Source organism: Nipponia nippon, unplaced genomic scaffold, assembly GCF_047370975.1.
Source record: "Nipponia nippon isolate SJK-2023a ecotype South Korea unplaced genomic scaffold, ASM4737097v1 scaffold_1, whole genome shotgun sequence".
NCBI lineage: Eukaryota > Metazoa > Chordata > Aves > Pelecaniformes > Threskiornithidae > Nipponia > Nipponia nippon.
Window position 1 is genome coordinate 100,077,501 of NW_028262290.1, and position 110,054 is coordinate 100,187,554.

At 43.0% G+C, this 110,054-nt stretch overlaps 1 protein-coding gene across 4 annotated transcripts; it reads right to left on the minus strand.

Moving 5' to 3' along the window:
- Positions 1-26,842: 26,842 nt before the first annotated feature.
- MBOAT1 (membrane bound glycerophospholipid O-acyltransferase 1) lies at positions 26,843-85,799 on the minus strand. Of its 4 annotated transcripts, XM_087764691.1 has the most exons (14): positions 85,632-85,799; positions 61,285-61,430; positions 60,667-60,744; positions 56,850-56,945; positions 47,222-47,277; positions 44,928-44,982; positions 41,957-42,140; positions 40,112-40,304; positions 36,846-36,949; positions 34,039-34,103; positions 32,521-32,653; positions 31,446-31,534; positions 31,298-31,352; positions 30,767-30,894 (listed from the first exon to the last, which is right to left on the minus strand). In XM_087764691.1, the coding sequence occupies exons 1-13, from the start codon at positions 85,719-85,721 to the stop codon at positions 31,343-31,345; spliced, it is 1,299 nt and encodes a 432-aa protein (XP_087620817.1). In that variant the 5' UTR covers positions 85,722-85,799; the 3' UTR covers positions 30,767-30,894; positions 31,298-31,342. The 4 variants fall into 4 exon arrangements, with proteins under 4 accessions (XP_009473773.2, XP_087620809.1, XP_087620828.1 ...); XM_009475498.2 differs by lacking the exons at positions 31,298-31,352; positions 31,446-31,534 and adding an exon at positions 26,843-28,655 and having other exon boundaries at positions 30,743-30,894; XM_087764702.1 differs by lacking the exons at positions 31,298-31,352; positions 31,446-31,534 and adding an exon at positions 28,517-28,655 and having other exon boundaries at positions 30,743-30,894; positions 32,586-32,653.
- Between the last annotated feature and the right edge of the window lie 24,255 nt (positions 85,800-110,054).

Consider the following 110,054-nt stretch of genomic DNA (forward strand, 5'->3'; position numbering starts at 1 on the left):
ATTTTTAAATCAAGACTACCAAATTCGTTGTGCAGACAATTGCACTGACACTGTTGCATTGGTCTTCTCCTAGGCATGAATATGAACTAGCAGATCTGAACCAAGGTGCGCTTTGTGCTAGGAACAAAACTGAAACTGGTATCAAGTGAGCAGAAATCTGAAGTGCGAGCCTCCCCTGCCATGGTACTAGAGAGGGCACTGTGCAAGCTGCCTCCCGGAGCTCTCTCCATGCTATTTTCTCTTAGTGACTTAAGATCAAATGTGCACAGTTCACTAGTAAAAAGACCATTATTTTAACTGTCAGCAACTGCCTCAGCCTGTGCTGCCATTCTGTCTTACGCACCACTAACAAGCAAAGCCATCCAATTTGAAATCAGCTGCCAGTCCTCAGGATATTGGGTGTATCAGAATAAAATCAAGCAGGGCATCCCATGCTGGGCTGGTTATTCAGCGCTTGCTGGATGAAAAGAAGTACACTCTCCATTTCCATTAGCACAGTGAGCAAACTTTAAACCAAACCTTTCACACCTGGGTGATATAATAAGGTGGATTTCTACATTACCACTCCTGACATACAATAATTCTTGAAAAAGTGGAGTTTGCTCCCCATGTGAATCTGTCTCTCTGAGTTTCCACGTTGTTTTATTGCTAAAACTCCTTTTAGCTAATGAATAGCTGCCATTAGGTTACATTGTTGTCTAAACTCTGAGGTGTAGTGATTTTACTTATTCACCCCCAGAAGCACGATTGCTCTCTGTCCCTCAAGAAACAACCTCAGCTGCACCGTCACACAGCTCCAGGGCAATGCCTTGCTCTGGGATGCCTCAGCAGAGAGACGTCATTTCGGAAGTTACATCCGCCTAAAACTTGAGTGATGCAGTGGCAGGTCAGACCCATTGGGTTCATTATAATGCAGTTGTCATCTTGTAATTTAACCAGTCTGCTTGGCCTCCCTTCCATACATCACACACTGACAGTACTGTATACCTGGGTTCTTAGACCTGTGTGACTCTTGGCCAACAGTGAAGCTCCAACCTCAGCTTCCCAGTTTGAGCCACTATTTTCCTCCCAAAAATTCCCTCAGAAAAGTCTCTGCAGTCTTCCCTGTTTCTATAACTACGGCTAAAATTCACCTCACTTCTGAATCCTGAATGTGGTAACCCTAGCAGGCCTCAAATAGCTTTTGTTCACTGCAGCAAAAAGATCACCGTTTTTGAGGCAAACTTTAGAGAGAGTCTTGAATAACAGGGCTTATACCTTGGAGTACTTATATTCTGCACCCACCTAGTTTATGGTCAAGACGTTCTGACATATGAATAAAAAATTGCATATATTTTGGGTTATTAGAAGGTTATTTCATTGCTTTTTCCACAGATGGCTTGTGATACTCACAAAGGAACCATCACAGTGCTGGAAAACAACGCCATCAAAATGCTCATGATGTTCAGCTCTGTGACTCCTATTTCATGGGACTTCAGGTTTTGCAGACATTTGGCTTTCTCAGGCTCAATCCAAACCCAGGGCTTGGAAGACAAGAGCTGACTGCACATGAAATCAAAACGATAATGGTGGCAGGAAATAATTGGGGGAGATGGCAAAAGTGATGCTTGCTATCTGGATGGAGGGAAGCCTTGCCCTTTGTTGCCCGGCTGGAGAAGGCCTCCTGGATTTCCAGATGCCTTTGAATGTTCCAGCGGCAGCAGGAGCTACGAGTGTTTATTTCCCCTTCTCCTATCTGCTTGGTGAGGAGATTTCAACCTCTTGTCCTTTTGGACTGTGTCGCCATTGTCTGTGCCTTTCTCATCTCCAGACTGGATCGCTGCCATGTGGTCTGCTCAGCACTACGTCTGAGGACCACTCAGAAACTTCAGCTAATTGCAGTATGCAGCTGCCTGCTTACATATCCACATTTCAGACACAAACCATAGAGCGCAGATGGTACACAGGCTGCGCCAATTTTCAATTCATTTCCAGGTGCAATTCAGGCCTTGGTTTCTAAATCTCCTTGTGATTTGAACCTGCCCGTCCCCCAGAGAGTACCTCTGCCTACGAACGCTAGGTCCACCATTGAGATGAGCCGAGGCATTTGAACTGACAGTCCCTGGAGCAGTGCATTTGGAAATGGCTTTTTTCTCAGCAGCAGAAGGCCCACAGCTCTTGAATTTGCTTTCTTGTGTGGTGAACCTTCAGGGCACATTGCGAAACCTGTCTCTTTTGTTAAGCTTTAGTTTAATATATTGGGGTGGGCTAAGAAGGGAGGTTTTGATGAGGATACTTTTACTTTCATTGTTGTCATGGCAGTATAATTCAGTAGGGGATATGAGTTTTGATTTGTTTTTATTTATTTTAACTGTAGCTAATGCAATCTAAGATTGTGCACAGCATAAATGAAATCAAATAAGTAATTACAATTGCTTCAGGCCAGTGCTGTTTACTGGAGAGCCAGGGAAGGAAAGACAAGACTAGAGTACTGCTGCACTGGAGAGAATTAAGTAGGTATGGCCAAACGAAAGGGGTAAGCCAGGTTACCTCCGTATGCTCAAGCTATGGGATGCCACTGACTTGTTTCCTTGCAAGGGGATTCTTGGGGCCTGACGTGTCCTTCAAGTGCGTATTGACAGTTGAGCGCAATATGTGACTGCCATTGGTCTAGAGAGGAAAGGACAGAAATACTGACCAAGACACACTGTCAAAAAAAGGAAAAGCTCCAAACAACAACAACAAAGCACAGAGTACAATAACAAGCCACAACAGCATTAGATCCCAAAGACCCCCTTGTCAAAGAATTACCCTACCTTTCTTTTTCTTCTGATTTTAGTCCCCCCCACGCTCCCTTTGTGTGGCTGTCTCTGCTCATTTTCTCAGGTTCTTTTCAGCTGAGTTCATACATTGCAGATTTGAACTGAGCCGTCAAACTGAATAACGCTTCCAGAGAAGAAATGAAAACACCTCGAAAGAAGAGAGGCAGATTGCTGAAAATAACCAAGGGTCTCAGATGATGTAGCTGATTCTGTCTAAAGGCACATGTACGTACATATATTCACAGATAGGTGATCATGATTGCATAAAGCATTTCTTTGTGCACATCCAGAGTTTGGAAACACACCTACTTCTTTTATGGACAATTATATCCCTCCTAGCTAGAGATCTGTGTATATTTCTATTTAATAAACTATCCACAATTCATGGTCACTTTTGGGTATGCAATGACAATTGTAGACCTTCTGTTCCCATAGCCGTGTGTGGCAGAGAAGACTTCTTGCCTAGAGCTCGTAGGACAAAACTGTGGACAAAACACACCGCAGAACTCACCCCAAGACCCAGGAAAGGAAAGAAACCTAGCTCCCTAACCAGGGAGCATCTAACCAGGAAGGGGCCTGAGATGTCAGCCCTTTGATGCCAGTGCCTTTTTTCACCTGTAGAAAAGCTTTGTTGAGGGATTTTTACTCTCCAGTGGTGTGAAGGGGACTGAAAGCTGCCTCAAACAGGCAACAGAGGGTTTTTTTTTTTTCCTAGGATGAGGATTGGCACAGTGCTGGAAGAAACAGTTTTATACCATCTGCTTCCCCCTCTGGTTCAGAGGAGAGGCAAAGGACAAGAATGCCATGCACCAGTCTTGGCAGCATGATTTACAGCAGACCAATTTAAACTCCTGCCAGTAAAGCATTTATACTGCTAGATCATCATGTCTTCTGTCACCATGTGCATGACTATGCCTGTGATCACACGGACACATCCATAGGTTCACATGTTTGTGTTCCAAGCATTTTTAATTTTTGTGGGAGTTGAGTAACACCATTTTACTATGATTATTTATGGATTGGTTCTTTTTTTTTCCTTGATTTTCTTGTTAGCTCTTTAAATACTGAAAAATTTCTCAGTGGCATTAACTCCACAGCTCTTGCAACATGCATGTAGTCTTTGGCTAGCCTTCAACCATACAGAGACAACTTAAGGCTTTTAAAAATCACCTGTCTGGTGCTCAGTCTTTTTTAAAACTCTGTCTCATGACACATTTGTAACTGAGTCCCCATCCCAGACTAGATCTGTTCCTTCCTTCATGAGAGACTTTTCCCGCGACGACCACAAGCCTATGGGAAACACATACATTGCAAGTAACCCCCAGCTCACCTACACCATATAAATGGGATTGACATATGCATGTAATGCACTTATCAAGATGAGCTATGAGTATAATCCATTGCCACTGTCATAAAGTAGTCACCAATAATTTCAATGTCTTCAACAAGTTCTTCCTTAAAGACAGCTTCAAAGTTGGTTTGCTCTTCAAACTCCAGAAAGAGAAGTCTGGTTTTATAACTCTGTTTTTATAGGTGCAGCTCTCAGCCCTGTGAGACTAATGTGATTCCACTAAATTGAATTCACTCATCGTGAGCTAACATTAAAGAGCTGACATCCTACAAGTCCAGAACTCAACGGGAGGAAAGGAAGCAAAAAACCACTGCGGGATGGACTTGTTACGTCAAGAACAGGAAACCAGCTCTACATTTTGCAATCAGAGCTCATCTTGCCCCTAGAAGCTTCTGTGAAGACTTCCACAGCAAAACCCACCAGCAGGACAAAGGCTTTTCCTGCACCGAGGGGATCAGCATCTGCACAACACTGAGAACTGCAGCTGGGAAATGACATGTTCCTACCTGACAAAGTCATTTTGGGTGCTACCTGAGTCAACCTCATTAGTAAAGCTTCATTGGAAAGGCACACGAACAACCCCAGCAGAAGAGAAAGGCGGCTGTTTGAGAGTGAATCTCAAAGTCACGTTGCGTCTCACTAGCTGCCAGGAGAGCACAAGGCAGGTTAGGACAGGAGGCTTTCCTGGGGGGCAGAGAACGCTCTTTGTGGTGCAAGTAGCCTCGTACAGCTAGACTTGTCAAAGCCGTATTCCTGCACCACGGATCCTGAATGCTGCACCCGCGCAAGAACAAAAATGGACTTCCCTGGTGAAAATATTATAGCCTTGGCAGGAGAGGACCTTGTCTGGAGGTTGGTATGAGTCAATCGTAAGGGGCTTTTGTGTGCGTGCACGTACGTGTGTGTGTGTGTGTGCAAGCGGGTGTGCGCATTAACAGACTATGCTGTCAGGGACTGATTTTCAATGATGCAAGTCTCCTCTAACTGATAACACTCTAAATAACAGGTGAGTGACTCCTGGCAAGAAGGAGATTGTCTGACCTCATTGTTTGCCTTTTTCCCCCCTCTTTGTTCTTCACAAATAAAGGTTTTTTAATAAACTGAAAGGTCCTCCGCTCCTGCCTGATGATAAAATGAAAGGAACCAGTGAGGTATGGTACAACGTGGCAGCAAAAAAAGAGAAGCTCATCAGAAAATAACAAAGGTGCAAGTTAAAGATAAGGCAGCTGTCAGAGATTAATCCTGCTGGCCTGATTGTTTTCTTTAATACCAAGGCCTGCAATAGCAAGCGATAAGTTTGCTGAGTAATTTGGTTTTTGGTGAGGAAATAAAATTCAGGTAGGCCTCATAATTGATTTCCTTTTCTTTAGTTTTCTAAACATTAAACAAAACAAAAAAAAAAAAAGAAAAACCCACCTCTGCTTTGACTACACTTTCCTTTTTTCATATTTGTCCAAGGCTATGAGCTTCCCCCCAGGCCGGGTCTGTGGGAAGATAACTCGGAGAGCAAAAGCACCCTCTCCTCTCCAGCACCCTCCCGGGAATACTTTTGTTTCATCCTAAACACTAACTGCAGCTCTTGAACATGATTAATTCTGCCTGATGTTGGCTTCATTTTACTGTCCAAAAGTGGGCAAAACATGAGGTGGTGGACAAAGCAAACTTCAAAAGAAAGTCAGTGCTGCCTGTGACCTGGGGGTTACAGGGTACCTGGCCATGGCGTTGGTCACTGCCTGTGGAGCGAGCAGTGCAGAAGGACGGTGTGGTCCTCATCGGGCTGGAGAAAAATCATTGCAGTCAAGCCGTGGAGGCCATCCGAGGGGTGACCAGCTGGGGCACACCCTCAGCTCACCGCAGCGGCGTGTTGGGGCTCCTGTCTGGTCCTTGCCCCTGGACGTGGAATGGGGAAGAGTAGCGAGTAGGAGGGCTTATCTACCATATTGTGCTGGTGAAAACCTACCCCCCACCCAAACTTTCCTCATTTGGGGGGTGCACACAGGCAGCCATGGGGAGCCTGGGCACTCCACAGGAAGCGGCTGAGGAAGGAAGCAAGAGAGAAAAGAAGTTGAGGGAGAAAAGCCTTTCCAAACCAAAGAGTTTGTAGCAATGAGTCAGAGCTGCTCTCAAGTGAGATCATCCTGGGAGAGAGACACAGTGTGAGTGTGAGTGTGCATGCACGTGTGAGTGTGCGTGCACGTGTGTGTGTGTGGTGCGTGCGCACAGGAGGAAGCAGCAGCAGCAGAGCCTTATTTATTGTGACAAAATGAACAGCCCCCAGGATGCTCATCCAGCAGCTAATTTCTCATCTTATCTATTATGTGAATGAGATGGGAAAACAGTTTCCTGTTTTTCACAGATATCGCTAACATGAAAGATACAGAATGAATTCCCTTGAAAGCCATGCAGTCAGATCCAGCCACAGACTCATTTGTTTCAATGGAAGGAATTAATGCAGTCAGGGCTGCCCATTGATGGGAAACAAGTCTATAAAGCTCTCTATAGAAGCAAATGTGCTGCCACCACCTCCAAAACGGATGAAGAGCTTGGCGGACACTGTCTCCCCGTCCATTGATAGCACACATGCAGACGCACGCTTGTGCACCACACAAGCACACACATTTAAACCTTGTTGTTTCCCTTATTCAGAAAACATATTTCCAGTGTTAAAATGCAGCACTGGTGCTACGTGAAAAGGGCAATCTGTACCATGGGGTTACCCCCACCAAAGGCAACCTTTGCCTCTAGGGCTCTTCTAAAAGGGTCTTACACCAGGTGTAAGGGTAAGAAGTGATGGGTGTGCTGAACCACCAGTCCCCAGCACTCAGAGTTTAGGGTCAGGCTTTGGAAAAAGTCCCGCGTTAGGGGCAAAGAGAGGGGCCAGGCAAGCTACATTAAAGCCAGGCTGTCATGAAAGAAGGCCCTCCATCTCTTTTAAAGCATAGACTCACAGAAAAGCCTATTGAGAGAAAAAAAACCCTGTCTGTGTATGTCCACAGGCAGTCAGTGGCCATGACCTGGCTGCAGCTATGGCTATGCAGGTGTGCCACAGAGCAGAAAGTGCAATATTAATGCTTTTCAGGCCATTTCTGCTTGGTTTATGTTGGTTTTCACCTCTTTACTTTTCCCAGCAGAGGGAGCACCGGGACTTGGATGAAAAGAAGGGGAGGAAGTACCAGTCTCATGGCGGAAATCAGGCAAAACCTGATAAGCCTGGCAATAAGCTCACCGCAGCGTCCCCTTCCCTGAAAACAGGTCCCATAGCCATGACACCCACCCCAGTGCTGTCGGCAGCGCGGGGGGACTCTGCAGCGCAACTGGCGAGACGCCGAGCCGGCCCACCGCCCGTGGGGTGGGAACCGCAGCCTCACAGGCCTCGGAGGAGGAGAAGGGAGATGGCAGGCGCTGCAGGCACTGCCTGTGTGCTGGCATTGCGGCCACGGCAGGCACGCCGCTGGGGTGGGCTCCTCTGGGGTTGCGGCTCCTCTTGCGGCTCTTGCTCACATCACGTGGGACCTTACTGCCGCAAAAGCCACGACCCCACAACCTCCGCTCCCCTCGCACGGACAGGCCAAAGCTCTGAGATTCAGGGCCCCTTAAAAAGCCTCATAACAGGTTTCCTTTTGCTTCCTTTTCCTATTTCAAAGGCACAAATGGGAGTAAGGGGAAGGGGAGGACCCAGCCTCCTTGAGGCCAGGATGCTTTCTCAAAGGGCAGTCCCGTCCCAGCCCCTGGTCGGAGGGGGAACGGGGCTGGACATGCAGTACCACTTTTGACCATATCAGGGTAGGATATGCACAGCCGCATCGCACCACGCACAGATACACTTCTCTCAGCTACAGGCAACAGGCCGTGATCTCCACTCCCAATGTCCCCACCTGCTTCCCTCCTTTTTATATTTGCGCTCTTGCCCCTCCTGCTTTTTTATTACTGGCCCTAGAGGCAGCGGGAGCTTTCTGTCCTCCCTCAGCCGAAAGCACCTCTTGCCCCATGCAGGCTTAAGTGCATCTTCTGACCTGCTATAGCTGGGGGGAGAGGGTGCCTGCCCCCTGCAGCAAGAGCAGGGTTTGACCCCCAGGCCAAGGGGTGTACCCAGTGCGGCAGGCGTCCCTGCCTGCTGCCTTTTCATTGCTAGCGGCTGATGAATCCGGACGACGCCTGGCGTCAGAGGCTGGGTGATAGCAGGTAAACAACCTGCAAGGATGGGGAGCAAGAAGGAGAAGCGGGAAGGGGAGGAAGAGAAAGCTGAAGAAGGTTAAAAGAAATGAGAAGAGACAACTCTGGTACTTCAGTGCACTGAAAAAGAGGTGCTTCAGTTACACTGCAGCAAGGCGCTAGTGTAGGAGAAATGAAAACAAATTCAGCCTACAGTCCTAATGAAGTAAATTCCAGAGTGGGCTGAGACCTTAACTGATATAAATGAGGATCATTATCTTCATTCTGCTATTCTGCTCAGCACAGGGAAAGGAGTGCAGAGATAGGAGGGGACGACCGGGATGTGACCGTGTGAAGTACAGCCCTGCCACCCTGCTGTTGTCCTGTGACAAGGAGACTCATGCAAAGGGCCGGCGACAGCGCTCTGTGCGAGCTGTGCAGGCCACCTGCAAGGCTCAGCCATCCCGGGGATTGCCCCAGCTCTTAGTTCAGTCAGGAGAAGGGTTTCTGGGTGCCAGGCTGGCAGGAGGAGTGGTGGCTCTCCAGAGGGATGGGGTGCGAGCAGCTTTGCATCCTTTCCCTGTGCATCCTGCCAGGCCACTGGCAGCATCAGCCACCTGCCAGGGAGGCTTGTTCAGCCTCAGCCTTCTTCCTCTCCATGGCCATGCCTGCTCAGGCTGTTGGGGGTCAGCCCTTGCCACCCTGGAGACTGGATTGAGCACTGAGAGGTAAGAAACAGAAGATACAAAGCAAAGTGCTTCTCACCTGCCTGGGACAGCTTATTGCTTACCCCCAGGGTGAGTGAGGTAGGCACAATTTTGATGCTTCCTGCTGTTATACAAAAAAATGGAGCTATGCATTGGTGCGAAGCAGAGCAGCACATCTGCTCAGCAAAGCGGGTCCCTGGGAGCAAACCTCCCCCCTCATCCCACTGGCAGGACGCAGACTCCTCAGTGCAGCCAGGGAGTGGTTTAAGCTGCCCGTTGCGCCTGCGCCTGGCCCAGCCAGGCTCACCTGGGAGGCCACCTCTCCCCACCAGCCATCCATCTCCTCCTGACAGCAGCGCCCGGCCACTCTCCCACAGACCTGTGATTTATGTGACGTGGAACTCGCCACCACCAGAAATTAAAATGACCTCAAGATTCGCCATATTCAACGTTAAACCTAGATGCTTGCTGCCCTATCTCCTAACCTTGTCTTCTTCTGACTCCTCCTTCAGCTCTTTCCGTGCTCCTCTCAGAGGAGTGATGAATGGGATGTGGTAATATGGCAGGAACCCTTTTTTTGTCCTTTCCATCACCATATCTACATGTTAATACCTCATATCATATTTAATATCGACATCATGGCTTGGCTCAGGCAGGTATAACATGTAAGTAGGCAGCGACTTTTACACAGTTTCTGAGCATTTACTCCTAATGAGAAGAGCTGGAGCCCAGATAGGTCCCAGAAAATAAAGACACAATATGATAAATTTACTGTGGCCTTAAATCAAACTCTAAACAGGATTTTGCCTTTAACATTTCTCTAAGACCCAGGCAAAAGCCTCTCATCCAGACTCGATGTACATCACCTCAGAGTGGCTCTGCTGCAGGTCAGGGTAGTGACGACAGAATTTTAGAGTGCATTTCTAATGAAAAACTGAAGACTTTACCCAAAGTGTAGTAATGACTTTTTGTATATGTACTTAATGTATAATTAAGTATATATACATATACTTAATGTACTAACTTTTTAGTAATGACCTCAATAAAAGCCCCATTAAAAAGATACTGAAATGAAATAAAAATGAGTTAGGCATTTTCATCTCAGAACATGTTGGCATTTTGAGGTCAGATTTTGGAGTTTTGAAATGAAATTTGAGAATCTAATATCAAAATGTTTTTAGGTAGTTCATTTCAGTTCTTGTACTATTTGTATTACTTACCAATTACATCAGGATAGTTCTGATAACTGACATCAAGGGATATGATAAAATTGTAATAATTAGCTCCCAAATTAAACAGATCACCAAGTGAACTAGTTCTGAAATGCTACAAGGCAAATTTCCAAAAGTGAAATTTCAGAGAAAATATTTAAACAAACATATTTCTGGTTCAAACAGGGTAGAAATAACACACCCAGTGAACTGAAAATTCCGTTTCAGCCATCTGTGGTGAAGGCTTGCATCTGAGCACTACTCCTAAGCAGACAGGCAGGGAGCTTGCTTCTTTCTGAGGATGCAGGCTAGCACACGCTGGGGTAGGAGGTCCTCTGTGCGGCCTCTCCCAGTTTGGTCTGTGTGGCTGTAGGAGAGGGAAAGAGGTGAAGGAAGATGGATAAGAGCTCTAGCAATCCACTTGTTAAAAAAAAAAAAATCAGTGTTTCATCCTACATCAGTGCGCAGGACTGCGGTGTGCACAGTGTGGCTTTTTGTGTGCTAGAAACCCAATCCAGATGCTCATTTTCAACATCATACCCCAGTAAATGACTCATCTTCAATCTCAGCCAGACCTGGGGACAAGGGTTAGGCCAGAGTTCACATGAGGTTTTTTTAATCTCCATTTTTTCTCAGTAAGGCTGGACCAGAGAGAGTTGGATTTGGTTGGCGTTTTTTGGTTTTTTTTAATTCACAACATTTGTGTAGCTGTAATGGGTTTCCTCAGTTGCCTCACAGCTAGGTTAGTGAGATGTAGACAAGCACAGTGAAATTTAACTCAAGCTACCATGTCAAATGAACTAGTCTTGCCCTGAAAAACCTTTTTCTTTGTCCTGCTCTGAGAAAAAGCCATCCACAATACCATGGTGGAGGTGTATGATCCAAAAGGGTTATGATAAAGGTGCCAAGCCTTTCTTGACATTAAATACGCCTTGCATCAGGACCACAAGTCTCGCACGTGTGGTGGTACCTCCTGCTTTTCAAAAGCAGCGGCGGCCGCTTTTGGTCTCAGCACACACGCCTCCTTAGTGTGTGCACGAAGCACTATGGAACACGTTTTGCAAGCAATTTGCTGTAAGTGCTTGCACAGATCAGGTTTGCCAGTACTTTCTGGAGCAGTTAACAGACTTTAGGGAAAAGCCCTGCAAGCTCCAGGGTAGTTGGTATCAGATGTTCTCCACAGCTCTGGGCTGAAAACTCAAAGTCATCCAAAATACCAGCTTGGGAAAGGCCCTATGTGAGGTACATCTCCTTCGCCCAGTCTGGGGAGGACCAGAGTTATCCATCTCTCCCGTCACATGCTGGTTTCAGCCTGGCTGACCACCGTGCCAGGAGCAGGTAGGAGGACAGCCATGGCCTCCCCGGAGCTCTGCCCTGGGGGGCTCACACTGCTTTGCAAGCCATCTCCAAAATGAGTCTTTTCTGGCAGGTGCCCCTGGAGCAGCCCCCAAGGTGCCATGCCCTGAAGTTCCCCCACCATCAAGGCAGCAGCCCGACTTATCCTGGCTGAAGGTCTGACTCCTGATACCAAATTTCACTGCTGAGGAATTTTTGGTGCCTCAGATGCCCAGACCAAAAACGTTGCAGAAACAAAGATACAGACATCCCAAAGATGGTCCTCACCTCTTTGAATACGATTTGGTTCTCCTCGAATACAATTTTCTTTTCTTTTAAAATCTGGGACAAAGGTGGTTTCAACCCAAGCAGTGTGCCTAACCAACACCAAATAGAAAAGGAAATATTGGGAATGGCTGGTTAAAACCAGTAGGACACAGCACTGCTATTTTATTTATTACAATCTATACAATTTTAGGGGGGGGATGTGGTAATTTACAAATTTAAGACGACCAGATCTCTGCCCTGAGGAGGTGTTTTAGCTTAAATTAGGCAGACCAAGCATAAACAAGTCTGGGTAACAAGAACATCTAGAATTTAAATAGTAAATATTGAAAAAAAAAAAAAAGTAGTGCTCGAGGCCACATCCTTTAATTGACAGCAGTTCAAAGGAAACTTTCCCAGGGGTAAGCCATTTCATAATTGCCTGCTGTGGGATTCTTCTCTGTCCCCCCGAAGCATCTGGCTCCAGCAACTGCGGCGATAGGGCTCAGAGCTCAGCGAGCCAGCCGCTGAGCCATCTCCTTTGACGTCTGACCTCTCCTCTCGGCCATCTCCTCTCAGGTCTGACCACGAAGGAGGTGGCTCCCCAAAAAGCGGTGCGAAATGAGAGGGAAGGCCAGAGGAAAAGTCCACCCAACTGCAAAATGCTGAAGAAGGGGTCAGGGTGGGGAAGTCTGAGCCAGTCATGAGTCAGGCCCTGGACAAGGACGCTGGAAAGCTGGATTTCATCCCAGCTTTGACCTTGGACAAGTTCCTCTGTCTCCATTTGCCTGACTCCCAAATGTCGTCTGCCTTCATTATGTTGGTTATAAAACTCTTCGGGGCAGCAACTGGCTCTTGCTACATGCTTGTGCAACACTGCTCACAACAGGATCCTAAGCCTCGCTCAAGTCTGCTGGCATTGCTGTAATGCAAAAAAAACCAACCAAAACCCCACAGTATAAGCACTTCAAAATCTGGAAATGTTCAGAGACAGGTGACTGCAGGGAGTTCAAATGAACATCAGCTAAAGATCTGATTTCCAGTGTCGCTACTAATTATTCCATGCAAAACAAATAGCTTAGAAAACCCAAATCTGGCTTTGAATGATCATTCAGTGATGGCTGGGACACATTTTTCACCTGAGAACAACAGAGAATTTTTGTATTAAATACATTTCAGTTGGAAAAAATGACACTTTTCAGGATTTTCCCTCCTTTTTGCAAAAAATTGTCATCATTTTTAACAAAATTAGCACTGAAATTACTACAGAGTTGTTTGGCTCTCTGAAAAAAAAAATACTTTCAGTAAATTAAATATCTCCAGAGTTATTCTGCTTACAAATTTTATTAAAGGATGCTGTGGCCTATTTCACAAGAAATAAAAAAGTCCATTCTGGTCCCTGCACAATGAAAATAACTTCGAAAGTTCAAAATTTGATTAAGCTGTTTTCCCGAATTGAGGCCTGCTCTATTTTTCATGCAGTGTTGACAAGAGCTAGATGAGAAAGAAGTTCAGTTTCCATCATCTATTCAATCTCTGGCCTCTCTAACGATTAGCAAGAGCGCCTGTTTCACTGGTGTTTTCTTGTTAAATAGAAACTCATCCCATAGAAACACAACTCGAAACTATCAAATCATTTCACAACCGACAGATGGTAACAGCTATCCACGCAGCCCTCAGCTGGTTTTAGCCAGTGATGTGGAGGTAAGAACTGCTGTATCATGATCAAACTCTGTACGCTTCAGCCATCCTTTAAGATTTCTTCTCTGAAATAAAAGCCCAAAAAAGTTGTGGTCACATAAACCCACCAGTAAAGCCAGCTTACACCCAATGCTTCACTCTGTCTTGCAATTAACTTCTTAATTAGGAAACATATTTCAAAACAACGTTTTCGAAGGAAATTGAATTCTCTGTTTGTGGCTCCCCCTAACTGAATTATCCAGCACACAGAAAAATGTGAACAGCAATAGGAGAAACTTCAAAGACTCAGTATAGTTTCTGAAATCCCGATGAAGCTGTTCCCCACCACAAGGAAGATTTCTCCGTGGTGTCCTGTTGGTTTGTAAAATGACTTCTTTCAAAGTGAACAAGCCAGGAAGGCCAAGGGGCATGGTATGAACAAGACTAGGTGGGAACCCATGTCCTCTGTGCACCACATCATTACAGTTTCAGCCCGGCAAGCTACTGACCAAACGTCGCTGCTCTGTAATGGCCACTCAACAGCCTCTTTGGAAGCAATTCATGGCCTTACTCCAGCGTCTGAGGCAGGTAACGTTAACTAACACCATGCTGGCAGACTCAAAATGGAGTCTAGGCATCCCGAGGCACGGACTGTGTGAAAACCTCGCGTGCAGGTCTGGGGTGCCTCCGGAGGCGAGCGGTGCGAGGGAAGCTCCCCTTGCTGCTGCGCTGGCTTTGTGCTCAGCGGGCTTTCCTCTCGAGGGCTCCCGGTCCGGCCCCTGCCATACGTGCTAAATTCACAGGGGAGGGAAAAGGCAATGTGCTAGACGGAGGTTAGCTGGCCATGAGCTCTCAGCCTTGTCCCTCACAGATGTTTGGCCTCTTCAAGAAAATTTCTAGAGTGGACTTTGGGTGCCACTTTCGAAGGACCTGAGAGAAATGGCAATGTTTGCAAGTGCCGCTCACTAGCCTTTTCGGGTCAGAAATACAGGCAGCCATGAAACGCACATAACATGACAAAGCACCCTTCGCACCACGCCACCATCCAGCCTCCTCAGTAACTCCCTTGCACTTGCAGAACAGCCTTCACATACGCGTGCAGCCCAAAAAAGTTTGAATTCAGGAAACTTCGATATAAACTACCCTAAAAAACCCCTTCAATACACTAACGTTTTCTAGCTCCTGGTACGGCGACTCTCACGAAGCTGTGGCATTCAAGGAGGGTTTGTATGCAGCACACAGATGTATCGTTATCTGGATGATTTTTCTTGTGAGGCTTTTTTCCTGCCTCACTGAAACGCCTTCACTGTACTCCTGCCTTTGCCTTAACCTTTGGGGCACTAACAAAGAGCAATGAAGAGCCCATAATGAAGTGGAAGTAAAATAGGAAGAAAACACTTACGCAGAAGCAAAGAAAAAAATAAACAAAACACAACCTGAGGTTTTACAAAAAGCTGCATAACTTGTCTTTGGGGCTGGAGGAGAAACAAATGCATTTGCCTCAGATGAAATCCATCTATGTGCAAGCCACAGTATTTCAGCCATCAGTGCCCCTTCACTGATACAAAATATAGCGGCGACTGCATATCGCTAGTGGTTGGCAACACTGAAAACATATACATACCTTCTCATATCTAACCTGCTAGTGAGCTGAAGGTCTGTTTGTTTTTACTTTTAGGCACAGAAAGGAAATCTTCAGGGTTTATTTTAAAAAGGAAAGACGAATCCTTCTGCGTTTACCTGTGAAAAAAAGCAGGAAAGAAAGGAAAAAGGGTCCCAGCGCTCTGCCCTCATTTTCATTTGGTTTTGCAGCCGCATCTGCAAAGAAATCGCTGGTTTCGAGGTCGGGGTTTTCACCCATCCGTTCCCAAATTCTTGAGGGAGCACTGCCACCTGCCGGGGGAGGGAGTCCCTGCGCCCACCCCCCCGCTGCCCGCGGGTCGTCACGCCTCTGCCTGAAGGCTTCCTTTTGACGTAAGACTTTTCGCCGGGGGGGTTGCGGCCCCGCAGAAAATGCAGTGGAGGTGTCCGGGTGAGGGGACGACATGGATTGCTCGACTTTTCAGCACATCGGTCCTGTTCACTCGCTGTTTGATTCCCTTCACCGCAATATCACATTTTGTTCTTGAACACTTTGGGGGGGGATTTGAGTTTACTTATTTAATTTAATCACAGCAACCTTCCTTGGCGTGAGCGGCGGACGCCCGGTTATTTCCCACGCCGCCCTCTGTGCTGCTGTCCCACCGTTCAGCCCGGAGCTGGACACCCAACTTCCATGCTCCTGCCGTAGGGCAGCAGGCTGGGAGGCGGTGGTACCCCCAGCCGTACACCCAGCTCCTCGGGGAGGCCCGTGGGTGATGTCCTCCAGCCGCTGCCTAAGAAGGTCGGCAAAATCCTGCCGCACGCCGTGACAGCCCGGTCAGGTGCTGGAGGCCTGAACTAGGAGCTGTAAAGCAAGAGCTCTGAGAAAAAAAAAGACCTGTTTTCCTCTGAGTGTTTGTGTGTGTGCGTGTGTAATTTCCATAATAATTGTGTCTGTTGTCTGCAGACATGAATTCATTACAGCAGGAGGTAAGAGAACAGCCAGCATCAATATACATTTCAAATTCCTTGCTACAGCCTTGATTTATAAGGCACAACCTGAAACACTGACTAGCTGGTTGCCTTTCAGTGAACTGAATTTAGCATGTTAGCGGAGAGGACTGAAAAACAAATGAAAAACAAAATTTTTTTAAAGCGCTCCATCTCCGCAGTTCTCATTTTTAAGAGTTGCTAGCTATGTTCTGGGTATCCCCTGCTCCTCCCTACTCCATCCCCCTCCTTCCTCCTGTGCATGCTCCATCGGCACTTGCACTAATCCAGGCCCGAAAGTACTAAATTGATTCACAGTAATGCAGGCACCCAGGGGCAGAATATTCAAGGAACAAATGAATTAATCATCTCGGAGCCTCCATGCCAACCCTCATAAAAGCCCATGGCTCAGAGCGGTGGCAATGATGGGCGCAGCCTGGCCCCTCGGCTGACCGTAGGCACCGGGTCCCACAGCAAGTGCCCCGTCTGCCCCGGGTGCCACCGGACCCACGCTGAGATGGCACGTGCGCTAGCACGGGTGCTCTTTGAAGAGCTCCAGTGTATAGAAATAGGTGTAATAGGAAGAGGGAGCCCTGCAGAAAGAAAGAGGTCTGCAGTCATTATAAATGGACCTTCACGGCAACAACAGGAGGAAAAAAAAAGCTTTCAGGGAGAAACAGAAAATAATGTTTTGCAATTACAGTCCACAGCTGCCGCAGCTCCAGCGCGCGTGCTATACACAGGTGCAGCTATTATAGCAATGAATAGCGCACACTAAAGGTGCCATCCATATGGGTAATAATACGACAGCTGAAAAGGTATTTTCATTTGCAGCCTGACGCTGGGAAGGAAAAAAAAAAATAATAATTAGGCTATCTCTCAGCCACCCAGGTCTCAGCCTTACCTGAGGCTGTGGAGTACTAGGTGGGCAGGTGGGCACTGGCAGAGGAGCTCCTTTCACTGTCTGAGTGGGGAAAGCCTCCTGATGCACCAGGTGATGTCCGAGTCGAGACCATGAGGTAGGAAAACTGGCAGCTTTTTCGCTTTCTTTGTTGTGAATAGAAAGTTTTTAGAAGTGTCTTCCCTTTGTGTCATTTAAAACACCTGAACTGTGAAAGGTACCCGGGAGTAGGGGAAGGCAGGAGTCTCTCCTCCGGTCTCTCCCCGCCCCAACACCCATGCTCTGTCAGCACCACCTTGCTGACTTGAGTGGCAGGGTCCCTCACTGGTGTGAACAAGGGAGAACTACAGAAAGACGGCTGTGGGACCCCTTCATCAGTATTTTGCTCTTTCCTCGCTCCTCTCTGTGTCAGCCCTATGCCGTGGCAGAGGGGGCTGGACCATCTGGCCTCCAGAGATCCCCCAACCTCAGTTACACTGCTTCTGTGACTGCAAAGTGGCTGAGTGCTATTTGCCTCCGTCGTGGCTTATGGCAGCTCACAGCCAGTCTCCACTGACGTAGACCTGTGACTCCAGAGGCACAGGACGGTTATTTCTCTGCAGCCTGGTTTGTCCCCTCAAATCCTGTCACCATGGGACAGCTCTTGGAAAGTAAGAAGCTGTCCCTTGGAACACAGCCTTAGCAACCCATGGCTACCCAGACAACTGCTTTCCAGACTATTTTACCACACACATCCTTTCTTTTGTCAGAAAGGGGAGCTGTTAAAGATGCTTAGCAGAGAGCTAAGCGAAAAGCAGAAAAGAGGTTACCCAGTGCAATCTGGCATCTTGCCCCATGGTGAGCTTTTTTTTTTTGATCTGTAGGCCACTAAACATTTTTTCACTGACCGTCAAGATGCCTAAATCACAAATCTAAGTCTCCTGATATCAGGTTTGTCTTTTCCTCACAGAGCTCTTCGCAGTTGTCCACAGACCCACAAGCATTCACAGGCGATAGACCCCTGGCTTAGCATGCAACACGGACAGATTTCACGGGTACAAGGATGTCCTCATCCCCCCTCACCGCGCCAGCTCTGAGCCCACATCGAGGTCCATGTTGCCGCAGAGCCAGCTAGTTTAAAGCTAAAGTAAATAAGTCCATGTGAGCTGCTGTCACCATTTTGACTTGCCATCCAGACACAGACCAAATCCTTTATTCCATTTTTTTTTTTGACCTTGCATAGGAAAAACACAAATGCCATGTTACTTGTCACTTCAGGCTCAGCGCTCCTCCCCGGCTCCAGCTGGACTTTCATGGAACAACCCCGGCTCCGACAAGCTGCCCGAGCATGGGGACATGGGCACGAGGCTCAGGACTGTCCTACTGGGATTGCCCAAGCCAGCACAGCGTGGGGCAGGGGTGTGACATCTGAAGCGTGGCCCCATCCTCTGCCACCTTCTGCCATCCCAGGGTGCTGGGAAGGTCCGGATGTTTTCAGACCAATAGTGCCAGGAACCCGCTGAATGCAGGCGGGGGAAATGTTTACCCCCGGCACCAAGGCAAAAGCATCCTCCGGATTCCTGAACAGGTCCCAGTTCACCAAGGTAGGCAGAACCAAGGTCTTTTTATAGGCCTTAAAACTGAGGGAGGCATTAAAATTAATTTGAAAACTTTGCAGGAAGCTGGCATAATGAAAACAAAAGTGGATTGATGCACTGGCTGGCATACCCTCGCCCTGGGAAAGAGCTCAGGCAGCCGCTTCCAGAAAAGCTGGAGCCTGCTGGAAGAGAGCACAAAACAGAAAACACTGCTCAAAGGAAGCTCACAGACAAAGTGGCAATGTGGAAGAAATTATAATGATTAATGCAGTGCCTGAAGTGTGCAGGGGACTACAGAAGATTGAAAAAAAGACCCTGGATTTGATTTTCCACTGCCCTTCAGCAACAGCAGTCATCTTATACCAGCGCAAAGCGGGAGCGCAATCTTCGTGGCACAGGACAAGTGCACTTTATGTTGCCTTTCTCTCTGTTTTCCTGCTGCAAAGATCCCAGGGAAAGGGTTAATCAAGACTATTTGTCCCTGACCACTGGGGCTTGGAGCCTAAGCTAGGACATAGACCATAAACAACAGACAAAGGGAGAAGGAAGCCACTGAGAAGGGCTGCCACATTTGTCTCTGGCTAGGACAGAAGAGGGAATAAGAATAAATGGGGGGCAACATCCAGTGACCAGCTGCAGAAAAAGCACAGAGTTACAGAAAAGAAAAACTTGTTTCTTCGCTTTATTTGGTTGGACTCGAGAGTTTTGCTACAATCAATCTCTTCTAATATCAGAAGCAAATCCAATTAGAGCTTTAGACAATAAAATGTTAAGCCTGTAGTTCAGATTCAGCCACCTCCCTGTATCCTTCATAGCAGGTCACCAGCAATAAATAAATAAATATAGATGGATAGACAGACAGACAAAACAGGTATGAAATGCTACCAAGGCCCAAACAGCAGCTTTTTGCAGCGGCAGCAACTTTCAGCAGACCAACAGTGCACCCTCAGGGCGTTCTGGGTTTGTCCTGTGAGGTGCCACCACCTTTCAGGTACTGTGATTTCTCCAGAGTGAAGAGGGTTAAGATTTCAGTTCTTGCTTTCTGCTCCCTGAAAAGCTGTGGTTTGAATTAAGAGGCTTCTCACTCAGATTTACTGTGAATGGGAATATGTTTCTGCTGGGTCTGACTTCAGATCCTCAGTGCAGATGAGCACCAAACCAAACTGCTGATGAGATTTTCATTACTAGTAAATTAAGCAACTTTAAAAAGGTCTAGATGACTCTTGGGGTTACAGTAATGAGAAAAGAGGTACATAAGGCATATATTTCCCTTGGTGAATTAAAAATACATACTTTCACCTGTGATTTATTTTCTGCATCAAGTCCAGAGCAGCTGAGGTTTGCATGTTGTACTTCACTGTACCACACAGTCGCAGTCTGCAGTTTTACCAGATACATTAAATAAATCGGAACCGGTTGATACAGGGGTGACAAAAATTCCAGATGTGCCGAAGGAGAGGAGTGACTGAGCCTGACCTTTTCCCAACACGCACAAATATTCCTTGCTTCTGGTTTGCAGCCCATACAGCAGCATTACTCTGCAGCTAAGTGTCTCCCATGGGTTGTACCTCTGTCACGGGGGAAGTTATGTTCTGTCTCTCTAAAGTCTGGCTTTATAAGGCTTCATAAAGACATTGGGATGTATAGTAGTTGTATCTTAATGTGTATTTACGTTCTGTGATAATGTTTGGACTAAGCTTCTAATAGAGGGGAAAAAAAAGGGGGCAGTGTTGTGTTCAAAGGAATAGGCGACTTCCACCTGATACAAAAGGCGAATAACACCGGAACAAACTTTATGGATAGATCTTTTAATTCATTGTCTTTAAAATAGAAGAGGAACATTTTGTATCTGAATATCCAGAATATTCTTCCAGCTCCAAAATATTCATTTCCTGACTTACACGCTCTCGCAGCAGTCTCTGAATTCCTTTGAGTCATTAAAGGATTTTGTCCTCAAGTCATTCCCATTAGGGGAATATGCAATTTAGAAACTTGCCTCCTGCTCAAAGTTCGCATGTGAAATTCATGGTTAAGATCTCTCCTCGCTGAGTTTCAGGTCAGTGCCCTATCTACTGAAGAGACAGAGATATTTAACAATTAAATAGTCCTCTAGGCTACGTCTGTACAAGGCAGTCCAGGAGTGCTCCCCAGCCCGGGGATCTACGTGCCCTGACTGTTTTCACTCCAGGAAGGTATGGTCTCACCCCGCCTCTCCCCACGCTCCCCTTCCCACGGGAAGGGAAATTGCCCGCAAGGGTCCGGAGGGACACGCGGTGCCCTCCCAGTTCCCAGGACGGGCAGCTGGGGTCTCTGGCCACAGAGCCAGCCCAGCAGCCTAGGGCAGCTGCACACTGCTGAAGAGCTGGGAACGAGCCCCAGAATTATCTCATGGTGCCTAAACACCTTGTGTAAATCTCTCCTCCGCTTCAGGCTAACATTAGCACCCAAGAAGTTAGGAGAAACCTGAAAGGCGGGAGGAGGTAAGGGCATTTCTTTGCCTGTCCAACGATGACACAGTTCTGCTTGTAGGAAGCAAGTTATTTTTCCATTCTCAAGCTTTTGATATTAAGAATTAGCTATCCACTTCCCAGAAAACAGGGAATTAGTCTTTCCAGACTACATGTTTAACAGAGAAGAAATGAATCTTCATGAGCTCAAGACGTATTCCCTCTTCTTCTCTTAGCCCCTCACCCCCTGCCTCATATCTCTTCTATGCAGTTTTTCAAATAGTTTAATAATATTCACAGGGACATTAGATTAATTGGATTTTAATTCCAAATGACTGTGAAAGCAGAGAAGTGAGTCACCAGTCCATGCTAATGAGAAGATCTATTAAGGACCCTTCTCTGATAGACACATAGAGTAGGGTTATAAATATTTCATATTCAATTAATTGAATTTTGCCCCCTGTTATATGATGCTGCCCTGGAATGTTAATCAACTGGGACCAGAGAGAGAGGAAGAAAGAAGGGAAAAAAATTTAAAAGAGAGGCTTTAAACAACATCAGAGCCATTCCCATTCCCAAATCCTCCCAGTTCACGCAGTGCCTGCACATCAGAGCGGAGGCTTTCATACAGACTGCATCTGGTTCCATACAGTGGATAAATTAATGTTAATTAATCAGACAGTCATTTTATGAAGAACTGTGCGCAAAAGGTTATTCGAGCCCTGCTGCAAATAGATTTATAGGTATAATTGCCATGTTGAATGACCCTCTGTACATAGGCTCATTAAACTGGCCATCAGTCAAGAAGTCTAATTGAGGCAGGCCAATAGCATGCCGCTGGGACCACGCGGCTGGCTGCAAACAAAACCACTCCGCAGAAGCCAGCTCTCTGAAAGCCGCCGATAATGCCGCTGCCCATCCTCCGGGCAGTTTCTGCCACCGTCCCTCCTGCCAGCCGAAACTCTGGGCAGGAAGGCACGAGGAGAAAGGAGAGCTCCCGTGCCCAGCGTGGCTCCCGTGCCCATCATCGTGGCTTTACATCATTTGCAAAACATGTCAGGGGACTGGGCGCAGCATGGAAACGGTCTTACTAACACCTGTGGTTTCCAAAAGCCTTTCTGGCTTTCGCAGCTGGGAACAGCTTGGATGTGCAGGCTTCAAAGGCGCTGAGATCAGAAGGCGAATATAAAGGCACTAAAGATTCTTCACAACATTTAGTATTTTAAGAGCATCTCTTAATTTCATTGGGGTGGGGGGAAGCGCGGGAGAGACCAGCCCAGGACTGGAAATGCACTGGACTGGCAATCAGGCACATGCACGTACCCAGAGAGCGGGGCGCTTCACGAGGCTGCAGTCCCCTCCGGCAGCGCCACGCAGGTCCTGCGGTTACGCCGCGGCAGACGGTCGTTCCCACAGCGGCTGCGTCCGGCCCTGCGACTGCTGGGTCCAGCCCTGGCTCCTTCAAGAGCAGCGGGCAAACCTTGCCGCCACCTCTGGTGGCAGATACATGAAGCTCTAGGCTGGCACGTCGCAAACTGGCCTTTTACTCCTGCTTGCGCCACAAGCTCCCTGCTTGCGGTCCCTTGTCACAATCTCTATGTATCTCCAGTCCCCACCTATGCAATTATCTCTGCTGTCTGCTGCCCAAAGCGACCTGTCTTTCTGCTCATGGTTTGTGTGAGGATCGTCTTATTTCACTTACCTGAGGGGCCCTGCACCTGCGTTTTGCACATCAAGGGCTGAAGTTGCAAGGAGTCTCTCTCTCACGCATGCCGCAGATCGCACGTGTGTTCACGGGGTGAGAGAAGAAGGAAACACGCAGCACCCTGAGCTACCCCAAAGCGTCCTGGGCAGCCCCTCACCCGGCTGCCCTGGGGGAGCCACGGACTGGGCCAGCCGGGGGAGCCTGCGGGTGTCAGAAATGGGTTTTTTTCTCTGAGCTGCTTCCCAAGACACCTCCAGGGGAAACCTGCACCATCTACTGCACGCTGGAAGGTGTCATTTAAGAGTGCTGGGGAAAAAAAAAACCCACATCAGAGCCACAGACCGGTAAATAAATTAATTAATAGACTTAGAATGTGTTTACATTATCTATTCCTATACTCACATTATTCACCACATCTTTTGAGGTTGCCTTTAGTTGTGTATCTCCCTGATCAGATATAAAAAAGCTACATAACACCGTCTTTCTCAAACACAAATAAAAAAATTACAGCAGGAAAACTAAAATGCACTACCACAGAAGCCACCAAGGCAAGAATAAATAGGCATCTTCATGAACAGAGAGAAATCCATGCGCCTCAGAGCAGTAACAATGTCACCATCTGAAGATGGTTCTGATGAAGAGGGGTACCAGTTTCCATCACTGGACAAGGCAAGGGTTGCTTAGCATGTTGGGACGCTGGTAGCGTTTCCCTTCACCTTGTCCTACAGCGACTGGTTTGGCCTGGATATGCTCCAAACTCTTTTTGCAGTGCCGCTGGGCACAGCATTTACCTGTACAGCATCTGTCAGAAGAATGGGAAATCCGTCTGTGGGCATGGCACGGTCCTGGATCTGCTGCCTGCCAGGGCCTTGTGGGCAAGCTGCGCGGCTCCTCATCCGTGTGCAGGGAACCACCCTGCAGTAGAAAAGCCTCCGGGCAAGCCTGGGGTCTCACTTTCAGAGCTGCTCTGTGGATGGACAATAAATTGGGTCCTGAGGGCAGTCTCGGGGCACTTCTCAGAACTGATTTTCCCCCATCCTGTGGTTCCCTTCCACAGACCACCTTTGAGTCAGGTGAATGACAGCGTACCGCAAGTCCTTAAAGCATATAAACACCATCTGTTCTACCAGCAAGGCAGCATTTCCTCCTGTAAGAATATTTTTTTCCAATCTACAATTGGTCTACAATTGTACAATCTACAATTTCTCTCACCCTCCTGCCCCAAAGCAAAACACGTTTGTTATCGCACACGTGAAAACCGCCAGCTATCCTGCGGTTAGCACGGTTGCACTGCTGCAAAGACCTTCGCCTTTGCAGCGTCCCCCCCTCAGCACACTTGAATCTTCACTCGAGCGTTCGCCGAGGTCCGGTCGCCCACAGATGGCACTACTCGTAAATGTAACCGAGCAAACGCGTTGTCACTTTATGTCACATCAGCACTCAGAAGGCTGCCGTTTCCACCCAGAGCAAATCCAAGTGCTTCATGCGTATTATTGCTGTCGTCTCTAAGAAGAAAGGGAGCAGCAGGCTGATGCCGCACAAAAGAATACGTTTTTAAAGCGCATACTGTGCATTTGTACTCACCCTGAAATGTCAGGCAAGGCTTCCCGCTTTGTATCGCAGTGGAACGCCTCTAGCCCCCAAGAGCTGAAGTACATCAGTTCAGTGACATAAGGAAAAAGAACGGTACCTCAAAGGATATTTGATATTTCAACATGCAACCACGCATGTCACATTGTCCTGGGCAAGGATGAGGAGAGACACGCTCTTCCTCCGTCCCCAACACGTGGACTATGGGCATTCCTTGTAACACACTCTTAAACGTTAAAGGCAAGTTTCCATTTAGTCCCTTTACTACTGCAGCAGTAGAATATTTTTCTAAAGTCCCCAGCTCAGGGATAAGGAGATAAAGGCTTTAATATCAGAGACGCGGACCTCACTGATAGGAATTTTACCGCTAGACTTCCTTGGGTGTCGGTATTTCAACCTGTATTTCTAAGAAAGGATTCAGACCTAGTTTGCTGAGCCTGCTTTTACATGTGCAAACAGAGAGATAAGCGCAGGTTTATGCAAACACCTACCAACAGAGTAAAAATCTATGGTCTTCTCACCCGCCTACCTCATTTTAAGTGATGCAAAAATCCCAGCTATGTGCAATGTATGCATGCAGAACAGAATGGCCAAAAAGGGAGGAAAAATATCTGCCCACCTTGTATCCCACTTCTGTGCTGCCTCCATTGCTTGGCATGCTCCAAGGGGACATGAAGGAATGTACTCAAGGAGGGGGGCAGCTTACAGGACAGTAAAAGAAAGTAATTTGTGCTTCCAGTCTACTGAGGAAATTGCTGAGCTGTTTCTTCTTTAAATGCCAGAACCATGGTTAAGCTGAAATGAAGTTTTAATCTTCATTCAGTCCTCTCTCCTAAGTGCATCTCAACTCCTAGTTTAGTATTAATGCAGCTAGAATTTGCCTTCAATCAAATGGGGTGATAGTGGTGGTGTCTTTTTGGTATTCCTGTATTTAAAATACAATCTTTGTCAATCCAGTACAACCTACCTTTTTCATTTCTGTCTGATAGTCCCATATTTCTCTCTAACAAACCATCAAGATTGTTTTTTGTCTTCAGAATCTCTCTAGAAGCTTCAGCTCCTCAGCTTTTTGCAGCACAAGGAACCCACAGAGGGATGAGAAACTGATAACATGTTGATAACCAATATCATGCATTTCAGTCACTGAAGCACACCCTCAAATTACAGTATTCCAAGTAGAGACCAAGGAATGCAAGGCCAGTACTTGAGTTCCCAACATCACACTTCTATAACCTGAACTTCTACTTTGGCTTTTAAAGTTATATACTCCTGTGCAAAGTAGATGCACGCTACTAGCACGAGTCTCGTCTAAATAGTAGTGGCTGTTTGCAGTCTTTCTATAAAACCAAATTTTCTCCCCTTGAGAAGAAAAGGAGAGGAAGACTCAGTACAATGGATTGAGAAAGGTAGTACCAAAGCTAACAGCCTTTTTTCAAAGGAATATTTAACAGCAATTTAAATCCAGTCTGTGTTAGCTTTGCAGGCTGCCATATTTGGCTAGGGAAGCTGCCTAGTCCACAGTAACGCAGTACAGCAAAGATTTTAGATAATTTCCTTTTTTTCCTCCCAGCCTTAAGACTAATTCAACAAGCAAGTTTCCCTGCAAATGCAATGTTTCAAAAAGACCATTTAAATTTTAATTCACGTAACATATCATACTAAATCCACATGACCGGTTCTCATTGAAGCCCAGGGTTCCTGTTTTCAGGGAGAGGTTCAGGCTGAGACGACAACGTGACTGGAGAGCAAGAGTTTGCTCACTAGCCCTGACTAACTCATCACATTGTAGAAGCTGAAACTACAACAGAAGTCGATGGCGTTAAGAGTTAAGCAACTTCCACTTATGTGAAACACTAGAAAAGAAACCTTACTGATAATATCTGGCCTCTCTTGAACGTACAGTTCAGGAAGGGCTGCAGACCAGGGCACGGGCTATGCAGGCAGATCTCAGGGCACAGAGCAGCAGATAGAAACATGCAACCCCCTTTGAGTGCACTTATTTTCCAAAGCAGGTGCTAAAGGCAACCTGCTGGAAACATTTGCCTTCTACAGGCTTGCCGAAGCCCGGAGTTGATGTGAGTTATGCTGGCTCTGCCAGCACTCACGCTGATTCATTCCAGGTTTTGGGAGGTAAACGCAGGCTGGCTTCAGCCCATGGGATTCCATGCCAGCAGTGCCCAAGCCCCCACCCTCCCTGGGGATGCACCCTGGTTCCCTCCCACAAGAAACGGGGCTGGCACAGCCAGACCTCAAGGGAAATGTTAGATACCCAAGATGCAACTGAGGCTAGTGCCACAAGAACAACACAGGCATGAGGACAAATAAGGACTGGCCAAGTTAAGGACAAAGCTGCCACAAAAATGAACCAGGGTCGTCTTGCCTCCGTTGCAGCAGGAGCAGGATGTAAAGCCCAGCTGCTCTGTAACATCCAGCAGACTTGAACATCTGCCCTCACAAGTGTGAGGGATCTCACACCCGCTCACCTGTTTTCATATTAGACATCTGTCATTAATAATGCCAGGTGGTGACACAAAGCAATTTGTTTGTTCAGATCAACCTTTTAATCTTGCCTTCAAAATAAATTACCAAATAAACTCTTCCATGAACTATGCTCTAAATCATGAGGTGGTCACAGGACAAAAACTTCCCACCAGAGAAAAGAAAAAAAAAAACCCAAACATTTTTTGGGAACTTGTTTTGGTTTCACTGATTTGTTTCTTCCCAAAATGTTAGGATTCTGCAAAATTTTAAATCTGACACAAAAATCAGAATGCAGTAGACAGCAGATTCTTTGCTCAATGACATGTCAGTTAAATGATCATAAAGCAATACCAATACTTTAACAAGGGAATTGCTTCTACAAAATCCTGATAAAAAGTCCTGGAAAACAGTCATTTTTAAAAAACCTGTTTTAGTTGGTTTTGATGTGTCGTACCAGCCTGTTTTATTGGGGTAAGTGGACTTAAAAAAATGAAAGAAAAAAACCTGACACAGCATTTTGCAGCGGGTTATCTCAATGCACAACCTCCTCTTAGAAATTAAGCCTCCCAACAGCCCCGTAAGCCAAGGACTTTAGAAGCAGGGAAACTTGCATCGACAGGCTAAGTCACATGTCGAGATCATACAAGGACTCGGTCTTGACTCTTGTGGTGATCATATCACATCACAACATTTTGTACAGAATGATTTATTATGAGTATGATAATTACTGTTCAGGTTTCATAGTAGTGTTATCCTGCTGAAAAGTAACTTCTCCACAAGACGGGATGTTTTTGAGTAGAACAGTCTGATCCATTACAAACCTTGTTCAGATTTAACCCGTAACTGCAAGCTTTAACACACTAAACCTGCATGGCTCCTCAGTTATTTTGATACTGAAATGGAAGTGCTGCATCACTCTAAAACTGCAAAACAAGGCTGATGTAGCAATGAGCACCAGCTGTGTCATTATAGAAGCACAACTCTACAGATCACAAGGTATATGTCCCTTCTTTTACTCTAAAGTTTTTTTTGTTTTGTTTTGCTTTTACTTGGCTTTAGATTTTGGCCTAGCCACTTGCCAGTGCTCCCAGACACCTATTCCCAAGGGACTTGTCTTGCCCTCATTACCAGCAGGTGTCACGTTGAAGGATGTGAAATACCCTTGCTGCCGAGCTCAGGCTGCAGTCCCTGCTCTGGAGATTGCTGGGGAAAGCCCCGCTCCCTCTTCTCCCTGCTGGGGCAGAAGTCAGCGCCAGCACCTTGAGCAACCCCATGTCCGTAGTTTTCTACTTGCACCACCTCTCTCGATAGCCAAGAGATGAAAAGCTTCCCCTGCCAACTGCCCACAGCACCAGGCTATCAGGCAGCTGGTCTCACTCTCTACTAGCTGCTTCCTGTCCCTCTAATCACAAGCTTATTGATTAATAATTGCATATTTATGTAAAAGATCAAAAATGCCTCTGTGTGAAAGTTTAAATATATAAAAACACTTCATAAAAATATTTATTAAAAAAATGAAAATGCCCCGTGAGCCTGTAAACGTTGCCTGTAAAAATCTCTGTTAACTGGAATAATTTGAAATACAGTCGTTCAGGCTCTTTCCTGCCCTCTCCAGTAAGATTTTAAGATAACCAATAGAAATGCCACGTTTTTCTACTTCGACCCTCATCCCACCCGTTTTTCTTCTTCTTTGTTTGTTTCCAATACGACAGTTCAATTTCCCAATGTCAGCAATTTTCTTTGGAGGCATCATTTGTCTTTGCTTTTAACAGAGTTCTGCACAGCCTGATTCTGAGGCTTTCTTATGGAGTGGGCTTGAGGTCTGATGGGTAACACGAGCAACGCCAGGATGCTTAGAATGTGCATGTGAAAATACATAGACCTGGGAACAAAAGCAGAAAGAGAATATTATATTTTTGTCAGTAAAAACATGAATTGTGTAACCTCAGTAAGTCCACGCAGAATTTAGCACTAAGGGATGGATGCAGAAAGTATGAACCTGACCTAGAAAGCATAAAATACACCCTTGAATTTCACACAGCCTATGCATGTGGTATCTGCTGGCATTGATGCAAATTATGTCATGGATGTTAATGAGGCAAGGAATCAATCAGCAAACTCCAGAATCCAAAGTCTGACAGCTCAGATAAACCCATGTAATTCAACCCTAGACTTATCCAGCCCATCTCTCTTTTAATGTTAAGAGTATACAAGGCTACATTCTGAAGAAACATCCTTCATGCTTAGGAAATAGAACTTGTACAAGTTTTAAAAAAAATTTTTAAAAGTGACAGAAAAACAAAAATGCATTCCAAGTGCTGAGATCCGAAATAAATCAGAACACTCAGCTTTTAACTGGGGAAGGTCAGGTAATGATGTTTACAGAAGAGTTGTGTTTTTGAAGAGATATCTTTATTTGATATCTTATTAAATATCAAATATTTTTATTTCAAATAATTCGGTATACACAAGATTGAACAGAAACAAAAAATACTTAAACCAATTACATGAGGCTCTGGCAGCTTGGGGAGGATGATGTTTGGGAGCAACATGGTCCAGCTCCTAACCAGAGAGATGCACCTTTCTATGGTCTCGTTTATGCTTCTTACCATAGTTCTTAATAGCCTTGTAAGGTGCTTAAGGCGACTGCTAGGTGTGCAGTGCTCCAAAAATTCACACCCTTGCCCAAAGGCCTACAATTTCCTTGCTTAACAGTCTGTAAGTTTAAGTGTTAACTATGTTTGAAGCCACTAGGGCAAAACATATTAAGGTGATGACCCAACTTGGGGCAGGGGTGGAAAATTATTTTCTTTGTTCAGAACGTTGGTAAAAGTAATATTTCTGCCTTCACGGATGCTGGCATAGTGCTAACAAGTTCTTTATACGTACTTATTTCTGTAGTTTTGATCTTAGCAATGTAATCTCACAGAATAATGTTAATATTTACTACATGGAATGGCCTTTTGTAGCACAAAGGGAACCAACTTCACTCACAGGGCAAATTTATAAACAAGTTTAATATTATAGTCTTTTCTCTCCTTTTTTGTTCTGATTGCTGTTTGCTACTTCTGTCTTGAAAGAGAGAAAAATTATATATAACAAGGTACTTGGGAAAGCATCTTACCAAAACTAAGAAAGATTTGGAGTCATTTTTATATGGTTTTTGTGTTGAAATCAAATCCTGTTTTAAGAAACAGGAATTCAACCCCCTTCAAACAGACTTACTGACAGCAGCTACCTTCACTACCAGTTTTATGTCTTTTATATTAGAGGAGGGAATTGTCTTTCTTCTTAACCCAAACCTGTTCTTCTACGTTGATAGTTCAGTGTAGAACGAAAGAACAGTAAAGCAATGTAGTCCAGTCTCCCTTTTCAAATTATTTTCTCAATTTCTCTATTTCAAATTATTTTTATTAGAGTATATCCAATATACTCTGCAACACCAGTGTTATCTTATTTTTAGGGAACCTAGGGAAGTATTCACTTCCTATGGAAGTATTCAAAAAGAAAAGCATACTCATTTCAAGAAGTAATGCTCTGCCAGGCACCCTCCTTACCTCCTGCTGACCAATCACATCTCCTGTTCTACTCATTTGGCAGCTGGAAACTTGGTCTTTTCTCATCGACTCCTTCCTACTGCCAACTCACATTATTCTTAACCTCTCCAGCCTTGGCCGCTGTTAATGGTTGAGATTTGACTGTTTTGAAAAAGGAATCTGAATATGTGAAAAGTCACATCAGGACAAAGAAAGACTGAGAAGTAGAAGAGAAGTGCTCTGCCTTGGCATTATTATTATTATTATCTCATGAAGTTATGGGAGTGAAAAAATCACCCCTTACACATTAAGCATTCTGTTTGAACTCCTTTCCAATTTGATGAAATGCCAACTGCCTTTCAGTGTGGTTGGGGTTATTTAACAAAAGCCTGTGCTGGTCTGGAGAATAACAAGTCAAGAGGGGAGAACTTACTTGTAAAACTTAATTGTGGGCTCAACAGCCAGCATAACAAACGGTGCAACAGTATAGCACACGGCTAGTTGAGTGACAACCCAGGTAACAACGTCGTAGGCTATCTTGAGAGGCACTGACGAGAGGAAGTAATGTCTGCAGTTGTTTCTTATCTGCAGGTCAGGGAAAAGTAAACAGAAAATTACATAAATTCATTTCTTAGGCAAAGTCACAAAGACACATTGCAGTGTATGACTCTCCACTTATCATCAGCATTAGTATTACAGAAAAAAGTTTGTACACCAGTTAGAAAGCACTAAGAGGAGGAAGGAAGACAGAAAGATACTGACTGGCATATCCAAGATCCCACACTTAACCAGTGGCAAACAGAGAAGTGTCCCCCAGTTTCCTCTATCATAATCACAGGACCAGACTCTCATGCTGGGTATCTGGCACTATATACCTTTGGGGAGGGGAGTTGTTATGATTTGATCTTCCTCCCTCCTGATTTTGATTTATTACTGGTTCTCAATGGTGAAACAAAGTTACTTTAAATGAATAAATATGTGTTTATACCTGCACCGTGTTCAGTTCTCTATAGATTTTGGTTTAGCTTCACATCTATGAAATCCTCATAAATGAGAGACAAAGCACATGTTAAGACCACATGTTCAGCAACCTGCTCTAGCCATAGCAGTTAATACTGATCACTAGTTTAAGTCACCTTTCAAATTGATCTGGTTGCTTATCCATAGTCAAACTCTGAAAGACAATAATGGTGCTTCTCAGCCCTGCGCAACTGGCTGGTTCAGCCTGAAAGATCAGCAGTGATAAATTTAACAACAGTGATACACAAAATCTGTTCTGTCTTTGGTGACTCTACCCAAGACGAGGCCCATAAACACAGAGGCTAGTTTACTGCATCAATTACATCCACGTGAAAGAGTTCAAGTTTGGGCTAATGGTCAACCCATAACAGTCGTCTTGTGAAAGACTGGGCCCAGAGCCAATTACATGCCAGCATACGGGCAACACCACCTACCAGAAGTCTGGACTCCAACATGAGGTTGTTTAGCCTGGAGAAGAGGAGGCTGAGGGGAGACCTTATTGCTCTCTCCAACTACCTGAAAGGAGGTTGTAGCAAGGTGGGGGTTGGTCTCTTCTCCCTAGTAACGACTGATAGGACGAGAGGAAATGGCCTCAAGCTGTGCCAGGGGAGGTTTAGGTTAGACATTAGGAAAAACTTCTTCACTGAGAAGGCGGTCAAGCATTGGAACAGGATGCCCATGGAAGTAGTTGAGTCTCCATCCCTGGAGGTATTTAAAGAACGGATAGATACGGTGCTTGAAGACATGGTATAGATGGACTTGGCAGTGATAGGTTGATGGTTGGACTCGATGATCTTAAGGGTCTTTTCCAGCCTTGACGATTCTATGATTCTATGATTCTATGACCTAGCAGAGATCTGGACTCAAGCTTAACCTTGAATCCCAAGCTAATTTGACTGCATGGACATAGCTGGTGGCACTACCAACTGTACACCCACAAGCAATGTTTCCTCTATCAGCCAGGGATAGCACTGCAGGACGTGCAGGATTGGTGCTGGTTATAACTGCTGGGGGTACTTTGTAATTAGCATCAATACAGTACAAAGTTTCAGTGAACATCAAGCCTGCAAAGGCATGAAAGAGGGCTCACAGCAGGGACAAGCTGCTTGACCGTGTCAGAGCGGTCCCTGCAGCTGACAGCTGGATGGTATCTAGCGTGGGCTTTAGAAGAGAACAACGAAAGGTACATACTGCTCTGGCTGCGAGTGTGATAAGGATTCCAGTGAGAAACGTAAAATAATATCCAGGATAGATACCATGCCACAGGGCCGACAGGATAAACGTTAAAGCCGTAGGGTACCAGGGAGCTCTATCATAGCAAACACTGCAAAGACAAAAACAAAACAAGAAGAGACTGAATACAACCGAACAGTGGACACCACTTCAAACCCTTCTCTGATTTTAAGGTCTTATTCTGTTTTTTAATGGTCTTATCTTGCCTCTCTTACAGATGAGGGCATGAGGCACTCTCCCTTCCTTTAGATGGAGGGTTAGATGGAAAGAGGAAGAATGCTTTTATGCACTGAGTATCCGAAGACTGCCTGTACAAATATTCCCAGTGCTCACAGCATTTAAATATGTAACGGGACAAACAGCAGGCAAGACTTCTCTTTCATCTTTACACCTCTATTTGAAATCACACACTACCCTTCAAAACTCTGACGGCAGATCAACAGCAAGCCAAGGAACAAAGAGACATGACCCCACCCTTCACTGGTGAATGGCAGTATTTTTAGGCACTGTCATCTAGCAGATGCTGGGAACAACAGGGAGTGTTGTAAGCTATTGCAAAGCAGGGGATTCCTGCTAACGTTAGCTCAGAATCCCACTCCAAAGACACAAGTGAATTATACCAGTTCAAGAACACACTAACCGGTCTGCTTGGCTATCTGAGGTTTAAGTGAAATGTTGTGTTCCAAAGAAACCTGTCAAGATAATGCACTTCTTACCAGCAACATAATTTGAATCATGAAAAAATAGTAGACATTGACTTTTAAGATGTATATATTTAACAATAAAAATAGTTATGATAACTACAATAAATCTGGGCCTGCATTTCAGACACCACATTGACTGTACGCTGAGCTTTAATCATGCCAAAAAGTGTAACGAGTAACAGGAGACAGTTCAATCTACAAAACTTGGACTTATGCTAGTATTTATACGTGCCTAAACAGTCATGGGTTAAAAACAGATCCTCTCTGTGCTATAAGAAGTCTCTTCTCCATATCCTAAACAGGGACTCCCTAGCAAGCATCTTCTGGTGACTCCAAACCAGACTACACTGGGGCTCTGAAGATTTCAACTTCTCTCCAGTTCTAGCTGAAGCGGATCCCAGTGACACACGGCTCGCCTCCAGTAGTAGTACGCATGGGAAACATAACGTAGCAAAGTGAAACAGTACAGCAAGAATAATGGAGACAAACAGCAGCCTAAAAGATGCCATCAAAATGCTATTACTTTTTATTATGGAAGATCTGAACAGTTTGTTTATGGCTTTGCTGCTCATATATAAAATGTGGGCATTTTACATTTGCAGCAATAAAACTTTATAGCACCAAATACCCTCGTATTCCACCAACTGTTACAGACACAGGAAATACAGACAGATAAGAGGCTATACGTTCATGAGATTCACCAGTCAGTGTTTTTCCAGGCCATCTAGAGTTTTGAGGTCTCACAAGCATGCTACTGTTTCATTACTCTTACCGTTTTAGCCAGGCAGCTGTCTGAATGTTCCAGTTTTCAATGTACATTTTAAAACTTGTTGCAGTCTAAGAAAGAAGTTCACATGAAATGTTAGCACTGAAACCTGTAAAATAATACTTGCATTTTAAAACTAGAGAGGTGATACATGGAAAATATTAAATCTAGTAGCTAACTGTTGTGAAGACTGTGCCACAGCCCATCATTATACTAATGTGTTTTGGGAAGGACATTAACTAGACTGATTGCTCACTTTTAACACTTGGCACTTGTTGTAAAAATCTCACTTTGTTTTGCAAAATTAAATACAATGTTTGGTTATTTTTCAAATTGTGGGAAATCTGAAAAGCTTTCTTGCTTTAATTGCTTGCCTTTCCCTTCAGTTCATAAACATCTTCATTTTTGGAAGAGATATCTTGCCACCCATTACATGGTCTGGAATTCCCTAGGGTGTTATTAGAACAAAGTGTTATAAAAACTAGAAGAACTGCATTATTATTTGGAGAAGGAAGGGGGAAGACTGAAAAACATGGAGAAAAAAAAAATTAGGACTAAATTTAGAAGCCAGTTCTCAGCCTGCTGCCCAACTTGAGAAACCAGAGTGGACTCCAGGGTCCTGGGAGAACTACCTCACAGCACCAGTTCTCCCAGCTTTAGGGGACTGCTGGACTCTGTTCAGCATCAGTTCCCCTAATTCTGATCAACTTCACCTCTGGTGGTTCCCCATCCCTGCTTCCCCTTGTTCCTCGCCTGCTGACAGAAACTTTGAAGGACCTCCTCACCAAGCAGGGACATGTTTCAGTGACACCACATTATGTTCCCATGTCAACTGAATGGAAGGACACACTGAAAAGATGGATTAAAGGCAAAGGTTTCCAAGGGGAATATGCAGGTATTTTTGCACTTTCACGCAGATTCCTGAAGGCTAGCACTTCGTCCTCTGTGTTTAAAGAGTTAAAATGATTAGCAATTCCCAATGCAGTACGGCCACATTTTAATTGCATTACTGCACCAAGAAGCCAAGAAAAATATAATTTCTCTTCCAACTAATACTGTCACTCTCTTTTGGCATCTCTTAAGTTCCCCTGTTACATTACCAAGAGAGAAAGTAGTCACTGGCTGTCAAAACATGCATGCTGCCAAGGCTTTCTTCAAGTCCCCCACATGCGTTTAGCCCCCATCACATTTTAATGCCCTCACAACTCCTACCATGTGCTTATCTTTACTACAGACCGGGTCATCTCCTAGCCACATTTAGCACTCAGGTTGCCAACTCTTAAGCAATTTTACATACACAGGTGGCTGTACCTGCTGAAAACACACTGTGCAGTCACACTTCCACTCCAACTCCTGGAATTGTTGTTGCTGCATAAAGTGACAGTTCAAGGCTTACCCAAAGTAATGGTCTCTGTATGCTCCTGGAAGCAATTTCTCCACCCTGATCTCTGTTGTCCGTGTGACCAGTAAAGGAAAAAAAGTTTTGAGGGGTCTACAGTTCAGCAAGTAGAGAGGAGCAAAGGCTCCTGTTTCCTTAATTTGGCTTGACTAAAGAGCATTGCCTGCACTTCACCTTCCTCATGCAATCAGAAACTGCCTGAGCCCATCAAGGTAGGAATCATCTCCTGCCCCAAAACTGAATCAGATATTGATTCAAGATCTCAGAGCGATATCTGGGGTGCTGCCATCATTGAGGAGTATAAAGCATTTCTAGGCTGTGTATTCTGTACTGCTCAAGGAGAGATGTACACTGAGGATTAATTAAGGTAAAAAAAAAAAGACGACAGAAGAAGGATGTTGAGAAAGAGAAGGTATAATGATACTTCCAGTTTTGGCATCTTTCAATGAAGAATTACAGGGGCTCTTTCATTTTTGAGAAGAGCTATTAAATCACATTCACTTAGTCACAGATCATTCGGCAATAAAGCAGTCAACTTATTTTCATGTGCTTTTCCTTTTAAAATCATAATTACAGAATTACAGGGGGAAGCTCCTCCTATTTCTAAATGAAAGCCTTTAGAAAGCAGTCTCAGACACAAACATTTTCACAACCCACTGGCATTCACAAAATATTCTTCTGGGCAAACAAATTATGTGAGCCATCTTTTGCATTAGAGAAACGAACACAAATAGCTTACAAAAGACTAATGGATGTTAAAAGTATACTGCAGTCACAAGAAACATGTGTGACAGATGTTTCTCAAAAACCAGTGTGGTTTGCTGGATGGAGCTCTAGATCAGCAGCCATCTAAGCTCTATGTGGCCCTGCCAGTTCCCATTCAGGGTGCTCAGTTTGTACCTGTTATCCCTCCAACCCTTGCTTTTCTCCATTTACAAGAGGCACTCCAGGCACGTGCAGGGACCTGGCCTTTGCAAGTGGCTGTGCAATGCCTACTCGTGACGGCTTCTTTTACTACTACCACCCATCTCAACTGGGCTACAAAAGTGGAAGACTGTTAGAAGTAAATAAACAGAATACACCACAGATGGTGAAGAATCATAGCTGTGAGCAATTTATTGACCTGCTGAACTCAGCCACAATCTACAGTAATTGACTGCTCATTTATTAAACATCTGATTAATCATTTATTAGCCCTCTATAAACTATTTAGAAATGCAACCCGAATACAGACTGTAACGAAGGCTGCGTGACAGGTGCTTCTTATCTCCCCAACAGATAAAATACAAAACCTCTCCATGTTAAAGAGGGGCAGTGTGGTGGCATGGACTAATTTTCCTTCCAGCAAAGCTTCTCCCCATTATCACGCCCATTTCTCTATAATTATGCCAATGCAGCCACTCCTGTAACTCACCTCAATGTTCCAGATATTTAAATTGGACAACAGGTCCCAGCGGAAAGTGCCCCTCTCATCAACTCCACTGAATCCATAACCAGCTGCATTGTTGACTGCATCTGCTGCAAAGTCAAAGCAAGACAGGTCAAATCAGACTGCTGGAGGAACCGTGTTTTCTTACGAGTCAGTATGACAGTAAACACACATTGGGACCAGCTTTATAGCAATTAGCATCCTCTCTTTCAAAGAGAAGCTTCCTCTTAGCAAAGAGGCATTGCTATAAGGCGACATAAGAGTCATTTCCTCAAGAGGAAAGACTAGCTACTCCTTGGGCAGAAGAAATAAAATAATAAAATAAAAATAAAATAAAAATGGATAGAAATCACTTTTCCCATTATTCTGCCTTTATTATCAATCTGAGATAGATATACAAGAGTTGCCACAAAATGAATTAGCATTTTCCTCAAAAGGGTACCTGGATGTCACAGCATTTTCCAGAATTCAGAAAAACTGTAGTGTCTCAAAGATATGCTTGCCACTTCTGTTGAATTCCAACATGGTTGTTTTAATTAAGACTTTCATTCAGACTTCCGCAGACAAAGCCTTTTGCTAATCCTGTTGCTCAGTGCCTCCCTAAGTACCTCACCATCTCTACAAATCAAATATTGAGTAACTTTAATTACAGACTTAACTACTTTAAGTGCAAATAAAAGCTTGGGTAACGGTAGGCATTTCACATGCTGCACTCTTGCTCTTTCCCAGGGTGCCGGTCAACCACCTCCCCTCTCATCACTGGGTCTCAGGATCCTGCTTTTAACCCATCCCTGCCAGAAATCCTTTCTCGGAATACTAAGAAAACAGAAGGGATTCGTTATCTCTGGATCACTAGATGCAATCAACACTGAGGATTATTGGAAGAAAAAGGAAAGTGAAAATACAGGTAAGGCTTTTGCCTTTTTAACAAGCCTGGTTAAGTTCTGCTTTAAAAAGCTCAGCATTTCTTTCCCAAGAATGAAAACTGATTTTGCTTTGTCAGTGCTATGAGTACAGGCACAAGCTCGTGGAGGAATCCCAAAGCACAAAACCAGAGAGAAAACCTAATTAAAAGCAACAAGACTAACAATAAATAAATAAATAAATGAGCAACCTTCTCTAACCTGAAACTTTCCATTTTATTTTCCACCTTACTAAACGAGCTAGATATTACTGATGGAAAGGTCAGTATCAAAGTTTTTAATTCTATCCCTGTTTAAAAAAAAAAAAAAAAAAAAAAACAACAACAAAAAACCAAACAACAACAACAAAAATGCCCAAACAACAACCCTGCCTGAAATTGGCCCATAGGACCCTGCCTAATCGCAGAGACTGGAGCTCCGTGTAACTGTTACCCCAGAGCAGTGGGACTCCTGGATTTGCTCCTCTTTGCACTAAGGGTGGCAGGGACCGCTTAGTGTTTCTTTGCCAAAGGCAAGAAACCAGAAATCCAGGGACATAGTAATACAGCAGGCCCACCCGCCTTTCGCTTCCCAAGCTGCCATCTGCAGATCAAGGTGCGAAGCGCAGAAGAATTGCAATTGTCCACCCTCTAATTGCTCACAAAACCCCAGCCTCCGCAAAGCCCAGCAGAGGTTTCCCTGCTGACTTGAACAGTTCTGGCGTATTGCTTTCACAGCTCCTTGGATGCAGGTGCTCAGTCCCAAATTGGTTTCATCGACAGCTCCAAGTTAAGTTTGCAGCCACATTCCCATGACTATCGCTAATGCGGCGAGAAGCTGAATTTTCCATTTTTCCATGGATCTGGAGGAATTCAGCAGCACGGCTCTCGCACAATAGCGTGACTGTCCTTTTCTGAGAACAGGAAGCGCTTATCGGCTGTTTCAGCAGGCACTTTTATAACGCCCTGGGCCATGCCACCGTGAGCTAAACTGCAAAAGGATAAAGTGTCTGCTGTTCCGCTGCCTGGATTTCTAATGTGACTAATAGAGGCCTCCCCCTCCAGTATGCAATGCATAACTTTCCCGAAACCCCTCATTTGTAAGATACTTCTACAGCCTCTACAGCTTAGTCACGTCACAAATCCAAGTTCAGTTTCTCTCTTTGATAATGGACTTTTAGTTTACTATAATGCCAGAAAAAAAATGGAAGCAACAATTTAACATTGGATCCCACAAAAATAAGTTTCTGAGCAAGTAATTCTTTATCCCAAAGCCTTTCCCATCCCACACACGCCAGTCCTGGCTGTCTTCCCTCAATCTGTCAGTTTTATTCCCAGCAGTTTAATCACAGCCTCGCAATGAATCTCCCTGGCTCTTTCCATCCCATCTCAATGACACTCTTCCCAGTTTCAGGTGTATGCATTGCTGGCTGGGCTTTCAGGATCTCCCCTACAAACAAAGTCTTGTAATAGCAGCAAAAAAATTGAGTCTCTCCATTTTCAGCCTGGCCTAGAAGGATTTGACTCCTCACACATAGATGGGAAAGGTGACTTCTAAAAGGAAGAAAGTAAAATACAAAAACATTATTTTGACCACCAGTCTAGCTGGCTCCCAAGAAAAGAAATTTGCTTCTCTATAATGAGCCCTCTTCCTTCCCTTCTCCTTTTCATTGCAGAGATTCTTGGGTCCTTCCCATCACCTCCTTTGTTCCCCACCTTCCCCATGGTTCTCCAATCCTTTCTCTTGATCGCTCAAAGCTAACGTGTGGACAGGACCACACAGTGCTTTGGAGGCAAAGCCTAACTTCAGCCCCCCAACAAGCACTACAGCTTTCTTATACAGAGGCATGTGCTAAAGATGTCCCACAGGAAGAGAGAGGTCTGTTTGTATTATAACATACTTGTAAAGCCCAAGCCAGTGTGACGCATTTAAACCTCCCAACCCCACTGATACAAGTCGCAAATTACGAATAAAGCATAAGAATCAAGGTTTAGAGGAGGCAAACTTTTTTTTCCTAAGAATTCCTGTAAAAATTATTTTGGTACAATTACAAAGTTTTAAGAGGAAATTGTTACATTGACTTTACTGGCAAGAAGCTGAAAAGCAGATTTGGTTCCAGAGGCAGGGGATGTCAGACAAGCTAGAAGAGATTTTATGCATGTTTTTGAAAACTTTTGCCATCTTCCCACTTCAGTTGGGTCCAATGCCTACAGGAACATGTGTACACCTCCCATGGGAACTACAGGTCTAGGGACTAATTTATCCAGCCCCCCCCCCCCCCGCAATGTTTCAGACCCCCTCCCCCATTTATTTGTTACCTACAAAAATAAGTGATGTAGCCAGACTTACCTAACGTCCATGCAAAGTAATACTTTGGTTTTGCTGCCTGTGTTACAACATACAGGTAACCAAGTCTTGACAAGAAGGGTGTTTTATCAAGAAATTCATTATCAATAATATATGCCATAGGAAAGTTCTTGGTAAGTGTCAAGAATAAAATGAGAGATACTATTGTGATACACAGCTTGTACATCACTGCTCCCTAAAAAGCACAAACAACAAAACATTCATTAGAAACATTTGCTTAAGGAAAAAAAAAAAAAAAAAAGCAGTACTCATGATATACAAAAAAAACGCACTTCAAGAACCACTGAAGTTAGCACTGACAGAGTCAAAAATAATTAATTTAGAAGAGGAAACAAAGAAAAGGCCACAGTCAAAGCTTTGGTTTAATTTGTTTTACTGAACTACCTATAGATAGGTACAAAGGACAACTAGAAGTCAAAATTGGTGATGAACTTCACAAGAGACTCCTACATCAGTTAGTGAAGGTCCTAAAATGAGAAAGGAAACAAACAAAAATCCAAACCCGACAATGTAATGGAGAAATCTTCCCTATACGGACTGTCATCTCCTGGAACTAAGGACTGGATTCCTCCTGTAAGCCAAAACCATTGGCATTCAAGTACAATAGTAGGTCGTATTGCTCAGCTACCATCCAGAGATCTTGCTAAAAATCACTTGTCCAAAAAATGTATGTCTTCTACAGCATGCATACCTTCCCTTGATATAGGGTATTTTCTATGCCATACTGTTTTCTATTACCGCTCTGTAGCTTTCTATATACTAACATTATTGACAATCACGTCAGCAGTTAGAAGCTCGATTTCAAATACACATCAGAAGTAAACTCTCCTGGATACAGTCATAATTAAAAAGGTAAATCTGGCACTTGGGTACCATGTAAAAATTAACTCATGTTCTCAAAAGACTAATAAAAGTGGAATATACTATTGGAACAACAATGCATTTTTTGATCCCAAGTACTCTTTTTATACTTTCTTCATACTCAGCAATGAATTAATCTTTAAATAGTTACAGTGCAAATGTTAGTATTCTCTGCTGACTTGTGTCTAACACAATATGGGCCTTATTCTCACCTCAGTCAGACTAATGTAAATCAGAAGTAACACCACTGAAGTCAGTAGAAATACAACCGTGTGCAACAGGAATCAGGTATGTATAGGCACATACTCAGTTCCAGAGGAGACATTCTGCACATCCACAAAGCTACACATTCAGTGTCACCTTAAGGTAAGAGAGAGGAATCTGTTTCTCATGCTGTTATCCTGCCTTACAAGAAGGTAATTTTATAAGAAGGTCTTAAGTAAGATTAAAAAAATATAAAATAAAATTAGTGTTAATTGTATGTGAAAAATGACCTTCAAGTCATCTTAAAGTGTGAGATTCTCTTGCAAAGCACCTGGACAAGCTACAGTTTCTGATTAGCCATGATTCATGTACTTCCAACATCACCTGCACTACAGGTGAGATTTGACTTCCCCCCCCCCCCCCCCCCCCCCAACATTTCCTCTTCGGTCTGGAGCTGAACTGCAACTCGTCATTGTCAGAACCTGCAGACCGTTCCCATCGCTGCACAAAGGACACCCATTAACCAATGGCCCATTTTGCAAGCCAAACGCATTTGGGGAATTCAAGAGGAAGACACTAGCCCCTTCACCCCTGACCCTGTGATAAAAACAGCAGCCACTTCACAGAAAAAAAACCACTGTAATGCTTACTGGGAAGATAATCCAAAAATGGGTTTTCTTCTTAGTTTTTAATTATGAGAATCATGTACAAAGCTGTACTCTCCTGCCCTTTGCAATAAATCCTTGTCGTTTTAAAACTTACAGTTGGAGAAGGATCAGGAAGTCTGTCATAACCCTTCTGCTTCCAGTTCACTTCTAATAGTTTCATGTGCACATGCCTCCCTTCAATGAAGGCTATATAATCCTTGTAATTGCTGCAAGGCCCAGCTATGATGCTCATAAAATTGAGGAGATAGCTTAAATACTCCAGTAAAGAAGGTCTTGTCCTGTGAAAATCATCCACACACAACAAAACAAAACAAAACACCAAGGTAAAACACACCAAAGGCTTTCACGAATGCTTTTTGTTGTACTGCCTGCCTCCGTCCTCAGCTCTCCCCTATCACCCTTCCCCCAGCTGAAAGCCCACTGTATCTGTTTTGGACGAAGCACAGCCTCTCTTATATCCCCGCGATGTCTGGCAGACGGCAAGCAGAACGAGGGCAACGGGGAAGTGCTGAAGCTACAGGTGAACGAATGCTACCGATTTGAAAAGCTGTAATCTTATTACTAGAAACATTTTAGTTAAAAACAGTCATCAATTTAAATACTCACTCTCAAACAAATTGACTTGCACATTTTAAACAGGCCAGCAGTACCAGGAGTGAGAAGCTGGTAATTGTTACTGTCCAGTGTGGCAGGGACCAGTAACGGCTGGCAGACCGCAAGCTGAGTAACACAAGCCTCACCAAGCAGTGCAATGCAGTAACTTGCCTTGTTATGCAAACCACAGGGCAGGGAGCATTTAAGACCAGGACTCTCAGGCCTGAGAGGAGCTCTCACCCACCCTTCTGTTCAGCCTTTTGAAAAATGGGAAGTGTGATGTGAGACATAGCAGAAGAGAATGAAGAGGCACTCTGTCCTACTGTGCAAATAAAGGAAGTAATTGCCTGTATTGCATCATGAACAGGAAAAGGAACTAAGGGGAAAAAAACACATAAATCAAAAGACAGCTGAAGATGAAAGTCAAAGAGTGTTTGTTATTTCCATTTTGCAAGTGCATATCCCACAAGTTCCTTGAGGGGTTTTACATTAGATGTAAAATGAAGAAGATCCACTGTCCTTGCTACAGAGCAGTAGGATGGAAAAGAAAGATGCACAGGCCTCTCACCGCTAGTGTAATTTGTAAATTGTTGGGCTTGCTTTATTTATGTGGCTGAAAACACCAACATCTAAATTCTGCACTGAGATACACAGTGCTCTCCACAAATGTGCTAACAGTCACCATTCAAGTAAACGAGGAGTCCCCAGATGAGAACAGAAACTGGGGCACAGTGTTTCAAGACTTTCCTGTCCAAGACACAGATGGACACGCATAAACCAAAACCCACTTAAAATTCTTTCAGACCAAAACATAAATTTCTAGCAAACAAACCAAGCAACAGTTAAACATTTGCTGTTGCCTACTTTTATTCTGAAGTGGAATTAGTTTGAATAAACAGTTAGCTTAGCCAGGATTTTCTGCATTCACCCTGCTAGTTATTGTAGATGTTAATGCCTGAATGATATGTTCTCTGGTGAAAGCATGTCACAGAAAGATGCAGCAAACAATTTGGGGTAAGGCTCATCTTTCTGTTCTGCAAAATCGAGTCCACGATTTGGGCTTCTGAGCTTTACAGTAAGATTAAAAATAAAGTCATTAGTTTCAACTTAGATTCTGCACATGGGTGGGTGGGGAGACATGAGCAATGCACAAAGGAATGTACAGAGGATGAGTGAGAAACAAAAACAGACCAAGAACAGGAGGGAAGACAAAAGGCTGTATTACCAAAGGGGATTTAAAGCTCTTCAGTTATGACTTGTCTGCCACCAACACTTGAGCTATTGGCATGTATTTTTCTATTATGAGCTCATCTACTGTACAAGTAAAAAAAAAAAAAAAAAAAAGCAAGCCTGTTTGGCGAGAATTTGACTAGAATTAATCATATGGTCACAAGGGCCCAGTGCAGTTAAATATTATGCTGTGAGCTTTAAAAATAGACACAAAGCTGTGGGTCACAACAAAAGTTATACAAGTCTCCCTACAGGACTTTTGCTTCTCAAGAAATTACTCCCTTCTTACTTTTAGAAGCTCATATGCAGATTTTCTGATGGCTGAATCTTCTGCCTTGGAAATGAAGGAAATAATTTCCTTGGCCTTAAACAAATACTTCATGGTGAAAAGTAGTTGTGGTTCTAAGACTAATTCTGTAACACTAACTCTTCTAAAAAAAAAAACCCCAAACAAACAAAGAAACAAACAAACAAACAAAAAAAAACAAAGAGAGAGAGTTCACCTGCATCCTTGTATTGAGAGACAAAATAGAAAAAGAAGGTGCGCAAACATATGATCTACATGCTGCCTCCCTCTAAAAAAACGAGAAGACTAGTTACATTAACGTGAAGGACTGGGAGTATCAACATTACGGAGGGAGACAGGAAAAATAAAATTTCAGTGTCCAAAAATTATGGCAAAGAAAAGTAGTACTTGAAGTGTCAGAGTCAAACCAAAATGAATTTTTACTACACAGTGGTTTGCTCACAGAGGAGGAGTATTCTACTTGGAAAAATAACATATCACAGAGGATGAAGACAACAGCCAAAAAGTCCATATAGTACAGTCTTAGCCTGAATATGAGAGTTGATTCAGCAAAGACTAGTTTTGTTGCACGTGGAGTACATCTTTAAGTCAATGAGATGTTGCCAAGTACTTCAGTGCTTTACTGACCAGCACAGGATGATAAAGGCAGAAGTCCTGGATTGAAGAAATAAGGAATATAGCAGAGAAGCTATGTTTGTGTAAGGAGGGCACTGACAGCAGCATTTCAAAACCGAAACTGCTCAAGCAAATTGAAAAAGCAGGCAGGACTTTTGGCTTATCATGGACTGGAAAGAAGCAGGGAACGTTTTCACGACCGGGCCACTAAGTTGGTCCTGACATTGCTAAGGGGGGAAAAAAAAAAAAATAAAAAAACAAACCCTAAACTTATTTGGAAGAAATTAAACACAAATCACTAGGGGAACTGAATTCTTACTTTACAGCAAGCCGATTTTGCTCAGCAGTGAGTTCCTCAGCTTGTCGCCCTATTCCTAGAGAGAAAGAAAAGTCACATTAGATCTTTCCGAAAGCCAAACAGTGAAAGCTATCCCCAAAGCCTCATGTTTGCATCCCACAGATAACTTTCTAAAGCCATAAGCTTCAAGATTTCTTTGTCACAGGCAGCTGTAGTACAGCTCAATTGCTAACTTTTAGGTCAAGTATATTCACGTTCTACCTTACCTGTTTACCCAGTTCCTTACCTCATTCCCCCTTTCTCACCCTTGCTACACTTTCAGGAAGAGCAGCCATAGTATTCCCACACACACAGTGCAACTCGCAATGCCACAACTGGCAGCGACCCCCAGCAGCCTCTAGTAACGGTCCTGGGCTGGAAAAACCTCTGTTCCCAGAAGCTGCTGGCTCATTTAAGCACAAGCCTCCCGCTGGCTCCTTGGTGAGAAATGGAGCATTTCACAGCAGGAGGAGTGGGCAGTGGAAGAGAAATGGGCTTTCAGGAAACAGAAGCTCCACTGGTGTGAACGAGCAGCCTGGCTGCCTGCTGCTGGAGCAAGCCTAAACACACACATCAGTAATAATCTGGAATTGTACAAGGTCCAGACTGGACGAGCAATCTCCTGTTGAGTGCACGAAACCTTTGGGGCCAGAGGTAGAGCACAGACCTGCTGTCCCAGGAAAACTATGGAAAAATCTTGTACGATGGCCAGTGCGTAAACAGATGTTGCTCATAGGAAATACCTCAAAACCTTCAATCTGAAGCTTTAGCTGGACATACTATGAGGAATCCCACTGGCTTCAGCAGAACAACTCACCATGGGATGAGTCACAGCACTCGATGCTGAGCATGCATGTATACATCTTCACAAGATCAGGGGCTTGGCATCAATTAACACTACCATTCTAAACCTACTGGCCGTAATTACCGATACACACACACACACAAGACCCGTTTCCTAAAAGACTGCTGATAAGCTGCTCATTTCCATTCTCTCTCTGCTATTTCAGTTTGTAAATACTGGGGGAGTGTGAGTTCCAGGGAAACAATTAAGCACTTAATTACTTAAAGGGTTGGGTATTTTGTTTGTTTCAATTTATGGGCAGCTGTGTTAAATTTTTACAAATAGGGATTTGTCACTAATGCTTGAACTGCAAGCTGCCTCCATTTGATCAACTGCTCCATATATGGACGTTCAAAATGCAAAGAGCCTTTTCCACCACCATTAATCCGTAGGATTTCCGGTTTGCTTAAAATGCACCTGCCTCTGTTGTTGTCTTTTCCTTTCTGCCTGTTCGTTTATCTTCAATATTCTAGGTGTGTGTCTAGGCTGCACACCACTGTGGCACGCAGCGATACCTGAGCTGGCTAGTTTAAATAACAGAAGCAGAGAAACCCCAGCAACATGAATGTCAACAAGGTCAATTAGCCGAGCTTCAAACTGCACCCATTATAGCCAGCTAAAAGCATTAGACCCACTTGTGTAAACTTGGCTTGTAAACAGCGCCAGACCCTACAGTCTGTGGTGTGGCCATCACCTAAATCCTAGATCATAACAACTCTATAGCAGGCTACTTATTTAGTCACCCACAACTTATAATGCAACAGGCCTCAGACCATCAGAAATTCACACTGCAACATCAGTAGACATGAGCAATAACGGTACTGATGACAATTGACATTTCTAGCCTTTGCACTATACTAGACACAGGCATTTTACTGGGAAATAATAGCGCTCTTTGTCACAGCACAGCACAAGACTGAAGACAATGTTATTTTGCTTGCAACTGTGCTTCTCCCTGCACTGGGAAAAAGCTATTGAATTCCATCTTTTGCAACTCATGGAGTATATTATCACTGAATAATATATCAGTGATAGCATATTTTTACTACATTAACGTTAATGACTGAACCTATGTATCAAACACAACTCAATTTTTTGAGATTTTTGAGACTCAAGAACAGCTTTGGAGAGCTTAACAGAGATGCACTGTAGCATCTAAACAGCAGATGCTGGTACCAGCTAAAATCCAAACTGGGCCCCAAGGAAGCAGAGCCCCCAAAGGGGAAAACAGTTGTCTTTGTTACTGCAAAGACAGTTTAATCCTAGAGAACTGATCAAAACTTGAAGTTTCTCATTTTCCTCCACAAAGCATTTTTCTTCTTCATTTGGAGCAACTTGCTGAACTACATTCATCCACTCTGTAACTCAACCACAGATTGCGCTGGAATAAAAATGCTGTCTTCAGCCCATGGGAAGCGATTCCTTTTCTTACCATCATGTAACTGGCATGCAAGTGTTGTGATCTTCTGCGTAATTATCATCAGCGGACTATAAAAAAGACAGAAACAACAGTTACATGTCTTGTAATACAAATTATTCCCAACTTTCTTACTGAATGTCTTTATCCCTTTAAAAGGCATAACTGTATTAGCAATGAGTGGAAAACATCCAATTAAAACTGAAGGAGGAACTCAGGCATAAGACAATTGCCTGGGTTCAAAACAACCCCGCTAACTTGCACTCGAATTTTTAATTGCTAACTGAACAAAAAGCCTTATTTTTTGTCTCCCCATCCTGCAGCAGTGCAAATTGTAATTCAGAAGAAATCACACCACTAGGAAACATCAGCTTTTGCAGTCCACTGGGCTTCCTTTCAGGCGAAGACCAAATTCAAGCCCTGTACGATGCAACACTAGAATACAGCAATGCTGCTGTAACATAACTCTGGCTCTTCTTACTGTTACTGTCCTATTGTCTGTCTCCCCAGTGCCCTAAGAAAACGTCGACTCTGCAGATACACATGCTTATTTCCCCACATGAATAGCCCTATCAATTAGGACTACGTGCAAATACCAGAATAGCTGTCAGCACAGCAGAGTTTCCCACTTGCTTCTTGGCCATACAACTGCCTTGGGGACAGCCTGTCCAAGATGTACCATCCAATGGTACAGATATTTGGGCATGTGGGATCTGGAGCCTCCCAAACACATGAGCTAGCTGTACCTGAGACACACTTACAGGCTACAAGAACCCAGCAGCTTTGGGCCAACCAAAGAAGCAGCGTAGGAATAACCACTACGTTCAATAGGGCTGCTTATACTTTCCAGATCCAGCTTTACAGAGCTTCTTAGCACTGTAGGCAAATGTGAGCTGCTGCAGGTAAGGAACTGAAAAAAGGAAAAGCTCAGCTTGGTGGCATCAGGAACTGGTCCCCATGAGGGTAAAGGACACAGCCAGGAGCATTCACAGGCACATAAGAAGAAAGAAGGGGGGAAAACCATGGGGACAACTAACCACTCCCTCATAGGCAGAGGCTCCGGGGCTAACTGTGGTCCATATACAGCTTCTAAGGGCTGTGGAGCCCTAAACACAAAACCCGGCGCTGAACACCTGTGATCTGGAAGGACCCATGGCAGGCAAAGCGAGGGGCGAGCACCTGCTAACACTGCCTGTCCCCATCTCTCTGCCACTGGGGACACCAGCACAGGGTGCCCAGATCTCACGCTACCTATGAGACAGACGTTCACCACCACAATAGCCAGGAGGTTGTAAGGCGTGATGAGGATCCATCGTTATTTTAAAAGCGTTAATTGTGATGATTGTATGTAAAACCAGTTCCACAGAAGAACTTTGTCTTTGCTGAGGATTAATACAGTGGATTGTTTCTTGATTTGGTGATAAATTATCAACCTAAACCATACAGAGCTTTCTGTTTGAACACAAATGATGTCTTCAACATGGAAATTAAAACCCGAGTTTGTGTACACGCTATCTACAGAGTTTGACTGGTATATGGATCTTTTTTCAAAGAGACGTAGATGATTACTCCAATTATTATGGCTATTCATTTTAAATATTGTAATATATTTTCTGGAATTCAATGAAAGAAAAAAAGGTGGGCTTTTTTAGTTGGAGCACTGTATTTTCCCCACCGATTTCTCAAGGTAAGAAAAAAAAGCAAAAGTTACATTCAATGTTATCTCTGTCTAAAATAACAGTCAAATATTCATGTTCTGCAGAGATTTTTCAAGATATTCTGAATCATCCTCGACTAAATCAACCTAGTGGTTACAATCAAATGTAAACCCAGTGGCTGACATAAACTGTTTCCAATCTGATTATCCCACTATGATAAATCAAACTGATTTTCAAGATAATTAATATGCTGAGCATGATAAACACAAGAATAGTGGAAAAAGACATTCTTTCATCATAAGTGGTCTTTTTTTTTTTTAATACTAAATATGGCTGATCTTTTTCAAGAGTCCACATGTAATTCTGCATGGGTAATTTGCATTTTCTACCCAAAAACAGAGAACATGCAATATCAGCCAATTTCTTAATCAGAAACTATTTTTATCCTTTCAGCAGTCTCTACTTGAAATGTCAGTAAAAAAGCTTGCACATAAAACCCAGAACAATCTTAAATACACACAGATCTGGAGTACAACTGTAACACAAGGGTTTGTACAGCAGCTCTCCTTGGGTCACTTAGACCACTGATTGAAGCTAAGGAATGGACAAATTCAACAATGACTTTTCACCTTCCAGACAACTCCAATATTGTGAAATAGTAATTCTAATTTTTATGCCAATTCATCTTTCAAGAAAAGTTATTTATAAGCTGTTTTCACCATTATCTTCAACATCCTATTTCTCAAAGTAGATTTTCCCATTCATACAAAATTTAGCTTTGCTTTCAAAGATACATAAATCCCAATCATTTAAGCATACGAAAAAGCAGATTTTTTTAATTCTTAAGAGAGACAGAGGCTGTCAGTGAACCAGCAGTTTTACTGCAATAAACACGGATTTTTATTTTGTCAGTGCTTGACCTTTTAGCTTTATGGGTGAACATTAACACTTGTTTCAAATTGGTTCAATTTGTTGCATATGTTTCTTACAGCAAGCACTTTATGCCAATATTAAAGTGGGTAACTTTAAACCTCAGGCTCAGAGCCAAAACCGTATGCCTTTAAGTGCCTAAATTTAGACACTTGTCTTTTAGAAAATTGGGCCCCCCACCGTAAGCCAGAGAGAACCAAAATGCAAACAATCCTGATGTGCTGATTAACCGAAGGAAGCAGAAGTGCAGCCTGCACTAAAGTCATACGTGTAAACACAGAGAAGAGAGAGGTTCTCTTCATCTATATTAGGAATTCATCGCCTCATTGACGGCACATTGTAACCCAGCGGAACAAGTCAGCCTCCCCTGCACTTTAATCAGAAAAGACGGATGGTCTGCCTCCCTCAAATCCCGACTCCAGAGAAGACAAGTGAGCACAAAAGCGACACTGCTGACACCGTGGGTGGGAGGGAGACCCACAAAGTGCATCTGAGATACCTTCAGTTCTCTCTCCTGCCATCATCGTATTACACATCTGCATATCTCTTCTACACCCTACTCGGTAAGGTGGAAACCTGCTGTACAGTGACAATGGGATGACACCCTCTAAATCTTTCACAAGATCAGTATCAGATACCATAAAACGCTTCACACAAAGGGTAAGCAAGGTTTCAGGTGAACAGGGAGCATCTTCCTCCTCCCTCGCCCATCTACTGTTGTCCCACTGACTTGATCTCACTGGGGAACCAAGCCTTCGCTGCAGGAAAGGGCAGAGCACAACAAAGCAATAGCAGTGCTGGAGCTCTGTTGCCTTCTGGCACCCCTTTGGGGTGTGGGGGCCCCCCACCTTCTGCACACCCACACCTGGTCCACTCCTCCCTGTGGACTCACCAGTCTCTCCTCATCACTACACACACATAGAGCAAATCTAAGACTGTTTTTGTTTCTTCAGAATGAAAAATAGTTCTTTCCCCCATATTTGCAGAGCAATGCATGAGGATGCAAGTCCTGAATCAATATTAAAAATTAGATAAGAAAAATATATTTAATTTAGGGGAAAAATTAAATATCATCATTTCCTAAACACACATGTGAGTTTTGATTATTAAAACTTGGCAATACCAGAGTACTGAACTGTCATTTCTGTTCAGCCTTTCAGGTAACCTCCAATTTTAAACAGCAATAAAACACTCAGCAAGTTAATATGCAAAATACAGCACCATATCACATATAGCCAACTGTTTCTGACCTGATAATATTTTAAACCTTAATCTCTACTGGAAAAAGCCAGAAGTGCTACAAACAAGAAGGGGAGCTAAAGCTATTAAACTTCCAAAAAACTGTCTGTCTCCCAAATTTCGAGAGATGTACAAGTTATTGGGAGTGGGGCAAATTATTAGGTTGAATTCAACAAGAAAATCTACCTACTATACTTGCATTTACAGATGAAGCATGAAGATCTACCCCTAGAAACAGGGCATTTTAAATAAAACACATATTTAAGAAGCCTAAATGACTTGAACTCGATCATATTTGAACACTTTCAATCGCTTTGCAGTTACACACTAAGTGCTATGATTCTACATCCACTACAGTTACAAACTAGCACAGAAGCACAGAATTGGATTTACCTGTGGGGCGATTTCCTCCCCCTCTCTATGTTTTATGTATTGGCTAAGAGTTTAATCTCAGGTTGTAGCTGCATAGTACCTCCTACACACAAACCATATTGGCCAACTTTTAATGAAAAAAAAAAAAAAAAAAATCAAGAAATTGTCCCAGGGAGTCAGTATGAAATAGGAAATTTTGACAAATAAAAAAAGCCCCAAAACTGTCTTTCCCTTACATTAGATGCCTTGAAAAATACAAGACAAAGATGTAACAGTTTACAGAGAATGCTCGATAGAGGGTTTTACCCCCCTAATTAAACCTTCCAAATGAAAACATACCAGTTAACGTCATTTTTAAACATGGCTTGCCCCAATGTAATAAATTTGCCGAGAAGCACAGGCCAGTGGAACTAAAGATGTCAGCATCGGTTGTAGCCTGCTGTGGGGATCCTCCGCATATCACAGCCTGGCTTCTGCACTGAGCAAGCTTCAATGCTTATGAGAGAAAAGACATTTACCAAGCAGAGTCTGCCTGACCTTAGGTAATCCCATGGAGGAGTCTGGCACACACTCGCTAGAAATAGTTTCCACTGACCTGATTTCACTAAGAGAGGAGGTGGAGTCAAAAGGCTCATTGCAGACAAGACTCCAAAACAGCAAACATTTATTTCAGGTTTCTCTCTTTAGCCCTGAAGCCATGATGAGAAGTTCACAGAGTCACGCTCTGCTACAACCTTAACTGTGCTGCTGAGGGGATCGCCGAGCCAGAGACGCCACAACGGCTTCACTGGCAATGGGCTCTTACTTCTGCTTTCGACAGCAAAATGAAGAAGTGCTGAAGCACACAGAGGAAAAACATTTCACTAAACACACTCATGCCTCCAAAGCAACTTCCAATTTGCCTCATGTGTTTTTCTGGGGAAAGCTCCCAAAGAGCGTTTCTTATGCCTTCATGACAGAAGCATTTCACTTAAAAGAGTATTTACTTTCGGAGAAGTGTCCTGGAATGCACTAGATACGTGGAGCTCTCTAGTACTGACTGCTTGCTTGAATTTTGGCTAATTCCCATGTTGCGGCTCTTGCAGGGCTTCTATGTAACCAACAGTAATGGATCCCAGTGCAGTTTCAAGTGGCCAAACGCCCAGTAGAGCAGCCATGCAGCGAACGGGCATGGAAAACTGCCTGGCCTCCCCTTACTCACCCTGCACACGCGCTACTGTAGTGTCTCTGGGGACTGGCTGTAGACTCAAGCTGCCCAGAGCTGCTGGAACATACACTGCACGCAACATATTGCACTTCATACATTTAAAAGGCAAGAAAATAAAAATAACCAACTGAACTCACAGGACCCGTTAGTATTTCTGCATTGCGTTTTAACGTGGTAACAGAGTACATCTATGGTTGTTTCCATCAGTAAAAGTATTTCCCTTGTAAAAAACAGCTGTTGCACCTTTGTTCCTTTCTTTTGTGGTTGCTACTAAGCCACTGAGAGGTGAAAAAAACAGCAACAAAGCACTAACCACCCGACAAAAATTCACTACCTGAAGTGACAGTTGTTACTAAAGTATCTGCTTATATGGCTTTTTGAGAGGGCCGTTTCAATGACCATCCCTTTCTAAGCGGTTTGCGGAGAATGCTGCTGCTGTTCTGCATTTGGGATAGAGGGAACACATAAAGATGTCCATTTCCTCTGGAGAGTGATGTCCACCAAAACACTCATGTAAGAGGTACAGATTTGACATCTGTAGGGAGGAAAACTGCTCGAGTCTCCCTGATGGTTCAGCTCTGGTCTCTTTAAAACCAACAGAAGACTGAAAGCAATGCCAGTGTGTGCGGTGATTTTCACAAACTGACTTTCTTTTCTGTAAGGAATGGCACCAAGAAACTCACATATGCACAATCATTCCCTGATATTCACTGAATGAGCTGCAATATTAGGAAATTTTGCTCAGACACTGTAGGAATTCAAAGAGGGAACCAAAAAGCTCTATGGTCTTAATCAAGCAAAGGATTAAAGCAGATACAACTTCGTATGGATGAGAAGCTCCTCTGAATTCTGTCCAGATGATCATATGCATATGGCATTTGTTCATGTAGCTTGCTAGATTGAAACCATATCTATTACTGGTTTCCAAAAAATCCCAATCAAGATCCCTTGATTTATTTTAAACTAATTTCTCCCTAAAGCCGTAATATTACTATACTCGGTCTGAGACTGTGATACAAAGAAAAAAAAAAAAAAAACCACAAAAACCAAAACCAACAAACTGTATGTTAGTATTACCATTTTTATAAAGTTGTATAGAAACCAGGCAACTTACCAGCATAATCCTCTTAGCATAAAGAAGAAGAAATAAGAGAGAAAAAAAGAGAAAGAGTTAGGATTTAGTATTCCTATACAATGTATAAATGCCATGGCAAACCAAGCAAAATAAAATATGCATGTTTCTCTCAAAGACTGGTTTGAATCAAGGGGGAAGCACAGCATTCAGTTATTTTACAATTAGTGCTCAAAAATGAATAGTTTTCTCTGAGAAAGTAGTCAGGAGAAAAGTAAATTATGTCACCGCATTTTTGTGAAATAATATAAAGAACTTTGATAAAATATATATAATTTTTTCAAAAAGTAATTAAAATTAAACAACAAATTGGAACTGTTTTTCATTAAAACCTGGCACATAGTTTAAAAAAATGGACTTTTCACCTAAGTACCATGCAATACATGAAACACTTAAATCAAGAAATTGCTGCAAGCAGCCTGAGTACAGTTTTGAGTGGGAGTCAGTGACCAAACCTACTCTTTGCATGAGTTAGAAGAATTAACTAGTCATCAGCAAAGAAAAACCTTCCTTACTGCTTAACCTTGAAGCAGTGAGTCACAGTTTGATTTTCCATTTTCCAGTTTACTTAAGACATGACTCAAAAGTGACCTTGTTCTCCGGCCATCTCTACCTGCATTTTACAAGCTGTGTTCTCAAAATAGGGGGACTCCAAACAAATAGCACGACCAACTATTACTAAAGAACCAAAAAAATATATTTGCAAGCACACATCAAAAAGGTTATGCATGCAAACTGTTAAGCGCACAAAGCAGGTCAAGAAAACAAACAAGGTATGCCAGCTTCCAGCAGCAACGTTGGGAAACACTCATTTAACACCTAGCTCGTTACCTTAGGGAACCGCCATTGGAAAGCTAATGGCACTAGAACTGGCTACGTGCCTGTTTGATGTGCGTTAAAACTTCCTCCTTGCAATCAGATATCACCAGAGACTTACGGAATACTGACACCTCAAGTACAAGTCAGCAGATGACAGGCTTTTTGTTCCCTCTTAAAGACTGCCTTAAATCCAGTGTTTTGCCTTCTCAGTGTATATCCCCAGCCACGTTCACCCAAAAGGGTGGGAGGCTGGAAGGAGATGGGCATCGCTCCATGGATTCTGTCTTGGTTGTTTCTGGAGTCCTGAGGGACAACTTTAAGGCCATCCTTCCAGCCAGGAGCCTGTTTGAATGCTTCCCTATTACCACATGCAATAGATGTGGAACCATCAAACATGGCAGAAAGAGCAAGAGGAGGTTCAGTTGCTGCTCAGACATGGTAAAACTGTGGTCAGGGAGTATATTTTGTCTCTCTAGGTCATCGCATCTGTTTAGGTATGTGCATAAAGCCTCAGTGGGCACATATTATTTACAGCTGAGGAAAACAGGTTTTAAGACAGATTTATGAGGCTGACTAGGGTTTGAGCACTTTGGATTGCAAATTTTTATTAATATCGCTACAATTTTTTTTTTTAGTCTTTAGTTTTTAAAATATACCATGAAGATGCAGTTCATATCCATACTATATTTTCCAGTTGATTACTACTTGGCAGTTTTATGTTTGGCTGAAGTTTAAGAATTGGTTTATGTTCTGAAGCATCAGGACAAAATCAAATAACAGAGCAAGTTCAGGTATTATTCTTTCAGTACCATTATTATCCTCAAGCTCATCATTAGATAAGAGTAGCTCCCTTTTCATCAAGAGACCAGAAAATGCTACCTAGTCTATAATATAAACAACCACCGTTCCTCTTCTTCCACCCCCAGTCTCAGCTGGATCTTTATTAACTGTCTTCAGGGAGACAGCTAATACCTCTCACAGCGCATTTCTGAACGCACTATTCAGAAAAGCATGCTCTTTCATATTTCTCTCGCTGTCTCCGTCTCATACACACACAGAGCTATAGCATTCCAATCCCATTTATACGCTTCTTGGTATGTCATACTCTTTCAGGACATGCTCTTTCAGGACATGCTTTTGTGTATTAAAAGAACTGCAGAAAAAATTATCAACTAAATTTCTCTAAATGTATGAGTTCCCATTTCTGCCCGCTCCTCTAATAAAAAACTCAAAAGTCTCAGAAGAACTTTGCCCCCACAATTTAATTAAATGCCTCAACCAACCACCACCTCACACAGAGACACATGCACAGAGACAGCAAAAAACTCGTTGTCTATAAGAAGACAGAAGCTTGGAAGAGGCACCTGTAACTTACTGTGCCAGTTTACAGAGGTTTTTCATAGTATGTTACTAATTACTCTGTATTCAAGACATTCAATTAAACAAGTGGAATACGGATTAGCACCCTGTTTTTAAGTCATGCAAAAGTATACTTTCCTCTCATAAACAACATATATACAGTTAGCTGTCTGTATTTTTGCAAAGCATCCTCTACTGCTTCAGTGAAATCAAATAGAGTCTACAGTGTATATGAAAAACACCGTTCCACAGAAATGCATGGCATATAAAAAGTTGTGCTATTTAAACAGCAGCCACAACTTGCCCCTGTGAGAGAACCCGTAAGACCAGCACTGAGAGTGAAAGTTGATCTTGTGTCTCTCTGCCCAGGTTACCCAGCCACCCACCCACCTCCCAGCTCCCCCAGCCACTCACCCCCGGCCCAAGTCCTCCCCTCCTGCCTGCTGGAGTGCCTGGGGTGGGGGGGGGAAAAACACATTCCCAGTTATTTATCAGGATAAATCTGAACGGGGGAAAGGATGACTCGGAGCCGACGGCTGTGCCTAGGAAGGTGGGAGGAGAGCGGCCCACCCCACCTTTCAGGGCAGACCACCAAGGACCAGAGCACCAGCCTTGCTGCTTGCCAGAGCTATAAGCGGTCCTCCAGCTCCAGCAAGTGACTCTGCAGACTTATCCTCACAGGTTGCTCTAGGTGGAAGTCTCTACCTTCCTAACTAGATAGTGTCTAGCAAGAAAACAGCAGAAACAATGAGTCAAAGCAAAAAATCACACAGTGTTTATTCCTGCCTTAAAAAAAAAAGTCTTAGAAAAAGCTTAAGGGAAACGAAGTTGCAGGCGCTCCCCAGATAACATAAAAATTATTCTTAAAATGTACTAAAATTTAACTAATACTAATTGACACAGGACCCAGCTTGCAGACTCACTCACCCGGAAAAATCTGTAGTGAGAATGCCATAATGAAATATGTATATTCGGCTTATGTGGCACAACGTGAGGTATCCCATAGCTACGACAAAGGAGTACCTAAAAACATAACATACAGAACACATAGTTACCAACACAAGTATCAACAAGAATTATAATCACTCAAATTGGGTTTGGGCTTGTTTAGCAGTGGAGTTTGATTTTTGCAAATTAGGTTGTTAACAAGTCTGAAGCTATGTTACAAGATCTGGCAGAAATTTTCAAAGGGGACTGATGGTTTTGTATACCCAGCTGAAACATTACAGAGGTGCCTCCTCACACTGGGGGGTGAGAAAAAAGAAAAGAAGAAACAGCATCACTTCAAGCCGGGAATTTCAATTTCAGAGTTCCCACCCTCACATATTATTTTGAAATTTCTGTCTGACTCAAGTATTTGAAACCAGATGATACTGCATGTGGGCTGCTGAAGTTATCCATTGCCTTTTTTATCTGTAAATGTTCTTTATTTACATGTACAACTCTTCCTCAGATCTACCAGAAACTAAAATAGTTCAAGTTTAAGATATTTTGTCTCTTTTGATTTTGTATAAAGGCAGATAATTACACATAGCCTAATCTTTTCAGCTCTAAATGCTGAAAGATACCACTTTCCAGAAGAAGCATTCCTTAAGTGCAGCTTGACAAATTCACTCTTTGTTTTTCAAGATGATGATCACAAAATTATGTTAGGCAGGACAGCAGCATGACTCTTTCTATCTTAAGAGATGAATGGTCTGAGGACTGGAGGCGTTGCAGCATTTAGGTGGGGTGGATGCAGCCTTTCCTACAACTAACTTCTCCCTGTAGTTACCCAAGCAAGAAAGAGGATACTGGGGAGGTAAGAAGCAGTCGGATATTTGGAAACAAGACTGACAAATGAAGCAAACTAGACAGTGCAACAGAGAGCTGGGACACCACAATGAAAGGCTTGCATCACATGGACAGGCCAGGACCAGGTCTACTGGTGTCCCCTGCATCGAGAGAAGATAGCCACGTGGAGGAGAAGATGCAAAGACCTCCACAGGAATGCGACTGCACATCCTGCACACCCAGCAGAGCTGAGCCACGGGAGGGCAGGCAGGCTGGTAGCACACACTGCCAAGCGGGGTCCCCCCAGACCCATGGGAGGATTGATCATGGTGGGGATCTAAAGGTGAAATCGAACAAGAGGAACAGTCACCAGACGACTGAAAATGAGCCAGACCTTTGTTGAATCATGGCTGGCTTTAAAAGAAATGAGTTTTTCCTCCCTGGGGACTAATAAACTGCAGTGTGAATGACAGTGATGGATCGCAAGGCAACCTGCAGGTCACGTGGCCCACAGCAAACAGCTGGATGAAAGGCAGGCTGAGGGGACATGACAGCTTCTTCAGGAGATTCAGGGCAGAATTTAACTTATTCTATCTCAGTCAGGCATCCAGTCCAGCCTCAACGAGATCCCTGGGCTCCCTCTCATCAACTGAGAACGGCAAGCATCCCTCCAAAGGCGAGTCACCCAGCTCAGACATGTAACTGTGATAGATGGGATGAAGCATCTAAAATAAGCCTCAATGCTTAAGTGTAAAGCACCTATATTGAAAGGGGGGCAAACAGGGAGAGATATACTGAATTGCTGCTGCAGCTGGGAGCATTTCTGATGCTGGATTAGTTTGTCCATTTATAGGCCTTGAAGGCTGGCAGCCTCACCAGAGAGCAAGCTAGCAGAAAATAACCAGGGAAAGGAGCATGCAGGTTAAACTATGTAGTTTCTTTATTTCATTTGTTCTCTTCCACTTGCATTTTGGGGGGGTAAAAAAAACAAGTCTTGGAGCCCCACTATGAAGGATCCAGTGCTCTTACAGGCCCTCTGTATGGACACGTCCAGCCCTTGAACTGGCATTTTTCAAGCTTATTCTCAAGCAGCTTGAACAAACTGTCATTTTGCCAAAATTAATAATGTGGATGTACTTTGAGTCACACTGCTATGGCAAGTGGAATACAGTAGAAAAGTCCAACCCAATCCTTCCAGTGTTCCTAAGGTTTTTCAGCATGTTGGATTGCTATTTCACATTGACTCAAATCAACACATGACTATCTCGCAGCAGTGGGCGACATTATATGAACCAGCTTAATTTCTGTTGCAGTATACAGCTATTTTTCCCATTGCAAGTAATTGGCTAAACAGTAAGAGGGCTTCCTGTTGAAAGTGTGCCCGTTTCCCTACCATCACCTCAACTTGTCTAGGAAGACATAAGTAAGTACTAGATGATTCCCTCTGTAGACTTGGTTCCTCTGATCTACAATCAGTAACTCCTGCATTTCCCCCAAGTGATGGGCAGGGACAATGACCAGGAGACAAGTTATACACGTTTTTAGCACCTTTTCCTTCTGGTCTCTAGATGGCATTTCTTTCATAAACCTTGTCCAATTACTTTTTTTTTTAATTACCTCTGGACTTCTGGGCTTTGCACTCTGTGAGGGGGTGGACAAAAACCTCCTTGATTAATACCTATCTTGCTGGTGCAAAATGCTAGTGACTGATACAGACAGGCCTGTTGTTTACGGTTCACATTTCTAAACAATCCTAGAGAAATCATAAGTCATGGTTGCCACTGGGATATTGGAGAAGGGCAACCTCAGGAAGAGATAAAGAAGAAGGGGAGATGATTATCTGAGCATCAGTTCCTCAGACAGCCCTGGCCCTGAAGACAAAGGGTTTCCATTCCCCATCCCAGACTGATGTGGATGTGGGCATTCAGCAACAGCTATAGAACAGCCACACAGTGTAGAGACAGAAATCATCTGTAACACCCCCAAACCAAACCACAGTATTAACCACATGTTCTTAGGGAGGCCAACACAAAGGTAAAGTGGAAAAAACTACCAGCTCATCCTTCTAGCCTGCTATAAAATAGCAGTCTTACAAATAAAAATTCCTGTTTGTGCAGATGGATGGGAAGCAAACGACTCAACCTAAACAGTTTTAAAAATTCCCACGTGATGAACTCTAATGGAGAGTATGGCACACACACAAGAATGCTCAGTGACTGAGCAGAGAAGTTCTTCCACATGAACGTCACCTTATTCAGTGAAAGAAGCAGATATAACTACCACGTAGCTTTCATTTTCATATGAAAGCGCTTTTTGTCTTTTTGCCAGGAAGGCACTTGCTTGATAAAGCACTTTAGGAGTCTTAGGTGTCTTCCTTCCTCCAAGACATTTGTATAGGGAAAAGAAAGATCCCATGGTCGAGAACTTCTCATGATGATGCCATAAGCTTCTGCTTCAAAGCAATGACATTTCTGGTACTTTCTACTTTTTCAAGCTCAAAGCCCAGTACCAAATGCAAGACTTAATTTCATAGATCACTGAGTTAAGCTGCCACAGCAACCTTATTTGAACTCTCTAACTCAAGAATAAGTGGAAAATACCTAAAGGCCAAACAGCAAGGGGGAAAACACATTAAAAAGAATTATCAAAAGCCATCCTCAAGGATACAAGACCAAGGAGAATATGACTTCATTATGTTTAAGAAACCAGAGGTTTGGGCATAAATTATTAAGCCTACAAAACTGAACTTTTGAGGCCTGCAATTTCATACAGAAATGCAATATATCAATGCAAAAACCACAAATTGAGATTACAGCTGCTTCTGTAACTGAACGAACAAAGCTCCTGCAAGTAACTGGGAAAGAAAAGCAGGAAAGAAGAGGAGGTGGTCCTAGAAAATCCTCATGCTTCTCTATGAAAGGAGAGAAGTTGTCAGAGAGGCAGCTCCAGACTTGCAGCCACATCAGCTCACCTGTGGATGTTGGGAATACTCGCCATATTCATAATACCATAGTTCATCATCACCAGGACAAAAAGATGAATGGAATACCTTGAAGACAACAAAGCGAGTATTTAGATAATTTCTATGTGACCTGGAAGGGCTGGCAGTTCAGAGCAAGGGAATATTTTTCCATGCAAATGACATAAATGTAATGTCAAATCAGGGTATTAGTAAACACGGATTATCACAATGACATCTATATAGCCTGCATATCCTACATAGATCAATACTTATTGACAAGATATTGTCAATGTGTTTCATTCAGAGAAAGAGCAGCCTAGCTCAAAGTGCACACTCAAACTAGATGCATTTTTTCCAAAAGAGGTATCTTCACAGCAGACTGGTGTGGCTTTAACTTCCAGAACAAACATCACAGATTAAATACTTCACTTATAAATACTTTCATGGCTCATTTTACTTTTACTTTGAGGGTTTGGGATCGTTATGCTGGTTAGGAATTCTTTTTTTTTTTTTTTAGGACAACATAGGAAGTGCCTTAAGACTAAAAAGATGTAATCCAGAAAAGCTGACATGAAGTTTAAAAATATTTTTACCCAAGCCTTGTCTACATGGTGACTAAATACTCACCACCCAAAGCAGAAGACAGCAAAGTATATTCCAAAGAGGGTGGCAAATGCATGGCGAACAGCAGAGCTGGCATGACTGGGACCCAAGTAAATACGAAACCAAAACGCAGCCAAAAGTGCAAACAGCTGACAGGCTACAAAATTGATCTGTAAAAGACAAACAAAACAAAAAATGGTTGTGATTCTTGGAGGAGGGGCGAAGGAGTCTCTCCATTCTCAGAACAATAAAGAGTGAAGCCAGGAAAAGGCAGGGAAAAGTGAGATCAATGAATCTTTTGTTTCTTAGCATTCTCACTTGCGAGCCCAAGCGGTAACTTTCCTTAGCCAGCAAAGAAGGGATTAAACAAGCATATAGCCACCCAAAAACTCAGACAGGAGGAAGAGCAGGCTCCAGCTGTCCAAGGTACAGGCGGGCTCTGGGCCGTTCTCGCTCTCCCCAGGGCAGGGCTCTGCTGCGCTGCCAGCAGCACAGGCACACCAGCCCAGCCCGGGTGCAGGGGATGTCACCCCCCCTCTCTGTCCTTCTGGTGGGAGGCAGAGGCCAAGCAGCAGGCTGGGACTCTGAAGCATTGCCCCGGTGCCTGACTTTCTCCACAAACCCCCAAACAAGGGCAAAATCAACAATCCTGATGTGATAGTGTTTCACAAGCAGTAACTGGACAGCCTTCTTAGTTAGTTGAAATCCTCTACTCCACAGCGTCCTCCAAGCAGGCCTTTCAACTTAGCAGTTTTTTTGCAGTTCAACAGTGCAAAGAAAACAACTTTGCTCTACCATCACACAGACAGCTAAAGGAAAACTCTCCACAATTGTTCTTTGGCTACTGCATGTCTCTCTAGAGCATGGGAAGCAGTCTGGCCCCGTTGGAAGGAGGTAGCGATGGCAGTGGGAGCACAAGACAGGTATATGAGGAGGGCAAGTAGGCCATGACTAGAGGCTACTCCTGTCAGACACAAGGACAAGCAAAAGCTTCAGTGCCCTCAGAGGAGAATCAACAACAAGCTGCCTTCTTCAAGTCACCTCTTTGACAGGCTCAGCAAAAATCCCAGAAGTCAGAGGAACAACAGAGCTCAGGAGCTGTCTCTAACAGACCAATACACCACTAGGATACAACATCCATAAGTCCAGCCTGGACCCTAGACAGCTGGAGTTAAATTCATTTATTCAGCTGCAGTCCTTTTTTTTAATAAAAAAAAAAAAAAAAAAAAAAAGAAAATCCACCCTGAGCTCTCCAGCATCAAGTCATCCTTGACTGAGCAAAACTAAATAGGCTGCAACATTTAAGCAATCACTTGGATTAGAGGATTATCCAAAGCTATCAGTCCAGGACAGGATGATATATCTCACTTGGAAATGCTCTGACATCCTGGCTGTCCAGAGGCGGCTGGATTCAACAAGGCTTCTTGTCAAAAACATTTACACTGTGTTTAACAAGACACTACAGCCCCAAACTGCTTTTATTCTGGTGGACTAGATCCAACATGGTGCTGTTCAATCAAATGATTTTACTATAGGTTTGTTGGCTACATTACTGTAGTTCCTTTATTTCAGTGATGCAGGCAGCCATGCAATAGAATAATGCAATAATTTAAATACTTAGATATGCTGAATTTTAGTTCTTTGGAGAAGAGACACTTATCTATCTATTTCTTGTTCACATAAGCAATCAGCATTTATAACAGACGGTATCATAGAACTATACCCAAAAGCAAGTAATTAGCAATGTCTTGTTATGACAATACTTTACGCTTTATTTAAATAAGACAATTCTTAGTTTCCGTGCAAGATTTTAAAAGTGCAAGAAAAAAATTGCACCGGTCTCACAAAACCCAGACGCTGTAGTACAATTCCCAAGCTCTCGTCTGGTCTATTACAATACAGTCACACTCAAAACACTAACTCCCCACCTCCGCTCCTTCCACAGCCAGAGGTACTGCAGTAAGGGCTGAAGAGAGGACATCCCCTACAGGGCTGCTCTGATTGCATCCTTTCTAAGCAAGTTTCCAAGACTGATGGATGCCAATTCATCAATTACAATTCAGTGAACCTTAATCCCATCTCAGCCTGCTCCCATTTAGGGTCATACTAGTACATCCACTGGAGCTCAACCCTGTGGCATGCAGAGCCCCTCCAATTCAGTATAAAGAAGGAAAGTGCAGAGACTCCAAGAAACCTGATGTGGCTGATTGTTTAAAAGACAATAACCCCTTCCGTGCAGCATTACTCATGGAAGCTTCACACCAGTGAAAACCATCAAGATAAGCAAATGTTTGCTTTTTACTTTCATCCAGTTCTTGTATGTTCAGTCCGAGATGTTAAAAATGCTGCGACTTCAGAGGTTCACACACACAGCAAAATGAAAGTGCGAGATCCCATGGCAGACACACTCATAACAGCATTTACATAGCTAAGGCAGGTAACGACAGCAGCAGCAAAAAGCAAGCAGCAGAGACTTCATCACAAGCTAACATACAGTATACGACAGCACAACAGCCTTGCATATACATGCTGTTGCTCGCCTACACAATCAATTCTTCTGAGCATGTGTTACCTGCGCTACTTGAATTAAAGTCAGCACGGGTACACCAGCCATGCCACTATCACATCTTGCTTTTGTTGTGGAAATTAGCCAAGACAGTTTCTTCTCTGAGCTGCTTTTGCAGGAGTCGGGGTAAACCCTTGTACCAGGATAAAAGCAAAAATACACACTAGCCTTACATTTCAATCGGCTTTCAATTTATAAGGGTTGTGTCTGTAGAGCAGCCAAACACCACAGATCCAATGTACTCAGCAAGCAATCATCTCAGAATACTAGTTTTCATTTACCCTTTTTGTACCAAATTAACCTAGAAAATACCTTGCAGAGGAATGGCTACAACACACCATTAAAAGTTACAGACATGATTCAAAAACCGAAAGATTAACCTTACGTTTCAGGATCTGTAAATGACAGTGATGGTGTTGAAGAGGCACAAACACACATCAGGATTCCCGAGTGTCATTTGAACATTTTGTGACCTACTGCAACAGCATAAGGGAAGTGAGAAGGCTGCACCCAATGCATTGCTTGGGAGATCGACTCCCAGATACAGAAAAAATGCAGTCTGAAATGCAGAAAGAGAAGATCTTTGCTCACTGGCTGAGAACATCCATACCTTTGCCCTCCCTTCTGAACTGCAGCCACCCTAGCTCTTCGGCAGCTTTCCAGTTTCCTTTCCCCCATGGCCATGTTTTTCTGACAGACAGCACTGCCCCTAAACACAACATGCTTCATTTGGTTTTTTTTGTCTACCATTAAGGCTTCTAAGGTTTTTTTGTGTGTATTTACAGTAACACATACACATTACAAACATCATGATCGGTTTAAAAGGATTCATCAACAGTGGAGTTGGGAGAGGGATACCAATGAACAAGAAATCCAGGTAAATACAAGAATTCCTGACAAAACCTTTCTGCCATCCATGAGGTATTTGGTACCTGTTGGACAAAGCCATTGTGGAATAGTACTGGAGAATACTTCTTCTATCTGTCCACCTATAAGCCTGCACTTGGAATCTGAATGCACCAAGACAACCTCTGATTTCTATGGGGTTCAGTCTGAAGATCAAACTTAGCTGTGCAGAGCTCACTGCAAGGTCTAGCCCATAGTTTACTGCAAGACTGACTTTTAGAGGTGCTAAGCAATTGCAGAATACTTCCGCAGATCAATCCATTCTGAGCTTACCTGAGCCAAACTGAAAGTATGGATAAACCAGGACAAATATTTTCTTAACCTGTCCCAAAGGTCTTAACTAACCTGTCTTCACCTGTCCCAAAGGTCTTAACTATGACCCTCCCAAAGAGAGGGAGGGAAGTTGTTTGTTTCTTGGGTTTGGGGAATGTAAGACAAAAGTCAAGACACCAGTAAAACTGGGGAGCTCCTTTCCTTTCCAAGTGCTGAAAAATTCGTTCTGCCTAGCAGGCTGAACTCTGTATTTAAAAGCGAGCACTAACTTGGTACCAGATCAGATCTGGTCTGTTCTCCACAGAGTAATAGAGGGATATGATAGCTTTTCATATCACTACCACCTCTATTTAGTTATTTATATGTAACATTTTAAACACATGCAGCGTTCACATGCATACACACGAAGACTGACAGTTCATCTGACAGTGACTTTACTGCATTCCATTTACCATTAATTTTATTCTTCACTCTGCATATTTAAGGTACCTAAGTAAACAGATCCCTAAGATTTTAAGAAATGTTGCACTGCATCACAAGTGAAGTAACAGTCACACTTTCCTCCCTTTCCCTTCCCAAAGAGGAAAGGGTTCATATTATTCCCATTTGGTTATTTCCACTGTTGCTAAAAACACTTTGTAAACAGTAAATTGAGGGTTTCTGAACATTGATGAATGGTGTCCACACAAAAATAACACGGAAATAGAAAACAAATTATATGAGAATTAACCCTTCTCATTCCAACCCACGATTATAAGTCATTTAACCCATGTGTTTAGTTAATCACATCCGTGCAGTGTTGCCATCAAATTTTTTTCACATCTGGTTTCAACTTTGCTCGTCTAATAGAAAAGAAACACCTTTGCTTTTTACAGTCATTTTCTTCCGGGCTCTAGCAAGTAAGATGTAATAGAATTAGGAATCAGAGCACGTGATATGTTGCCAAAACAAGATACTATCTTCCTTTCATTTTCCATGATTAAACATTGGAAGACAGAAAGGCAGTCTCATCACAGTATCCTGCACTGACATCTGGAAGACTTGTATCTGAGTCACAGCCAGCTGAAGACAGCCTTGCAATGCAGAAACAAGATATCTGCACTTTTGGAGAGAGAGAAAATCTGGAACAGCTCCAGCCCAACTGGGTTGATGGTTATTGTTGTCTGGTTAAGGAATTCTTTAATATCTAGTAGTCTCAACTTTAAAAGGGCAAATGGATCCAGAGCGTGTAAACACCAGATATGAACAACGAGAAAAAAAATAAACTGTAGTTCCTCCCTTTAACCATTCAAATTCTGTAGTAGCAATAACTCAAAGTGATGTTTAGACTGCAAAAGTGAGTTTTATACATAGCTAGCAATCAGGTCAAACCAACCGATCAAGCACCTATGATGTTGACACAAGAATAACCAAACATAATGGTTTCAAGATCTTCCTATACTGCTATGCTAAAATCAAAGCCCTCAAAGTACATAAAAGGTTAGTTCCACTTGCCTCAAGCCTTTGCACCTTCTCCTATTTTTAATAGGGTGAAACCAACTTGGCAAATGTTGGACAGGTACTGTAGGAAGGGGAAACAAACTCCTAGGGATCTGGAGTCACCTTTTCAGTTATCTCCAACAGGCAGGGCACATTATACGGGAAAGTCTTTCCTTCAACTTGCTAACCATTCTCAGAGGAAAACCATAAAACTTTTTGCCCTATCTTTTATTGGGTCCCATTAACCATCTGCAGGTGGGCACTTTTAAGGGCAATGACCATTTGGCAAGTCACAAAATAAAAGTTCCAAATACCTGGCATTAAATAAGCGTCTCTCAAAATCTCAGCATTTGGAGGACACGAGACTATTGCTGTTAACACTGAGTGACTGAGTGGGGACAATTATCACCTTTTGTTCTGGGGGCAAACTAGCTCCATGGTGGAGGTTTAAAAAAAAAAAAAAAAAAAAAAGTAGCAATTTGTCAAATTCCTCTAACAGGAAAGTCATGGAGCCATAGTGCATTTCCAAAAGGAGACAGGTAAATGTGTTGTTTGGTGCACTGGAAAATGACTGAAAAAAACCACAAAAATCTTACCAGGAGAAAATGGAAAGCACTTTTTCTTTTCCTAGCTAGAAGTTCTTGAGATGGGAAACAGAAAACACAAGAGGAGGCAAAGCCTGGCTTTAAACATTTCCACCAAATCATCACAAATAGTCTTGGTCACCACTCACCGTAGTTCAGGGTAGGCTACTAATCACCCACTTCAGGAAATTTCAATTCCCCTCATCCCACAAGCCTTGCATCTGCAAAACCCCCTATTTAAAGAAGTGGTAATAGACATTTGAGGGTTACTAGATCACACTCTAGGAAGAGATAATAAGTAAGATTAAGCACGTAGCCTGTTATTTTAGTGTTTTTAACATTTTCCTTATAGTTAAGTATCAGGAAGAAAAATCCTGCATTCTGTTTTCACCACAAAAATACTTTCCTTTTACTTTACTACTTTTTTCCTCCCAGAAGAACTGATCTCACTTTCCAAAAATCTAGGAGGATATAACAAATTGACCACACAGTTCTCTCCGAACTCCAAATGGCAATAAGTCCATTACCCAAACCGGACAGTCCTCTGTAAGCAAAATTCCTATTAATGCTATAATTCATTCGCTATGAAAATCACTATGAGAAATCACACTGCTAACTTGTCACTTCTTGGATGACAAGGTGTCCCCCACAACACACAACCTTTGGACAAAAAAACAGGCATGTTGCACATTCATACATGTTCACAGACAGAGGCACAAGTGTGTTATGGCACAGCCAGGCTGCCAGCGTATTCCCAGCTAGCATCCAGGTCCATGCCCACTCAACGTGCAGCAGATGATGCAGACTGTCCTCAGATTATAGATATCGCAGAAGATACCTCTACTTTTAGTCCAGGCCTTGTGCTTACCAGCCAAATGAGAGAATAAGGCTTTAAATCTGCATTTCATCTGCTGAACAAGAAAGCGTATGAACAGAGGCCTCCCATGGTGGCTCAGTATAAAGATGAAGTTGTAGCCCATGGTCAAGATACTCTGTATTTGCTGCTATCTGCTAATGAGCTACTGAGCATTAGTTTGGGAGGGTGCTACAAGGTTTTTATCTGGTAAATTAGAATTTCTCCTCTGTTCACTAACTTACCACAGATCACCAAACAGCTGTTTCCAGTATTTGGAAAAGCATAAGGAACCATGTTAGTAGAAACTACTGACAGCAACAGCAACTCCTTCTCAAGTCAAACCACTGTCTCTGGAGTCCAACAGTGCTTGGGTAGTATTTTGGAAAGGGGATGCCATAATAAAGCATTCCCCTTTGCCAGAGATGAGCCTCATTGTCCAGGATCGTGTCTTTCTTGGAAAAAATATAGCAAGAACTACAGAAGTGCAATAGCTTGTTTTCACTGTTGAAAAGATTATTTTGCACATATAACCAAAGACACCTGGCAAACACCATGTTTAAGTTCACTTTGCTGGAGACATTTCTACTTTGATGTTGAAAAATAGACCTGCTGTTATGATATCATTTCGTAACATCCAAATTGTGATATTTAAAATGGGTGTGTTAAGAATGAGAGATGGAATATTCTTTAATCAGATCATCTCAAAGATATCTGATACTGAAATTTTTCAAAATATTTTGATCTTCCAGACTATTTTTATGAACCATAAGGACAAATATTCTCTGCAGAGATGACTTAACTCTACGCAGGGAGGGGACAAACACCCCCAAAAAGGAGGGCGATATCACAGAAACCATGTGAAGTTTCCCACTGCTAGAATTTTGACTTAGGCTTCCACAAAGGAAAAGGATTTGTGTAACATCATCTGTGTAGCTCCCCTTACTGTCCACAGTGGTATCGCTTCGCACAGAACTCAGTGCGCTGAGAGCCAGCACAAACAGGCGTTTGTGAAGAAATTAGAATTGACTGTCACTTGCAAGATGCTGTATTTTGTGTCTACAGCCAGGCACTGTGCAAACAGCAAACAGCAAATTGCAAACAGCATGGGTCAGAGAGGAGGCAAATTCATTTACATTGGGGAAATACTGATACGACTACTGAAAAGTCACATCTCCAGTATCATACTGAAACAAGTCATTTCTCTGACTTTGAGTTGTAGGAGTCCTGTGGAAGATTGAGGGGGAAGAAGCAAAGGTTTGAATATAGAATTTCTCTCATGGGGGAGAGACAGAGAGAGAGAAGCATATATGCATGACTAATTTAAGATTATTGTCCTCTTCAGAAACAGCACTAAGTTCTCATAGCCCTGGCTTTTTTGTTGCTGTCGCATGCGGAATATGGAGTTGGTAAAGTAGAATATGCCAAATTGACAGTATTTTGGCCTGTTGTGTTGTTTTCCTGGGTAAATTCTTCCGTTTCCCTACTTACAGGGTCAAATATCCTTCCACGATTTAGACTATATTGAAACAGATGTTCTCTCTGGATTACCTCTATGAAGCCACTAGCAGAATAATCACTAGCAGGACACACAAATATAGCTATAGAGCAGATTAAACCCTGCCATCAGAAATTTTAAAAGAAAAACATTTAAGTCAAAAGTAAGCTTGAGAAGTCAAATCTACATCATAATGCTAAGTCACACACCCATACGTTTACCTTTGATGGCTGATAAACTTAATGTATGGACCTGATCCAAATACAGCTTTAGCTTGCTTTCAACAGCTCTTAACATTGAACTGTAATAACCCTATGTTGGACAGATGTTTAAGTAGTGATCATTTACGTGCAGCAATGTTCTGCCACTACCTGTAACTCAGTAATTACTGTTCTCTCAGTGAGCAATGCCAAAACATAGCATGATGAAATTCCCTTGTACCTGAGATAGCCAGCACTAATGCCTACCTGTGATAGAAGCAGCAGTAAAATCAAAGAAGCTGGAGCCTTTAGTCATTCAGGTGTTCTTTTTAAACCAAAATGCCTTTAGGTTGTTAGGAGAGCTGCCTCATTTCTTCAGACTACTCAGCAGTGAGGTAGCACACAAAGGTAGTACCTTTAACCCAAAAAAAGTACTTTAAAAAGAATAATTTGACATACCTCTGTGGAGGTATAGTATCGCATCGTATAACATGGCAGACAGTTCTAAAAGCAGAACTACAGCCAGCAGGTCAGAGTATAGAAGATATTTCAATGAGAAAACGAAAAAGAGGAGTGAAATGTCATTATCCAAATGGGAATTTTGACAGAAAAAGAAACCAAAACCAAACAAACCACCAGGATTACCTGCCTTGCTTTTCCAAAGGCTTCCACAGGAAGTACGAAGTCACTGGGATCTTGTACTTTGCATAGGAAAGATGGCATCTTGGATCACCTACCCTCCTTGCTTATGTGTAGATTCATACTGATGCAGAAGGAACAGGCTGACCTTATCACATTACTCCATCACTCCAGCTCTTCTCACAGGGTTCACTCAGAAGACCCGATTAAAGCATATGTAAAGTTAGGAGACAGATGCTGAAGTGAAAATGAACAGAACAAGGAAAACAACAACTCCAGAAAAGTAAAATGCAACAAAGCAGAGACTTGAGTGCCTGCAAAGCCTCCTCTGAAAGTCCCTAGAGCTCTAGGAATCTCCCGTGGCAGGGACACCACAGCACTGTTTCCCCCCTTTCTTTGCCACCTGTAAAGCTCAGGCAACTAACTGGAGCTTGGATCCTTAGTTTTCATAATCATTAGTTAAATACACCAGTTACCCATCTTTTTCTCCAAAATGAATTCTTGGATAATAGATATTGTTCCCAATTGGTCTTTTCAGGCCTGATGAGTGCTCCCACACCCCAAACAATTATTTGCACACAACCTCTCAAGAGCATTGCCTAGCCCCTGCTCTCCAACACCATCACCTCATCCACCACAGACAGTGGGTCAGCAACAAAAAAGAAGCAGGACTGAGACAGGTTTCATCAAGTATGATTCAGCTTGAGTTCACCAGCCTCAAAGCATTAACTGCTCTGGAGATTTCAGCCTGGTTTCTACTTTTGTATTCTTCACTAAATGACTTCAAAGTAGCAGTCCTAAGAGTAGCATCAACATAGATCTGCATTTTTTCCCCTAGATTTAAAGGTTTAGTTTTTAAAAACTTAGAACACAGCACAGCAAGTCAAGCACCTTTTCATTTTGTCTGTGTAACTGACACAAGTATGTAGGCGATTAATCCAAAATGCAAAGAAGGAAGACAATACATACATATGTGTGTACACCCAGCCACCCCACTGGCATGCTTTTCTGTGGCTTCAATGTAAATTATATTCACTGAATACCAATGGGAGTTGCATGAATGTAAGAATGGCAGGATCCTTATAGCAATGTTTCGAAAGTCCCAATTCAGAAACACACTTAACTTTCAGGCCAGATGAAAGCCTTGCGCCTGCACATATTCACCAATTTAAAAATAAAACAATAGGCTTAAAGTGCAACCTTCACTAGAACGGGAACTGGCACATCTAAAATAACATGCCCCATCATTGCTGTTGCAATGCCTGTGCGATTCTATTTTCAGTTCCTTTTCTATGCAAAAATGTGTCAGTGGTCTTTAAAAATACACACCAACACAAACAAGGCAGCTTTGTTCACATTATCCCAGTGATATCCCAGTAAGTTGCATACGCAACAGAAAGAAACAAACATCAGTAAGGGAAAAAAAGTGCCAACTCCACCAGTTATTCTAAACTAAAAGAAAGTGGGGCTTTTTTTACCCACTGTAGAAACTGTCAGCACTGTGTTAAATTTAGGCACATTATCCTTGGAATTAAGTGGCTTGATGAAAGACTAAACCTTTTAGCACTGCAATGGTATTATATAAGAATTTATTAGGCCCTTACACATTGAAAATCTGGAACATCCTGTATTTAAACGCTCAATCACGTTCATAGTAACTTAAAACAAGGGCACTGTAAAAATTAGCGTATTAGGACATGCTTTAAAAATTTATGCAAGGACTTTGCTAGAAGAAGGGGTAGAATTTACCTGTCCTAACACTGATGTCAATACCTGAGCTAGTCCATCTCAATTTCTTTTATTGTCAATGGGGAAAAAAGGCAGTTCTAGGTTGCAATTCATCTAATCCTAAAACACAAGTCTGAAACAGGTACTTCTACTATAAAAATCTAGATGAGTGACTCTAGATGTAGAAATGTACTCTGCAGACTTACAAAGACGAACAGTAGCCATATTACATGCATTAACTTTAACAGAAGCAAAAAGAAATCTCTGGACTGTGAAACTGGACTTCCATTTAGTTGTACGAGATGAAATTTTCAAAAATGACCCACAGGTCCTGGTGCTCCGCTTTTTGGTTTATCACTTAAAGACATCACAGAATGGTATCATATTCCAGAAGCCGGTATTCTGCAATAAACTAAGCCCACTTCAAGTGCCTGAAATAAAGTGGGGCAGGGGGAGCGCCAATCAGGAGGCACTTCTGAAAAAAAAAAATTACTAGTGTATCTACTGCCAGGTATGTGTTGAAGAGTTTTAGGGTAACAGTGCTCCTATGCGATGGGTGTAGTCACATGCACCCAGTTTCCTGCTTCTGCAAGCAGGTGCTGCAGACCTCAGTTCCTCCTGCCCTCTTCCTTCTCTAAGCAGTTTTGCATCTCTGAAACACCCAGTAACAGCACTTGCAGAAGAAGGGAAGGAAAACACTTGTGAACAGCAAAGAAAATGCTTTCAGTTGAGCTTAAAAACATCACTTCAGGGTATATCAACATGGAGAGGTGAAGATCTATGTTTTTCTGCCCATGCTCCAACCTAGCAAAATATGGGGCACCGATCTCAGGGTGCCACCATACCCTTTCCAACACTGCAGAGCCACAGAATCTAGTAAAAGAGGTACAGAAAATATTCCTTTCAACATGGAACCCCCTCACAGGCAGAAGAGGATACAAAGATTTTGGGAAGCCATCAGTAAGGGCCAGGGAAAAGCTGCAGTGAATCTGCTTGGATTTTTTTTTTTTTTTTGAGTTAATTTTCAGTCAGCTCAACCTGTGCAGATGCCCAATTGAGATTTTTCACAAGAGAAGAAAAAGAAGCGTGGCACAAGGGGAGGGAATATATGCAGAACCACCTTTCTTAATAGTAAACTTTAGTCAGAGCCATTTATTTGACTGGGAAAATCACATTTTCAGTTTATATTTTGGCAATTTTCTTTGCAAACATAACAGCTAGTAACTCACTCTCTTTGTTTCTGTAAACAATGAAAACTTTATATTCTGCAGGTGCTTGCAGAGTCCCCCGTTTCCACCATGGCCCTTGATTTTGCTGGCAAGCAAATTTTCTAGATAGCTTTTTTTCTTCATTTTTTTAGCCTGTTTCCAAAGAGCCATGTATGGGTTGGTTTTGTTTTTTTTTTTTCTTTTTTCAATTCAAGCACAATTATCTTTGTTTCATTCCTTTGCTATAACAGTGACTGTGTAGAATTAGCAAGCCTCTGTATCTGCCAACTTCAGATACTTGCTTTCACAATCATGAGATTTCACAGTCATAAAATACTGCTCTTCCCTATTGTTCTGCAGTCTAAAAGTAAAATTATTGCCCTATGCTGTTTAGTATATATTTATCTAACCTTCATTCATATGGGCTGTAGTCTTATTTTTAATCCCTTCAGAACTGTGGCAGGAAGAAAAGCCACCAATAAAACGTGTACAGCGACAATATCCTGTTGTGGCTGACTTTTGCTTCCTTATTTCTGCTCAGAATTTGCAGCACACTCACTTCATGCTCATTTATTTTGGATCTTGAACCATGCAAGAAGACAACGTAGTCTCAGCTGTTTAGTTATGCCTGCGTTACAAGCACCTTACATGTACAGCAAATATCTCTGGAAGCTGAACTTTGGAGCATGTCTAATTTTAGGTGCTCAACTTCAGACACTATTGAAAACAAGTAACTTGGAGATGACAAGCACTCAGAACTTGGTGCGAGTCAAACACCTCAACCATCACTAAACTAAAATATCTGGAAATCATTAGTACCTTTTCAAAAAGTCATGCTCTGAACGAATTCCAGGGGTTATCCCCTCCAAAAAAAGAAAAAAAAAAAAAAAGATTTCCTAGTTTTCAAACTTAGCAACCAAATCAAAACAAAAACTAACAGGAAAACACACAGCATGAGCAAATGTCAGTTGGTGAATAAGCATAAAGAAATGTAAAGTAAACAATAAAAAAGGAAGAGATACTTGGATTTTGCTATAAATTAATTTTATTTGCACTATACTATATTTGAGGAAAAAAGATTTAATTTCCTTGTCTCATTAAAAGCATGCTGCCTTCTTTATATATCCCCCACCAGAGTTCCATCCTTTTATTTGCATACAATACAGCAGAACTTTGGGTTAAAATGCTGATATTTTCCAAAGACAACTGTCATATCAGGAGGAAAAAAAACCCACCCACATTTGTATTACTTAACCACAGTATTATATTTTTCCCCAGGCGTATTCTTGCCATGCTTATAAGTCAGCAATAGCAGAAACTTGCTTTCCTTTACAAAGGACAGCAATCATTAGGCAACAGGAATAAGTCTCATTTTTTCCCCTTTAACAGTTTGGAAAAAAAAGAAAAGAATGCTCTTCCATTTTAGAATTATTACAGTGATGCTCCTACTATGCAGTGACAGGCAACTTGCTGTCCAAGAAACAAAGTACAGCAACAAAATTCCAGAAACTCCAAGTAAGCTCTTCTTGAAATACCCTATGAACTTGAACATAGCCAGGGAAAAGAAATTCAATAATCCTTTAAGTTGCACAAATAATTATAACTTCCCTTTCAGACATGCCCTTTACACATAAAGCCTAAAAAAACATGCTTTAAAAGAACTAGGGCATTGCATGACCTGCACAGCTGGCTTGCAAAATTTATTTCTCTCTCTCTCTCTCTCTCAAGGTTTTAGCCAGATGTTACTGGTATATCTCAGAAGCACTTTGAGAAAGCATTTCAGGTTTGATTTTTAGCAAACTTAAGATATCTCAAAATGCACATGGAACTTTTCCCACTGTTACTGTAGCACTAAAGTGCAGAGCGTGGTAGCATTTCAGCTTCCCTGATGCTGAAGGCACCCGAGCAATGAGCAGCACGTACTTTATACAGGACAAGCGAGAGGAGACTCGGAAGAGGATGACCAGGGACCTGCATCCCCACTGACTGCTCAAAGCCTCTCCAGGGCACAAGCCAGCAGTTCCACCGGCCAGCAAATAAATGAGGCCACCATCTCATAGGCAGAAATAGTCCAAGCAATTGCAAAGACCCGATCCTAGACACAGGAAAGAGGCACACCTGCCATTTAGGGTCTTCTAAACTGGTCTGGTTTGTTGCCCTTATTAGTGACTATGCTCAAAAACTGAAGCATCAGGGGAAAAGAGGAGGCAGATACAGAATCAATTTTCTCCTAATAATCATTTAAACCCTGACTCAACTCTATCCAGGCCAAAAAAACAGGAAGCCTGACTGAGATAGTTAGGCAACTGAGGTAATGGCGCACATAAAATGTATGATTGATAAACAGATAACAGACTACGGATCAGGATGTCAGAACCCTATCAAAGGATGAAGGCAGACTACACCAGACACCTGCTGCTGTAGTCTCTTCAAAGAGAATATGCAGATCACAAAACCCGCAAACACAGCGTTAAAGATATGCAGCATGAACTGAACAGAGACGACATGCTCAGCATATGGACAAAAAGAAACCCCAACAGTTAAAAATCAGAACAGACAAGTAAGGGGATAACCAAGAGGGAAATACATTACAAAGCATAAAAGGGGCCAGTTACTTTCTGTATAAACCAACAGAAGGACAGCTGTAGCTTGAGCTGCTTGAAAGTGGGATGTTGGAGAAGTGACCTCTCTTGGGCGTTGGCTGATCTTCCCTACAGAGACCTGCTGCTTCCTGCTGTATCACCATGTGAAGAAACTCAAGTAATAAATCCAGTGTCAAGTTAAGGCCTGGGAGGGGATGACGACTCTAGCAGAACCACTCACCCGTAACAGAAGCAGCCGCACTTGGGACTGCCAGCAGTGACTCGGGATCCCAAAAGCATCAGCAAGACCAGAGGCAGAGCTGCCAGAAACCAGTGCCTGCAGAGGGGACAGGCCCTGAAAGGCACCAGCAGAAGAACACATACTTCCAAAAGCTTTCCCCTTTAAGTTATTAAGTATCTTACTCTAGGTACTCATGTTTTTCATATAAACATCCAGGTCCACGCTGGCTCTGGCCAAGTTCTTGGCCTTAGCATCCTCCTGTTGAAATGGGTTTCACAGTCCAGTTCTGGACTGCATGAAAAAGACCTTAATTTTAATCAGTGTTGAATCTGCAGCCTTCCAACGTTACCACATTTTTTCTTCACATGGAGAAATACTGGGAGACAGAAGGGAAGAAGTCCTAGACCTATTTCATTTATGCTGCTCACGTATACTTTCACCGTGATCCCTCTTAACAGTCGCACTTCTAAAGCAAACAATCCAGTTCCTTCATTTTGCTTTTGTGTGTTTAAGAAAAAAAAGTCTACCCTCTAATTTTTTCTCTTTTACCTTGTTCGTATTTTCATTCTGGTTTCATAGCAAAGAACAACTATAGTCATCTTTTGATTGACAAGAGCAACTACAATGGGACAGAAACGTAATTATGTCACCCATTTCCCTCTGCCCTGGACCATTCTTTGTTCTAATCCTCATTTTATTTACTGGTTACCATCAGCAGAACAGCTCTAAAACTTTCTTTTTCCAAAGTGCTAAGCCCATTTTCCTCTCTGCAATGTTACATTTGCAATTGGGAACTAGAGCCTTAGCAGAGAAGTAGCAATAAAGGTAACACAAAATTAAAGTTACCGTCTCTGAATAAAAAACAAACAAATGTTTCCTCTCTCAAGAGTCTATCATATTTCACAACGTACCACAGCAATGTGCCTACACTTTCAACATACTTGTAGAAAATAGGCAAAACCCACCCATGCACTGAGTGCAGTGTTACTGTTGCTGTGGCAACTACAGACCACAATTTTTTTGCCTCAAGAGAATCAGCATGAACACAAACATACACACAAAGGCAGGAACAGCTGGGGGTGCTAACAGTGCCCACAACTCACTGTGGATGTGTAATGCTGCCATCAAAAACTGGATTTAACTCAAAAAGTACGTCCTTTAACTTCCCGGTCACTGTCTCTAAACCATTTATCTACCCTTGTTTTTCACCTTCAATACAGCATAGTTGGCAAAACATCCTGAGAAACCCTGCCGCATAAGAAGTACAAATGTAAGACAACTTAAACTCCGCTTGTGAGTGAACAAAGTAATTCTAAAACTCTCTCTCAAATAGCTAAATCATTGATCTATCAGCTGGAATTTGCTGGTGTAAATACTTACTGCAAACCGTAGGAGTCAGTGCTTTGAACCTGCCCTCTGTGTGTGCACACATGAGATAAAGTCAATACCGCACTACTCTTTTAACACTCCCTTGCACTGATAACAGGAAAAAAACTACTTTCACCAGTTTTTCACCAGTTTATAATGTCATTTAAGCTAGGTGTGAGAGTTAATAATTGAATCTTTTCTACTCAGTGGTCCTTTAAAAAAAAGGTTTAAAATAAAACTGATACATGAGCATGAAAACGAGCATGGAAGTTATTCGGGGAGTCCTCAAATGTCTTGTTTTTTGCCTAGTCATTTTGCCTTCCCCATTCCTGCCCTATCTGCATACCAGTGCCAACTTGCACTTGAACAAGAAACCACAAACGAAGAAAGTGCTCAAGTCCAATTAGAGCTTTCGTCACAAGACCAGGGCCTGTAGAAGAAGCAAATGCTCACCCTGTGCATGACAGCCAGCAGCTGAAGTTTCTTTCTTGGCCTGAAATTGTTATTTAGCTTTTTCGTATTCTGCATGCAATCCAAAAGACTGATCTAAAGGAGTATTTTCATGCCTCCTTTTTCCCTCCCAGACGTCCCCAGCCTGACACACTCACCGAACTTGAAAACTGCAGAATAGAATCTGACACCGATCAATAACTTTTTAAGTTGCTATTCCATAGGATTGCCAGATTTTTGTCTGGGACTTACCAGGCAGATACACACACTAAGGTCTATCTGCCCTTTGCATAAGTCATCTAGGTGGGTAGCTCACATAATTTCAGACAGCATCCCACCCACTACGCTGCACAGTGTCACATGAGGACACAGGCAAAATTCCTATTATCCAGCCACCCAGTCACCCAGGAACACCAGGTAAATGTTCAGAGTCCTCAAATCCCACCTGGACAAAGCATCCAGAAAGAGAGAAACCAAGAATGAAGAATTGTTCTAATATTACGATTTGTTTTGTCTAAGAGCAGATAGCATCACAAGTCATGCTATAGACTGATTGACTAACTTTCTTTAATAGTTTTCAGAGTAATGACTACCATTTCCAGTTCAAAAAAAAAAAAAAAAAATCCAAGCTGGTAAGGCTGTGTAGTTAATATTTTGAATTTTGGTTTAAAAATTATTTTTCATTCAGGTATTTTACTAAAACTTAGAGGAATAATTGAGAACAAACTCTTTGGGAATTTGTAAATGTTTCAATTTATTTGATTCAAAAATTAGTTTAGAAGGTTTTTTTCTCACATTATTGAGATTTCTTTGGTTTTTAAGCCTGAAATTTTCTTATCATGAGGGAAACACAAAACACAGTAGAAAAATTATTTCCCACCCAACTCCATTAAGGATGCAACATAATGTACGTAGATCCCCCCAAAAAGTTCTAAAAACAACATTTACGTCAGAAACCATTGTTCGTGCTTTTATTTTTGCTTCAGTGCTCACCTATGATTTTGGAAAAGCTGTTTAAAATGCCTTAAGCCAGAGGAAAAACAAGTGGTGAAAACGAACATTTCTAATCAAGATCATAAGAAGGGAGAATGATCAAATCCCACCTCGGTCTGGGGAAGGACCACCCAAAGGGTTTCCCCTTGACCGTTTTTCTCCATGTGCAGTTCTCGCCGTTGGCAGAGGCAGGACAGGCTGACCCAGCTGAGCCCCATGCAGAACGGACTGGATTCCACATTGTCAGAAGTGACTAAACAAGCCTGACCAGTGGTATGCTCTGAAGAAACCACCAAGTGGAGGGCAGAGATTTCCACTATGCCTATCTCAGCAAGCGCTGTGGTGCAGCAGAAGTGGGTCTGAAGAGCAAAACGGGTGAGGATGAGGACCCTACACTCACGTGACTCATTGTCTGGAGGGTCTCACTTCAGAGGAGCTGAACTCTGGTGCTGCGGGCTATGTGACCTTCAGCAGCTGAAGCACTGCAGGCTCCCGGGGCAAATCCTTCAGCCTCACAGTCTCAGAAAGCAACCCAGTGTAGATGCTCCCAGGGCCACTTCGTGTACAAAGTGTGCTAAGTGGGGACAGTCAAGAGATTCATTCCCAAAGCACACTCCTGATCCAAACTACATGTTAACATAAACACTCCCACTATTAGTAAAGGATGGTAGAAATTTATGCATCAGGCTGTACTTTTAAAAGCAAGCCTGAGTTTCTGGAAGCTCTCCGTAAATACCCTCACTAGACTACCCAAGCATCCAGGAGATGATGTTTGGTACCCTCAAGGTTACCTGTAACTACCAGGTCACATTCAGAAGGATTTTTTCACTACAAAGAGAAACACGGCCCATTGACATCAGACTTTTGACTTGGTTTTGGACAAGTACAAAAGGTTGGATTCACCTCTGCAGTGATGCCAAGCCCAGCGCTGCAGCCTCCCCTGCCCAGGGATTACCAGCACCACTTGCAGTTTGGCAAGTCTACCTCGAGTGCTGCCCATTCTCGTGAACTGTAACAGGAGCCAAGGAGCAGCCAGGGCATTAAATACCGTGCCAGGCTGGCCAACGTGCAGTAAATCCTAAGCTTCAGGGGCTCCCCTGAAAGCACAGAGCCAGCTCTGTGCTCGGTGCCTAGACCCCTAGGCTAGAGCCCAAGAGTCTTCGTCACTACTTTATATTGTCTCAAAATAGCTGCAGAGCACCACTAAATCAGTGCTGGTGTGATTAACGTGCAGAGAAGGTTTCAGGAAACTTTACGCAGCCCTTCAACATTTATTTTTCCAGATCTCGTTTAACACAAATGAGAAGGAAAGTGCTTAAAAGGGGGAAAATTGCAAGTGCCTGATTCCAGTTGCACTTTTGTCCCTTGCCAAATGAAAAACTTAATACGGACAGACTTTGTTTTCAAGGCCTGAAGGATGTGGAAATATTTACACCCATAGTATCAAGACATCAGCCATGAGGTTCAAGACTGCAGTGCCAAACTGAGTGAGAACATGTTGAAAAAGGCAGCACGTGTTTCCAAGGCAGAGGAAAATGTGTATTATTGCAATTGTTAGTAATAGCTGACCTGAACAGAAATAAATGCTTTGGAGATGGCCTTAATCTTTGGAAAGTACTATACCTCTGTCTCAGGAACATACAGAATCTTGGGTCCTGCACAAGCCAGTGCAACAAGTTCAAGAGTGGATTTGCTCTAAATGCACAGAAAAGCCGTGCAGCCCACGAGCACTATGAACCGCCCTGCTTGCAGGCACCTGTTTAACTGGGGACCCAAAACAGGGTCGGCAAGACAATGCCTCTGTTCGTCAAATCACGTGTTATGTCCTTCATGGCATTACAGTAAAGAGCTAATGATTTCTTTTAAGTTTTACAACATCTGGGTACTTAAAAGTCAGAAAATATCAAAATTAAAGTTGGCATTGGCAATCAAAGTAATATCTCTCTATAAATGCATTTTAAGATATTGATTTCAAATTTCATTTTTGCATACTGTTTCTCAAATAACTAAAAGTTATACAACTTTATTTTTTGCAGTTGAGGGTGTCAGGCAGGGAGGCATTAAATCTGACAAGTACTGCTGCGATTCAAAATGAAAACATAGAATTTTCAATTGCAAAATGACTGGCACTAGGAAATTAAAATGTAGCATAGCTCATACCAAACATGGACAATTGCTGCTGTTGCCTTAGAGTAGCTTTTTTCAGGTACAAATCTGATACTAACCCCACTTATGTCTTCAATGAACTTCCATCTTCAGTTATCTCGCTTCAATCTGTAACAAATTACCTTTTTTCCTCAGCATTACTACTAATGCCTCTATTGACAATCATTAAAGGAACCTCAAAGTTCTCAGCCTAAGTCTGTTGAGTTCCTAGAAAGCTAATTTTGTATTTGGCTTTTCACTGCCCAAAAAATGGATTAGAAACTCATGCAGAGAGGCTTGGAACTAACACATCTGCTGACTAGCTAAACAGGAAAGCGTAGCAGTAAAACTGAAGTCGGACAGTAAAAGAGCTGAAAAATGTGAAATTTAACAAAACAAGCCCTGATTTTGGGATCAGAATTCATGCTGATTTTTGTAAAAGGACAAAAAAAAGTATATATACTTTTTTCTTCCTTCTCCTTTTTAAACCAATTCATCAGTATGCTTTGTGCAGAGAGCTATTCAAACTCAGGGAATGGTAGGAAGACATCTCTAATACTTCAGCTATCCCAAGACTCGGCGGCATGTCCCACAGTCCCCCCACAGAATCAGTGTTTTATTTAAACTGTTGCCAAAACATAAATATGCAAACCAGCTCCAATGAAAGGATTAAAGTGAAAAACAAGGTGTACAACCAGCAGCCAAAGCATCCAAAATTAAGTTTAAATGCACATTTTTCCCCTTTGGGGCTGGCCTCATCAATGAAAACACTGAAGTTAAAAGCCTTCCGATATAGACCTGAGAAGATGCTCATACATTTTTTTTTTTTAGAGAGTCTCCTTGAACACAGAACATATTTCCCTGAAAGTCAACAGACTTGGTACTGTCTGACATAGGTCAGGGTAAGGCCTGTTAAAATGTAAGGTTTGTTGTATGGCAGTTGAAGACTTGCATTTGGGCTGCTGCTTCTAAGGCAATAGGTAACCTGGGATATCAAGGATACTGCAAAATAACCTTGAGAAGTGAAACTTTTTAATCGTATGTGTTAACCCTTTGAATCTGAATTACTTCTAGAGATGCCTACAGCTTAGGAAGGTATGGTAAAACTACATATGGATAAACAATGCCATTAAACTTACTTTTAATATACCTTTAAATAGGATATTTATTTCTTCGCTGTATTTATACACACATGCACTTTGTTCACAGAAATTACACTATTAAAAATTTAATGTTTAACTTCCCATATCTCACTGATTTATGGTAGACATATGACAAAAAAGTATATGCTTTGCCAAAAGTTACTGTATAAGCATACAGTAGGGATGATGTTTCAGAATCAGTGATTTGGGGCATACGTGATAAGGAAAAAAAAAACCCCAAAACTCTTTTCCAAATGCTGCTGGAGGTATGTCATTGACCTAGCCAGATATTTTTAGAACACAAGACAGCTAAACTTCAAAGTCTGCTTTCCTGGGATATGAGGATGAATTAAACACAGAGTCTTTTCATCCTCTTTCAAGCTCATTAATCTTGTTACTGAATATAGCACTTATTAAAAAATAATATTTCAATGCTGAATTCAAAGATAAATCATCCATTAAAGAGAGATGCAAATACACACTGAGACATCAGGATTATTTTAGCATCTAAAGCAGAAAACATCACTATGTTCTTATGCAGTACACTGTCTGCTAAATAAAATCTGAACAGTCTGCCAGGTACACAGCACAGCTAGGAATTGCACCTTCTGTAATTCTGCACTGTTTTTAAACTTAAGCTGTAATTTTTTTTAAATTAAGAAAACAACCAATGTGAAAAATGACATTTTCATATTCATCCATGCTTCCCGTAGTGAGTGATACAATAGCTACTTATCAGATGACAAAACATTTTCCACCTACCATTACTGCAGCTTTTCTGCCCCTGCTATCAAAGGGTAATGATTACGACTTTCGTTTTTCAGACCTTCATCTCAACTTTTTTTCTGGTCTTGCCCATAGACTGAAACCTCTCTCATAGCACAGGCCTCATGGAAAACCATCTCTATAAAAGAAGGGACAAGTCCTCTGTGCACTTAACGTAGAGGCAGGCAGGCACGCACGGCTTTCACGTACCACAGTGACTCAGAGGGTCTAAACTCCACCTGCAGCCTGTCTCTCGCTCTCTGGGCACTTCTCAGCATTTTTGAAGGCTCAGGGCCAGCCATGGGGAACCGCCAGCTACACGGACTGGAGGGAGATTTAGGCTGTCACCATCCAACAGGCCGAGCACGATGATGCTGACATACAGAGACAAACCAGAGATTACCCCCTCTTTTGCAGCCTAGCCACCGAGTGGAAGGCATAGAGAGCCTGTTCACATTGCAATAAGGGTCTTGTATAAAACCAGTCCCTGCTGCACGTAGGATTCATATCTAACAGAAGTCTTTAATATGCAAAGCTCCATTCTGCACAGAGAAGCGAGTGAACTTTTCTTTTCCCCCTCAGCGAAAGACTTATCTCATTCTAAGGAGCAAGGTAGCCAAGCCACCTGGCAAAAGAGCTCTGTGAAAGTGTTGGAAGTGTTTTTATTTTGTTTCCGAGGGCATTAGCACCGCAGGTCAGAGTTGAAACTCATGTCATTTGAGGGAACAGTGGTGGCACAACGCTTCCACACAGTGATCTGGGTATTTCCTACTTCAGGGCAGCAGAAATCCCTGATGGTTGGCATGGTCCAGCACATTGCAGCAGGGCAAGAGGGGTGGGGGAGACTTAAAATTTTAAGTGACAGCATAATCTCACAGGGACAATTAAGCAGGATTGGGGACGGGGGGGGAAGGTGATTTTCAGGTGAGAAAAGCTACATTTCAGCACCGCTGTGCTGCAGTTCTGCTTTGAACCCCAGCAAGCAGGGTTCCTCCTGGCCCATCACTGCTCCGTGCCGCTGGAGCCAGCGGGGTCATTCGCAAGGACAGCCCCTATGCCTGCACATACGCTCGCACAGCCCTGAAGTGCCACTCTTAGCCACACTGCTAACCCCAGAGCATGTGCCCGCCACTTACCAGTGTGGGCTCAAGATGCAAACCACCAGGCACACGGGTGCCCAACATCAGCACGCATGGGACCGGGGCCCTGGGACAAACACAGCACGTAACCAGATGCAGTAAAACATCCTCTGGCCCAGAAGAGCATGGGGAGAATTTTCTCCACGGACAACATCGTCTTTGTATCACCTTGGCTGAATGGAAGGACAAGTTTTTGAAAGCTTAGAAAGAAAAACTGCAGTCTGTCAAGTCTTCCCTGTTCAGTGACCCAGTCAGCCTAACACTGTATGTACACCATGGCGTCGCAAACAAGCCGGAACAGTAAATGTTTGCTATTCCTGGTTCCTTTGGTGTTCCTGCATTCATCAATCATGGCATGGAATACCTCAAAAATAAGCTATTGCTATTCATGCACCTTCTCCCAAATTAGTAGCTTATAGGTAATTATAGGCCTTTATTGTTTGACTGCTTTAGCATTGAGCAACAGATCTCTTTTTTACATCAAAGCCTGTTTTCTGTTAAAAAAGGGAAAACTGGCATGGTCAGATGCAGGGGTTTAATCTATAAAATTATATATTTCTTACTCAACTTTAAAAACAAACAGTAGTAAAAAATGACACATAGCATCAGCCACTCTGCAAACAGAAGAAAGCCAATAAATCTCAATCTTCTGTTGATTTTTACCAGCACGTCTGTACTGCCCTGGTTTCTTAGAACACAGCTCAGCCTCCTCATGGTTTGGTGGAGACTTTTCCTGGTCAGCACCAACTTCCAGACCTAACTTCCTTGTTGCTGAAAGAATGCGGGAAGGCAGCAGGTGCACGCAGGCTTGAGAGACAATAAAAGGTGGTGGTGGGGAGCAACGTTTTCTGCCTGTTAAGGGTCAGTTTAACTAGGAACCTATCAACAACCAGACAACACCACTGCCAAAAATATATTACACCGTTAAGCATTTCGTACAGACTTGCTCGCCCGTAAGACAGCTTTTGCGTCTGTGTGTCTCACGCATCTCCATACACACGCTTTGCAGTTCCATCAGGCGCTTGTGCTAGGCTGAAGGAGACTTCTGTGCCGCCTTGCTACACACCTGTAGCCACAAAAGCAGTGCCTGAACGTAGTGATCTCTTACCAGGGTCACTGCACCCGCCCGCCCGCCCAGAGCCCGCGCCCAAGCAGTTAACCAGAGGCGGGCAAGCACCTGAACTCCTCCAGCATCTCAAACTTCGCCGCAGTTCGCTCAGCACCGTGACGTGCAGCATCCAGCAGCAGCAGCGGCTTCTTGCAAGAGCACCAAAAGCGCCAGGCGTTGCCGGGAAAAATAAAGGGTTCTCGCCGCACCGAACACCGGCGGGGCAGCCCGCCAGAGCTGCGCGCCTCGACCCCGACCCGACCCCGCCTCGCTCCGCCGAGCGCCTTCCCCTCGCCGAAACCCCTCTCTACCCCCAGTTTTTCCGCGGGGGGCGGTGTCTCCGCGCTGCCCCCAGGGCCCTGTGGCAGATGCAAGGCGTGACAGCCACGGGCTAACGCGGCTCTGCCACAGAAGCCTTCCCGCGCCGGGAGACCCCCGCTTCGGGACACACGGAAGAGTGCCGTCCCCGCCCCAAACCCGGCCCGGCCCGGCACGCAGCCTCACCTGGTCCAGCGGGATGCCCAGCAGCCCGCTCAGCGGGTGCAGCAAGGTGGAGCCGGTGGTGCGGTGCAGGGCGCCGGGCGGCTCGGCCATGCTGCATCCCCCCCGCCGCCACACGCCCCCGGCCCGCGGGCACCTGCGCGCCCGCCCGCACCGCGCCGCGCCGCGCCGCGCCGCTCCGCGCCCGCCGGCCGCCGCCCCGCTGCGCCGGCCGCCGGGCCGCAGGGGGCGCTCGGCGGGGCGGGGCCGCCGCCAACGGGCGGGGGCGGGGCGGGCGCCGGCCGGGCCCCGCGGCTGGGGAGCCGGGAGCACGGAGCCCTCGCCGTGCCCAGGGCCTCACCTGCCGCCTCCCGCCGCTCCCGGGAGAAGGGGGGAGCAGGCGGCCGAGCCCGCGCGTGGGGGTGGTCCGTTATAACGGCCGGCTGCCCCGGCCGGATTCGAATTTGAAAGGCAACTGCTCCGTCCTGAGGGAGCGCCCCTCGCCCCCGCCGCGCCGCGTTTGTGACGGGAAGTGAAAAACATCCTCCGCGTCCCCCGCCGGGGCCCGGCCCAGGAGAGGGGCAGAGCGGGGAGAGCCCCGGTGGCTGTGCCCGGCAGCGGGGGGGGGGGGGTGGGCGGCGGGCCCGGGGCTGGCACACGGGGGGCTTGGCGAGGGCGCCGTGTGCCTGTGGGGGCAGCGGGCGGGCCTGGTACGGGTGCGGGGCACCCGCCGGCAGCGGTACCGGGCTTGCCGGGCGCTGGGGGAGCTCGGCCCAACCAGGTCGCACCGAGAGTCGCAGCTAAAACCGGCTTCCCTGACCCGGCTTCTTGCCAGAAGCATTAACTTCCCCAACACCTGCGGGGCCAAGCTGCCAGTTCCAGCTGTCCCAAGCTAGGGGAGAGCTGGAGTTCCACAACCGAAACAGTTGTAAGATTTTTATTTTTTTTTTTAACATAAGTATGTTTTTTTCAGTCATCGCTCTTAGAAGTACTAACGTTTTTAATGGAGAATTACCAAGTATTCAGCCTCTGGTGCACGTTGCTGGAAACAAAGATGCGTGTGATTTGGGGAAATAATGACTTTCCTTGATAGGGAAAAAAAAAATGAAAAAGGAGTAGGTGTTTTAACTGATAGGTTTATCTTGTAAGTGAAATATGGCCATTAAAAAGGTACTTCTGCCAAGATCATCTGTCTGCAGAAGGAGTGTTCTTATGCTTGCCCTGGACAATGTAGTATTGTGTTGCAAGGAGAACTCGGGCAGCGCTGCAGAGCTTTCTGTTCAGCTCGTGCCGCTGACCTGCTTAGAACCTGAAATAACCCAAAGGTTCTTTGCGGGCTCGGTTTCAGGCTCTTTAATAGGCTCATCGTTCTCTCTTCTTCGAATAATTGCCAACTGTGGTAGCTGAAACTGTAGTAGCAGCTTAAAACAGTAGCGTGACGTGTTCAAAGTGCCCTGCTTATGCTGTGTAAGTGAGTGCTGTGCTGGAAAATGCATGCACAAATTGTTCAGTAGGGAAGGAGTTTTACAGCAATGATATTCTCTTAGTAGTATTGTTTAAGTGGTACCAGTTTGAACATATATAAATATATATATACATACATACATGCACACATATACTGTAAGTAGGGAGAGTAAGCCATTCGGAAGGACTGGGTAGCCATGCATAAGACTTCCTAAGGTTTTCCATTAGAAGTCCCTCTTTCCAGTTGTTTAAAATTTGCCAGCCTGAAACTATCTGGGTGGAACTTTCCATGGGCTGTGTCCACCACGAGCAGGCTGCTTGTTGAGCTTCGGCTAAAACCATTGACCTGCTTTTGGGAACAGAATAAAAGTGATTTATTACACACATGCTACAGATATTCTCGAAGCTTTTTCACTGTGGAAATCTTGTACTTCTGGGATGATGACTTCAAGTTTAGATGTGGTAGTTGTCCTGGAATCAAGGAAATGCCTTTCATTGTCTTTGTGAAACTACTCAAGAGTGACCAACTGCCAGAGTTCTGGGGAAAAAAACTCACACGTGATCCGTGCGGAGACTCAGGAGGTCAATATGTAACATCTCTAAAGACCATAAGCGTTCTTCAGCCCTTCACTTTTCCTCCATGTGACTAGACTCCAACTATTTCTGCCACTACAGGAGCAGAGTGGGATGACACAGGGCTCCAGGCACCGGAACTGAGAAGGGCGTGCCTGCTGTCTATAGTCAGTACTCGGCCATGTGGGCTTTGTACGGTGGTGGAAACAGCTGCTCCGGAAAACAGCTGGAAGGAGAAAAAGACAGATGGAGAAAACTAGGAGCAAGAGCACAAGAAGGAGGAAGATGGCGATTCTGAAGTGGGTGAGCACAAGAAGCCCAGTGAAGGGAACTAGAGCAAAGCTGGATACAGATACAAAGGAGCAAAGGGAGCTATGGTTAGGAGGACAGAACTGGTGAGGGACGTGTACCAGCAAGAAGGGAGCAGGACAGAAGTTTGAGAAGACAGGCAAGATGGTATTGGGATGAAAGCACCTCAGAGAGAGATGAGAAGCTGAGAGTGGCAAGACGGGATGAAAGAAAACTGGAGTTATTATTAGAAGAATTATTAATATTGAAAGCTACTATTCATGAATTTCAGTGTTCCTTTTCTTGTTTAGCTAGTAGCTTTCAAACACATAAGCAAAATATCGTCAGCTCTACAGCTCACAGTCACAGAAGTCTGGTACAGTCCCAAAAGAAGGAAAGGGTAGATTCCACCTCCAAACCTGAGCTGTCACCAGCAAAGCTTGGTTTGATGTCTCCTCAATGCAGTCTTTGGTGCATGTCCTTCTGCGGGAGCTTAACTAGCTTGGTTACAGGGTAGTACAGATGTGCGGAGCCAGCAGCCCCTGCTCTCACGTTGTGCAGAGTCTGTGCCCCTGGAACGGGAAGCCCTGCAATAACAGACACTTGAACTGACATTGCATGGAGCCAAGGGACATTCAACAGGGCTAAATCCAGCACACTCCTGGACCCAAAACTGGCTCAGCAAAGGTACATTCATGATATACTGCACTTAAACTAGAAAGCTCTCCTGCACTCAAGTGAGGTTGAATGGACTGAGCTTGAATATCTTTGCACCACTGCTGTATTTGATTTATAAACTAATTTGCACATGGAAATTGTATGTCATTGTCTGCCGCCCCCTTCTCTACTGGCTGGACCACCTACAAGGTGTAAAAGCAGGCATAAGCAGTCAGACAAAAGGTTATTTAGGTCTCTTGTTTCTGTCAGTGACAATTGTGGATACTTAGACAAGGTATACAAGAAACATGGCAAATACAGAGCAATACTTTTACTTTGTACTCTCCCAGCTTCTAGCCATCAGGACTTCCAAAGATGGAAATTTCATCTGGAATATCATGTTTAATAGCCACTGATGGGCCTATGTTACATGTCTAATATTTTTTGAATTCACTTATATTTTTGACCTCCACAGTATCCTGTGAGTTCCGCTGTTTAATTATGTGCTATATGAAAAAGTACTTCCTTTGGTTTGTCTTAAAGCAGCTGCCTTGTAATTTCATTGGGTGCTGTCTTGTTCTTGTGCTGTGAGAAATAAGTGAGTAATCATTGCTTAATCCTCCCCCATGCTATTCATAACTTTATATATCCTGAGTTGTCTCTTGTCCTGAGGAGTCTAGTTAATCTCTCATTATATCGAAGTTATGGATGTCTTTGTTCTTCCTTTTCATTCTTTTCTGTATCTATTTTTGAAAGGGAGAGACTATAGATTTATGTGGTAACATAATGTTTTGTCTATATTTCTTTACCGAGAATTCCTAACATCATCCCCAGTGACTTCCAAGTCTATTTTCTCAAAGGTAATAGGTAATTTAGAGCCTAACATGTATGTATAATCAAGACTTGCTTTTTCCTGTTTACATTTATCAGTATTAAACGTTAACAGTCTTTAAATTGCTCCACAACAGAACATTGCGAAATCTGTTGCAACTCTATAATCAAGCTTTAATTATCCTGAATTATTTCATATCCTTGCTGACTTTGTCTTCTCATATCCTTTTCCAAAAACTTAATGTGTTCAACAGGACAGATTCCTTCGTATTAATTTCCAACTAGACATTTATTCTCATCCTCTATTTATTTACTTCTAAACAGCTATTAAACCAGGAGAGAGTAGTCCCTACTATTCTGTGATTATTTAATTTTTGTAGATGAGAAACCTTACCCCCAACAATCTGGCAATACAAATATACTTTCTTGGCAGGATCACCCTTAGTGTTCAAAGAACACTAATGGATTTGTGACGTGTAACTTCTGTACAATGGCTACAATTTCCCCATTATATCATAGTTACCTGAGTGTCTACTCATTTCGTCATTTGCTCTACAGTTTCTACCAGTTGTGTATGGAAGTGAGTGCTGCTCTGTGATTTTCTGACCCTGCCTGGTTGATACAGTTCCATACGGTGAGTGTTACTCTTCAGTGGAAGGTGTTTTTTTAGGATTTAAACAGTAAAAGGCAATTCACTGGACAACATGGAGAGGTCGCAAAGACAGTCATGTAATAGTTGGGAAATGCGGGAATGCAGGTTGCCAGTGTAGCACCCAAGGCACAGCGTAACAATGTTGTAAGACATCTAGAATGATCTCATCAATAGAAATGTTAGTCTGCCACTAAAAAATCCCTTTTACCTTCGCACAGGTGTTTTTAACTCTGACCCTGCAAAACACTAGTTTTGGAAGAATCCAGAAAAGGTTGGAAAACATGGTAGCAGGGGGAGAAATGAAGAATTTGATTCCACAGTTAAGGAAATAATGATGCGCAAGTGCTGTAAGGCATCTTTTGTGGGTGAATGAACCTCACCAGAGACAAGCTAGAAATTACTCTGGTATTTTGCTTCAGAATGAACGGGAATGGGTTTGTTTTCAAATCCTGATTCCTTTTGACATTGGAAACTCAGGCACAGGGACCGTGGTGGCCTGTGGATGAACTATAGATAAATGATATTGGAAGAAACAAAGCTGAGCAACTGGGAGAGACAGCGGTTGGGTATTTTTTTGTAGGTAAAGTCATAGCACTGATGGCCTTCACTGTTATCAAAAGAGAATGTCACCTGCTCATTTATCCTCTTTCAGAGATCATGGGATAATGATTTTTAATATTTTTAAATAATAGTGAATTAGAATCAGGATGTATTAATGTAAAATTAAAAACAACAGAAGAAATGAACAGAGGTTTATGTATACTTGATAGCTTGTGATTCATTCTACCAACATGAGGCCTTCTGTGTCTAGTTTTTGCAGCCTGGTTTCTTTTCCTGCTGCTGCAAGGGACTTTTAATAAAACCAGCGGTCACAAGGCAGGCACGTGTAAATATAGAAGGATTCTTTTTTTCCATTTACTAGTGAGTTGAAAAGAAGATGGTTTATATTGGATCTTTTTGTGAGCTCTGCTACTCTTCATTCAGGAAGACTTTGAGATGTAGAAGACTGTCTGTGTAATACAGCTTGAAACTAAAAACCGGGAAGGGCATTTTGTGATTTACAAAGTGAGAAATTTCAAAAACTGAAGTTTAATAAGAATTACTCATACTAATATGAAAAAGGTAAAGGTTCATGGAAGCAGTTCAGGATCCAGGCAGGAACTATTGGACACATGGAGATTTCAGTTCAACTATATTTAAGGATATCAAGAGAAGGATTTTATGAAGAAAACAGAAGATGTCCAGGAGTATTGAAATAATGTTTTATATTAAAAAACTATTTACATAATGATGTTCGAATTCTTAAGAAGGGATTTTCAGAACAGTCATGTAAAAGCAAACTGTAGCGCATTAAAGTTTTTTGATAGTAACACTCCTTCAAAATTCCAGGTTTAAGTTTACTAGGAACCATCAGTGTATCCAGCATAACTCTTCTTACCTATGTCAAATGAAAGCAGAACACAAAGATACCTTAATATAGCATGACTTTTCAGCTTCTTTGCATTGTACTTCACCGGCAACATTGTTTTTCTTTAGTATCATCCCAGTCTTCACAGTGCAAGTGCACTGTTCTCTTCTACCATCTAGAGGGGAAACTGTACAACACAGAGAAAAGTGATTTTAACTTTGCCAGAAAGTTAGAGAAATAGTTCCAATTCCTTATGTTATTTTTATTTAGGAAAAAAAAATAGAGGAAATTGTTGATAGTGTCTCCATGAGGGTTAGTCAATTTATAGTGTCAATCAAGATACAAGATTTTTTCTTTTTAATATTTTTTTCTAGAAATCCTTTTTTGCGCCAAATATAATAGGAGGGAAAAAAAGATGTTCAAACCAGTCAAGACTTACAGTTAGCAGAAAGCTATTCTGGTGTTTTTAAAGCTGTAGGTATAACATTACAAGTTTGATTTTTCTTTATGTAAAATTATATAAGCCAACAAGCCCTTTCAATTGCAGTTAAAAATCTCATGGAAATGATTAAGTTACATTGCAGGAATCATTCAGTACTGGTGCATGGATTTAGAGAGCCAAGATCTACAAAGTTTTTTGTCCACTAATGCTATCAGATAACACTGTTAGCTAAATCCACTGCTCCACAACACATACAGCCTGAATAAGATATCTAGTAACACTAGCGTTAACTGAACACTTTGTCCTACAGTAGACTGTTCAAGAGGTCTAATTGTGCGTACTACTATTCTAGGTGTAGATAGTCATGACTTTTTCAAATACCGTCCAAAGGAAAAAAGAAATTAGGGATAAGTATGATTTGATGCTGATGAGTGTTATTTAAGATAAGCAATGTATTAATTATTCAACTACAAGAAATTCTGGATTGTAAAGATTTTCTAATCTATTTGTTTGATAGAAATTGCCTTTTTCTATTTTAAATTGGTACTTCACTATTCTATTTGAGTGCATACCTGTAGAGATGTAGTCAACACATGCTCAGCTAAAATCTCCTTTCCAGGCTCTCCTTGTCTTTTGTTTTGATTACTGAAACATTTTTTTTTTCCTGCAGCATTGGTAAATTTACCCTTGTCCAATCAGAATGCTACTGCAAAGTTTATTTCTTGAACTCGCCTCTTTGGGCATGTCACTCCTATTTTTGCGTGTTCTGTTTTGCTCCGTCTTGTGTCATTCTTACTTTTCTAGGTTCTCAATTGTCTATCTGTCTACCCTAAGACAAGCGTTAGCCCTTATGTTAGATTTTCAAACAAGCACTCCTGGGTTTTCTTCTGAACTTGCCCTTTTACAATTAGGAGTTGACCCCAATAAACACGCAAGATTAATATTCTATCCTCTTTTTAATTGCTTCTTAAAACTTTTTTTTCCTTACTGTTTCAAGGGGGAAAAAACGCTTTTCTACTGAAAGCTTGTCAACAGAGAGTTGTTATGCTGAGATCACAGCGTATTCACTGATTAGTGCTGTCTTATTGTTTCTTTGGCCTCCTACGCCAGCTGGTCTATATCCAGCTTTGAATCCTGCCTCCTACTTAGATCACTAGCCCCTTCAGCCGGGGCCGCCTCCTTTATTCTGTGCTTGTGTAACATCCAGCAAAATAAGGTCTTCCCCCACGAACACAGCTGCTTGGCGCAATGATAATAAACATAATAAATGTATTACTGCTGTGATTACTATTATGAGTATAATATTTATATGCATGGGGGAAAGGACTGAAGTCAACACCCAGTAAGCTCCACCAGAAAGAACATGACCCAATTAACAATGAGACCTTTAAGTGTATTTTCATCACTGGCAAAGGCAGGACCCCTGCTGGCTGATCTGTAAAACATTGATGATGTTTGTTTTAAAGGCAGCCACTTAACAGACCCTCCTGGGTGGATGAGCTCGTGTCACTGCCTCAAGCCAGGATCATCAAAGAAAGGTTGTGCATACTACAAGGAAGAGAAACTGAGACCTTCACCTTCGAAGTCTCCTGTCAATCACATCTGTCAGCAGATATTTTATAAACTTACCATGGATGTTGACACACCTTCTGGCTGTCCCATAAGTGTAAGGCTACTTCTGCAGGAAAAAGGAGACCTGGTTAAGGAAAACAATTTATGTAAAGTTGAGCATTGCCTGCTTTAGCAGCTGCTCGGAGAGCGTACGATGCCTACAGTGTTAAGAGACAGTATGTGAACAAATTCCAGATTTCTTAGCAGCACAGGAAAATAATAATAATAAAAAAAAATCATCTGCCCAACTATAAAGCTGGGCATCCAAATAAATGTTTAGTTTTATTAGTGGTGTGACTAGACCAATCTCAAAACACACAGCATGCATTTTCCACAAGGCTAAGATGGTGCGGATGCCTAGAAAACTGGGCCTCCAAGTGCCATCGGAACGGTGCAACAGAAGAGTACACAAAGATTATTTGCATTGAGGGGCTTGATGCTACATGGATGACATGGTCCCACATATTGAAAAGATGTTTGAATATTACCCTGTCTGCCTCAGTCCTACCATTTAGCTCCTCTTTCAAAAGTCAGCTCACTCATCGCTAGCAACAAAGGACCCCCCCTTTACCCAAGCTGGCAAAAATGTCCTGGACATTGTTCACTGCATATTTTACAGGCTCATCTAAGAAATGGATTGATCAGCAGTGACATAGTCTCCTAGATTAAGTCAGGCTTTAATGATTTTCAGCAACTGTTGTCTTGTTCAAGTGATGACTCTGTTAATTACTTTGGGGAATTTTAAAGTCCAGCGTGAAAGAAGCGATGGAAATGGCTGATGTAGCTGAAAATTCCACTCACACATCGCTGGCAGTGGAGATTCACTGGCTATAAAGCCAGAAGTGACCCTGGTGGTCACAAAGTCTGAACTACTGGGAGAGTGTGATGAAGCTTCATTTTAGAAGGATTCAACTTTCCTTTTGTTTTCCTACTTTGGCTTTCTTTCCACTAAATCAGTTTTGGACTTCATTCAGAGAATAAGTATATATTTTCGGAGCTTAATCTTAAAGTAAGCTATAAGGTGCTTCCTTACATTTGAGGGGAAGTTTCTCAGTTCGTTTTACATATTATCCATGTATCTATGTCAGTGAGAAGCTGTTGAGTTTCACTACAAAAAGCTCTTACCTGACTTTGTACTGCAGAGGTGGCCAAGGCATCATGGACATCTGAACTCTAAGAAACTCATTCTGTACATGCAGTAATGGGGCTTGTCTCAGAAGAGAAAATCAAAAGGTTCAGGGATTAAAGACTGAAAACGAAAAGTCTGCTCTGATTAGGTAATATAAGCTTTTTGTAACCATCATTTCTTGTTCAGACTAGAGCCTAACTTTAAGAAAGGCAGGTATAGGGATAGAGAAGAGTTCTAATCCTAGCAAAGTTACTCTAATGCATAATTGCTCTGAGAGACAGAGAGAGAAGAGAAAATGAATAGTGTACAAGAACGCCTGATTCTCCTCCCATGAACAGGTAAAATGAGCGTTATAAATTTGTAATTTTTGTAACCAGAACCCTGGTTATCTTGAAATCAGAAACCAACTCTGTTATTAACTCTTCTTAAAAAGGAAACTCCAAATAAAAATTGCCACCCTAAAAATTTAAAATACACCAGTACCTTCTCAGTATCATTTTTTCACATGGGCAGTACCTGGTGTTAACAGAAGGGTGCTGAAGCTGATGATCTGTAGCGCTGGACAGGAAGACAGCTAGTCCTGGCAACCTTCTCTTTAGGTAGGTTGCAGTCCTCTCTGCAACGATAACTTTCAGAACCTTTTCCCTTGTTTTCCTTCAGCGTCATTTCTGAGGCGCAGTTAGACCTGCTCCAGAGCCTCAGCTGAGCACGTGCCTAATGGGGGGAAAATAGAAGTATTTTCTTGCCTATACGCCACTGTTAGAATCCCTGGTCAGATACAGGCTTTCTACATATGAGGTCGTTGCTTCTGTCACTACATGGGCAAAACAGCTTCTTCTGAATTGGATGACCCAGTTACTGTGGTAAGAGATGGGCCGGTGCACAATGCACTTGCCAGCTGACTGCTTGCAAACATGTTTTTAAATGGATATCATCATCATTTGCTACACAGGAACTGACCAATTGCATTCTGCTTGTCAGAGTATAATACGGATCTGCTGTAGTGACAGCCCTCTATACAGTTAATGAAATATCTCCTTTTCCATCCCATGCACAGCCAAGGGTGACAATAAGGGTGATCGCCATCACGTAGTTATTGAACTCCTGTAGTTTCCATTGAAGGCTGCTGCTTGCCTGAGTTATCCCTACGAGGAAGCATTTAGGCTTCTGATCTAACTTAAATTTATCTTCTTTAGCTAGGCTGCAGATATGTCTTATAGATTGCTGCTGTAGCTCACCGTTGAGCGCCACTATGGGCAACATATATTCTAGCTATGTGGGTTTTTTCAAATGCCACTACTGATTTTGGGGGCCTGGCCTGAGATTTTTAGGAAGAGCTTCCTGATGTCTTGAAAGCGAGTAGTGTAATGATTTTGGTTTAAATTCAAACCATAGAGGATTGCAGTTTATATCTACCATGTAAACAGAGAGGTGCATCCAAGTGTTGTTTGTCTTGAAAAAGACAAAAAGTGGTTCCAGCTCCGCTGCTCCGTTGTGGCTACCAATGGGAAGCATCTTCTCTGCACCCAGGCTGCGGGACCAGTGAAATGAAGAGGCAGTGGGACAGTATCTGACAGAGAGCAATACTCAGGACTGCAGTCCCGGACCCCCATGTACGCAGGCAAAGCCCTCTCCCCAACCACTGCAGAGGAGCTTACTCAGTGACTGTGCTGTCGTGGCCTGACTCTCCCCACAAGGCACTCTGACTCCTGCGACGTGCAGAAGAAAACAACAGGGTGCAACAGAGAATTAATACTGCTGAAAGTATATTAACTCCAAGCATCCCTGCTTTCCTTTTCCATTGGATTTGCCAGCTTTTCCACATGGCCCTGCACTGTAGATTTGACACTGGGGGAGGGAAGGAAAAGCAAGGCTATTTGTTCTCTCTGCATTGGCAAACCATAGCTTTGCGCAGCGATTTTTCTTCGTGCAAGACTCTTCTGGGCATGGGAATAGAAGGTCAGGTTGGTAACAGCGCCCAGAGTTTTGCATTAGACTTTTGGAAGGCTAAAACTAGCCTGCGCTGTACAGGATGGTAAAGCATGACCTACTGTTGCAACTCCCATTCAAATTTGCCTCTGCTTAATTCAGCTCAGGTTGGGTGTGCAGATACTTAAGAGCTGACCGCTTGCTCAGACTGTTCCTTTGGTTTCTCACACACGCTGGTATCAAGAAATAAAAATATTCTATTGCAAAGTCCAAGTTTGTTGCTTTAAGATCCCTGCAGATATAGCATTCATCTTCATTTTTGGATATGGCAAAGGGTGCAAAACCCACAGATAATCCTAATATTCCCAAGGGATGTAATGGAAAGAAAACAAGAAAATGCAAACCACTAAATGATTAAAAGATTTGTTGTGACATAAAGTTATTCCAGCTCACTAAGGATTCTGAACAAGTTGTAGATCCAAAAACCACACTGTTCCTAAAAGTGGGGCCCTTTCAGTAGGTGCTCACTCTCTGTTGCATAACATACTCATTGCCATCTGCAAATTGCAATAGTTTTACCGACAGGAATATTCCTTCTACATAAACAAGCCATCCTTTACCTCTGCAGGATGTGCCTGAGGCTGTCCTGTGCATTTGCTTTCAGGTTTCTGGCACCATCTTTGGGGTTCCCCAACCTAAGAGAGCTGAGCACAAGAAAAACCCAGCTACTGCTTCATCGTTAGGAGGAAATGCCAGCAATTATTTCCTAAGTATGTGACCATACTTGAAGATTGCGTTTGGCTTACATTTTATACAGTGCGAAGTTCTGTAACTTAGGAGATAGCCTAAGTTATTTACTGCTGAAAAGTAAAACTGAGCAGCTTTTAGCGCTCGAAGTTCATTTCTGAATTCAAGACTGTGAACACAAAAAGCAAGAAACTCCATACTTGAAAATAGTTATTACTCCAAGCAAATATTTCAAGAGCCTATTTAACAGCTAAAGTGTAAAGAGAAAAGTCTATTGTAAATAGTTAGAAGTGAACACTATCTTATACGTGGTCAGGAGTAGAACAGTAGAAACTTCTACATGGTTAGCAGGCATGCTGAGAAGCAAATAATTGACCAGCTGGGCTAATAACAAATAGAAATGGATTAGCTGCATTTTTTTTCTTTTTAAAAGCTGTGCTAATTGTTTATTTTGACTCTATAAACTATGTCTTTGGCCTCAGGAAACTTGAGAACCTTGAACTTCATGGAGGGCTCTGCTCTGTATTTGATATATCAAAACAGATGAGGATAAAAGATTTAACTTCTACTTTACTCCAGACTTACAATCAGACTTTACTCCAGATTTACAACCAGTCACATTCATCAACTGCTACTTAGGTTAAATTGTGGTTGTTTTTTGGTTTTGTGTTGGTTTTTTTTTTTTCTCTCTCCAATACATTGCTTTTTAGAATTAGATGGATACATTATAAAAGACTTCGGTGAGAATACAGAATTGGCCAGGCAAAAGCTTCTCCACAATACTACCTGCATTTTCAAATACTCTTATTTTCATTGCCAGATAGCTCCCTTTTGACATTGTCCCCTTGTAGTTTACAGTGAAACTGGCTCAGGAGGTTGCCTTATTAAGGCTTTTCTAGTCTTGAGAAACCACTCCGTGCTCAGAGAAATCTGGCCCATAGAATATGATGCTGAAGCCTGAATGTCATCATTAAGCATCTGATTTGTAGCAGCTCCTTAAAAAAAACCCTAGTCGGCATATATTAAGAAAAATAGCCGTATTAACAATAAAATGGACAGTACTCAAAGAAATGTTTAATAAATGGAAAATGGATGAAGAGATAGCAACCCAATGTAGAAAAAAGAATTAAAGAAATTTTAAAAAATTAGAAAATAAAGGTCAATGAATTGCTGTTGACTTTCGCAGGGCCTTGTTAGTCTGACATCTTTATTTTATTTGTGGTTATTATTAAATGAAGATAGTAAAATTGTTTCAAGGCTGTAAATATCACTTCCCATAACATTTGTGGACAACAGGGATTTGCCTGATTAGAGTTACTTGAGCGGATAGGGCCCTTGTACAGGGCGATCTGAGTCATTCTGGGATGACCTGGACCTTTTCAAACAAACTGTAGCCAAACATACAATTGCACAAGAAACGGAGGCTCTGCCTACAGCATGGGAGGCTGTAGACTGGACAGCAGTGACTCTGGGAGGAATTACGGGAGACACTAGCTGAAAAAAGTCTCCAAGTGCAATGCTGAGAATTGGCACAGCTTGGAAAATAACACGGAGAGAAATGGTAGGAAGGAGGGAGTTGAGAACTAAGACTGCAATAGAAGTCTGCATGACTGCATGAGTTATCCTTATTTAAAAGGATATTGAAAATGGGTGTTGATACAGAAGAGAGCAGCAGTATTTATTGCAGAGCTGTAGAAAATGCCTTATGAACAGAGACCTGAAAAACACAATCTGTTATAAAAATCGCGTTTGACTACAGTGTATAAGTATCTTCTGAAGAAGGAAGTACTGAATGACTGTAGGCTAACAGAAAAAAAAATTAAAATAACAATCAGTGACTGGAAATTGGACCTGTGTACTTTGAAACAGACTGTAACCTCAAATGATTAAGAGGACTAAATTCTCAAAAAAAAGCGGGAAATGTTCCATCTTTTTTGATATTAAAATCAAGTTTTAGTTTCTTTCCAGGAACTGCAGTTTTGTATTCCACTAAAACACAGGTTATTGGGTGAACTAGTAGGATATATCAGTGAAATTTAGGAGTCCATAATATCCTCCAAAACAGGACAGCCACATTCAAGTTGTTTACCAAGAATGGTCCTGGACCCACAGTGACTCCTGAAATATGCCCGGAGCTGTTGTGGGAGAACAGTAGTTAGTCTGCACCAAAACCGTGCCAGCAACTGTTCTAGTAATTTAAAAGTTTAAAAATAAAATAAAATCAAATAAAATCCATGTCCAGAAGTGTTCCCTGATGCTCTTTAATTTCTTAGTAACACATAAATGTCTGGACAGATAACCTCACTTGAGATTTTTGCTTCTAGGTTTCTTTGTTTATTTCTCTCTTGCTTAAAAAAAAAAGGTACAAATTAGACCATTTTTTAAATTCAGGCCTAGAGGAATTAAGGTGCAACACCACGCAATTCAGCGGCACAAAAAAACCTAAGCTCTTCCTCAGCAAAACTATAAGTTAGACAAAAATCAGGGGAGAGAATTGCTCAATGGAACAGTTTATAGGTACAGAACACTGAATTAACCCACCCACGCACCTCACCCTACCTTCTTCAGGCCCACCTCTGGCACAGGACAGAGGGAAGAAGAAAAACCACCTCCCTTCCCAACCCCTTCTAACCCTTGCTTTCTAAATGTACCCTGCTCAGACAGTTAACGATGCACACGGGGTGCCAAAAGATCTCAAGATATGCATCATCTGACCCTAAATACGTCTCACTGAAACAAAAGATGAGGAAATACCAAAACTCAGAAACGGAGGATGATTTTTGTTTCTTAGCCTGCACCCCATTCCCTGCCTGTTAACAGCAGAGTTAGTTCTGCTGTTCCTTTCATTTACATCCCAATTTACACCGTTAATGCTTGCACATCAGTTTGATGTAAGCAGCTTACTTTGTATGAAGGGTAACTTCATCTTAACATTGTCAGAGACTGTCTGCAGACACCTGGGAGCGAGCAGCTGCAATAACAGTTTTAAGTTGTTGTTATAATTTCAATGAGCACAAGAAGATGCTGTTTAAACAGACAGCCCTGCTTCAGACAAAGCACCTCAATGGCAGGCAGAAGCAAGCTGTAGTGCTCAGCATTGACTTTATTAACATACTCTGCTGGCACTCCCGTGAAATCAGTATTCACCAGATTACTCACTGACCTTATACTTGTACTAGCACAGCTGATTTTTTTTTTAACCTTAAATCACAATCAGCCTAAATAGGCACCACCAAGGAAACCTAGCTATTAAAAAAGCTTGACTGCACTTAGTTATTAGGTTTGTAAGTATTTTTTCAGCAGCAACCCTTGCTTCCTGAAGTCCACAATAATTTAAGACTACTGTAAACTGGCAGTGGGTGGAAAGGGATTCTGAGCAACAGCTGAGAAGACTTGGATATATATCTTTTTGTTTGTTTTTATTTTGCATTGGGTCTTTTGGTAGGTGAGTAGGGCTTTATAAATGGGAAGAGAACAGGGAGTTGCCAGTGAACTGAGGAAGTGTGTGTGGGTAAGGTTATGACCAGCACATCAGGGAGAAAATCAAAATCTATAACTTGTTATTGGGAAGCTGATAATCAGGGGATTGCTCTTGCTGTCTGTCATGATGCTTCCATTTCAAGGTCACATCTGACTTGATCTAGTCAGGCTTCAAGCAGGGGACTGACCTGCATAGCCACTACATGTCCTGGCAGCCTCCTCTGCTTCTACAACTCTCTGCTAAGTTAACACCAGTATCCTCCATCAGCAGCATGTGAACCTGTCAAGTACGCGTGCACGATGCTTGGCTCTTTGTTCTGCAGCATGGCACACTTTCGCAGGCTTCTGGCAGTCCTTAGATCAAGAAAGCAATCTTTAGGCAGCACATTTTATAATGCTTCTCAGGCTTTTTGTGTATTTCAGTAGTGCTGCCCCATTGGGTAAATCAGGAGTATGCAATTATCCTGTTGTCTTTGCTGCCCTTTACCTCAAAAATGAGATTTCTTGTATCTCTGAGAGATTGCATATTTACCCATGGTGTTTCCTGGAATGCAAAGAGACATAACATTTGATACAACATTGATGAAGTTGTTGACTAGTTCATGAAGATCTCACTAATCTCAGTGCAACAGTCTCCAAAGTTTCCAAGCTCCTAAGGTTTCCCATCTGTCTCACAAGCTTAGAAATGGCATACTGCAAAATCAGACGAATGTGAGATCTGAAGAAATCTGCTGTTTCCCAATTGATTTGCTGCCATCTCTTTCCCAGAAAGACAAGATCTTCCCAGATGAGTCAGACATAAAAGTGAACTGAGGACCAAAACAAGAATGCATTTATACCCCAGCATAGCTAACTCAACTTGCATCATACATTTTCTGAAATTGAAATGCTAAATTGTTTACGAAAAACAGAGCACAAGCCTCTATTTTCTACTTGCTAAGTTTAGAATTTAAATCTGAGACATGAATTATCTTCGTTCTGATTATAATAAGACAGATATTTTACACAAAGTTAAAAAAAAAAAAAAAAAGAGCTAGAATCAGAGAAGCATTTCCCCTCAGTTCACCTTGGTAAATAATAATATGCTTTGCAAGTATATGCTTCTTTCAACAGCTACTCTCTGTAGTCTCAGAATATTGATGTGTGGCTAATGAGGATTTTCATGGACTTCAATCTCTTTGTTTTTGTAAAAGATGCATAGCAGGACTGATCATTTTGAGAATTTAATCCTAAAATCTTTATGCATGACCAGATTGTGCTCAAACCTGGGGACACACAGGGAACAGAAGACCTGACAAGAGGTTTTCCTTGTGGGCAAGGGCTGCATCACAACAGACGCTATTCCCTACTAGAAGTACAGAGCAATTTCATCATTTTCTAAGACTTTGACAGCCACATGATATCACCCCCACTTTTGCATATGGAAGTTCTTCAGAGGAAGGGAGAAAGATTTGCTCATCTTTGTGACATTACTCGGAGTCCCTCCCATCTCACCACTATCACTCACAACCTCAACAGCCAACTATTTTAATATTTATAATCCTTGTCCTTGCAATGGTACCCACAGAGTGTAATGACACTCGGTTATAAAGAGATTACTTTTATTTCAAAGAGACAAAGACTGGTGAGATCAAAGCAAAGTCAGCTGCAATGAAGCGGTGGCAGGAAGTGGCATGGTTTGGTGGGAGGAGATTCTGAGAAAGGCCAACCTAAGCAAATAATAAGAAAAGTAGGCAGGTGGGACCTTGCCAAGGATATGTGTGCAGTAAAACTGAGATTAAGAGGCTGATCAACAGCTGCTCCTGTAGCTGTTTGTCCCAGCTGCATCTGCAGCTGGTTCTTCCCTCGAGTTTGGGGGCAGATGGTATCACCCCTACACACATTTTATGCAGAAGAGTCCTGAAGAGTGGGACAATGCCAGCTTGGTCTCTACTATATCAGCTTTTACTGCCAGGGCTGAGGAAACTTGGATCTGCAGCTGCACTCCAACAAACCGAACACAACCCAGAGCCACAGCAAGGAGAGAAAGCATCAGCCCTGTTAAGATCCCTTCTACAGTCAACATAGTACAGTGGCTGCTGTTAGGAGCGTGCAGTGTTAAGCAGTTTGTCCAGCTGTGGCTCAGCCAGGAGGAAGCCTGTGTGGGGCTGTTGTCCAGATGGAGCAGAAGCTGTAAGGCCAAAGCTGCTTGCTGAAGATCTCGGCGGTGGAAGGTGAGATCTCGTTGGTTGCAATTTTCTCTTTGACCACCAGACTCCACTGTCCTGCCTGGGATGTAGGCAGCTGTGACAGCCACGTCTTCACTGAACTCAGTGCTCCCAGCGTCCCACCTTGGAAAGCAGGAGTGGTAAGAAAAGCCCAGAGGAATGGGAAGTGGTGTAGATCACCTGTGATGCAGAGATGGATGAGGAACAATTGAAACATGGCAAAACAGCAAAAATTCAACTGACCTCATTAGCTGAACTCCTGCAAAGCACAATCAAGAAAAAGTCTAGAATTTAATGAACTCCTTGAGCTGGTGGTATCTCAGCTCTCTTTTTTTTCCTGCCTCCACGTTGTCCCCTCCCTTGTGTTGGCACAAAAAATTTCTTTGCGGCCCTGCAGTGAAACAGATCAGGAACTGATAGAATCTAAGACTAACCCAGCCCAAATAATAGTTGGCTCTAACTCAGATCAGTTCCCCAGCCACAAGCAAAGGGAGGGGTAGCACAGGGACAGGAACAAATGATAAGTGAAAGGCAGAACTGCTTCTTCTGGTGGCTGTGACAGCTTCTGCCTGCTTGAGTTGTGCATGCAACTACAGGCTGAGTAGAGGCTCTTAGGGTCAATGCTCAAGCCTGAATAAGCTACGGATGATGTTGGAGCCATGTTGGATTGCTCTTCTTGTACCCCACATTCATGTGTCTCCAAAAGGTACCTAATTTGAACAGCTCTGGACCAAACAGAAGGCCAGAAGTCAGAAAACAGGATTTCCCCACATGTCTTCATTAGCATTGTGCTCTGTTAGCACCTAGCTTCTGACAGGGAAGGCAGAAGATAGTCCACAGGGATAGTTCTAACCATGTGTGGAAACCTTGGGCTCTTGCTAACTTGGCTTCCACTGTAGTCTAAATAGAATACTTTTCTGAAGCCTTTATATGCTGAAATAATATCCAAGCATTATTTGAAAGTATTATTATTTGTTGTAAATACTTCTGATGCCTCCAAAATGCATGTCTCGCAGTTACAGTCCTGTGATGATGAAGTATGAGATTCTGGACAAGCTGCCAGGTATTGGAGAAGTAAGGCCACATTCCTGCAAAAGCTATATTGACAAAACAATTCAAACCAAAGAAAAATGCTAATTGATGTTATATCCAGGCATATTAAAGAGGAAGATAAGGATGAATATAACTCTACTTATAGAAACCCACTGTGAGGTGAAAGGTGGATTTACTTAAGAAAAATTTTAAAAGCACAGTAAAGAAATGCCTTTTCCAAGGCACAAAAAAATCTAACTATGATCTCAAAGCAAACTTTAAAAAAATTCTTGATGCAACAAGAGTTCATGTAACATTAGGGAAGTTTGAAAGTGAAAGAGAAGGAAGAAACGGATGTCCATCTCCAAAAATGGTAATGACTATATTCATCAAACCATAGATAATAGGAATTATGCAAAAATCCAGAACGAAACTTGTAATTTTGATAGCACAGTATACTTTGTGCAACTCTGTACCTTTCTAAAAGAAAGGGCTGTTGGTTTTCTGGTTAATAAATAATAAATCTAACCATTTTGCCAAAGCCTGTAAATAAAAGAGTCAGTTCCAAAAGTCAGAACATTATGAGAAACAGCCTCAGTGCATAGACTCTTTAGGCAAGCATTCAAAAAAGTAAATACAACATGTGATTTATCTGATCTGGATGAATGTGGAAAAGAAACCTAACAAACCTGGACTGAATTAAGACATTCCACTAATATAACTTTCCTACAACAAACCCACTAGTTAAAGAAAGATAAAGGAGACCTTGTGTACACAGAGATGAAAAGCTTCTGGTTACAGAAGAGACAGCACCCTAATAAAGTAGCCCTGCTCCTGTCTCTAATAGGAGGTAATTTCAAGCTGGACTGATGGAGGGGATATAAGCTGAGCACTGTGGTGCCCGTCTTGTAGGCCCTGACCCAGGGAAGGAAACAGTCCCCCAGCCACTCAGCCATCGACGCTCTTCCTCGCTCTCTGCCACCCACCTAACCTCGTCCCCAACCCAGGCTCCCGCCTGTACCTGTGTGCTCAGCAGCCGTTCCTGTGCTGCCTAGGGAGACCTACGGGCCTCAACCAAACACACAAGCTCTACTTATCCAGTGCATGGAGAGAAACAGGCACCCAAGATTAAGAGCTGGCCTTCCGCCCTCAAAAAAAACCCCGCCAAAATGAGCAGGAAGCTTCAGAGGGTTCCTTACTCCAGCTTTTCACAGCACGTTAGTTACTTACAGAGCAGAAGTTGACGTTTTCTCCCCTTGTTTGCCAACAACAAGGAATATTGGAGGCCTGGGTTCAAATTTGTCTTCTGCCTGCTTTGGAAAATGGCTTTGGACATATATCTCTGTCCTAGGAGAGTGCACGGGCGGTGGGCACCCTCCAATGGAGCTGTTCCACTGCCAGCCAGACCGCTGTCAGAGCAGCTCCTCAGCAAACGGTTTCAAGGGATCGACACAGAGACCTGGATTGCAGCCCTTGCTCCAGTGAGGAAAACTGGAGAAAATTCCAGAAGATTAAATTGAAACGGATTCCTCTCAGCATGCCCTGGAACTGTCTCTCACCCAAAAAGGCCCTAAATAACTTGCTCTTTAAAAAGAAACCCTTGAAGATAAAAATACACAAAATTGAACAAAACATGTATCATCAATATTATATACCTGATCTTAATAACCTTTTGAAGCCGGTTCTTCTGAAGTTAAGAGCATGTGAGGTTCAGGGCCTGCATGGATAGCTGTCGCACAGACTTCTGCATGCTCCAGAGGCCAGGAGCTGAGGCGCAGCAATCCCCTCTGGGTGCAGTCTCTTCACAAACTTGATTATTACAAGGGATTGTTTGGTCTTTTGGAAGGCAACCGGTTCAGTTATACAAAGGCTGAAAGAACTTAAAGATTGAAGGTCTGAGTAGGAGACTTAAGAGGGTTAGATGGCTTGAGAGCAGCTTTATTTTAGGTTGCTTTGTGTCTTAAATAGCACCTGATCAAGATGAACAAGGTTTCAATTGATTGCTGTGGGAAGACATGGTGCAGGAGGCTACTACGGACATTAACTCTTTTTGTAAAGTTGGACTGAACTGACAAAAGGGATAGGAACTGGCCATAGAGCAACAGAGCCCACGTCTCTTCTCCCTCCTGGTGAAACCCCTCGCACTGGGCCATGTTCTCAGAGGGTGAAAGCTGTGAGGTGTGATGTAATCCCACAAAAGGAAAGGCAGAAAGTTGCAACAGAAGGGCCAACAGTCCAGCAAGTAGCCGATCCCCTAATCCTGCAGTACACAGACACTTAAAGTCACCTTGTGATAACTAGCCTGCACAAGGTCAAGTCTATGTTTCTGTCTTTCCATGATAGGGGCGTAGCGCCCTTCCATCTCCTCAAGCAGACAGTCAGACTCGACTTTCCTCACTAAAATCCTCCCTAAAGCAGAACTATGTTGACATACCGAATTTATAATGCATGCATGATTTTTGTTGTATTTTCGTAAGTATCATTTGCTGCAGATCAAAATTATATGTTTCCCAATGTATGTAGGTAGTGAAGTATAGAAATGGAAGACATTAACAAGTTTATAGATATATACAGGAGGTTTTTTTTAACATAAATACATGATTACATGCAAAGCATTGAGATTCTTATGGAATATCAACAGTCTGGGATGACCTTGCCAACAGTTAAGAAAAAAAAAAAATCATTAACTCTGAAAAATAAACTCATATGGACCAGGCAATCATTTCTTCACCACAAAGTTCTTTTGAACTTTAATGGATTAATGGATGTCACATAGGTATAATGAGGAGATGCTACCAAATGATGCTATGTTACTGTATGCCCCTGCTCTAGTTAGGTGGTCTGCTGCTTTCCCTGAAACCACTGAAAGAGGAAGGATGGCTCGTTGGTAAAAAAGGTTGTGCCCATGTCTAATTATTTTTTTACACCGAAGTGACATTTCAAGGTTGAAGCCTTTTAAAAATTAAGGGATAATAGGCCTGTGAATGTTTCCAGAAACTGTTAAGTACATATATCCAGTAACTAGGTCACATGCTGCTCATCGGAGTCATTTCCCTCCTAAATTCTCAGATCACCTTCTTAGTAGAAATTACAGAATAAGGAAGTCAGTCTAGTTTGTTTAGTTTCGTTTCTCTGTTTTTTAAAATTCGGTCTCTATCCTAGAAAATATCATTATAATCCCCGTAAATTTTGTAAGTGTAAACATGGTTAATGAATTTGCCCAGGTTTTAGGCATTTACTTCTAAGGGTTCATTTTTTTTAGTTGGTTAGTTGGATGTTTGTTTTTAACTCTGAGTTCCAGCTAAGAGGAAAAAGGGTCTAATGACATAAACTGTGTTCAAAGGTTGTGGAAACATATTAGATTATTTCCAGTAATGTCCCAAATATCTAGCCCCCTACACAAAAGCCGAATCTGCTATTACTTTACTGCAGCTCCGTCATGTTTATTCTCAAATTGCTCTCCAGAAGGGATGCCTATATATTATTCTCTGGGAGGGTAGGCATGCCTATACTTAAGGTTACCCAGCATTTCTCATTCTGGGACCCAGTTTTTCAATCATCTGTCACCTTCTAAAAGCTAAATAATTTGGTCTGAAATTTCACAAAGATGATGGCCTTGGCCTGACATTTTTGGCCAGAACTATTAAACTACTTGAGAAACAAGGCAAAGGAACACAAGCTGTCTTTAAAAAATCTGGCAGGCTTTTCTTTGAAGCAAAGCCTTGAAATTTGGTCAAGGATAGCTCTAATACAATTTTCTGAAGATTATTTTTTTCTGAGAAATGAAACATGCTAAACATCACAGCTTGCAGTTGTTTAGCAGGGATTCACTAATGTTTAGTAGCTGCTCAGAAGATGTCATCCTAAGGTGGCAATCATGAGTGGAGGGAGCAAGGAAAAAAGTAGGATCACGACCCAGACTGGAAAAAAGCAGACTTGGGCTTTTTCAGGTATCTGCCTGGAAGAATCCTGTGGGAGATTGTCCTGGAGAGAAGAGGAGTCCAGAAGATCAGTTGCTTTTCAGGGATGACCTCCTCCACACTAAGGACTGGTCCATCCCAGTTTGCTGGAAATCAAGCAAAGGCAGCAAGAGGCTGGCACAGATGAACAAGGAGCTCCTGACAAAACTCAAACGTAAGAAGGAAGCATGTAAGAAGTGGAAGCAGGGAAAAGTGACCCGTCAATAATATGGAGATGCTGTCCAAGCATGGATGGATGGGGTTAGGAAAGCCAAAGCCCACCTGAAGTGGAATCTGGAGAGGGATGTGAAAGGCAAGAAGAAGAGCTTCTCTAGGTACATCAACAGCAAAAGGAAGATGAGGGAAAATGTGGGCCCACTGCTGAATGGGGAAAGGGACTTGGTGACAAAGGACATAGAAAAGCTGAAGTACTGAATTGCCTTCCTTGGCTCAGTCTTTACTGGTAAGATTTGCCTTCAGGAATCTCAGGTTCCTGAGAGATGGGTGGGAAGGTCTAGAGAAAGGAGGATTTACCCTAGGTAGAGGAGGATCAAGTTGGGGAACAGTTAAACAAACTGGACGTACACAAGTTCATGGGACCTGATGGGATGTACCCATGAGTGCTGAGGGAGCTGGCCAACATCACTGTGAGGCCACTCTTGATAATCTGTGAAAGGTTATGGTGACTAGGAGAGGTTCCTGATGACTAGAAGAAAGCAAATGTCAATCCTGTCTTCAAGAAGGGCAAGAAGGAGGATTGGGGAACTACAGATCTGTCAGCCTCACCTCAGTCCCTAAGAAGTTGATGGAACCAATTATCCTGGAAGCCATTTCCAAGCACATGAAGGACAGGAAGGTGATCAGGAGCAGTCAGCTTGGATTTATGAAGACAAAGATATGCTTGACTAACCTGATAGCCTTCTACAATGAGACTGACCGGTTCAGTGGATGAGGGGAGAGCAGTGGATGATGTTTATCTTGACTTCAGTAAGGCTTTTGACAGTGTCTCCTGTAACATCCTCATAGACAAATGGATGAAGTATGGGCTGTGCTAAGTGGAGAGTGAAGTGGATTGAAAACTGTCTGAACCGTGTGGCCCAGAGGGTTCTCATCAGCAGCACAAAGTCCAGCTGGAGGCCAGTCATTAGTGGTGTCTGGTAGGGGTCAATACTGGGCCCCACAGTGTTTACCATCTTCTTTAATGACCTGGATGATAGGATGTCACACTTTCAGTGACAGCAGGAAGCATGTATCCCACCACTCTCCGTACTCCCTCCAGGTGTCCATTTGCTCTCATGCAGGTTGTGTTCCAGATGTGTGATCATGAGCACGTAATCCCATCCTTCCCTTCTCAGCTCTTCCTTGGACGCTTCTGAAGTCAAGCTCCAAAACTGAAGAAATTGAGTTCTTAAAGGTTAATAATTAGGAAAGTGGGTTTTTTATACAATCTCAGTTCTGCCCCTTGCATGTATGCATAATGATGCAGTCTTTCATTATGTGAACATTATTCCTGCACAATTCTTCATTCAGTATGAAGGATAGGCAGGTCTCATGCAGTAAGTAGCTGTTCAGTATTTTCTGTCCTCATAATTGTTCCATATGCAGGGCTATACGTTTATTTACTGACTATTACTATTCAATGCTTTCTTAGAGACAGTTTTTTTAACTCGGGAACTTTTTTGCAGTCTTCATTTTTACATTGTCCAGAATCTTCTTCGTGGGAGAAGTCACATTAGAATCCAGGTCTCTGGGGCAGCTTTTAACGATTTTAACATCGATGCAATGCCTAATCTCCGTTGTTGTTTCCACTACCTGCAACAACAGTCAGAATCCCAAAGAAAGCAATCGTCATTACACAGGTCCACCCATTTTCAGGACAAACGCAGCCTTTTCCCTAAATGACACTGTGTGGGAAAAATTGCATATCATCATACAGATAAAGACCATACTCACAAGGATAGCAGTATAGTACCATAGTACCATACTCACAAGGACAGACAAATCACAGCTGCACATCGGTCTTAATCATAGTCTCTCC

What these genes read in the sequence shown, in the direction of transcription:
- MBOAT1 (XM_009475498.2), bottom strand. Translation starts at nt 85,721, where the DNA reads ATGGCCGAGCCGCCCGGCGCCCTGCACCGCACCACCGGCTCCACCTTG. An exon ending in TGGGCATCCCGCTGGACCAG is followed by an intron (nt 61,431 to 85,631) that starts GTGAGGCTGCGT and finishes TGTCTTTTACAG; the next exon opens with ATCAATTTTGTAGCCTGTCA. An exon ending in TTACTTTGCATGGACGTTAG is followed by an intron (nt 36,950 to 40,111) that starts GTAAGTCTGGCT and finishes TTGACTTTGCAG; the next exon opens with CAGATGCAGTCAACAATGCA.